This window comes from Pleuronectes platessa, chromosome 16 (genome assembly GCF_947347685.1).
Source record: "Pleuronectes platessa chromosome 16, fPlePla1.1, whole genome shotgun sequence".
Taxonomy (NCBI): domain Eukaryota; kingdom Metazoa; phylum Chordata; class Actinopteri; order Pleuronectiformes; family Pleuronectidae; genus Pleuronectes; species Pleuronectes platessa.
Genome location: NC_070641.1, coordinates 14447947 through 14592125, shown reverse-complemented (window position 1 = coordinate 14592125; position 144179 = coordinate 14447947). Strand labels below are relative to the sequence as shown.

The 144179-nt window shown below is 46.1% G+C and overlaps 1 protein-coding gene and 1 pseudogene across 1 annotated transcript; both read left to right on the top strand.

The window, feature by feature from the left end:
- The first annotated feature begins 30291 nt into the window (after positions 1 to 30291).
- On the top strand, positions 30292 to 116833 carry sdk2a (sidekick cell adhesion molecule 2a). The gene is made up of 45 exons (XM_053444401.1): positions 30292 to 30445; positions 75698 to 75860; positions 78337 to 78443; positions 78729 to 78876; positions 81736 to 81869; positions 85411 to 85522; positions 85955 to 86145; positions 86415 to 86498; positions 86612 to 86806; positions 87303 to 87419; positions 87664 to 87831; positions 89263 to 89365; positions 90170 to 90347; positions 91445 to 91580; positions 92301 to 92448; positions 93648 to 93788; positions 94131 to 94312; positions 96980 to 97095; positions 97309 to 97504; positions 97613 to 97711; positions 97817 to 98008; positions 98206 to 98327; positions 98454 to 98563; positions 98911 to 99061; positions 100322 to 100559; positions 100664 to 100779; positions 100900 to 101089; positions 101285 to 101383; positions 101826 to 102020; positions 102174 to 102375; positions 103368 to 103471; positions 103716 to 103786; positions 103923 to 104058; positions 104830 to 104886; positions 105369 to 105470; positions 105574 to 105689; positions 105795 to 105981; positions 107317 to 107454; positions 108133 to 108315; positions 108412 to 108537; positions 108624 to 108788; positions 108885 to 109025; positions 110334 to 110478; positions 113462 to 113591; positions 115426 to 116833. Exons 1-45 carry the CDS (start codon positions 30292 to 30294, stop codon positions 115843 to 115845), a joined length of 6708 nt encoding a protein of 2235 aa, XP_053300376.1. The 3' UTR covers positions 115846 to 116833.
- A 13135-nt stretch (positions 116834 to 129968) lies between these two features.
- LOC128459011 (cdc42 effector protein 4-like) lies at positions 129969 to 134688 on the top strand (annotated as a pseudogene).
- The last annotated feature ends 9491 nt before the right edge of the window (positions 134689 to 144179 follow it).

Below are 144179 nucleotides of genomic sequence, written 5' to 3'. Positions count from 1 at the left end.
TTTGCGTGATGCTGCATATCTACTGAATCCATCTTAATTCATTAGACGCAGTCCCCTACTCATTAGTTAACTACACAGGAGTCTGTGTGCTGCCTTGTAAAGTGTTGCTTCACGTAAAACTGGTGTCAGTTTTGCATCTTACTTCCTGAGAGTATGTGTGTGTGGGGTTCACTGAAACATGCGCAGTGCAACTTTCTGAGGCGTGTGAAACAGAGCTTTTCTGTAATAGAAAAAATAAAGCGTGAATCCCGACCGAACGGGAGGAGGTTCTGCGACATTTCTGGCAGAGGCAGCGTCCTTGTTGATGCTGATGACGAGTCCTCCACCAAGAAGGACCTGAGCCAACTTCATGCAAGGCTGGAGAGGGCTATCACAGATCTTAATATCCCCTTACTGTCAAATGACACTAACACTGATATATGTTTTAGGAACTGGCAAAAATCAGGATCCACTGAGCTGGCAAGTTTTCCAATATCTGCTCCCAAGTAACCAGGGGAAGCGCTCCTGCATGTGCAGACACTGACACTAAACAAGGGTACAAACGAGAGTGTTTTCTGTGGCACGTGGGTAATGCTTTCCTAACAGCTGACAACCATTACACATAATGGTTCCTGCAAAGGACAAGGCCTCAGATTCATATATTAAGTGCCCTGTCTGGGTGATGGATAAGGACGATGTAAAGACTGGGTTTAGATACATGTGACAGACAATGGGGACCCGCTGTAGACAACGCAGAGGGAAAGTGAAGGTGGTGTGTGAGGACAGAGACAGATAAGTGTAATGAATGGGGGGAGCTGGTGGTGGTGGTGGTGGTGGTGGATCAGTGCCGCAGGCTCGAGGCCATGGGACTCGTACTATTCCATAGTAGATATGTGCTCTCTGAAACTGCTGATATACTTTAATGAGTTTAATCACTGAATTTTAAATAGTTTTGTCAGTGTTTAAAATGCAATAGATTGCGCAATTTGAATAGCTAAACATGCAAATCAATGGAGTGTAAAGACTGTGGGTAACTAGACAGATTGGGCTCCTGGTGGAATAATGTCCAATTGTTGTTTGGGATGTGGGGGGGAACGTATGCAGCCACAGTTGGGGAAATGAAAGGAGTTCCACACAGTAACCAAATGGCATTTTGGTCAAATGGGTTTCATTCTAAGTCCCCTCTGCACATTTCAAAGTGTAGTCGAGATCTATTTAACTCGTGGCTCTTTTCAGCAAATCCATCAGCCTGAAAAACGTGGAAACTTAATGTTTCCACCCTTTGAGCTCAAGGTCATGGAACACTGACAGCAGTGTGCAACAAAGGGTTGTACTTTTTTTTTATTTGGCAGTGAAGGAGCTGCAGAGTGGGAGAGATTGATTTAGTGCGCCTCAGCTACATGGGCTGCTTTTGTGGCTGGAGTTGCAATTTAGATTTAGAAGACAGAGGGGCTGCAATCAGGAAGAGGTGGTAATCAATTTTTCTTGTGTGTGTGTGTGTGTGTGTGTGTCTGTGTGTGTGTGTGTGTGTGTGTGTGTGTGTGTGTGTGTGTGTGTGTGCTGTGCTTGGACCCACAGCTGCAGAGAACAGATCCACGGCCAGTGGCAAACGAGAGAAGCTTGTGTTGATAACCATTCTGCTCTCATCACTGATACACAGATGCTGTCCGCATTCTTCATTACGCCGCCTCACCTTAATTACACAGTTTTTCTTTGTGTGACATTTAATACTTTATTTTTGTTTTTCCTACGCAGGCAAACCAATTCAGAGGAACATTAAGCGTTCAATGTCAGAGAGACAACTCCAATTTTCTGGAAAATCTAACGAAAAGCCACTTTCTGTGTTGTCAACAACAGCAAAGACTGCCAGGTAATGTGATGCCTAATGGATTCCCTCTGTCACCGGGGGAATTTGTGTATTTCGCTCACCTGAACATTTGCCCTTGCACCGCACACGGAAAGCTTATCAGAAAGTTTCACAGAGTGCTTTATTACAGCTGGATGACAGTTGAGCCAGCTGGGGTCTATATTAGTTTTAAATATATCTGTTTGTGCGGAACATGTTTTCACTTTGCTGTGATCGGCGCATGCGAGAGGGTAGAAAGATGAGTATACACTCAAGATTTAGTTTTCACCTTGCACACACCATCACTCTTCTTGACAAATTTTCCCCGGCTCAGCCTGTACATGCGGTCAAAGCAGTGCGGTCTGATCGAGAGGCACAAATGGTGTGTCTGGCATACAGCGCTGAAAGGTCAATCACTGAATTATCCTTCAGTCCCGCGGAGCATCAGACAAAGTGTCACGCTGAGTTGAGTGTTCCTGGAAGGAGTTATCAGTATGTGTCTTTGTAGAAAACAAAATTAAAAAAAAGGGAGGTATTCCCTTCAAGAGAAGAAAGGAGTTAAATATGATGATCTGATTCCTTCCCTGAGAGCTGAGGTGAAAATTCCTCATGTGCTGACTGAAAAGCAGCGAATTGGCCTGATGGAGATGGCGTCCTCTGGGGGAAACGGTTGAAACATGGAGTGCTGACAGCCCCAGTACAGGTTTCCATTGTGTGAGGGGTGAGGTCGCACCTTGGATTTCCCGTACTCCTATTAATTCATGCAACTGTCTGGAGGATGAGCCGTGCCGTGAGCCAGGGCACAGGTCGTCAATCTTTGCAGTTGAGTTTATTACAGGAGGACTGGAAGCACAGCCGGTTACTGAGCGTCTCTCGTGAAAGTAGGGGTACGAACAATATGCATTATCCGTCTGCAGAGCAGTGTGACATCAGGAACATGTATTTCTGTCGGTGCCCAACACAGTGCACATTACTGCTCGTTTACGTCTCAATCACCCTGCGGATATCCAGTCTAATGCCTTGGGCAGAGCTGGTATAGGTATAAACCACTGCAGCCTATATAATGTAAGGATAGAAATGTGGGTTTCCATGTGAGTCCCTGAAGCCAAGGCTCCCTCTCCTGCCTCTCATTATAGCAGATGTGTGGTGTACACGGCAGCAGGACAGGAGTGACACACATAGCACATAAACTGGACCATGAAATAGGCAGGTTGCCCGCAGATTGGCTGGGAACAGTAGAGGTGGTTTATTGTGTGAGCGGATGAGATGGGAGGAACAGATTTTCCTTTAATAACCAGCTGTGTGATGTGAACTCATACTGGCCCATCTAAAAACATTGGCTTCCACTCACTCAGGGGTAGGGAAATAAAAAAATAAATAAAAAGGTCCAGGACCAGTGCGCCACCACGTGAAGATTTAGCGACTGAAGATGGTGGGAGCTGCGTTTGAAATGAAGGAGTGAGCTCAAGCCGCAGAAAGATGTTCAACCTCACCATTATTCAGGATCTATATACTCACCTGATGTTATCAAGAGTTATAAACAGAGTATTGTAATGTCATTTGTATACCAGTATATTAACTGTTGCCTACAAATCAGGGAGGAATTATAATTATTATGAATTCTGTTTCTCTTTAAGCTCGTTTTTGGTCTCTACCAACTCCTGAGGGAAATCTGCCACTAGATTTCAAGAGTGAGGGTTAGGGTAAAGTTAGGATCATTTTGATGATCATAGAACATGACAGATTTGGGATTAGGGCTAGAATTTAAGCAAAAATGCAGGAAATAGGGGGGGTTGAGGGAGTAACAGCAGCCTCTAAAGGCAAGGGACTGTAACTGCAAGGCGAAACAATTTAAAGCAAACCAATTGTGACATATGATAAATTTCATTTTGTAACATTCAGTGTCCGTTCAGACGCACACATGTAGAGCGTGACATAGATAAAGCTCTGATGGAGATTTATTTAATATCACGTCATGATGTAGACTTTCTCTCAGCGCCCCCACCTGTGACGGACCTCCGGCGTCCTTTGGTTTAAGTAACATCAAGTACATAAATTATATAAATAAACAAAAAAAATGCTTAATTTATTGGTTGACTTACATCACTATTTATAATCAATCTACTCTCTATAAATCAACAGACGATTCTGGTGATATAGTTCTCATTAGATTTATTGTCAATTTACATATTAGATATTGATATTGCACATGGTGAAATGAAAGCTGACCACAGCTACGCAAGAAGAATCTGTACGACACATGTAGTGGTTATCTGTTCAACTGGTTAATGTATTATTTTGTGTTTTTACCAGGGATGGGCGTTCGATTAAATTGTCTTCGTCGATCGTCGGGAAAGTTAATGACGAATTTTCGATTAACCATTCATATTTTCAAGTTAAAAAATTCACTATTTATAAGCTACATTAAAATGCAATGAAAAAAAAAAGCGTGTTTCCTCATTGAGATCTTTATTACAAGATGAACAAAATATGCGCTGCCGTAATCTTAAGCAGCGGAGCCGACAGCTAGAAGCCGGTGCTACTAAACACAACTGACCCTCGTTTTTTTTCCCTCCAAAATAAAATAATAATAATATAAAAAAACATTATTTCATCGACGAAATTCTTAATGATCAATTAATCGATCGTCGATTAATTATGCCCATCCCTAGTTTTTACTAAGCAAAGATTATTTTGAAGGTTATAATTTTTACCTCAGTGTGTGTGACCTCACAGATCTGAGTACCTTTGAACAGGGTAAAAATGTCTTACTGAAATCAGTGGACTTATTATTCATTAAAAAGGCAATTTACCTTCATTATTTTCATTTTAATGACATTAATTATATGTTTGACCTTCTAGAGATGTTTTATTATTTTTGCTACACCCACTGAGCCCATGCAATTGGAACATTTATCTCACAATTATAATACTTTCAACAACGGTCTGCATGCGATTCGAGGTCTAGATCGGGCCCAGGGTTATAGTGTCTCTGTTCCATGCAAAGGTAAAATCCTGCCAATCCAAGGTCCAAATGCAAAGGTATGAATGAACTTGAATACAAAGATTTCCTCAAGTGTCGTCGCTTGTAACAACCTTCAATATTTGAATGTAGATGTAGAGTCGGAGGAGAACATGCTTCCCATTGAATGTGCAGCTGAAATGAAGAATAATAACAATACGAGCACAACAGCAGTAAAGCAGTGAAGGATACGGTCCAGTGAATAGAGAGGATACCTAGACATCTACATGCATAGACGTGTTGCTATAATAACCATCCCCACCTACAGAAATCAGCTTAGAAAAGTTGTTTTCCACTGTTATAGAAAAAAAGTAGTATAATAATAATGGCAAAAATACATATATATAATACAATGCAGCATTCAAAGCTCATGCTGTATCCTGTAGATCAAGGCAGAGCAGAGGCAGATTTAAACCCTAACACCGAAGCTTTGCTATGCCTCTGTGCCTTTCGATGCCTCCTCTCACAAAGAGTTAAGTCGCAGCACTAAACTTGCAGCAAACTCTCCAAAAGCAGATGAGACTGTGACCTTGATTGGGAATTCCCATCAATCTAACAGACGGTGCAGAGTCGTCCCTTAGCAATATTCAGTGCATGCAATATTACGTTACCTTGAGCTAATGGATTTGAGTGTTGAGACAAAGTGATCCGGCTGCATCTGCCGCTTTTGTTTAAAATAAACACTTTGCCAGTGCGTGCAAAAACACACACGCGCGCACACACACCAACTGATGCTTCACTGCGAAGCTTTCCAATCGATGGCAGACCTTTACTCTCGCTCCGCTTCCTAAATGTGTCATACCAGGAAGAGGACTGAATCCTCCTCTCCGTCTTTCTTCCCGTCGTCGTCTCACATTACGCCTCCCTCTCCGTCTCGGACATGTCAGCAGAGTCTGCGTGACATATCCCATAGGTGTGTGTGCTGCAGATGGCTTCAAGTTTAGGATGAAAGGCAATCCCATTTGGCAGCCCCCTAATGGAGGAGCCTGCTCTCTTCCACCCGTGTCTGCTCTGTTCAGCAGGTTAGATTGTGGGCACGGGGCGCTGACTGTCACTGCAAAAATGACAGTCTCCTGACCGGCCGGGTTCCCTTTGAAGCCGCTGCCTCCGGGTCTGCCCCGGGGCAGTCGAGGCACGCTGGGGTCTGCCATAGGTGGAGGAGTCCTGCGGTACCTCGGCTCATTTTGATTAATGGACCTCTCTCTGCCCCTGAGTGAGCAATTATCAGAGGGTAGGCAAAGTCGTTCATCACTGTAACCGAGCACCAGGTCTCTTCCACTGTCGAAAGTCATACCTGCGGGGCGAGGGGTCTACGTCCACGTCCACATTACCTCCCCCTCCCCCTCCGCCTCCGCCTCCTCCTCTTCCCCATAAACCATGGCTGCTGCACCATGTTCGACCAGGAAGGCGTGTTTACAATGGGTCGGGGCGGTGTAGGCTTTGGGTGGGATACGGAGTGCAGACGCCGCTGCTTTACGAGCAGATCGGATTTCCCCCGCTGTAATTGTTTAGCTGCTGCCTGGGCTTTCTTACCTTGATCAAATTCAAGCCTGCATGTTATTGTGAGATCAAGTTCCTAATCAGTGCTGTGGCACCAAGCCTGGAATTCACTTAGTCTCTGAAACATGACTGGTAGGTGCTGCGGATGCGTGCGGAATACTAACTGTCTTACTCGGCTCCTTTATTTCAACTCACATCAGCACAAGTTGCTATTTGATCACCAATAACAATAAATACAGCACTATATATTTTCTTTTGATCACATGAAAGCCATAAAAGGTACATTTTTTATTTTCAGATGTACAATGGATGTTTTATTTTCTGCTCTTGAAGATTTGGGTTGGACACGCAATGACATTGTGAATATCACTAAACCATGGGGCTGCACTCACAGGTTAACGGACACTTGGTCACTGACATTTGATCCGGCTAGAGATAGAGAAACACACACACACACACACACACACACACACACACACACACACACACGCTTGTGTCTCCATGACTACAGAGGACATTGCATTGACTAAGATAAACTTCCTGGAGACTTGTAACTTTAACTATAGTAACTCCTTTTTATACAAACTGCGCACCCTAAAATTGATCTAAACCAAACTTTAATGTAAGACTAGCCCTTAACTTAAATGTGAACCTTAAGACATGTCTTCACCACAGAGAGTTACGGATTACATTATAGGGACCTCCACATGTCCTCATTATGTGACTGTGAGGGTTAGGTCCTCACAAAGTCAGTAGTACCTGGACCACACACACACACACCACCTACAAAAAGTAGCAACCTCACAACTGTTAGTGTCCATTTGTGTGACTGACAGTGTGCTCCTGAGGCGTTGTTAGTATTCAGTGGACATCTTCGTCTACCTGAACAAACTCTGACCTTTCATTCATGCAGAACTTATAACCAGTTCCCCGTCTCACAAATCATTCATGTAACCACATCTTTGTATTCTTTTTTCTTTCTTACCAGCCCCTTGACATCTTCATACAACCTCCCAGTATTCCACACAATAATTCTCCATATAGGCGTTGTTCGCCTTTGAACTGGGAGGACTCGTGTTTATAGAGCTGGACGTAACAGGCCCGTCTAATTGCCGAGCTCATTGCTACCCCGTCATTGCAATTATACACCTGTAATCCCAGGGACCAACAATTTACCTGCAATTTACAGAATCTATTGGTCAATTACCAATTTGACTTCAGGCTGACCCCGGCGGCTAATGGCTTTAGAGGAAGGCCCGAGTCTTGTTTCCCTTTTAGCGCTGTCTAATGGGCTGTCAACCTATACATTATGAATGCAAACCCACTGAACACCAACCTGCCCACAGTGCTATTAGGGCCATTTTCTATTCATTGATTTCTCTCTTTACTTTTAACTAACGATTTTCTCCTCCTTTTTAATGCATCCCAGTGAATCTGTTAAAAATGCTCCGTGGGCTCAACAAAGGGAGGGTTTGGTGCTAGCCGCTTAGTTTGACCACCCTGTTATCAAATCCCTACGTGTAATGCATCCAAAATTACATTTTATGTCCGAGTGTCTCTGTCCGTTCACCTCAGAGGAGGTTTGGTAGTTTCACCAAAAATATATTAAATCAATTATTTTTCCAAACTTTATTACTATATAATTGATTTTATCATTTCCTTGTAAACACCCTGAAACTATTGATTTCATATTCATTTTTTCCCAGTCGTGTATATTTTGCTCTAGGGGGAGCTTAAAGTAAACAATTTAGCATAGTGTAGCTACATGGTTTATTTTTGCCACACGGGTAAAAGCTATCACGAGGAATCTGGTCGAGACATTTGCCGCTGTGCTCTGGAAATGCAGAAGCCTGTGTGCTGCCACCTTGTCCACCCTCCATCTCGCTCGCTCCTCGTTTATCTGGCTGTGTGAATCTCTGGCCGGTCGCTCGCCCTCCTTTTTACCATCTCTGACTGCCGTCTCCATCTCCAGCTCACATCTTTATATCACTCCAATTTTCTCACAGTGAGATGGAAATTGAGTGGGAGGACTGGGTTGCAGGATAAGATGGAGGTCTCAGAATGGACGAAAATAAAATCCAATTTTGCCCCCCCCCCCCACCCCCTAAAAAAAATCCCTCATTGCGCACCACCTCCCCACACTGCAGCCCCGCTCCTTACTCTCCCTGCTGATGTTCAGCAGGTCTCACCTGCACATCGCTAGAATTTTAAAAACTGAAACACAGCAGGAGGGCAAAAAAAGAAGGGCTGTGCACTAACCACCTCCATTCTCTCACAGCTGAGATTGGACACAGTCCATCGCGCTTGTTTCTACTTTTTAAGCCAACACTTATTTCATATAGTAATAGATGGAGAGGCTGCAGAAAGGTCTTAACCATTTTAGTGGTGAAAAAAGGACAGCAGTGCTTTTAGACAGAGCTTTGCAAGGGCCGGGAAGGTCGGCAATGAGCTCTTCATCAGTTGACATGAAATCACATTTAAATTCATTAGATCTGGATTTTTATTTGGATCTGCACTCAAATTGCACAAAGTCTCACCATGACAGATTTTTTCCCCATCAGGATTCATGAATTATTCCGTCATTAGACTAAAATGTTCAAAAATGCCCTATGACACACAGTTAAATAAAATCCTACCCCTGCTGCAGATCCACACCAAAATTGAACGGCCTCTTTCCTTGACCTAAACCAAATCTTCCACCAAGTTTCGTGGTGATCCGTCCACTAGTTTTTTAACAATCCTGCAAACGAAGAGAGAGAAGAACAAAAGAGAAACATAACCTCCTTGGCGAAGGTAAAAACGTTGTTTTTCATGGTGCTAATGATGAAGCAAAGCTCTCTGCTCTGCATAACGACCTCTAACTCAGCCAGCAGCTCAGTGGGACTGCTGACACGAGGAAAGAGAAACAGGTGTGGAAAAATATCCTGTGAAAATACCAGCAAAACACATGAAGAGGAAAAGACTGAAGGTTTAAATATCTTCTCTCTTTATCTGTTGTTGTTTTTTTCTAGATCAGGGGATCTTTGCATCTACAGGGTTACAAAATGTACAAGGATTTCACTGAAAGCAGGTTTGTTACATCGGAGTCAGATTTAGTCTTCCAGTCCCGTCTCTCATGTTGAATTTTTCTTTTTGTTGCACCGCAGCCTCTCAAAACTAGGAGAAAACAGACATCCTCAGATACAGTATATATCTGGCCGGGCGAAGTGAGGATCCATCTACTTATTTTTGGAGGGTGAGCAATAAGCATCCTCTGGAGCTATAATCTAGTTGACTGACAGCAGTGCACAATGCCTCTCTCCACACCTTAGCAGAAGACATTCAGTAAAAAGCCATGCAATTCATGAGAAAAGAGAACACAGGCAGGGAGCGAGGTGAGAGAAACGCACTCATCCACAAAGAGATAAGAAGGAGGGAAGAGGATGAAAGACAGTAAAGGTGGAGGGGGGGAAAGAAAACTCTCACAAGATCTTAAATTTTCTTCTTTCTACAACATATTTTTTGAGACAGATCCACAGTCATCTGGGGTTTCACCCAGACTTTCTATGACTGTTTCCCTTTCTGCTGGTTTGAAATGAACACATCTTTCAGGACCCCAGAGATGATGTATAAATATATGGTGTCGATGATTTGTTCAAGTCCAGACTTTACAGGAATGGGAATGAACCCAGTGTTGAGAAAACAGGACACATACAATGTAAGCAAATGTGCAGCACACTTTTCTTTGAGGCAGCTTTTCTACAGCGATCAAGAACCTAACATTTTTCATCAATGTCTCATTAGCTCCTGCTGGACTGTAATAAAATCAAGATTTTGTCCCATCGCCAAACCTATAATTCTCTCGATATTTCAAGCAAATAAGCAGAAAAAAAAATACAGTGAATCTGCAATCTTTCTGTCAAGGTGAGTGAAGAATACACAAATAGTTTTGGACTCGAAGGATTTACCGCAGATACGATCATTATAGACACAAACTTTCGGGAGGATAAGGTCAGTTGAAGGAGTGAACTAGGCTGTGCAGCTACTGAGTTTGAGAGGGATATGAATTTGAGTCGGGCTGGATGCACCGCGGCGTCCAGAGGGACCGGGAGGAGGAGAAAAGCGGAGCAGAGACGAGTACAGTTGGGGACACGGTGCCGCCCATCATACTCTGTGTGGTTAGATTTTTTCCCTGTAAGACCTTATTATTCTAAGCTCCTTTTGATGCTGCAACATGGCTCACTCAATCATCAAAAATTTCCATAAACTAGCAATTTTGTGCAGGATAATAAAAAAGGTATAATTCAGTGGAGGATAGCACCTTGTGTCCTCGGGCGCCCTTATCTCCCCCCCCAAAAAAGAGAGAGGTATCAGATTGTACACTGTGTGCAACCAAATTATGTTTTTGTTTGCCTCAAAGTGCAAAGCAATCTTGCAGGGACCTAACAAGTGGTGTGAAGAGCCGCTTGTGTGCCAGGGCAAGGACATTTCTGCACTTCGGTTTAATCTTCCAGATGTGAAAAATGCAACTGCTGGTGTCAGGGAATCCTGGTTGCCTCTTTATGAGTCCTGCTCTGGAGGATGTGTACGAAAATTAGTTGTCTTAATGTAATCCAAGTATCCAGGAGATCTGCACGTAATAGATGAGGTGCAGCGTGAGGCTGGTGAGGCGGTGACTTGAGTCATAAGCAGGGTATAGTCTCTACCATCGCAAGGGTGTGACTCAGGAGAAAGAAAGCCTGTTTGTTCAGGGGGCTTTTTCTTCAACCATGATAAGCCGGGAGCTTACTGTCGGAGCCACTGTTCTGAAAATAGAAAACATACAAATGCTTTATGAAATACCTCCAGGAGCCATATGAGTTTTTTATTTTTTTAATTAAATGATTAAATTCTAAATTTGTATGATATAAAAACTGAGGGGATACACGATCACGTGTAATTTTTTCCTTCCGCGAGCGTTAAACTTACAAATCCACTTGTACTCGCACTCTGCCGCTCTGAAGAAAAGTCTGTTTTACACGTGCTGTCAGAGTTCTTGTGCTCCCTCCTCCTCATCAGACTGCAGCCCACAGCTCGGCTCCACAGACACGGGCGGAACAGCCAGTCAGACTCCCCTACTTGTCAATCAAGCTGATGTAAAGGAGAGATATCGAGATTTCCCCCACCGTGTTTCCATGTGCAGGTTGCGGCGTGGGTCAAACTGACTCTCCGGAATTTCATGGCTGCTGGTTTCTTTCTTGATTGTGGGTTGAGATTCACTGTGGAGGCCAGTCGTCATTGTGTCGGTACAGCATGGGTCTACAGAAAAAAATATGGACCAGTGCAAAATGCTGAATGCATGAACCTCCTGTATGACTGAGTAGCTTCACCACAGACATAACATTTTAAGTAATTTAAATCAGTTAAAATGACTTGGTAAGATTCATCGCCTGAGTGTATCTACTGATTACAAATGTGTTACATTGATATTCTGAATGTGGAACACTGGATTTTGATTCCTGTCCACTGGTAGTAACCTTTTTCAATCTACATCTTACTACACTAACCTTTCAATACTTAATTAACCGTGTGTGTGTGTGTGAGTGAGTGAGTGAGTGTGTGAGTGAGTGAGTGTGTGTGTGTGTGAAACAAATCCACAATGCATCAATAGATTTTCACCAAACTTGTTCCAGATCATAAACTACCTGATCAGTCAGTGGTGTGTGTGGGGGGGGGGGGGGGGGGGGGGGCGACATCCCTGCAGTACCTACTGACTTCATCTTGAATCGGGCCCGCCTGCCAAAGACTGTAAAATCTTTACGGATAGCCACCGACCACCAGTCCTTGATTTCTCCCAGTACTCTGACTTTAACTGTCTGTGTGTTTGTGAGGGGGCCTCTTTCTGTTTTAACTTTTAACAACAACTTGCAGATTCCATGATTTAGTCGGCAGCACCACAGTGTTAACCTGCACACACAAATATTTTAATCTGCACACCCAGCACTCTCCCTCTCACCAGAGGTAGGGGGGTGGCTGACAGAGGATGGCAAAATTGGCATGGTGTCAGGGGCTTGGATTTTTTATCATTAAATTTGAAGGGGATGGCTTCGCCCACTGTCCGGATCAGATCTAGACTCTCTCCGTCTCTACACTCGGTAAATCAAAGCCATTCATCCTAACCCACCCACTGCCCGAGCCGACAGCTAAGCACGCGCTCGTGTCTCATATCCTGGCACCGTAGACTTCCTCTTGAAGTGCTTCTGTCTCCATCACTTTTTCCGACCTGCCCTGTAACTCTGAAGTCATGTCCGATGGATGGGGATCTCGTATCGAGAACATACATCTGGGGAAACCGAACATTTTTCTTTTTTCTCTTAACAGCACTACTCCAAATGCTTGAGACTTTGCTGCAATAGAAGTTTCTTCAGTTTTCCCATCTAGAAAAACACTGCAGTCTGTCAGGGCCCTCCGGCACACTGATTATTCCATATAGAACAAGATGTTCATTCTCTTTTAATTTATGATGCAGTTGAAAAAAATAAAAATACCTCTCAGCTTGGCAGTGTGGTAGGATTGATCTTTGTGTGTATTGGTGCTTTGATTTACCCTCACACTAACAGGTCAGCTCAATATGATGTAAGGCGACTCACGCACACAGGCCTGGTTTCGATATTTGTAAGTTCGAGGGTGATTATGGTTCAAGTCGAAGGCATCAGGAGACTTGTGTTATTGTCAGCATGTCTCGGGATCAAACAGCTCTTTACCCACGCTATCACTGAAATGCACTTGGACGTGAACAATGCAAATGGCTGGATGTATTCCACAGTACGCTTGGCAGGAACTTTTAGAGGTCAATGTGGATTAAATAGCTCAAATGAAAAAATCTTCTCATTTAGTTACAGTGCAGCTGGAGTTGGCATTAATCTCTTCGATTAAACACAGAACCCAGTTGCATTAAAATCCCACCACATATGTGACTACTCTGTGGGGGGGGAGCACAACAGACACCGTGTGGCTAAATTGAACTTACTGTACCTGCGGTTCTCTCAATGGGGCCTCTCCCTTCATGAGACATTCTTATTTAGTTCCACCAGAGACTCTAAAACAGATTACAGCAGTCAGGATAAAAGCAGTGAGTCCAGTGAATGGTTGCATTTTGAAGAACAGACTTACTCGGTCCACCCTGTGTTTCAGTTTGTCCACTGGCAAAAAGTGAGATGCAGTTCTGTGCCAGGCTGAGGCAGAGAGTACAGAAGGTGTAGCTGCAGTCTCCTGAACACAAGCCAGAGCACACGTCCACACACATCTGGCAGCAGATGTCACAGCAGCGGTCAGGGCAATATCTCCAGTCGTCACACACACACGAGCAGCGGCCAGCCGGTCTGCATCCGTCTTTACTTTGTAGGCAGAAGTTGCGAGGCTTGCAGGACTGTAACCCCATGGGCTCGCCTGTTAAAAAAATACACAGACCCCGGGAGATGAGATATTGGAAGAAATCACTGTCTCGAAAAATGGTCCCCTTTTCAAGTCCAGATTTGGAATTGAGGATGTATATACAAAAGGAATTCGGAGAAGAAAAAGATGCAGATAATTGGCTGTCAGCCTGTCCCGAGCCTTGTACAAGTTCCCCCCGCTATCTCCAGCTCAGTCCAAAGTTCTTGCCGTCTGCAGTTTTATGCTGATGTTCCCTGCAAAACACTTTGACCAACTTTTATACGTACGTAATGCCCGGTGTCATACTCGGCCCCCCGGGGCCTCACACCATTCGACTCCATCATCTCCCACGTTCATGAGACAAGGACTGATGTCAGCCCGAGCGGCGATTCAGGGAAGAGATCTACCCTTGAAGAGAGCGTGACATCCTGAAATGTCACCATCAACAGAGTTTTTCTCTGTTTGCACAAACCTCAAATGCTCATAACACCAAGGAAGCAGTTTTTTCTCTGTTCTGGCTGTGAAATTATACAGAGAGGCTCTTTCTCAGATCGACTCGTCACGGGGCCTCCGAGATTGAGACGCTGGGAAGCAGGGATAATGAGCAATGCAGCGCAAATGATGGGGCACTGATATAATTACAGGAAAAGCACTAACCATCCACGTCAATGAAAAATTAAAGATACTGATAGTGTGCCAGATGCTTTTTTTTTTTGTCTTTATCTTGTATTAAGGAGAGAAAAAAATTGTCTCTTGAGTTATTGTACAATACCTGGAATTATGCTTATTTTCTAACAAAGGCTAATAAACTAGGCTAAATCCCACCTTGAATACAAAGGAAACATAGGACTCTTTACTCACTGAACATTTGTGCAGGAGATGTAAAACAGACAATTTGCAGTAACACCACCCAGATTCAGAAGAATCAATCTGAAACCTATCACAAGACACAGCTAACCAATATAATCCATGCCAACCCTCGTGTGTATGTATATATCCAGACCATTCCTACTCACACAAATAACTTCTAGCAGCAATTAGAAATGTGTAAGTGCATTCATGAGGGAAAAAAAGTGGTTTGCCCCGTACATTTTACACCAAATGTAATTTGTATTACTGGAGTAAGAATATCGAGGATAATTGAGTTCATTAATTACAATCAGTCCGATTCAGCAGCGTTGTTAAAAGGTTGCGAGTCAACTTAATCGTCATTTTGGAGGCTGTAGTGTTTGTTGCACTGTTGAATTGTACTGCATTATACTCACTCCATTTATACCAGTTTGCAATCTCCGATCATAGATGAAAAGTAGTGTGCAGCTGGAATATCATTATACTAAACTATAGGATGGTTTATGAAACCCCCACTTAAAAAACAATTGTAAATAAAGCATGACTCCTGATAGTTTTGAATCATTATCAGAAACATATTTACGTCACCAAACGGCAAAGTTGATGGATCAAAGTTGGAAATTGACTCCCTGTGTGCGACAGATGCTGCATTTAACGTTATTAAGTGTTCAGCTGTCTTTGGGAAAAAAAGGAATATCGGCTCTTTTCAAAACCCCAATGATCCTGTGATTAAAAGTTCTCCTCAGGAAACAGATGCCATTATATTTTTTACTAACAAAGTGTATTCGCATAGGAGCTATACTCATCATTGTTAATCAAGACCGGAGAGCAGGCTACATCTGTTCACATGGCAGCTCTCCTGACGTTTTATCATTTCCCTTCCTTCTCCTCTCTGTCATTCTGTCTTTTTCTGTCTTTAACCCTCATCCTCCTTTTAGACACACACACACACACACACACACACACACACACACACACACACACACACACACACACACACACACACACACACACACACACTCCTCCTTGCTCCCTATAACACAAATGTCAGCAGGCTGATTGTGACAGGTGAACGACAGTGAAGCAGATTTGACCTTGATGGCTCTGAGAGTGAAGTGACAGTAATAAAAGGCTGTGGTGAGCTATTGTTGGCCCTGGGGCATCCATTAATGAACGTTATGAAACAGCGGTGAGATTCGGGGACAGGCAGGGGAGGTGGAATGATGGAGGACAGCTGGCAGCAGCCCATACGGCCCCCTATACCCAGACGGCTGCATCAAGACGCAAATGTGCACACATGCATGTGAGCAGTGTACAGGTGTCGAAACCACACAACCACCTACAAACTCCGTGGGAAGACATTTCTGTCAAATGGCTGTTTTCACTCAAGAATAAATCACCAGCGATTTCATTACATTATTCATGTGCTAAGTAGATCCCCTTGCACCCGAGGGCGACTTACATGTTTTTTTCACCTCCCACTCCCTCTGACTCCCATACCCGGATCGTGCACATGATACAAGCCCCAGTGACAATTCGGCTTAATCCCCGTCTTCCTTCTGCTGCAGTGCATCCTGTCAGTCAATTGTTGTGAGTGTGGAAATGAGGCCATTTTGGGGATTTGTGCCTCTTATGTATTCAAAGCAGTGAAAGTGCGGCACAGTCTCGAGGTTCTTTCAATCGAATAGAATTTGTTGCTCTTTTCAACTGATATCAGGATGATTATAGATAATGAATTGATAGGGGCTTTCAATGTCAGGCCACTAATGGAATGTAGTACTTAACCTCCCTAATCCCTCTGTGCCCTTCACTTAGTGTCAGGATAATCAGATTACTGCTGCTGACACCTTCTTCACTCGCAGACCCCAACTTGTACATACACACCCTAGCCTACACCCACACGCACACACACACACACGCACACATATCATACACACTGTGCCTACTCATGTGGATGCATGAACATAATGTATGTACAGATACGTGAGAAGGAGGCTAGTGGAATAAAAAAATAAAAATAAAGTGGGACACTTTTACAAGTGGGTCCTTGTTTAATTCTCAGCCAGTGGTGGATTTATGATTTTTTTAAACCTGGGGCCACAAATTTCACAGTGGGACCAACTTCACTGCACAATTCCTGATTCAGTAAGATGCACTTTGAAGTCATCCCTTGTTTAATATTAGTTCTATGACTTTGAGTAAAGCTCATTTAGGGTTTGTAGAGTTCATGCACATAAAGGCGAAGCAATTCACCTCTCGCTGGGCTGTTTTGCAGTGCAGACAAACACAGGTTTAAATAATGTAAAGTTTAAGCTGGTGTTTTTGAGGAATGAAGTGCATTCAACCTTTCTCGATGGAGTCTATAGACATTAGCAGGGATGATCTTGATATAACGACAGACCTTCAGCTCAAGAGCAAAGTAAATGTGAGCTGAATGAGGGTTCCCGTGGACCTCATTTGATGGAACTCCACAGGTTAAAAGTTTTCATTAGACAGTGAAAGGATGATTGGTAAGTGAGGGACCGATCTTAATCAGCGAGGTGAAACTAGTAAAAAATCCGAGAGATTGAAATGAATAGCAGCATCACCCAAAATCAGCTTTCCCGCTTTGAATGGGAAATTGGTGTCAGACTTCTCTGCCCCCCCCCCCCCCCTTATGAAATATGCATACATTAGAAAAGAGTCTGAGCATGTCATTGTGATTGAACTTTCAACAACTCACGCTACACCCCTTCAGGAATAAGAGGCATCCTGGGAAATCACTTGTGTTGAAGTTGTAATTAAAGGTCCATCCTTTCAGTACTATGGTTAACGGTGCATGGCATGATGTCCACACGGTTTCTTTCCCACAAAGTGCATTTGCAGGATGAGCATTGAGTAACAGTTCAAACAGTAAAAATCACTGAGAGATTTACTGAACCTTTCGGGGAAGCTTTGGCAGTGCCGGTTGATATACGGCGGAGGGGCGGGCACATTACGAAACAGGCGACTCCAGCATTTCATCGGGATTGGCAAGACACTTATATTTTACCTTAGCCATCCCCCATGTTGCTCTGCTCTAGCACTTCACATCGCTATATCATGCACATCAACTAGGTGGAGAGCAAGATCTAATTGGCAGGAAGCTTGTCACATTCAGGGGTGACAAAGTGAGGGGAAGAGGGGGAGGGTGGAACAAGATGTTCGCAGGTAGGCATGAGTGAGATAACTTGTGCAATTCATCATAAGAAAATGTGTACAGATATATACGTGGCGCTCAGATGATAAATCCAAACGACTCGCAGCGAGCCCATGACTTTTCATCTACTGATTTTGTGCAGGTCAGTTTTTTTCCACTCATAATGAATGTTTCTACTTGATGGATTGGAGTTTAATTTTGAACAGACATTCGTGGTTCACAGGCAGGATATTGGTGATCCTCCGACTTCTCCTCAAGGGGTTTTCCTTATGCTTTTTTTTTTTTTGTGTAAATCACTAACAGTTATTGGATGGATTATCATAAAATTTGGTGCAGACATTCATGGCGCCCTCAGGATGAATCCCACTATTCCAGATATCACAGTCTGTCTGTTTGTATGTGACTCGCATATCTTCAGAGCCGTTCATTTTATCAACCGTTCATTTTATCAGCTGCATGTGAATTTCAAAGGGCCCAAGGACGAGCAGTGATTAAATTGGTGCAATTTGGAAAAGAGATTTGTTCATTATTAATAAACACAGATTAAACAGGTGACCAGTGTTCTGTAGCAGCAGTGGCTTGGATTAATCTTGGCTACAGACATGACAACGACAACTGATTCTCCAGTTCGGGGTCTCATGTACTGAGTCAGGCTTCACCGAACTTTGAATAAACAGGTGAACAGCTCATTGTGCAGATCTGTTCTTGCCAGGTCTCAAGTACTTCAGGACACTTTTACACTTTTTCAGAAAGAGCTGAAAAGAGCTTTAGAACAGGCCAAACAATCTCTCCATTCCAATAAACTGGTGATTCATAATTCAAATTCAAAAGTTCTTCAACCTAAGCAAAGAAAAAATATATTGTTTGTGCCATTCAGCAAGAGGAGCCTCACAGCAGGGCGACAAACTGGTTTGGGTTAAGGAAAGAGTATGGTTTCAGATCAAATAAACATTCAACGTTGTAAAAAAACATCTTGGTTTGGATGAATATTATTACTTCATTAGGGTTTCGGAACATTCATCACTATTACAAATAATATCAAGTTAGATAGGGTTGGGTTAAGGCATAGGGCTCTGTGTAGGATACATGCCTATCCACGTAGGCCCACGGGATAGCTTCGACGCAAAAGCATCAATAATAATAATTATTAAGTCCTCTGACCGGTAGACATGTCCAACACTTTTAGAACCACTGTGCAGCAGAATCAGACCAAATGAAAGTTTAACACCTTGCTTAAGGGCAACCTTCAGAGGTAGCCGCTGACAAATGTAAGAAGTGTTCTCGATTACCTCCTGCCTGTCCGGGGATTTGAACGAGCAGTAGCTTCTTTAACTTTTATGCAACAGTCACTCAAGGACAGACTAGCCATCTGTAATGCGGGAGACTTTTGACTCCAGCAACACTGATGTGAAAAACGAAAGATATAAACGAGCCATTCTGTTTGGCCGTCCTGATTTAGACTGGTCCACTGGGTCCGCGTGGATGAGTGTGCGCAGAGGGCATCAATTTACATGATCTCAGGAGTCTCATCTTTCTTACTTTTGGGCCACTGCACACAAGCAGGAAACACAAGCTAATGTGGATCAGAAACAGGCCTGGGTTGGACCTGGTTTTCTAGGACCAGAGAAACAATGATGTGGTTAGCTCACCTGCAAGATTGTTAGCAGGGCAGCAACAGATGGGTCAAGCCGCATTGTTGTAGCTGTAGTCAAGTGTGGTAGGATTTTGTCGTCACTTGTGGCCTCTCAATCAGCTGTGTCCAAATGTGAGTGTGATGCGTCATTTCAAGGATCTACAGTAATAAGGGTAAAGGTTAATTTGGATAATCAACTATGATGACTTATAAATACAGCTTCACCAATCGCTTCTGTACAAAAAGTAGTTCAAGGTTTTCAAGGAAAGTGATGAAAAAAGAGATTTCACCAAAGTAAATGAACTTCCTGGTATTCCAAAGGAAACATGTGATTTCAAGGCTTGAATATTTTTATCCTTTTCAGAACTCATCCTGTGGTTGCTGATAAGACAATTTAGAGACAGTTGACCAGGGAGAGTTCCGAGTTACAACATTTAAAACAGTGATGCATGTGGTGTCTTAAAGTGTCGTTTATCAGCTCAGCACAGGCAACAACTTCACCCACCGTCTGCAAGCTGGAAACTATCTCCAGCATTTCCCCCATCACCGGTGAGGTATCAGGTGGAGTGGTTGCTGTGAGCTACGAGCGAGCGGTGCCATGACAGGCTTTTCATAATGACTGATGCCATTTGCCGCACTTTCATTTAGTGTTCAAAGTGATGGACAAATGCCGAGAGTCTGCCAAGGCACTGTGTCATCAAGATGTCTTTTTGAATGAGTGTTTCTGGCACTTGACAAGCTGGTGGGGTGTTACCGTCTCCTTCTTGGCCACGGTGAGGCGAGGCGATTGATTATGATTGGTTTCTCAGAAAGTAGTCAAGCTGCAACATTGACTTTGTAATGTGTGTTGACATGGAGATCAACTGGGCCTACTCAAGCAGCTGGTAATTAATGAAGTGCAAAATAACGACTGCTAGTCGCCGCACAATTCCCTATTCCCTCTGCTTGAGCACGACACCCACTCTCGGCTGCACTTGTGTGGCGACAAACCGGTCCTCTGCACCAAGCTAGCCCTGACCCGTGTTGTTATGGTAATCAAAAGATCCACTGTCATGCTAAGTCAAGACTCAGCCTTGGCTCAACATTTGACAGAGGAATTGGTTCTTTCAGGCTTGACCTTCCATTCCTCTTTTAGGGAATTATTCGTATCTACTGGGTTTTATTTGAATCTTTAAAGTAAACATACTTTGTTTCAGATTTCCCCTTTCCTATAGTGCATTATATCAAGTACGTAATGATCTGCAAAGTTAAACAGCTAGCTCCTACCGAAAGAAAACACTGCTCCTGAAGCTCCTGAAATGCCCCGTCAGTGTTTTGGCCGATCTTCCGAGTCGCTGTGTCTTCGCGTGACAATACAATGCCATACATTTGCATAATGTACGTCAACCGCCCCCTTAGCAAAAGCTAAATAAAGCGAGAATGGAGGCAGACATTTCTTACACGTACTGGAAGCAGTTGACGAATCACAATAGAGTGGGCCAGCTGGCCAATCAGGGAAGAATGGGCTTTATCGTGAGTGGTGCTTTAACGAAACAAGACCAAAAACCAACCCTTTCAGACTTAACAAATTAATTAATGCAGACTTAACAAATTAAATAAAGCAACTACTACTACCAGAGGTATACTACATACAAATTGCAAAAACATCAACATATCAAAGATTTAACTCACAATAGGAAAACAAGATTCTCTCCAGCATTCAAGTCTCAATAGCAAGTATTGTTTTCTACATTAGAGGCGTTAAGGAGAACCAGAGAAAGACAGATGTGCTGCTGCTAACGTTAACATTGCTGAATCGCCACTGTTTGTGTTCCTGTGGATTATGCGCTCTACTGGAGCTCGCTTGGCATCCACTGCTTTGTCTAGCCCATTCATCAAAAGGACCAGTGGTCCTGTGCGTTAGAAGATTCATACACCGAGGAAGAGAGGTGGAGAATTAGCCCAGATTTATGAGCACGGACTGCGATGGCAAGACACTGGCAGCTGCTACTTGACATTTGAACAGAGAATGTGCAAGAAAATTGGAGGCAGGGGGAAACAGGAAATTGGAACAGCAGTGAGGTGGAGAGGGACTGAGGAATGAATGAGACATGAGCTGGTCCGCGATGAAAACAAAAAAAAGTGGCATGTGATTGGCAAAGCTAATTTGTGGATTTAAAAACAAAGGCTATCCGCAACAAAAACTCCTGCTCATTAAATTGATTCCCATTTTTGCTTTTCAGCTGCTCATTTGCACACACTAAAAGTAAATGGGGAAAAAAAGGCAATACAGTTGACATTTTCATAAAATGACTTGTAATGATCTGTTAGAGGGTTAGTGATTCAGATCCCACTAAGAATTGACTGAAAGCAGTGCAGCGCCTTTTAAAAGATTGCTCCTCATTGACCGATTGGCCCAGAAATGATGTAGTTTTTCCTCTTTGCCTCATTTTGGGGTGGAGATTATAAGGCGATGAGTAGAACCATCCCTGACCTGAATTGCCCCGATGATCTTAACTAATAAAACAACAGTGGGATAAAATGCAGCTAAACAGTTTCATCATCCGTCCCATTCCCTCTCTCTGCCGTCACCTCACGGATGACACTGTGGTCCGATTCCTTTACTTTGATGCCCATGCAGGGACTATTGATACACTGCACATCAGTGTTCAGGTCTCACCCTTGCAGCGGCCAAGGTATGATAGTTGTAGAAAATATCAGGCAAGAGAATCAATGTTCAAAACAAAACAGAGCAAACGCTTGTCAGGGGATACTTGAGGGGGGAAAAAGAAAGTCCACAAATTTTTTTTAAAGCAATTTCGAGTCAGGAGCAATGTATTTCGTTTTGTACACAATTTTTGTTTTCTTTTTTTCTTGTGTTTGGTGTATTAATGTTAATGATATAGGCACAATCTTCTGCACCAGATTGGGAGAGGTGACTCTGCACCAACAGGGCTGCTCGATGGCTCGATGGTATTTTGTCATTTTGCCTTGTAGGAGGAAACAACGAAGAGAACACGACTGCCCTGCATGATCTGCAACACAGAGGGAGACTGCCCCTCTCACCTGGGTTTTGGAGGCACACCGACATGGCTGGGAGATCAGACAGATGTGATGAAAAGCATAGAAAAAAGAATTCTCGGCCGCAGTGTGCATGCAGTCACATCAACTCGGAGTGAATCATCGTGAGGTGACACAGAGAACCACAGAGGACAGCGGGAGCTTGGCCTGGAGGCAGACGTCCACATCTAAACTGAGTCGAAATCTAACTCACAACGTTGGTGTTCAGCTTCCATTTGTCTGCCGGTGGCCTGCGTTTTACCTGCTGACTTCATCCCGAATCCCCTGTATCCTTTTAGTTCTCTGTGAGCGCCGACACATGGGAGGTTAGTGTCAGTCGGGGTCAGTCACTGCCACTATAGTAATGACTGTCTGGCAGGGTTGAAGAGAGCTCCAGGAGCTACTAGCTGGTGTTGGTCAGCTGTTCTTCACCATCTGCCAGTTGCGGCAGCCAGGATGAGCTGCTGGGGCTGGGATTGAAGCTGAAGCCGTCCAGGAGCCAGTGGAGAGTCTTCATCATCGCAGATGCTCTCTTTTAAGTTCGAAGATCAGAAAGAGGAGAACAAACAGCAGAGTTTTTGGCTGCGGTACAACATGTGTGCAAATGTGCCCAAGGTAGATTTTTGAAAAAAAAGGGAAAGTGTTTGGTAAAAATATTTTCTTCTAAGCTCGTGAATTTGCGCCAAATCTCGAATACTGAGGTTTTACTGAACTGAACCTTTCCAACCTGTGTATTTCAACGTGTTTTGAATCAGGAGTTAAATCAATAAAGAGCCGTCAGGCCAGGACAGCAGGTCAGGATCAGAATACATCCTCCAAACAGGATCTGTAGGATTCATACATTTCACAGATCACCTAAGTTTTCTTATCCTCTCTTCACCTTCATCTGTTGATATTCCTGCATAAATTAATCACACTTGATCCGCGTTAATCATTACTTTATCCGAGCATAATTAGTTGGGGGTGACATCAGCTTAGGCACACCAATCTTTCTCAAAGATAATTCCTCCGAAGTTTTTTTTTTTTAGTATAGGTTGCTTTGACTTTCGGTGTGTATAGTACTGGAGAGAGATACATCAGTAATGATGAAGATAAAGCTGTTCCCGATGTGTTTGACTATGATCTCTTGACAGTGGTAAACCCCAAGCTGAAACATAAAGGCGCCCGGGAATAGATAAGGGCTCCATTGTTGACGCCTGAGACTCCCGGAGCCTGCAGGCATCCTTCCTGGAGGTTTGGAGGCTGACTGTATAGACTGATGGAGGCTGTTGCATCAACAGGAGATATTATCTGACTCCCGTCTCTTGCTGCCTGAGGGGGGGGAACTATATGTGAAATCGGATTGCCTCTCACTCTATTCAATCCCAGAGTGACGTCAAAAAGTCAACCACAGTCCTGCTCGGTGGTTAATGTTTAATGGACTTAAAGGACATGATTGCCTGTTGGCGCTGGATCAAAATTATAGAGTGGCCATATTCAGCGCCAGCATAAAAGGTTTGACACCGCACTCCTAATGACAAAAATGACCTCTGTCATAAGAGTGTGTCTGCTAAAGTTATTGCAGCCCTCCAATTTGAAACGTGAGGTCCCGGCGTCACAAGGGCACTAATTATGATTTTGACATAATCAGCTCACAAGAGCTCTCCGTGATTAGCTCAAATGGCTTCTAATGAAAATGTTGTTTCGCTTTGTTAACCTTGTGTGGCTTTAACACTCAGGTGTGAACAGTGTCGGATGTGGGCGGCATACATCGAGAGTATAAAACCCTTTGGTCTGAGCAGCTGTATCAAATCTCATTAGCTCCGATGCTGTTGTAACTGGGTTATGGTCGGACGGACTTTACAGCCTGGTTTACGGCCCGCTTTATGAAAATCAATGTCACTTTATGGTATATCTTACATATACTGTCAATAAACTGTTAACAGGTCATCTCATCTTTTGAAGCTAATTACATTAGAAAAGCGGTCATTTTTCAAGCCTCGTTTACAGGACGCCGTCGTGTTGCTAATGTTTTAATCTCTCTGTTGGGTATCATTTCCTTGGGACAGTCATCTGTTAGCATCGTCAGTGTCATTACTCAATATAATCAGTCGTACGTGTGTCAAAGCCACATGCTGCATTATATTTGTGTTGCCGTTTGAATAGTGATTTGTGTCACTTACTCTTGAGTGCACATTTCTATAACTCACCCCGTACAGTTGATGAAACACAACACAAAGCTGTGTGCGCTCTAACCGACCCTGCTGCCTTTGCAAGGATGACTCACTCATTACTTTATCATCATCTCGTTCACGCTGGGATGTTGTTGAACAACAAGAACGAGAGGGTGCGGGGCAGTTTGAGCTGAATCTAACTCTTTTTTTTGCAAACACCTCCGTCTTGTGCTTTTCCAGACAGCCCCGTACAACACCCGTCCCACATGGGAGCGCCCCAGCTCTCTACACCACATTCATTTGCATTACGCTGCAGCCCAAACTCCCGAAAACTGCATTAATCATCCTGTCTCTGCTAAGCTACTTGGGCAATTCAATTGGCTTACGTTTAGCCACATAATAAAGCATAATGGCATCCGTGCAGTGCAATAATTCAAAACCATTGATCTGATTACAAGCATCCTGCCCCATAATTCACAGTGTTGAAAATACAGTTATGGTTATGGAGATCAGGCAGACAATACTTTCGTCGCCCTCCGATCGACACAGCCCGGTCAAATGGGCATACGGTTTTAAAATTCCGCCCGCGCTAGCCGTGCATACAGTTGGCTTTTGAAAATCTCCACACTTTGTTGAACTCAAGAGGCTGTTATTACTCTGTCTCCTGTAATTCTTACAGACAAACCAAGGCCGTAATGAATGCCCAGAAACATGCGGCGTGTCTGCAGAGACCTTTAACATAATGTCATTAACAGCAAGAAATGGATTTTTCTCTGCCTACATGCCGGGCTGCACAGGTATAGACTGAAATAGCGACACACACACACACACACACACACACACACACACACACAAATCTTACATGGCAGAGTGACGGCGACAAGGAGGAAGAATTTCACAAGCTAAAACCGGTGTGAAATTGTATGAGACCTCTGGCTTCCATATCTCTGTTCATCCCACCTAATCTTTAGGGTGCCCAGGGTATTTTATAATGCCATGATATACAGCGCGATGGCAGGGTTTATGGGCTCAAGGATTTAACAGTGTGATCAGCCAAAAGTCAGACTCAAGAGCTACTGGGGAACATTGTTTTGCACCCCATGTAAATAGCTGCGTTAATTATTTTCCAGCAGCTGCATATGAAGATGGCAAAGATGACCTTTATCAGCCGGTGATCTACAATTATCAGGGATATTCCCTCTAATGCTTTTCCCTTTCTTATTTTTTTAGCTTTTCTTTTTTTCGGTGATCTTAACAGTCTTGTGATTAATGCGATGCCTTTCATATGCAGGGAATAATTATTGATTAGCGGGGATTCAATTTAGATGGAGAGAAATCTCATACCTCTGCAGCACAATGTAGTAAACATTGATCGTTTCGCTATCTATGTAGTGCTGTAAACTAATTTTTCCCTCTTTCGCCGGCTCAGAATTACACGTAGTGAAAGCGCTGCTCTTTAAACGCTGCAGGGCTGCAGCTCTCACGGTGTCGGCTAATCAGATGGTGCCAACTAACTGAGAAGAAGGACGGAGAAAGAAAAACACTTTCCACAATCAGCGCTGTCCCTTGCAGGCTTTTTGCTCTAAACAAGGACCTGTGGAGGATTGAGAATATATGTAATAAATAAATTGTCAAATCAGTGCGGTGGAGGTCAGCGGGAGCGACACGGGAATAGCAAGGTACTTAAAACAGGACACAGCAATCACTAACGAAAATGCCAAATTGTCAGGTAACTCGGTGGATTCGCGAGGAGCAATTGTTCCAAGAGTCCGATCAACACTTCAGAGTGGCAGTTTTGCGGCGTGAACTGATGTCGAGTGTCTGACTCTCCACAGGCCATCAAGTGCAAAGCGTATGCATGTATTTGTGGTACGGCTCTGCGTGCTCATTTCTGCCGGCGTATGGTGGACAGAAATTGCCACCGGCCGGGCACAGAATCAATCCCAATAACGCTGCATCTTTCAGGTATAGTGCGAACCTCTCTGACAACCTGAATGAAATGCATGCTCCACATCTCCAGGTTGAGACATTCAATTTCCTGCTGCTTCTCGGGGCAGAATGCTGCAGCGCGAGATCAATGCAAAATGACTGGAAAATTGCTAATGTTATTTAAATCAAAGTGAGACTGGAGGAGACCAATTATGCCATTGATTCAAGGCAATATTCCTAAGTGAGATGTCCCCAGGGCAATAACGTTATAATATTTGTGATATTATTAATTTTCTAAGACCTGCCCCATATTGTGTTTTTAAAAAACACATACACTTAGAGACCCAAACCACTTTTATCTACTAAGCCGCAGACGCTATAGTTAATGTGCTATCGTCAATTTATTCATTTGGAAGAAGAATTCCCAAGGCGCCGTAGAGGAGCTTCACAAAAGAGTATATACAAATTGGTTGTTGTTGTGGGGAGAGAGGAGATCTAAGGCAGTGACACACAATGTGATGCTATCCTGTGATGCCTTTGCCCCGATGCAGTTATGCATCTCGCAGCAGCGGTTTGGATGTATTTTTCATGTTTCAATTCCCAGTTGGAGTCTACCAGTGTGTCTCAAGGAAAGAGCTGTGAGATGATCGGTTACTGGGGAGAAATCAGGGGGGGGGGGGGGGCGCTGAGCACGTCCACATTGGAAAATCGACAGCGGCAACACATGTGTCAAGCGGCAGCAGCATCAGAGGAACACAGAGAATGAATCACAATGCCGGAGAGAACGGTTGGACTGTTTCTCTGTTTGCAAATAGACCCGGATAACTTTTCTGTCTCTACCCACAGAGGAGGGAAGAGGTCGGTGTTTCGTGGCCACTTTGTTTCCCTTTGTTCTACCGGGCCCGCGTGCATAAGTGAGGCCGCCAGCGCCGGGCCAATCTCAAATAAGGCTCATTTCAATCAAGCCATTTCAAATCAGGCGAGCTAAAGGAGAGAGAGCAGCTTTGCGAAAGGGCAAGGTTCGTTCCCCAACCTCCCAGACGAGCATCGGTATTTATTTAGCTGTGGCGCCTTAGACTGGAGTGTGTTATCCTTTCAGTCCCTCTGACGGTGAAACACAATAACCTTCCGAGAGACTGTCATTGGCCGTGAGAGCACGCAGGCAATGTTCAAAGTCCCTGATGTTGGAAAAGAAAATTAAAAATGTAAAAAGAATCCAAGGATGCAAATAGGTACGTGTGAACTATGCCTCTGAGAAGAACTGAGCTGAACAGGTTATTCTAATGCGATGCTACACTGCAGAGAGCGTCTGTCTCGGCGCTTCAGCTTTTAAGACTGTTAGAGACATTGCACTTGATTGATCACTTGTTTTGTGCTTGTCACGACAAAAGGAAAAGACAATACGACTTCTGTGAGACTTCGGAAGTCTGCGTCACATTGTCCAAGGTTTCAACATTAAATAAAACAATTATATGCTGTATATTTTTAAGTTTGTCAGTCTGTGTCACTAAAATCATTTGGTCCGTCAGTGTTAAATCATTTAAATCCTTGTGGACTCATGACAGTTTACTTGTCTAACAGCTGAGGGACTTTGACAATGCCTTTACCTCAACTGAAGTCAGTAAATGAATCTGTTATTCCTGTTCTGTGTAACACGGCGTCTGACTCGGTGACTGAATCTCTTCTCTGTCAGGGTATGTACTGTATAAATGTCAGCGACACGATGCCTTATTGTTTGACACCAGCCTGTGGTGTGGTGCCCCCCCCAACCCCCCAAACGTGGCTTGTAGCATCCCCCCCCCCCCCCCGCTTCCTCTGCTGCAGAAACAGTTACAGAGACGGAGCACCTGCCCCTTGTGCCTGAGCGCCGTTCCCAGCAGCTTGCTAATGTCAACCTGCCTGCCACGCACAGCGGGGTGGGTGCTCCAAGACAGCAGCAATTTTCCACTGCATGCGAATGAGACTGGAGAGCAATCTGCTCGGCCTAAGAGCCTCATAATCAGCACATCATTATCAGGAGGAGGGGGGGGGGGGGTTGGTGCATGGGGGTGGCAGCAGGGGCTGAGGAGGGAGGAAATAAAGGGAGGGAGCAATGGATGTCACCGAGTGAGCCCCTGGCAGCAGTGAGACGTTGTAAGACACAAGGAGAAGGGAAGCTGGTATTTGTAGAGCAAAAAGGGGCAAGGGGAAGAGATTCATGTCGGGACTAAGCACCGGCATAAAAGGGAGAGAGGCAGAGAGTACCACCTCCATTTGTACTGATGGAAGCTCGGACTGTTTCATGTTGTGCCTTCAAGACTTTCCGAATCGAATGGCACACATAACACCATTAAGGGAGAAATATTGTGACAGCCCTTTGCAGCTTCCGCACGCAACTTCAGGTGGATATCAAAAGGCGTAAAGACAACCAGAGCTTATATCACAGCCCACAGGTACCCTCCTCTTTTATGCAGGAGCTTCTGAGCGTTCAAACTTGCCCTTTATGCCCGTGTGATAGAGGAAGAGCTCTGACGCCGGTGAGCATTCGCGGCAGCGGCCCTGACATTCAGACTAATTCTCGCCTCACATTAAGTTGCTCAGGTGTAAGGCATTCCCTATGCCGTCCGTCCGGGTAATGGTGTGGGCTGCTCCTGCTTTTAACCGCACCACAGCAGAGCCGGGGCCTTTTACTGGGGCCAGTGCAGAATAAATAGATGCACAGAACACGGCTCCCATGCTGCCACTTTACTTTTAGTCTGTGACCCAGTTAACACTGTTATCCTTGGCAGCAAAAACACACACAAATAAAAAAAATATATAACTATTCGGGAGAGATTTTCTTGTCATCAGGTACTTTTTTAAATCCAGGCTTTATTTGTTTTGAGGAGGGGGGGGGGGGGGGGGGGGGGGGGGGGGGGTTAATGTGTCAGCAATCAATCAGAGCTGTCTAAAAGGATATATCTCCTACCAGTTCCTGCCGCATGGTGGCACTAGCGTACAGAGCACTCGGGGTGGCAGGGTTCAAGTTGCGCGCACTGCTACAGTCTATATGGTGATCAATTCATTAAAAGAGAAAAGCTGAAGGCATACAGAGACCACCCCTGCAGGAGCACAGCACAGGCTGAGGGAATATTTTGTTTTACATGTAAAGGAAAGAAGGCTGGGTGTGTTTAAACTTGCACACACACACACACACACACACACACCCCAGTGCTGGCCACGGGCTGAATGGAATGGAGAGGTGCCATGCAGAACGCAGCTGCTGAGGAACGGTTTCTGTGTAGGAAACACGCAAACAATTATTTTTCTTTCGTCAAAAGACTTGTGGAAATTGTCGTTTTACTTCAAGTTCTCCTCCGCAGACATCCTGTGAACTTGGAGACATCAAACAGTCACCATGGGCTCTTTCCTCCCCGTTCCATTTTACGCACCACTCTGTGATGCATGCGGGGTTTATTCGGGGCAGTAAGAAGATGATGTCAATATTCCGTCTCGCGCACTTGACAGCCGAGCAAATTCAATTGGACTGACTCCGCCTTGCTCATGCGAGACTTGTCCACGGGATCCTCATAGTGCCGCGTGCCCGTCTGCGTGCCCGGTGCTCTCCGACGGACCGTGAGCTCCATCCAGTCTCTGCGCGCGCTCTCCCCTCCCCCGGTCACTCGCCAAACCGCCAGTGAGGAGCGGTGTGACGCACAGGACCGGCAGCAGACGGGACTCTGCCCGGGAGTGTGTGTTTGTGTGTGTACGAGAGATAGTGAGAGTGTGAGTGCGGGGACACCACTGAGCAACATGTTCCCAGCGTGGAGACGGGAAAGGCGCACCGGGGGCTCGATGGTGGCGCCGCCGCGGACCATGGTGTTTACAGCCGGACAGGTCGGACAGGTGTGGGTCTCCTGTTGGATTCTGCTGTCGGCGACTTGTATGCTCGGAGCCAACGCTCAAGGTAAGATGCGCAATTTCTTTAAAAGTCACATAGCTGCTGTTGTTGGGGGGCGACAAGAGAGACGCACCAAAAAGTATGTGATCTGCAGGAATGAGGAAAAGCTGAAAATACCCAAAACTGTTTTTTTATAAAACCAAACTTAGACCAGATGGCCGATTCACCTGGCACACACTACATGATAAGATCCGTTATTGTCACATTTCCTATGACAACAACGTGTGAACTGTTCTCCTCAGCTCCATCACATTCCACACTGCAAACACAACAAGCTGCTATCTGCAGCCTCCGAATGCTCAACAAAGAGCCCAGCCTGCACAAGTAGCCTGCACACCTGGACACCAACATATTTGTTATCAGCCATGTCACATAATATCCACCCAAAGACTTGTGATTATTGTGACTCTAAAATCTTTATCTTATATACACTTGAATAATTGATGGTGATTTCATGGTACTGAGAACCACATTTGTTCATAGGACCTGTAAAAAAACAATTCTGCTCTCCAGTGAAATCTGTAGAGGAGAGTGTCCCAGCTGAGAAGCCTCAGAATATATGTTTTACAGCCTGCACTGAGCCGCCCTCCTCGCCTTAAAGGCCACCTTAATAGCCACAGGCAGTCATTAACTTGTATGAATATGACTATGGCAAAGTGAAGCAGGGCCATTATTAAAGGCTGTATTACATTTGCCTAATGTCCACCACCCTCCTGCTCTCTTAATCACCTGCTGGGAGGAAGTAATGTGCTACAGAATTAATAAATGAAAAACATTTAGGCCTTGTTCGTGTCCGGCACAGTCAGATGTGTGTGGATAACGGCAGAGACAGGATCCATACCAATCATACAATTACTGTGAAACTCGGTGTGGCTCGTCACTTGTCGCCCTGTCAGTGGATGACCTCGACCTCTTGACCAGTGAGGTGGTAATGGGACATACAGAAGATGCTTGATAGAGACTGAAAGCCAGCCAGGGCATATCCTCCCTGCCAGTTGTCTCATAAGCTGAAGGTAAGTTGACAAAGAACAGAGTGTATTGCACGGGCTTTAGTGAATTTATTTAGCAGAATTGCTATGTGTTCACATAAAATGGCTTTTAACCTTATGCTTCAGAATTCAACCACAAGGTCGGGGTTTTTATTACAGAAGGCCACGCAGAACCACAAAGGAACGATGCACGTCTGTCATACGAATCCCTGAGGCATTTGCTTCAATAGGGCCCAAGGGAATTAAAAAGCATTCTATTAGAAGTGGATTCATATGAGAAGTGGCTCCTTTATGCACTCCCCATCTTAAAATCACAACGCTCTGTGCACCAAAGTGCTAAAAGTAGCATAATCCCTTTGCTTGTTTGTCTTTGAACAGGTTGCGTTCCTCTAAAGTGCTCCTAACCTTATCTGAAAAGAGTCTCAGGCGTCTCTTATTATGCAGGGCACAGTTCCCTTTGCTGTTATTGCCATCCTTTTCTCGAGCTGACATGCCTCAAGTCTAAGGATCTGCTGAGCGCTTCGAGGCTACTTCACAGGGCTTTACCTTTCCTCCCCAAACAGACCTCGGTCTCATCCTTGCAGTTGGTATTCATGCCCCTTGAATGTTCCCCGGCTGCGCATTAGCATTTCTGAGAGATTCCCCCCCTCTGTCTGCCTGCTCGTTTCAATTGAGAAGGACTTCCTCTATGGCGCGCAATCGCTGCTCTAGGTTCTTTAGTGGAGACGCAGTTGCAGTCTTTGCAAGGGAGCCACTCGTCATCCAGAGAGGTCTTGTTCTTGTAAAGAAGGAAGCAGATCTCATCCTCATGGGGCATCAGTGTTTCCAAATGACTGGCAGTGAGGCTGTGCCTGTGCATAAAGTTAGAGATGCTGCAGTCGTTCCCCGCGAGCGCAGGACCTCTGAGGATGTCATAAATTAGGCGATACACAGGCACATCAGGCCCCCCGAGGAACCAGAGATAGCATGTACTTGTTTTTCATCAGGTTCCTACTGAGGCTCCGGCTGTGCTTAATACTCCAGGCTGCTCCATTGCACAAGAGGATACCTGATAGAGTCCACGGGGGGAACCTTTCTCCTGCTGCAGACTGCTCTCAGCGGGTCATTTTAGGACTCATTTAGACCCCATCATCGAAATACGAAATAAATAGATGTGAGGTTTTCTCTTTCTTCACCTCACGGCGGTCTCTATCTGCTCACTCCCCCTGAAAGCCTCTGCTGCTGAAATCCATCCGTGTGTGTCCTGTGAGTGACTGTGTTTGTACATCTTGTTGTGTGCGTCGGGGAGAGTGCCTGCGTGTGCTTGCTGACGCTTATGCTCCTGTCTGCTGGGCTTTAATCTAGAGAGCAGCATTGACATCCCGCCAACCAGCAGCTGCTATAATTTTCTGGACGCACATTATTATGCAGCTTGACAGCTGTCAGCCATTTCCAAATCTTTAAATCTTATGATAATCCGCCATGCTTACAAAAAAGCATTTGTTTAAAACACTCCGAATCCGTGTGTGATTAAAACTCTCTGCTCTAATGCAGGCAGCGGATCATAATTCATCTCCAGTACATCAGTGGCGCACCAACATGCTCATGCAAACACATCCACAGAAATATAGAAAAATCAATGGGTACAAGATTACACAACTCCATCAAGAGAAATATAATACAGTTTTAATAGAATCTAAGGCATCTCCTAGTTCCATAAAAGACTGATGACAAACCGGGGCAGTACACGCCCACACGTACAAGACTCCAGCACAAATAATAGAAGGCTTAAGCTGTTCTGCATGTAACTCCACAAAAGTAGACCCACATACTCACATTGATGCCACATGGGCCTCAGGCATCTGATTTTAGACACGATGCTAAATCCATGTGATGAAATGATTGCATTCCCCTAAACTTAAAGCACTTTCATGTGTTCCAAGTCCCATATGGGACAGTGGAAGTGCCGCAACCTCTCCGCTGCCATACCATAATTACACAATACACACCGCGCATATTCATGACATATGCATCCCCCTGTTTGGTGGGATGTAGTTAATTAAACGTGCTGCCTACTCCAGAGAGCTAGCAGATGTCCGCTGAAATTTGGACTGAATGCTTGTTTTCTTGGCGACGTGGATCGAGCCCAGAAAGGCCGCCTGGTGGCTTGCATGGCCTCAGGTGAAAAGCGGTGGCAGCCCGACTCCCGAATCCGACTCCGTGTGTGTCTCCGGCGCCTGCCTCCCCGCGTCTGGCTGGTTGGCTGCTTTCTCTTTGCCTGCCAAATGCTGTCTACACATGTTTATTCGTGTTGCCACAGGATGCTCTACTCACCAAGATGGAACATATCACAACTGATTTAGGAAGAAAACAAAATAAAGATCTGTGCTCACTGGCAGCAACATTTGAAATAAATTAGTGAAAACGCCTGATGCGTTTTCAGATATATAAATAAATAAATAATGGTTTAATTACGGGAAAATAAAATGCAAGTGCCTCAAACATGTTTAAGGGTGACAAATGATTATGATCTGCTTTATGGTTGAAGATCAAACCGCTGCTGTGCTGTCAACGTTTTTTTTTTTAGCTTCAGGACTCCTTTAATTGGCTCAGTCGAGCAGCAAAACAGCGTTTATAGTTTATAATGGAAATGTAATCAAATTAACTTGTACCACAGGGTTTTGGCATTCACCCCTTGCCCAGTAATTGCCATTTGCCCGGGGGGCTATGGTAATGGCTATTTGCATGGGGCCCAAAGTCCAATCTCCTGCCACGTGTCTGTCGTGCATATTAGGGTCACTGACTGAAATTGTCACTTCTGCTCTTCTTCGTTGTGCCAGTGTTGAGTCCTTAAGAATGCAAGGTATCCTCACCCAACAAAATATGCATTTTATTATGCACTTTCTCTCACTGGGATGTAGAAAGGTACGGGCTACTCAGATTAGATTTTTCAATAACAGCCGCATTGACTGAAGAGGCAAGTTTCTTTGGGGGCCACTTTTAATCACACAGCTGAGAGTGGTTTTGTTTCCATGTCTCCTTGTTTACTGATGAGACTGAGTGGAGAATCGCTGCAGGGGGAAGCAGACAAATTCTTCACATATTAATTCTCCTGGCTAAAAGTCTAATCAATCTGAAACAGGACCGGGAGGCACCTCTTCAGCTATCACGAGCACAAAGAAGTATCTCGGCGCCGGCCTTGAGCTGGGACAGAAATGGAAAGAGGAAAAGGACCTTGGATAACCGGTGGGAGGAGGGAGGGGGGGGTAAAGATTGGCTTTGTTTGTTTAATTTGTCTAATATCATTTAGACGAGGGACCAAAGATGTGGTTGCACGCTGCTTAATTCGGAGTATCATTCTGAGGAGCCATTCGGAAAAAAGCCGTCAAAATGTTGTCATCGCTGTCCTCCTGGGAGAAGAGGGATTGCACCGAAGCTGTATTCTTGGACCATACATCTGTCTTCGAAGCCCCCCCCGAGCTGTTCCATGTAAACATTTAAACAACACAAAGGCAACTCACTGAAAGCGGTGGGGAGAAACAATGCTTTTTTACAGCATAACGTGTGCACTGAATCTCTGCTCTCATTCAGCGCCCCCCCCCCCCCCCCTGGGGACCGGTGAGTGTATTCTCGTGCTGTGAATAAACGGCAAAATAGGCAAAAACAACTCTCCTAAAAACAACCAGGGGTACGGATCCATGTTTCCGTTAAACGTTCAGTTGAATTAATTGACACCTCGACCTTCTGCTCCATTCTTATCTGAATTGACACAACCCTCGGTCACTTGGTCATGCTCCCCTTCCGCCACCAACGAGATGGAAGCGATGGTATTGATAGTCACGCCAAAACGTGCTGTTCCCTTTAATTCAGATAAATGAGACAGGAAACATTCTACGTTGCCCCGTAACATATGGAGCTTGTTTTTCCTACCACGTCTCCTTTGTCCGTCCTATCAAAGCTGTATCTCAGTTGAGTTTGCCAACTCTTGCCTTGCTGTGTGAGGAGAATGTTATTTTCTTCTTGTATCAACACCATGCATGGAATTGGAGTCAGGGGTCAGCGGGTCGGCAGGGCTGGCTCAGCAGAGAAACTGACTCAGTCTGTGGCATACTTCCTCTCCACTGGCAGGGTCATCTCTGGAAAGATGTTCTCCATCTGCAGGGCTGAGTTTCCTGCTCTGCTCAGGCTAAGCTTGGCAGAAGGCCTACCAGTCCCACCGGGGGTCCTGGCAAAATGCCTCCAGCTCCATCTCCATGCCTCGGGGTCACTATTGATTAGGGCCAGAACTCTCATTCCCCACCGTCCTGCTCTTGGCCACATGTGAGCCTATATCATGTTTGATATAATCTTTCGCATTTTGCACCTGCCTTCTTATACCCTTCCCCTTGATAAGCAGAGCCTAATATCAGGCCCTCCACAGTCCTGTCACATTTTGACAGGGCTCCTCCTTCACTGTGAACAAATGGCTCGCAACCAAGCTACCGAGGGACGTCAGTGTGGATTTTACAGCCTGGGACATGCAACGGAGATGAATCGAAAATAAATTCCCACCTAAAATCTTGTTCTGCGATGCCTTCGTGTTTGTTGATGAGGCCTTCCAGTCTGGCACGCGTGGCAGGGTAGAGGCTGCTGTCGTTGTAGCGTGGCAGCGCTTCAATGTACACATATCTTTGATCACTGTCCTTGCCGCTAACATCGGCAGCGTGTCAGATCAAAAGTGTGACGGTGACGGGAGCTGACAGCAGAACTGCCGGCTGCAGCTCTACGGCTCGTGTCACATCTGGATTCCCTTTCCCCGGCCCCTCAGCACAAGCCATGAAAGCGCTTCAGGTGCGAGACTGAGAGCATATGGCGGGATTCGACCTCGGGGGAAATCCCAGACAAAGCCTTTGTCCGACACCGAATGAAAGGTTGCTTAATTGCCCTAAGGCAAATTGGATAAGGAGAGTTATGTTGAGGGTTTAAAAACAACTTGAACAGGTTAATTTTTTTTGTTATTCTGTCGTAGTTTCCTGATTATTTATTAACTGAGATTCTTTGATCTAAACACTTCAAGTGTACGGGCGGGCGATGTGATCAATATATAACCGTTAGTATGCTTGTAGGAGTCCATGGTCTTTTTATTTGTGCTACAGACTGTGACATTTTATGACATTTACATCGTAACGGTTCCGGGTTAGTTTCACAAACCGACAGAATAGTACATTGATGTGTTGACAACTGAATTGTGTGATATGTTTTTGAAAAAAATGTCAGCGTGAGCTAGTTGCGTGGTAGATGAAGGTCTGGAGCCAGAGAAGGACTCGTGTCAGCGGTGTGGACTCTGCACAGTCAGATATGTTTCAAAGCAAAATTATTATCTGTACACGTTTTTCGGCCAAAAGTCGGTCCCTCTGTTTCACTCAGGTCAGTGCAAGCCCACTCATCTGTGTCACACAGGGTTTTCAGGAACACAAACAGTTATCATTGATCAACACATTAGAGCAGTTGGAAAAATGCCATATAAGCAGCATACAATGGAACGAGGTGACCGAGGTGGTTGCATTGTATTTAGCTAATGATGCCATTCAAACGTGTGGTCAATGTGGGATTCAAGAAACTGTTGCAGGCGTTACGTGGTCTGTATCGGTCTTGGCCTTAAGTACAGTATTGTGTTTCTAACAGTGCACATCAATACCTCCATCCATCAATCAATCAATCAATCAATCAATCGGACTGTATTTGTATAGCACTTTTCATACAAACAGAGAGATGGTGAAAGCTCGACCCATCCAAGCAACCTCATAAATTTGCAATGAGGGAAAACTAAAAGCAGGGAAATGAATTAATGAAGTAATAAAATGCTGAAAAAGATTTGAACACATTTCAAAATGGCAAATGTGTGTTAAAAAGATTGTGATATGAGGTTTTGGGAAGGTTGCCCATTGCTAATAAACTACATATTTGGCCATAAAGTCCGAGGTCATAACATTTTCAATTCAATGCAAAGAAAATTATTGACGAGTCCAGTTTTACTGTCCCTAATCTGAACACGTGCAATGAACAAAGGCTCCAGAAGAAAATAGGGGTGGCCTTCGAGCCTGGCTGCCTGAATGATACAAATTATGTTAGCGTACAGTACATACAAAAATCAATAGAGCCGAGCAGCTCTTATTGAAATCAACAAATTGAAAAACTTGTGGTATTCACTCTGCTTCCACGTTCTTACAGGATTAATAGGTGCATGGCCATGGAGAGCCAGTGTTTGACGATGAAGCATGAATCCGCCAATACGTAAATCACGTCCGCCGTATGTTTCTGCCCGGAATGATTTAGAATCAGTTTAGGAAAGCTCCTCAGAGGTTAAGCGGGAAGTCTGTGGTGCATTGCACCTCTGAAAGCAACCAATACTGACAAGGATAAAAGAGATCCTGTGCAGATGCATATGACTATTTATTTTAATTTTAAAGACAGCCCGAATGAGGAATCCAATAAAAGTTCCTTTGTTGCTTTAATGCGTGTTAGCCGATCCCCAACCATGCAAGCGACTAAAGAGTTCACTTATATGCATATATAATACACTTTCTTCCATTAACACATGCATCCACACACACACAGATTGTTTCATTATCGCTAATGGAGCTTTCTCAAAAGACCAAACCAGTCTTTGAATGCCGTTTTCAGCACAACTCGTGAAAGTGGGGCACGGCCACTGTGTCTCGTGTGAATAGACGAAATCTGAACCAGTATTTTCAGTGTTCTCGGCCGGTCCTCTGTGCAGAACACTTCCCAATTTAACCTGTCTCCCTGCCATGTTGCGTTCGCTGCCAGCTGCAGCGAGGTGGCGGAGAGAGGGGGATAGAGGGAGAAATGGAATATCGCTGTGGACTTTGTGAGGAGGCAAATGGGAGCGGGGTGTGGCGGCGGTGGCTCGGTGGGGTATTGATGAAGCAAAGAAAGGAGAGCGCTGCATCAGTGGGGTTGAGATTGCTGCGGTGTACAGTAGCACAAATCCTAAATTCTGAGCAGATCCGACGGCAGCTAGGAAACAGCTGACAGTAAAATGGGGGGATCAGAGGGATTAGTGGGCCCAGTTTGAGCCCCGAACAGTAACCCTTCCCCTTCTCCCACCGCCAGCCTTTTTATACATTCACCCCTGTGTTTCAGTGGCATACTCAGCCTGTTAGACACAACCCATCTCCTGTTATCCTCCCCCGAGTCTAATTGTTTAAATTGGAATCACCCTTTTTTTTTTTACATACACTTTAGCTCTTACATACTCCCACGGACAGGAACATTTTTAGAAAAAGGTCACAGTTTCGACATCAGGAGGGAAGCGGGCTCACGCACACGCACGCGCACGGTGCTACCCTAAGTGCAAATGCCCACACACAAATAATCCAGACAAAACAAAGACATTGGCTCTGATGGAAGAGGCTGCACATGTCAGACGCAATCAGCCCTGCCGTTCGTGATCTGAGTGAGATTTCCTGTCACCGGGGCTCGAGACGCAGCCTGTTTAATTCTGCAGGGGACTGCCGTCTCCCGAATGCCTTGGTCAGTGTCTGTTCTGGTTTCAGAGCAAGAGAGACGTACCTCAACTCGTAAGCCCAGGCGGCTCCCGTCGGGGCCACGTACTGTACTGCACCGGGAGGACTTTCTGACAATGTTGGCCCCGTGTCTCAAACACTGGAGACGGAGCGGAAATGTGAGCACACTCCAGACCGACGCACGGCTTTACCCGAGAGAGCGAAGCCAAATCGGATCTGCATCACATGTGACAAACATATGACGTTTCAAAACTGATTTGTGATGCCTGACTTAAGCGAGAGCACTATGGCAGCCACAAAGGCAGGGGGCTGGCTCTTGTTGTTCCCCCCCTCGGCTGCCAGGGGCTCCGAGTTGCGGTGCTTTTGCCCGGGGGCTTCATTTCGGTATCATTGTCCTCGGAGCTTTCTCAAATTGCTGGTCAAGCTATTTTAATTCGCAACTGAGAAGCTTTCAAAGAGTTATTTCCTTGTTCTGTAAAAAGGAAACGTTTGAGCGTATATCTTAATGTAGCAATGCTGGACATGTTCTTCGCCTGTGGGAACGGCAGAAAAGCGAGAGTCGGTGGGATTGTATCAGTCCAGTGGAGTTGCTCTGGCCGATGTTTCATTTCATAGAATTCAATTAAAAACCTTTATTACCATTTGTGTAATCACTCGAGGGGTCGCCGTCATTAAATTACGCAGAAGGAACTGTGAGAAATCACCAATCAATTTTGTGCTTGTTATGCTCATCCGCTTGTGTCTTTCAAACGCTTCCCAGCGAATTTAATTGTGAGGGAAAAAGCTGCGACGGAAAAGTTAACGGTGGGGTGGTGAAGGAAAAGAGGACAAGGACATGGCTGCATAATGCAGGCATAGGAAGAAGTACTACTCTGTGGACAATATGTAATCACCTCAGCACAGCAGCTACCTCTCGTCTTTTGTTTTCCTCCGTGGGGCCTGCTCAGATTCTATGTTAAAGTGGATGAAACACTTTTTCTTTTTTTTTTTTTGCCGTCGCTGCATTAGCGAGGAATAGTGAAGACGAGACAAGGTGAACGACAGAGAGAACACGTCCCCCCCCTCGCCAGCTTCCCTCCGAACACGGACCGGAGAGCTGACATATGCAAACTCAAAGAGTGGCGTTGTGTTTTTAAAAGCTTTAATCACACCACTGCTCAGAGCCCGCTGCACTCTGCATCATTGGAAGCTTGTTTTATTAATGTTGTCCAGAGTGAAGTATGGTGGGATAGAGGGGTTGGCTTGGGGTGGAGAGGGGGGGGGGGGGGGGGGGGGGGGCGGCTGCATTGTGCTCTTGATTTAAAATGGGGTGGGGTGGAGCAGAAACAATGGCCATGAAAAAAACATGGCAAGTCGGTGAGAAGCGGCCCATTTCCATTACTCGGCTCGGCACAAAGCCTAAAATGTGGAGGTGGACGCACGGCTCAGAGAGAAACATTCTCACGTGATGGGTCGTCATGTTTCAAAATGAAACGTAACGCGATGTCAGTTTGTAAGAAAAGGAATTTTTTTGGTCGTGGAGAAGAACTTGAAGCTCTTGTGCTCCGGTCGACTCTGCAGAAACACTTCATCGGGTGCCTCACATGACACATACGAGCCAATCACGCCAAAGCGCGCTTCCTCTCGAGCGAGGTCGAATCTCTTGTGAGCCGGACGCCTAATTGCTCTCATTAGCAGCCGACGTTCACACCAGTTATTCTGCACAATTAACCGGCTGCCACCAAGATGTTATGAGGCAGAATATTGCGGTGGGTCAGGGAAAAAGAGGTTGTAATTAATTCTCACTTAAATTAATGATTTCAGATTTCAAAGGCTGGTACAATGGCATTTTTGTTGAGATTCCCCAAGGAGGGACCACTGATGAGTGTAATTTGTGGGTGTGCCTTGTGTGTATGTGTGTGAGTGTATGTGTTGTGGAAATGAGACAGTGCCCACCGTTGATGGAAATCAGGAGCCATTGTTGGTTGACAGGAGGCACCTTTGCCTTGATTGCCTGTGTTATTAATTTGTGAGATGAGGGGAGGCAGGCTCCTCCAGCCTCTGATGGTTACGCACCGCATTAAAGAACTGCTGCTATGAATGACACTCAGGACTAATGAATATGAATACATTTACAAAAATAGGCACCGGCTCCCCTCTCAGAGCAGATTGGGAGTGACAGTCACATCGGCTGGGCACGGTTGATGAGAGAGGGAGCCGCTGCCCCTGGAGATGGGGAATGTTGCAGGGATCAGACAAACAGCCCGCACACACACACACACACACACACACACACACACACACACACACACACACACACACACACACACACACACACACACACACACACACACACACACACACACACACACACACACGAACACAGCCATTTACGAATCCTCCTGCTTGATGACATTCAAGGCTCCTGCATTTAAGACTGACACTCTTGGATCTCATGACAGTATTCACACGCTGGACACAAACAGTCTGCCTCTGTTGCGTCCCCGAAAATCATCATCATCCCAGTATCATGCAGCTAATTGCTCTATTTGTGCATGATGTCACAGTGGATAGATCACCCATTGTATGTGTGACATACCCAGCAGGTGGGTGGCTCGAAAGAGGATTTCTCTTACTATTGGAAACGCACAGGTGACATATTGTTTTGCTCGTAATTTATGGGACACAAACAATACATTTACATTTCCTGTCAACCGATTTATAGTCTGTTTCCTGTGGGAATGAAGCACGGTAATTTATTGTCATTAACACTCGATTCATTAAGGTCAGATCGACTTTGGGGATGTGACGAGTTGCCTCTCCGTGTTTGCAATTTGGCATTTAAGCACAGTCATTACCTCGCATGCATTAATAATGAACCGGTGTTAAATGAAATGCATTTGTTCACATTATCCAATATACATGGAGGACTGCCTTCAGCTCTGTGGTTCATTCATTTAGCGATGTGTAGTGGCAGTGTGCTTATTTTACTCGAAAAAATACTTTCAGAGTCATCCATCACATGTGCAGTCCATCTCACGGAGTGTTGTCTCTCTAAAGATGTATTACTTTTTTCTATTTATCAACATCGAAAGCCGCGACCTCAAAAAAACCCACAGTCATCAGAGAAATTCATCACCGGGCGCGTTCTTTCTGTAAAGCAGATGAGAGATAAGTCCAAACAGGAATAATATGCAAATGCAGTCATCTGTTTCCCTCGGTAGGCGACAATTTTTAATTGATTAATTGAAGATGTTTATTTGATTGGTTGCGACTTAATAATCCACTAGGTTCTTTCTTTTTTTCAGTTTAGGTGCAACAGTGTGTCTGCCACCCGCCTCCTTTACTTATTCCCCCAGGAAGTTAATGTGCTTATTTTTCCCGAGTTTGAAGCACAGGCAGAACCAAATCCCTCAAAGATTTGTGAAGGACTTTGATTGAGATGAGTGGGATCCTCATTGCCTCATGACGGACGTAACCTTGGTGTGTGTTCTCTGGCAGCCACTTGAGGAGCGCGGGAGCCAGAGAGCGCCCGGACGCCGGGCGTGACTGATGCCACGGTGCTAACCTTGAGCCAGGTTCCTATAGAGCAGCGCCTCAGTATTTAAGGGGCCTGGAGAAAACTCACCGAGCAGCTGACTTAACTGGGTTAGACTGCACCCATGGACGAGCGCCATCACACCGAACTAATTAACAGCTGAAGCAACCTTGAAAGCCGCGGACAACAGTTTGTTAGCAGCGTTTCGCCCCCCCCCCTCGAACCACTCTCAAGCCCCCCCCCCCCCCCGTGTTCTAACGCTGCGGCACTCCACTCGTTTATTTTGCACTTGAACAACGGTTACTTTATAATATTTCCTCACCAGCCGAAATTAGGTTTGAAGTAGCTTCACATCAAACCGTTCTGTTGCAAATTGGAGAGGCATAAAAAGACAGATAAAAGCAATACCTTGTGCCCCTGAAAAAGCATGCTGGTTTGTGGGGTTGGAGACAGGGAAGAGAGGGAGGGAGTGTGGGGGGGGGAGCAGATGCAAGACCAGTTTCAAATAAAGGCTCATGACTTTCTGGGATGCCCAAACTCTGCTCAATGGCATGACTCATTTATTTACTTATTTGAATTTTTGGCAGGTCTGTGTTGCATGTTGCCTCGGAGAGGGAACGTCTGGGCCTCTGACTCGAATCAAAAAACGGCAAGAAACGGAGGAGACTCATCAAATTCTGTCAGATTTGAACTCTCATAACACAGGGCCCCGGGGATCCTGTTTGATTTCTTCCTGAATCAGCAAGGCTTCCATTCCCCATGCAAGGGAAGTCTGGTGTGAGCTGATGCTGGGGGTCAGGGGCCAATTCAACATTATTGAATAATGAATAAATAGAAATGTGTTGCGGCCGTCGCTGATCCCTGTTGTTTCTTCTCCTCTCACTTACCGCGGCAGACAGACAGCAGCTGCGGCCTTGTATTCCCTGTAATGGCCTGTATATATGCAGGGTTTCATATTTCAATCACCGCCACGGCAGCAGAAATAGGTGGTTTAAGATGAAGTTGAAATTGGAAAGTGGCTATCGTGTCTGCATGAGGAAACACATTTGAATCCCGGTGGAGAAGGAGCTCGGCTGCTGCATCTGAACAGCAGTCTGACAAGTCCTCCGGAGCCGAGTTGAAGTTTGAGCCACAAGTGCGCCGGCGTCTTTCAAGCCTGAGCCAGATGATTCTTCCGGCGGAGGTCGCATCAGGGACATGAGATTTGGGGAAGTATTTCATAAAAGCCTCATAATCAATGATTCATCACTGGAAATATTAATGAGCCATGAATGATGCATTGGACTCTGATGAGGTAGATCTACAATCACATCGTTAAATGTCACCGGGCTGCTCAGTCATGGTAATAAGGTATTTGTAATAATTAATGCCTCGTTTTATTTGGCCATGAAGCCGGTAAGGGAAACGATATGCCAGTGTACATTCATTTGATTGTTGGGAGTTGTTCTGTGAGGGCGTCGGAGAGTTTGGCTTCTCGCTGTCACTTAGTTTCCGTTCCACTCGCAGCCTCGTTCTCCGCTGCTACATTAACTGAATATTCATTATGTGGCTAATAGCGGTGCCTTTGAAGAGGAATGATCATATTAATTTTTTTCTCGCCTGCGAAGGAGCAAGCCAGGAAAGGGGAGCCGTGTAGGAGAGGAGTGCACGCCGAGGATAAAGGGGAGGGAGCAGGAGAATTAGATCAAGCGATGAATTGAGCGGCGGCAGGGGCACGGAGTTTATGGACAGGCGGGGATGGGTGTGGGCGGGGGGGGGGGGGGGGGATGTGGGCGGCTGGGTGAGATGAGTGTCCAGATTACAATATGATTATATCAAGTCTATCCGCCTGATAGCATTGATTGACCTGCACCTGTGTCTGCGGAACTCCACCGCCTCTCGTCGGCACAGCCCAGTGTGTGTGAGGGGGCTTTGTTCTCTCTCTCTCCCTGGCGTTGTGCCTCCTCTGTTTGCAAGAGGAGATTCTTTCTCTTCTACTCACCCCCCCCCTCCCCCCACCCCCCCACACCCACCCTTTACTCTTGGCGAGAGAGGATCAGATTATGAGAAAAAGAGAGAAAGAGAAAGAAAAAGGCTCAACCAGTGGCCGCAGCGGTATTTCTTCGCCCCGGCAGCTGCAGTGCCTGCCTGTGTTTATCGCTTTATCGATTACCATCACAAGGCAGTAATTTGCTGGGACTTGCAGGGACATGATTAAAGATCCGCCAGCGATGCATGGTGCCTGAAAGTTGGTGCCGGGGTGTCATGTTGACGAACATGCGCTGACACAACACGCACACGTAATACACAGACACCGACACGGCGGTATAAGCCCGGGGAGGGGGGGGGCAGGCGGCGAGGGGGGGTGCATTCCTGTCAGAGTCATCAATGGCTTTAAATCTCCTGAGCTAACCTTTTAATGCTCTCAGATCCTCATGGCTGGCTGGATAATTGATTGTGTTTGGTCTAATGGGATTAAGAGGCAGCAGTGGCCTTGGGCCGGACACAGTGGCAGTGTGAATTGAATTGAGACATAGGTGTGTGTCTGTGCATGTGTGTGTGAAAGAGTGAGACGTCGTGGCAGAGATGGAGAGGCAGGCCGGAGACCGAAAAAGCGGCAGGGTTGGAAAAAAGGGAAAAGAAAGAAGAGAGGATGAAAACAGGGTGAATAGCTGCAGGTCTGCTTCTCAGTCCGTCCCTAATTAGCTGAGCGAGAGAACCAGGGAGCTGATGGTATCCCCAAGTGAAAAGCTTGTTAGCGTAAGAGATGCTATCTGCCGGCTATTGGTTTTGGCTGTGTTTTGCTCGTTGGGTGAGTCACCGGGTCTGCGGTGAGATGAAAGCGGCGGGAAAATGAGAGCCAAGGTGGTGGGGCCCACCCCCCCCCTCCCTTCCCTCTTATCACCCAGGATAAAGCCTGTCCTATCCTAACTTATCAACACCCTCGGCGCTCGAGCCTCATCCCCGACACCAGAGCTTGTTTGAATGTGTCAGTCTGCGAGCCCCCCTCTTTCTACTCTGAATTATTTTTAACTTGGCTCCACACTTGGGATGAGATAAAAGCAGAAGTTTGTGTGGGAGAGTGGTGAGGGATGTGGCTGCGGTTAGTGGATTTTTTGTTGCTGGAGTTTTTCACCGACTGCTTGTCGCTCTCGTGCTGCAGCCGCGTGTCTGGAATCCCCAGTTTCTTTATACGGCGCACGGCTCTACCATGAGTGCACACGCAGCAGAGAGCTGTCAACGTCGGTGCCAGTTTTTTAACGTCTACTCCCCCTGTAGTACTACACACCGGCAGCCCCTCCCTCTCCATTTATGCATACAGCCAGGCAGCGACTCGTAGTATGAGGGTTAACAGGGTTCGCCATTGGTGGATTGTTGGCTCTATTCACACGCCCAGCCGGCCAGATCATACCACAGATCCAGGTTTTGTCTCCTGTGAATAGAGGGGGCTGTCGCAGCCCACCGCCCTTTATACTGGGCTGCGTTTTTCACTTTGGTGTGAGAATATGCCAGGTCAGGATAACCGTTGCCCTTTTGGTGGGCGGGCAAAGGCATTCTCCCGGCTGTCTGTGGCGAGGGTGGCGAAGCTGAAATGTGTTTTGTATCGCGAGTGGTGTGTGTTGTCTAGTGTAGAGTTGGTGAATGAGAAAAACGGAGAGAGAGAGAAAGAGAGAGAGAGAGAGAGAGAGAGAGAGAGAGAGAGAGAGAGAGAGAGATCAGCAGAGGGGAGAGAAGAAAGGCAAATGAGAAACGTTGATGTGTGTAGAGGTGAAGAGTGTCTGCTCATGTTCTGGTGGGAATACGAGCGAGTACTGGGAACTGCATGGAAAAACCATCGCAGTGCGTTTGGGAGTCGGTGGAAAATGTGTCACCGTGACCCGGCTGTCTGCCTCCTCTTGTCGAGGAGGCAGACAGGTGAGGGGTTGCTATGGTTACCTGGAGTAGGGGTAGGGCTGGAGTGAGTGTGGCGGCTCCCCACTCGTTCACATGTTCCAGTTTTGTTTTAGGTGATGGGTGATATTGTAGCGCCATATGGGTGCAGCAGGTGTTACTAGTAGCCGAGCGCCGTCCCCTGCACATCCCGGGTGTTAGAAAGAGCTATCAGTCAGCCCCTTCCCCCGCTCCACAGAGAATTCCCAGGGAGCCGTGCTGTCCCTACAAGCGCCAGATGCTGCCTGGGTTTGCTCTGCTGCCCTCTTTCCTCTCTTCCCTCATTCCCAGGCCCACATCAAACACGCGCAGCCCATTTTCCCCCCACAGCTCTAAATCTTTTTAATTCCATCATCTGTTGCCCATTGAGGGTAGCAATTTAGTCTTTACGCAGCATTTTACTGTGCCATTAAAAAAAAAAAATCTGTGAGGTTGGTGGCCAGGCCCTGTAGCGGAGAGGTGGCCGGTCTTCAATCTGCGTCTCTGTGTCCGACCCCTGACGTTGCCATCCTCTTCTGAGACACGTCCAACCGTTAAAGAAAGTGTTTGAACAGCTCGGTCTGAGCACATAGAGAAGATGTTGCATATCGTGCACACCCGACCACTCCATCAAGACGACTGTCCATGTCATTACTTTATGGGAATGCCCACAGAGGCCACACTCCAGCCTTGTAAGGGGCTGCCTGAGTAATTATCAAGAAGGTATTTTATTTTTCTTCCCCCTCTGCGCAGTTCACAGCCTTTAACATGTAGAACCAAGTCACTTCAATATCTGGCAATCGTATAATTTGACCTTAATCAACATCTGGAGCGGAAGGTTATAAGTGCTGCTGCCTGGATTTTATAGACACTAAGTTTTATGCAATTTCCAGCAATTTTCACCATTACTTTTACAGTGATTGGAAACTGGCTGTGCTCGGTTAATGACTTCCCTGTCTCCCAGATGGAGAGCGTCGCCCACCCTCAAAACAATGACGTGACAATGACTTGCAAAATAATCCTGTCTCACATAATGATACCAGTATGAAATGTTTACATCATTACAGCAGCAGCACTCCAGACTAACCTGAAGCTGCCTGCGCTTAATAAGCAAACTGTTTTTTTGCCCCGTACAGAGTCAGGGGGTCTCCTGAGGTTGAGTTTCACATGTTCGCTCCAACTAATAGAGTGGGGGGGGGGGGGGGGGGGGTTGAACCAGTGTAGCACTGTGGCCATTCTCCTCCTCCAAGGTTAGAGAGAGCATGCCCTTAGCAGACCTGACCCTGACTCTAAGAGTGATTGGCCTTTCTTAATCAGTGGAGTGCCTGGCAGCAGCAGGGAGTCCCTGTTTAGACTAGAGATGTCCCTCCACCCTGCTGCCCGGGCTCACCCTAAGGTGGCCTAGTAAGTTTTCTAATTTTACCAACACCCTCTCAATAAACTTTTAACGACTCTCTCCACCTAAACAGACAAATATAATACAAATAATACTATAGAGGTACTTATTTCTTTAGGAAAAGTTTCACTCCCCACTCTGATTCGCTCATATCAGTTTAAACACGGCAGAAAGCCCTGTGGAGCGTTCACAAAGCCACAGTATGATACAAGGTCTTGTACGCTTCTTGGCAGGGTCACAATGACCAAAGGAGGGATCAGTATCAAGTGTCCCTGGAAGAGGCAGCGAGAGAACGAGTCATAACACAAGGACAAGCACCGCCATCAAATCCATCATCCGTCATTGGTCTGTGTTCGAGATACGTTTCAAGCATGTCTATCACACGGCATTTAGACAGATGCAGAATAGTAGAAAGTAGATGTTTGTTGTTGAGGGACGAGAACCTCCATTCGTCTGTTTGATGAGATTATTATCAGTAAATAATTCCCGTCCACCTGTTTACTCTGGTATCTCATTGGCGGCGGCGGGTGTGTGTTTTTCCCCCCAGTATCGCACAGACAAAGATAAACACCGGTGTTGTTTGCTGGTGAGCTGATGTCAACACCAGTGATGTCACTGATACGCATGGTAACAAACAAAACCCACGGAACAATGATACGGGATTAGCCGGCCGCCGCTCGGGGACGGCCTTAGGGCAGCCGAGCGACACGGGCCTGGTTAGCGCTCCGGTTTAGCACATCTGGCTGACAGCTGTCTCTCCGCATGTCAGCCAGAGCAACAAGCCTAATCCGAGGCTGCCATGGCACCTCGTGCATTCAGCAGCGGTGACAGTAAGGAGACCAACAACATGTGCCCCCCCCCCCTCCCTCTCAGTCTGAAAATGCTAGGTGCGGGATTACTCCTGGTGTGGCAGATCATCCGCGGCCCTCTCACCCACCGCGTCAGCCTCAGAGGTGGATTAGAGGCCATGTAATCTGACTGTGTGCGGTGACACATGTCAACCATGGGATGTCTCGAGAGATGAGTTGGGGTGAATTAGAAATGGCCGGGTAATCCAGGATGTACAGCACCAGAGTCTTTCAACCGCACAGCCGCACAGAAACACACACACACACACACACACACACACACACACATGTACAATCCATGTTTGTATATTGCACATACACCTGTGGGCTTCCTTGACATTACCTCGCTGACACTACCTCCTCAGCATAAGCCCAGCCCGGGATTCCTGTCACATCTGTCCACGGGCTAGAATCACTTCTCATCACGGTGAAACCAGTGGCGCTCCACAACCTTTTTTTTTTTCTCCTCCACTCTTCCTCTCCTCCGCTCCTCCTCATCACAATGTCAATCATCACAAAGCTGTCACTTTGGATCTGTCTCTGAACTAAGCTGTCTCACAGCTAAAGATCCAGACACACTTGAGAGACCGAGGCAGACTACTCACCGAGACACTTCTCTCTTCAAGATCTACAACTGTTCCGCTCCTCTCTGCCTCTCGACTCTTCCCGACGTGTTTCTTTTTCTTTTTCGTTTCCAACATTTCTTTTTTTTTTCTTCGTTTTTCTTCTTTCACTGATCTAATTTGCAATATTTCCACATATTAGATGAAGCCTGTACATGCGGAACCGAGTACACATGGCCAGGGAATTGAGAAGTGCAAATAATTCCCTCATGTGGAAAGGCTGCAATTAACTGGGGATGTCAGCCTTTGTAAAATATAATTGAGTTCAGGACGAAATGAACGTCTTTAATCCGGCCGACGGAGCACTGTCAATCAGCGCTCCTTGCATCCCCCCCCCCGAAAAACCAACTGCCATGCTTGTTTGTGTCTGTCTCACCACCAAATATTTGGACACTAATTCTCTGGCAGCTGCCTCTCTTTAATGCGTGGGTGACTGGGTGACTTTGCACATGCCGGCTGGGAGCGGGATGCCGCGGCGCGGGGGGAGAGCGGACATCTGTTTTCTCCTGCTCGGGCGGGAGATAGCGTTGTGCGACCAGGCGTGGTGTCAAACACCTGTGTGATTGAGGAAACATTTTCTCCATTACTGAGCGTAAATCGCCTCTCGTGACGTGTGGGATGATATCAACAGGGAGTGCAGCTATTAGCGTGGCACGGCTTCACCGCAATTTCCAAGGGTCGAGTAACGGTCCTCCGCTCGGCCGTGTGCGCGGTCGATGGGCCTCTCCCTCGCCCGTTGCTGCCGCGTGTGAATTACCTTTCCCCGTCATTGCGGGGCCGTTCGAGGCATCTTCCAGACACCCTCCTGGAAATGTCAACCATTTACAACACTCAAATATTGCCCGTCATGGCAGAAAAGATGAGCGTTGACCTTAAAGGGTCTGGATAAATGAGTCCACTTAGAGGGAAATCATTATTTTGTCCTCTTTAATTCCGTCCCACCTGTCTCTCGTATTCAGCGGCGGCTGCTCTGGGCTCTGATCTACGGCCTTTCTCTAATCAACCCTCTTACCGAGAGGTGCAGGGCCGCGCATGCATCCGTTCACAACAGGCCTCTGTGTCTTTGTCCTGTGTGAGTCACACAGTCCAGTTTTTTGTGTGTCTAATGATTGCCTTTCAAGGGCCTCCTTAGTGATCCCCGCTGACTCCCAACAGGCTCCCATGGAAGTGGATTAATTACAGGGCGCCTGACAAACGACTGCCCACAGCCGCTCTGTACACACGTTTGATTAATCAGCTGAGGACAGGGCCTGGTCACTCAGCACGACCTGATCACCGGCCCGACGCTGTGGCCGTGGCTGAAGGGGCTCCAGTCAGAGATTAATTGAGTTGGACCCTCGTTGATGCTCGGCCGCTAACTGACGCTGTCATCTCGGTCTTGTCAACAAAAAAAAGCGAGGGCTCTTAACCGCGGACACCTGTGGACCCGGCGCGATGGAGAAAAGATCTCTCTCTCCCAGCTCCTCATCTCTGAGGGATGTGATCCGTCGGCGGAACAGATTAAAGATGGATCACGTGCACTGCAGCGCGATTAGTCGACGTCATCGATGAAGTTGTTGTGTGTAACCCGTTCAATGTACTGGTTTGGAGGTATATGATGATGGTCTTCATAGCCCCCCCACCCCTCACCTTTCTCTCTTTCTCTCTCTGTCTATCTGCTTGTGTGCTTGTAGCGGATGGGCAGAGGGGGTCATTTAATTATGTGATTGGGAACATTGGGGAAATTAAAACTCCAGGATAACAGAAGGGGAATATAAAGTATGGGATGCCTATTTGATCATTTATATCATATAAAATATGTATTATTATCATTTAAAATCATTTCAGCGTGTTTCCTGGTGCAATAAGCTTTCGGTGAGCGAAACAAATAGGCCGTTGTATCGTTCAGTGTTATTCACAACAGTTGATTGACATGTAGGTTTAGCTAATAGGAAGCCCCTATGTTGGTATGTTGTGGACCAATAGGAGGAGGCAATGAATGTTGGGGGCGGGGTCAGACATTAGTACACAGACTGTCTCAAGCACATTATCGGAAATGAAATGGTCAATTATAGTTTTTTGGGGGGAAATTTATCGTTAAGATTAATCAACTAATCAAAGTGAAATAGTCGACAGATTAATCCCTAGTGCGTTGTGAACTGGGTTTGCTGTGGATTCCAGTGAACCCTGTTGCTGTGCTCTGTTTCCTCTGGGATTATAGAGCAGGTGAATGCACATTATTTCTTTGCCGTCTCAAAGCGATCTGGGGGAAATTTACATCGATGCTCTTTTTGCGGCTCATTGGAGCGTCATATCAAATGAATACGCTTCCCTCGTACAGGAGAGACGGAAATGTGTTTTCACACACAACTGCTGTGCAAATATCTGTCTCAAATATCACTTTTGCGGCTTCAAAGCTTCACAGAGAATTACTCTGGGAAATTTCCTAAACCCTCTCTGAATTGATCCGTTGTCTGTAACCTTGTTTTCTCTGCCACTTACCTACCATGTTGGTTTTGAAATTAGTTTCTTATCCACTGCTTCAAGATGAGCTGCTGACGTTTGAATAATCATTTAATATATTAAATCTCTGATTTCTGGACTACAGAGAGATACCTGCAGCATTGTCTAAACTGCATAAATCTGTATCATACTATACTACAGGAATACACAGCCTTGTGTATAGAACACCTTTGCAAGTATAGTTCAGTGAGTTGCCTGTTCAAGGCAGGACTATTGCACCTACATTCCACTGCAGGGCATTGCTGTTCTGCTCTCAACCCTAGCACAGCGCTACACTGGGGGTTAAGGTGGGCTAGAGCCATGTCACAAATCTATGCAGCCCCAGTCAAGCCCCCTCAGGTAGTTTAGGAGGCTATATTTTCTTGTGGCTGCACTGTGGATAGTTTTCATTTACATCTGAGGTTGTGACAGACATTTGTTCTGTAGCCAAGGCACTGCAGTGCGCCTGTATTCAGCCCTGGACATTTATCATGTTTGCAAAAGAAAAATACTCGTGATGATAACCACTGTGGCCGCACTTTTTATATTCCCGATTCGAATTTCGGGTTATGTGATAGTCTTTTCCTGAAACATTATTACAATAGCACTGTTATCTTGTTATGATAATGGCATAAATGCACTTCTTTTTAATGTGCTTGTGGATGTGTTTGTGGAATGAATTGTATACTGCACTGGCACTGTCCGGTGCTTATGGTTTGCTGAATATTCTTTGGCCAAATTCAATTAAAACATTATCTTTATCGAGTATTCTGTGCGCCACATGTCCTTTAATGGGGAAAACTTCCTTTAAAAGTTACTCTGCTCTGAAAACTATTTGTGTGTGTGTGTAAAGTGGAGACATATTGCATTTTGCACAACGTTCTCATAATATAGGGTCCTCTTAAAGACAATATAGCTGGGTTGCTGCCTTAAAGGGGCTTAGGGTAAGTGTGTTTGCAGGGGAAGAGAGAAGGTGGAGGAGAGAGGGTTGGTGGAGTGAGTGCTGGGCATGCGTGATCCCCTTCACCAGGTTCCAGATCCACAGGCGGGGGAGAGCACTGAGCCCTCAGTCAGCACATCACATGAAAGCACCGGGCTTTGCGGGATTGCAAACTGAGAGTTCATTTTTTCCCCCTCGTCGGTGAGGACAGTTTTTCTGCCATTGTGAGGCGCACACAATGGAGTCTACCATTATCACAGCTGTAATCTGCCATTATAGTTTGTCTCCCACCAAATTGTCTGATGGCTGCGGGACAAAAAAAGCCTCGGAAACAGACAGTGTGTCCTGGTGCTAAACAACAGGGCGGCTCATCGCTCCAGCTTAAACCAACAGCTTGTAAATTGAATCCTGTGGCATACAGTCAAGTTTACAGTGTTCAGTGGAGCTTCGCCACTATCAACCAGCCAGCAGAGCCCCGAACCGACCCCGAGGATCAACAACACCTGGCTCTCCCCTTGTTAATCGCGGGCACGCATCCAATCCAAATAAAAGTATCCGTGGAGCCACGGCATTCCACGCGAGGCCTGATCCGTGCCCGCTCACCACGTTGTTTCAAACCATCATACACAATGCTTTAGCCTCATGTTTGCAGGGTTATTGTCTGTGTCAGATGTTCTGCATTTTACCTTTTTTCCAGGGTTTGGGTCTAATTCACAGTTCGCTGTTCTCATTGTGTCCGCATCCATTTGTCGTATTTTTTTCTCCCTTTGTCAAAGGGTATTATTGACGCTAATGGGCTTAGATGCCGTACAGGATTGGAACTGTCAGCCTCTGGACTAAAAACATAAAGGCCAGTTGATTTTTCTCAAGTATATATATGTGTGTGTGTGTGTATATGTGTGTGTGTGTGTGTGCTTGTATTTGGGTGACAAACTGCTACTTTTGCACATTTGTGCATGCGACTTTACCTCCGCTTCAGGTGGCTCGTTCTCGGGGCACGCTCGCGACAAATATCCAGAGAAATTATGGGCGACAGCAATCACTTTACATTCCCGGATCTAAGCAGATGGGGCGTGCTTTTTCAGTGAGATAAACACACCGCTGAGTGAAGCACTGGTAAACTCCAGGCAGCTCTGGGGGGAAGGGGCATAGGAATTGAAAAAAAACATGGAGAAAACAACATTTGGCGGAGCTTAGTTCGGGGGGGGGGGGGGGGGTTGTCCACTGTGTTGATGGACTTAAGGTGGACAATTCATCTGATGATCAAACTAAGACTCGTCCCTAACACCTTGTCATCCGTTTATATCAAACGCGTCCCTCAATCTGCTCTCCACTCTTCAAATGTCTTTTACATTAAGTGTGTTGTGGCGAAATAGGATTATGGAGAACTGGACCACATATGGCCTGTGCTGGTCCCCGTCCCTGTCAGGGGATGTAATCCCACACCCCCCACCATGTTCTGCCCTGCCTCATTATCAGATGGCCAGCTTGTGTATTAGTATTATGCCACATAGCAACAACCCTCTCTCATGTCGAACTATCCTGGAGATGTGTTTTCTTTTAGTAAGTTAACCGTCATCTTTTCTTCCTTTATCTCCCCCTGTTTTATGGATGACCAGGAGGTTTGATATAGTATATTTGGGGGAGATTGGTGGACCAGAATGGACTTGCAAGGAGATTACAGTGGGCGAAGTAGAACGACAACAATGCACGGATTACAGGCAGGATTTGTGTGAGGAACACATGATATCCTCTCTCATCCCTTTATCAGATTGTCCGCGCTGGCGAGGCAGTGGTGTCGGGGACCAGGGAGGAGCAGGTTTGAATTCATCAGGACAGGGCCAGATCAGGACAGGAAGGGATGATAGCGGCTCCTGATCCAATTGAAAAAATGATCTGACAGTCAGATGAGGCAGCGATCTGGAAAGTCTGTGTTAAGAAGTATTGTCAGATAATTTGTTTTCAAACAGTCCAGTGGATTTCTGTAATTACGACACAACAGCAAACTGTTGTTGAGAAGTGCAGTGATTTCATGTGCAACGCGCTGGTTTCTGAGCAAACAGCTTTCTGTAAATCTATCTGAAAAACTAAGATTTAAAAATACAAAATCTCTTGACTTTGGTCCTTAGAAATACTGCAGGATAATTTCAGAAAAATATCCCAGCCCCAAACAAATAAACAAGAAAATTCAAGTGTTGAACCTCTGAAGAGGCCGATGAGTCAACAGTAATCTGGTACTTTGCTTCGGGAGACAGATGTTTGTTTCCTGTTTCCTAGTGACAGGTAAATTATTATTTTTTTAAATAATGACTGCTGTATTTCTTTGAAGTTCACTAAAAACCTACTATGGTAACCATGTAAATGATGTTCCACTAATCTCAACAAGGAGTGTTATTCTAGCCCCAGACTAAATATTTGATTTGTATTTAAACCCAATCTACGCACTTTCCTTTAACCCAATCCAGGTGTTTTGTGCCTAAACGTATCCAAACCAAAATTATATTTTAGTGTTCTGTAAACAACTGATGAATTTGGATAAAATTCGGATAAATTAAAACCCTTCTTTCAGATCAGAAAATGGTTAAGCTAGAAGGCAGCTTCAACTAAATAATTTTCATTTTTAAAACTCAGGTTTCGCATCACTGTGATTTCTTATAATCCAGGCAGGAGTTGGAATAAATTCAACCAGTACTCTTTATTTTTTCAAATCATTTTAATTCTGAAATACGAGAATATTTTTGCTCCAAATTCGACCATCTGCTTAGTAAATTCCATTACTGACTGACCATCCCCATTTGCATTTAACAGTGAATCGGCAGCCCGACACGGACCCCGCTGTGCCTGGTAGAATTCAAGAGAAAAGCGTGAGAGATGAGACGTTTAGATAATTCTTTTTTTTACCCTAAAACCACAAATGTTCCAGTGGATATGAAACAATCCACATGAAACAGAAGAAACCTAAAAACATATATTGAACCTTTAACATTTCTTTGGGCTGTTTATTCAAAGAAACTCTCATCTTCAAACAATTTGTTTAAATCGCTGTATTGTAAATCAAAGCCTTTCTCGTAGTTAAAGATTAAAATGCACGAAAACAACCTGTATGGTCCTTTAAGAGAACCCGAGATGCATTTTTGCTGCAGTGAAGTCGGCCACATACTTAATGGGAGTCTCTGGAATCTCGGTGGTGAGGGAGTTATAATTTAACCTATACGGACAGAAAATCTATTCTTTTCCTCCCATGAAGCTGTAGGCAAACACAGAGCAATCAACAACATGCCCTTTACCTATAGTTATCTGTACTGGCCGAGGGGAAAATGAATACACAGTTCGCCGCTGCAATATTTATCGTGTGTGTCCAGGACAAGCAAACTCAAACAGCGTCAACAGCCGACGAGGCTGGCTCCATCGCTATTCAGGCGGATGCACCTTATTACAACGCTGTCCTCCCACACCAGTCTCTCCTCTTCCCCCCACATGTCTCCTCTAAATAGCCCCGGTGTATACGGGCTCGCTGTGCATGCAGTAACTGTAAAGACAAAACTCTAAAGGGACGAAAGCGAGAGGACCAACTGAGGAGGGCGAAGGAGCGGAAGGGATAATAGAGTGACGGGAATGGGGAAGGAAAACGGATCGAACAAGAGGATGCCATGACAATTACAGGCAACAGAGCCCCTCGCGTCAAAGTGGAACTCTATTCCTGGGAGCCGTCCATTCTTCCAAATGTGAGACAGTAAATACCTTGTGTCTATCTTCCCCAGACGTCATTGTGACCGCCTGCGCCACAATGGAAAGCCTGATGAGGAGCGCACGCAATTGCTCTCTCTTAATAAAATCTCACAGTTCCCATTACACCGGAGCACAATGGGCTTCTCGCCTGGCCACTGATTGAGTTCCTACTCTCCGGGAGCTATAATAGCAGCCAGGCCCCTCCCTCCCTCCCTCCCGCCACCCTCACCCATTTTACCCTGTGTCCCTTCCTCCACCCACTCCAGCCCTATGTCCGTCTCCTTCCCCTGCTCGGGCTTTCGATTTATTTTTTCTTCTTCCTTTTAAAAGTAAGATCTTTTCACTCAATGGCCACATCCCTCCGGTCCTCTCCTCTCCACCTTATTTCCTCCCTTTTCTTCCCATCCTCGCGACATTTCCTCTCACACAGAGGAAAGAGTGACAGCGACCCGGTTTCTTTTGCTCCTATCGATCTGATCGATAAGTGGCTACTTTTAGAGTGTTACCCCATCTGATTGATGCGAGGCGCACCTTTATCAGGACAGACTTAGTGGCTCGGGGGGAAAAAAAGAGTCTGTCAGGGAGCGGCGCTGATTATGAGGAATTTTGGGGAGGTTTGCTGAAAGGATCACGAGGCACGTTGGATTCCTTTCCTGGAGGAAAAGGGCAAGAGGTTCTCAGGAGAGGGTTAGGTTGTGGGATTTGTTGTAGTTTAATTCTGTTAAGGAGCTGTGGCCAAATGAGGGACACAACTGACACATGTAACTGACCTGGCTAAGGCATTGGATCGAGACAGGTTGGATATACTGTATGTTAAAGACTCATAGATATCAGCTCCCTAAATCTGAAGATTATTCTCTCATCAAAATGCATGAATTGTCACCTTGTAAATGTGCAAACATTTAAAAATTCTGGATCTGCCCCTTGATCTTTATTAACACTAACATTTAACAGGTTTCTCTCTGACACATATCAAATCCTTCTACCTATAGATTCATGGAGATCTGCTCACAAACCAACCAACCAACAAACAGAGGGAGGTGAAAACATAACCTAAATGTCAATTTAATGTCAAGAAGTCGATCATTGTTCATGAATAAAAACAATTCCCTTAAGTAAACGATATCATGAAACCGTCTCCTAAATGGTAGAAAAAAAATATGTATGGGCCTGAGGAATTTAGCCGGAACATGACCCCACGTGACCTTACCGGCTTTTTAAAGCTGTGGTTTTGGTGCTGAAATGCAGCAGTGGTCGGAATGGTCCGTGTGGTTACCAGAAAGTAAAGGACGAGAACGAAAACTGGGATTTGATTTATTAATTTCTAGTGACTCACGCCCACTTTGAGGTCCTTCACAGCACAGCCTCCGTCCACTCTGTAGTGGATCAAAGAGCTAATTTCCCTTTCCATGTTGACTTATAATGATGCAATCAAAACCTTTCATGAGCACATGCACGGCAAAGTTGCAGGCAGACACACACGTGCATCCACAATCTGACCTGCTGCACAAATACACACACGAGTAGATAGACAAACAGACACACACACACATACCCCCCTCACAGGTGGTAACCCATTAGAGACCTTTTGATTAGCTGTTTTCAAGATGTGAGTCAGGTAAACCGTGGCACTCCCTGCTGCTGGGCGATGCTGGGAAAGGTCAGCAGCTGGTGGCTCCGCTCCTGTCGACACCACACTCTCTCCCCCCCGAGCCCGGCTTGGACTCCCCGGGAGGGAGGACAAAAAAAAACAACACATGAAAAGCTTGCATTCACTTGCTGGCTTCATGTGGAGGCCACACATGTGTGCTCAGGAGAAAGCATATTGACTTCTGAGTGGACATAAAAAAAGAAAATAGGAAAAAAAAAGGAAGAGAAGAATGGGATGTGCTATTTTATGCCTTCCACTTTTTTTCCCAGTTAAAAAGTATGGCTTCCGGTATCACTTTTTTTCTGGCAGGGACAATTTCACATTTTTGAACTTGTGTGAAAGTGATGAGCGGAGATAGAGAGGAAGAAAAAAAAAACAGTGTCCAGTCCACTTTTTAACTTCATTGAATCTGTTTCATGTAGGTCAGAGCTGTTGACGCAGGCTTCCTCTCACTCGGATACTCCACAGGCCTGACATCAGCTGCTTATGTCATATTCATTTCATATGGACTATTAGATGGGCAGCCTCAGATGTACTTTGTATTGATTTTTTTTCCGTCTGTGTTGTGTTACTTATATTTGCTCCAGTTGGCTGACTCGTCTGTGTGTGAGGGGACTGATACCATAAAGATAAGGGTGTCAGATCAGTCGGGTGCCATGCTTTATTTCCCCCTCGACAAATCCGCCGAAGTTTTCACATCTCATCGGCGCACCGCGGTGACAGGCCGACAGGAGGGGTCCGGCCCGACACACTGCAACGACAGACGGCTCACGCTGACAATAACGCCACTGGTGCTCACGCTGACAAGAGCCCATCCTTTCTCATTTCACTGAGAGGGGATATGGAGAGAGGGAAAGAGGTGGGGAAGAAAGAGAGCGAGGCTGACTGGCATCCGGGTGAGGAAAACAGACCAATTTATGTGCTCCAGTCTGTCTGTCACCACGATGGAGAGTCCTCAGCAACACCCTTCCTCTGCTGGGCCGGTGGACTGTCAGGCAAACATAGATTATACAAACAACGCCTGTGAGCAACTTAACAAACTTTCAGAATGGATATAATGTCATCGATACAAGTTAACGACTCTATTTAAATTAAATCCAATTAACTGACAGTTCACCAGTGTCTCTGACAACTCGTGTGGAGCACATATCTTCGCCAAGGCCTGAAAGTCCATTTAAGTTCGAGCTGTACCAAATTACACAGACTCATGGATATCAGTCCCCTGAATGTGCTCGATTTGTTTCATCAAGATCCATGAAATCGAAAATGTCAAAGAAAGAATCTAACTCTCAGAAATATATTTACCTTGTTTTGAACGTTCATTCTGACGCGTGTGTTTAAAATGTGCCCGCAAATCAAATGTTCACTTCCATATGCATGGGGATGTTTACACGCAGTCGGCAATCGACACGCAGCTTTCTGCAGGAGTATTTTGGCACAGCTGGTCTTTCGCACCCACATCACAAATCCGAAAGACAAATGATTTCCTCCCGTGCGCAGAAAGTATGTCAAACTCCCTCCAGTGAAAAGCTGCCAAAGCAATGAGTGATTTCATAGCTCAGTAAAAAAGCAAATAGTCTGTTATTGTGTTAGAATGTGGGTGTGTGGCTCTTGGAGACCGACGTGACTTCATGCTGCACGTATAAGTTTGACTTGAATTTTCATATTCGGGGTTTGAGCTGTTAATCCAATCTCAAATATGAGATCACATCTGTGACCTCCCCAGGAAAACCATTATTACTTTTAGCCTCAACACAAGCCATGTTTTTCACGTTTTCTTTTGCTATGACGAAAAAATACCTCTACAATGATTTTTTTCTCTTTACTTTTTCTTGAATTAGACGTCAGTACTGGAAATACATAAACACAAAAACAGCAGACTCTATTCTTCCATCGACCCACTGTCCAGGCTGCCGTGTGTAGCTGGGATGAGATTTGTCGAGACAACAAACACAAATATATGCCGTAGATAAAAGAGTAGCGAGCGAGCGAGTTCCTGTTGTTGTGAGGAATCCCAAAAGTGTTAAATACACGCAGGACAGCACATGAAAAAAAAAAAAAAAAATGACATTCTCTGTCTGACATGCATTGGATTAGATCCGAGTGGATTAGAGGGGATGTGGAGGCAGGTTGGTGAGAACAGATCACCTAGATTGAAGAGGGATTTCTCGCACTTCCAAATGAGATATGGGCACGCATTCGGAGATAAGAAGCCACATATGAAAATGGGTCAATTGTTCTGAAGGTTTAGCTTGTGATTAAGAAGATTACGTTCCACCAGTGAACAACAATGGCGGAGTCAGACGGCAGCCCAGTTGTACTTACCCCACTCCGTCAGCCGGGCTGATCCCCATTCTGTCCTTTCACCGTGCGGCATTCAGACTTTCATGTTTTGAGCGATGGGACTTAAGTGCTGAGGCTGTGCTTGTCAGGCAGCAGATTTTCTGCAGGAACAGAACATAACAAAGCAGAGAATAATTTGACTCATTCCCGGACCAAATCCTGTTTTGATGGAAGTTTATGTGGGTGTGTTTCTGGTCCTAGCACCTCATCCTCCATTTTTCAGAGGAGAGTGATTAGAGCACGGGCACTTAGGCCGGAGCTAGTGGACCCGGTATTGATTGATCAAACCTGGCCATTCAGTCCTGGAGAAGAGGGAGGGTTCCCACACAGTCCTCTATTCCTCTCTAATGAAAGGGAGGCAAAGCTTGCCGCCCGCTTTGATCCAGAAGGGATTAAAAAGAGTGTGTTCCTTATGGAAGTAGAAAGCTCAGGGCTCTCTGTTTCTCTGTCTGCCCCGATGTACCGCTGAGCAAGATACACAGGAGTCTGAGGCTGGGTCAGTTCACGGTGGGGCCGGGAGATCTGGTTCCTTATATGGTCAAACTAACCCCCTCGCTATCACCACGCTTTGATCATCAGCATCATCACTTGCACATCGAAAACCTACTTTCAACCTCTGTTTCTCTCCATTCTGCCGATTTACCAAGATATGGGCTGTGCCACTATCTCCTCTGTCTCTCTTTGATTCTCATTTCCTCCCCGAAATCGCATCTGCGTTTGCCGCTATTACGAGTTTCCTGTGTGTGTGCGACCAGTCGGCTTTTCAATGCGTTACAAAAACCTCCCACTGACGGCAGGAGATCTGAGGTTTTTGACAGGCCTCTCCTCGCAACACGGCAGGCAGATTAGAATCAATACGATCATTTTGATATGCTCAGCGGCGCCTTGGACAGCAATTTGAAGGAAGTCCCGAAAAAACACTAATAAACTTGAAGCCACGCTTTCAATAATTGAAGCTGATTTTCTCGGAGAGAAAACATTTTTTGAGCGGGCTGGTGAGGCGGAAGGCTTTGATACAGCCTAGAAGCCTTCATGAAAGTTTTAGATGTAGTGAGAGTAATTGACATTTTTCGCAAGTTGGCAGTCAGAACCACATTTCGCTTTGCCAAGTGGGCCCTCAAGTTTTGTGCGGTTGGTTTCTTTCTTTCCCTCTGTCGCTCCATTTCTCCCTCACTCGCTCACTGATGCACACACACACACACAAAAACAGACACACACACACACACATACAAACAGGTCGGTGCACACACACACACACACACACACACACACACACACACACACACACACACACACACACACACACATACGCACACGTTCTGTCCAGTGCTTTTTCAGTTTGATCTGTTTTATGGATTTCTCTCACAGCTCAGTTAAGAAAAAAAAAGATTCAATTAATTGAGCCATGCTGTGAAATATCTATCAGATGAGGATACAGTCATTTTTCAGAGTGTGGACGCTGCATGATGCATAGAGTGCAAAACACGAAACCAGGGTGGAACAGTTGATTTATGCACACATCTTCCTGATTTATCTGCCCTGTTTCACACACACACAAACACACACACACACATGCACGCACAGTGAGGCAGGCGCTTCAGGTGATGAAGCAGTCGTCAGGAGGTGAGGTCGAGCGGGGGCACTGTGATATGCACAGTGACATCATGACATGTTGCTCTAGCTGCTTACCATATGCACTTGTTGCATGCCCTTGTGAAGCCACTGTTTGTGGAGCCTTCCAGCCACTTAGAGTGGTCTGTTTGTGCTAAAGCCAGCCACCAGGGGGTTGTTGATTGCCGGGTTAACACACAAGCACACACACACACACACACACACAAACACACACACAGTTTCCCCCCCACATGCATGTTAGCACAGAGGGCAGTTGTTAAACAGACACTGATAGCCGCTGGCAGAAGCTGTAGCTCAGTCTGATCGCTCTCTCCAGGAGCATTGTGCATGTGAGAGTGAAAACACAGCAAGTGCCATTAAAAGAGAGAGAGAGAGAGAGAGAGAGAGATCAAGCCTCTCTCTCGGCCCCAACTTTCTCCAACCACCCCCTCATTAGGCTGGAGACCGGCGGTGCTGCATGAGGCCTGGTAACTGCCTGCCTGCCTGCCACTGGAATGTCTGACATTATCGGCTATTTATCAGAAGTTGCTGAAGTCATCAATTAACTACCAGGCATCAATACATCAATAAATCAGCGTTCACTCTGGGCGGCCTTGACTTCTATAGCTTCCTGCCGCCCCGACACACTTTTATATACTCCATTTTATTCACTTTTTATGTGCGGGGTTGATGTATTTTATCGAGCTAGTTACTACAGAGCATAAACTAGGGATTACAACCTTGTGCATAAAGAAAAATCTGCCCCCCAGAGAGAAATGGAAGCAATCTGTTTTTAATATACCCTACTTCTCATTCTCTCCACCGCTACTGCACCTCACTTTTCGGCGCTCAGCCTGCTTTCCAATGTATGCAGAAACTGAGCAACATTGTTTTTTTGTTTTTTATTATCTAGAGAATTTGCCTGGCCCTCTGACTCCTCCAAGTTTTTTTTTTTGTTTTGTTACCTCTCTACCTGTTAAGACTCCAGAAGCAGATGCTGTTATCTCCAAGGCTTTCAACAGCCTGTCACATCCTCTAGCTGCTCCCGTCTTCAAAAGCTGTCTCCCACTACCTTGCTGGATGCACTCCCTGCAGTTCCTGATACCTGCTGGGAGGCACAGCCGGTGATGTCAAACTTGGATGACTCTGGAAAAAAAAAAGAAAGGAGGAACCAACACAAGGGTCAGAATGATGGAAGGGTAGAGAAAGCATATGAGTGAAAGAGTGAGGGGGGGTGCCGCTACAATGAGGTTGTAATTTTGTTTTTGTCTGTTTCCAAAGCTGACTTTATTGATTTTTCTAACCTGAAACACAGCCACAGTAGAACCTTCCATCGTCCTATAGATTGGTATTGATTGCCTTGAGGCTCTCTTGTCCTGTAAATATTTGCAAGACTTTATTGATCCCATTAGTGGCTGGCTGCTATTTGTGACAATGGTATGGATGGCTGCTGTTGGTAAGATTAAAGTAATGCTGAGAGGCCGGGGCCTTTCCACTGCACATTAAGGTTGTGTTCCAAACGTGCACTGTTGTATACGACCTGTCCCTGCAGCCATTATGAGGTAAATGGTCACCTATACTTGATATGTGTGGCGGGTTTCGAAAGCTTTTTATGATGTTGATATACAGGACAAGCTCACAGCCATTTCCATTAGTCGGTTTATGCATCTTTAGATCATAGCCTATATGATTCTTTGCGGTAAACCACACACGGAGGATGGCAGTGCTGTGTTTTATTGGAAGGTGTCAAGGGCCCGGCCTTGGATGTGACCCTTGGTAGCAGAAGTTGATTTCCGCATGGTGGGAAGGAAGGGAGGAGGCCACTGCATGAAAACAGCTGAAGTTTCACACTCATAATGCTCATATAGGGGCCACTGACGTATGGTGGATATAGACTGTGGGTGTTTCATCTAATCTGAGGAAGCAAGGGGCCGGGAGAGTGCTGCTTAAGAGCACAGGGGAGAGCGAGGTGGCCCACGCACTGCTGCTTTGTTAATCCACATCTCCTCAACCCCCCCGTCCTGCATATTCCACTGTTGTCTCAGGAACACAAAGACTATTTTCAGGCAGCCAATCCATGGCAGAGTGGGGGGGAAACTGCAGCCCTGCATGCCCCTAAAAGCCTTCATGACTTTTTAATCGGTGGCTCAGGGCTCTGCGTCCGGCGGTTGGAGAGTGGACCCCTCTGCCAGAGCTCCACTCCACGGAGGGATCAAATCCCCCCCGCTTGGATCTCGGGCCTGTCAAAGCAGTCAGGCATGGAGGCAGCGGATGAGTGGCATCTGAAGATGACAGAGAGAGAGAGAGAGAGAGAGAGAAAGTTGGCAGTGGAAAAGAGCTGTTTGTGGGTAGAGAGGGGTGGATGGTGGGAGGGAGCCAGGAGGGGATGTTTGTAAAGGGAGACAGAATTTATGTGAAACTGCTGAGAGAAGGAATAGCCCTGGACCAAAATAGCAATTTCTGAGGTGAGAAGGAGTTTGTACAGTTGAGTTAAGAGAAAAGTGATGTGTGTGTGTTTTGTGTGTTTGTGTGTGCGCCTTTTGTGAGTGCATGGCACGCTCAACACAACATTTGGAAGTGATGGATTGTTACAGCATACCAAACAGAGTAAGAAAGGTGGGTGGTGGATTCTACTGGAGAGCTGGAAAGGTTTTGTGATGAATAATAGTCATGAGTGAATTGGTCATTGTCAGAGCCCTCCAGAGCCTATTGAATGAGCAGGGCTAGGGTTTTACAATGAGCTTCAGCCATGAAGATCAGCCTGTTGGGTCGTAATAGATGGAAAGTGAGTTGATGGAGGCAGGAGGCACAATAGATGAGGCGAGCTCTCACCACTGGAGCAGCATTTGTCTGTGGGGAAATGGGCCACAGGAGAGACCTGTGTTCTTCCCACACACTGTGCGGAGATCAAAGAGCAGTATAGATGCATTTGATGATCACACACAAACACACACACACACACACACGCTTGGTGCTCCACAGGTACACGCACACATACAATAAGACGCGCTGCTTGTTTACTGTGCGTGCTGGCTAATGATGCCGTGTTGACCTATCGCTAATGATCCCCCTCTACTCAACTAGGAACATGATGAGCTTTGATCTGCCTGTCATTACGGGACTATGGAGTACATGCGCGCCCCTTTAATCTGATGAAGAATTCAAATATACACGGATCAACTCACCAGAGAGACACATTGACACACATTTAGAAGCGGGTACTCGCATATGAGTAATTATAAATGTGGTCTCACATGTGAAGACACAACTCAACAGCTACTGTACACAAAAAAAACATGAGTGTACAAGACTCGACCGTGCAGTCACAGTGATTTTGCACACAGACACACACACGCACACACACACACATTTGCATACATGCAGGAAAGCGCAAAACCCTCAAATCCATGACAGAGATTATACATGTCATTTACTCTCCGTGGTAAAAGAGCAGTAATAAATAAAACAGACGATTTATTAATATCCAGAGTTGTAATCCATTGCATTATATGTGTATTAAAGCACATTACTTACCATGACATGGTGAGCGTTAAAGTGCTTCTAATAAAATTCTGAAGTGCCTACAGGCATTTCAAAGCCGCGGCAGATCTCGGCGCAGCATCTCCTCAGTGTCTCACTAATGGGACTGATGTAAATATGTTCATTTGTGAATCTTCCCTCCAATTTAGCGCTGCTCATATTGTAGATGAAGATTATCCAGGGATTATGAGGCTGGATAGAAGAAAAAAAACCTGCTATTTGATGTGTATTTATGCAAGGCTTATAGATGTAATAAGGAATTAGGTCCCATCATGGGTGGAAAATTCAAACGTGAAAAAAAAGTGTCTCCCTTTGGCTCCCAGTCAGGTTGTCATTTAGTGATATTCATTTTCAAAAGTGGAAATTTAACAGACGTTTATGATGCAAATCACAGGCTATAACTCTATGTGGCGTGGAGGGATGCATTAAGCCTTCAAATCACTCATGCCGTTGCTTGGGCGCCAGTTAGATTATGATCGTTTGCACATATTTCAATGCGTGATTGCAGCCAACAGCAGTCAATACTTCCACTTTGTAGGTCCTTCCAAGCGGAGAAAGTTCAGAGAATCACCAACGTGTTTTTTTTTTTTCACATCGATGTGTTAAGAGCAGTGGTGGGAACATTTCAATAACACAGCAGAGGAAAAAAATTCGCTCTCGGAATACATTAACGTGATTGGCCGATGCTGTTCTTATTTAAATTTATGTAATTTCTAACGATAACCTCCAGGATATACCTGACATTGTGTGAAGACTAAAATTGCTGTGGTTGTAATTCCATTTTTCTTTTTTTCTTTTTTTTACATAAAGAGCTGTTGCATATGTATAAGACTGTGTCAGAAAATAGAGCTAACCTTGGTTTTTACTTTCACAAAACTTCTTTACTCTTTTCCCTATACTTTACATTCTTTTGCATATGGAACAGGCCTGTCGGGGCGGGGGTGTGGAGAGTTAAAGGTTTGAATCCAGGAGTGGGTGGGGTGGATTTCTTCCCTTTTAGCAAGATTTTTAAATCCAATTCAAATGGAACAAAGCAGGACCGCTGCCAACATCGCTGCAGCAACACCGGGAGCAATGTTAGCTTGAGTGCAAGCTTAAGAAAATAATTAGGAGAACATGATTAACCTCATATATTAGATAGCATTTTTGGCCCAGGACTCCAGGCTGCAGTTGTGCCAGTGTTATGATAGGTATTGATTAGCAAGGCGTATGGTTTTCTTGTAAGGCTGCTTGCAAGTTTTTCAGATCACAATCTTTAAAAGCAAAAATGTGGACGTGTTACATTAATCAGGAACAAAAGAGATGAAAGAAGGGAGAAGGGTGATTAAGTGGCCGATATAAAAATAAGTGGATTGTGTGACAGATTTTCCAATTTGTTATTTTTTAGTTTACTAAGAATAACATTCAAAATGTGTTGGTGTGGTCCGTCAGAATAAGGGTGTAATCATTATATTTTTCAATTCTCAAGCGTGGATTATTTTATAGCATTAGCGTAGGATCCGATTTTAACAAGTTGTGGTTCTCGCACCACAAGCATCTGTACAGGATCATGTGGTGCGAGCGCAACCATTACAATCGATATGACCATTGTGGTGTGAAGTCGTGTAAGGACCACCCAAACGCTACCATCAGCATAATGTCAGATCTGTGTCTCTGCCTGCTAGCGTAGTGCCATGTCGTCACATGGTGTACTTCAGAGGAACAGACAAAAGCAGTCGTGTCTGTGTGGGTGCCGTGGAGGTCAGAGACGTGGCCTGGTGGGATGCTGGAGAGGAGGTCGGCCGCTTTGAGGTTCTATAAAGGAAGTGGATTTTTAGGGTGATGGGGGCGGCTTTCACGCCATCAGCGAGCAGGACTTGGTGCTCCAACATGGATGATGGGAGAAAAGAGGTGGTCAGAGGGCCTCTCTGTAATGTAGTGGAGAGAGGCAGTTATGTGACAGGCTCCATTCTGTCAGCTCTCACACTCCGGAGGTCCACATTAGGAACAGGGACTCTGCTCCCGCTGGCTGCCCTGCTTACAAAGGTGATGATCCTGCAATTCTGATCCTCGCCAAATATACAGTATATTTCAAAAACGATGCGTTGACAAAAGAAGAAGGTGTCTCACTTATGCAGAATAGGTAAATAAAGCTCTGCCAACACTGATTGCTGTTCACGTCTGGGCCACAGAGGAAAGGAGGCAGACAGGCAGGCTGGCCGCGTAAATGTAATGAAGGGATATAATAATTCTTTCCTCCGTCAGCTGCTCTCTGCCATTAGTATTTACTGCCAGCCCCTGCCACTCACTGCTTGGCGCCTATGCTCTCTGCCACACCGATAAGAATCACAATCACCAGCCTCTCCGTACGCATATATTACAACGGCAGGCGGCCCCGGTACCTCGCACCTAGCAAAACATTATTAGCATGCCGCTGGTATCTCTCCAATTCAGAGATTCAAAGGGATCGGCCGCGGAGGCGGTGGGCACGGACGGGACATGGCAGTTGGAGACCATGCAATTTGCCCGATAGTATTCTGGTGTCGGTATCTAAAAAGACAACCAGTCGCAAACACACAGAGATGAGGGCATCCACGCATGCACACCCTACAGTATGAAGGAGAAAGGAGAAAAGGGAGCAGACAGGTGTTGAGGAATTTTTGATCATCCTCACCCATTACTGTATTTGCCATTATATATAATGTATATATTGTATATTACACATTATATCTGTACAGGAGAATAGAGCCTGTCTGAATTCCACAGTTACTCCCTGCTCTCTTTTGGCAGTACCCAGGGTCAGGTTATAGATAAAGGGCAAACAAACAGTACAATGTAGTGTCTACGATCTGGGACTTTCATATCTAACCCAGATGCGCCAGACAGAGAGGCACCGACTTCAACTCTCACCGACTTTAACTGTTTTGCGTATTTTATCAGTGGCAAGACGTAAGGACACAATGTGATTTAGGAATGCATATTTACACTTTACTATCCAATAGGAGGCGAACACCTACATGTAACACAGAGAGTGACAGCAATTCTAGCCATTCATGGATGTGCTGTAGGAATGGATGACGCAGGTAGAAGGAAGATGCTGTGGAGGACATTGTGAGACGTGGGGGTGACGGTTGCTGCTGTTACTCTGTTGACGTTTGTACATTGTTCCACCCTCCGGTCTCCTTGATGCATCAGGTCTCCATTATAACCGTCTGCATAAGACATCAGCTGCCGCCTGAGTTCTCCTTTCACCAGCTTCCAGAAAACGTACATAACAACAGTTTTTTTTTTTTAAACGTCAAGAGTAAAGATGATTCTCACAAGAGTATAAAAGTACAGCTCTATCTCTATGTGAATGGTGGGAAAAGGAAAGATCCAGATTCCGATTGGTGCATCAAGCAATTAAAATCCAGACCCTGTGTGATAGATACATCTTCATGGAGGATCCCTCCGAGGTCCCAGGTTGGAGAGGCATGAAGGTTTGCAGGTGCATCTGATCGTCTCCATCTCAATGCGTGTGAAGTAATGTTTCCCCACCATACCATCTACTAATTAGGCTCTAATTATCCAGCCTAGTGTAAACAATCAAGGCAGATGGCATAGCGCGCAGTATTAACTCTAATGACCCGGGGCCCCGTGGAATTCACATTTCAGCGCATTTGTTTATTTCCCTCCATTAATCTTTGCCCTACTTTCTTAAATTCACTTAGGTCTATTCCCAACCTTCTCTTGCCTTGAGAAAAAAGCTGCCCGCCTCCCATTCCCGATGCTGCTCTCATTGTTTTTGTTTTTTTCATTTGCTTTTTCTTCCCGCTTACTGTCGTTTATCTGTTTTGTGTTACTTTCTTCTTCTTTTTTTTTCACAATGTCAATTACCTCTCACAAAGATAAAGTGAAATTTTGTACCTGTTTTCTCCCTCGGCCCGCTGCCGTCTCCCTTCTCCCCTGTGAAATCCAAAAAAGGAAAGTGGGAGAGAGACGTGTATGTGATCTGGCGCGTGAAAACCTTTACTTCTTCCTCCAAATCCAAGCTGTCTGTCACATCTGGGAAATGATATTGTGACATCAATCATACACACACACACACACACACGCACACACACCTCAACGTGTGTAAAGCCTATAGATCCTTTCCCATCGTGTTCTACCCTAAGAGCTCACCAAACCTCACTTCTTGGAGAAAAGAACCCTTTCATATATCACGTCCTTAGAAAGTGAGAAATTGCCACAGCGTTTCTGAATCGAAGCAGCGATCTATTGGTTCCACAGCTTGCTGCCGCAAGACATAAATCTTATTTGAGTGCCACAAAAGTCAGACAAGAACCCCTGCTTTATCTTTGGCGCAGCTATATGACTCTCACTGGGTGATTAAAAACACAACTTTCCTACATCTAGTTTCAGTTGTTCAGATGTGGTTTCCCCACTGTTCACAGGGCAAGGCTGAGCTGACTAGAGACTCGATGCTGCAGTGGGCGTGTAATGGTGGCTGTGGGTGTGCGAGGTCTCATTAATTGACGCCGGGCCTCGCGCCTGTGCTCCTCTGCGTGCCGTGTTCTCTGCCAGGAGCTGGACTTGCTAATTAGGCTCCTGGATATCACAGACACGTCCCCCGGTGCACCATACAATATACTGCGAGTGACTCAGAAACAGAGGGCTAAAGAGAAGGAGCGAGCGGGGCGAAGGGATTGATGGAGACTAGGAGGAGCGATGCAGAGACCGGAAAAGATGGAGATACCGCTCGGCAGAAAGCTCAGAAGGATGGGATGTGGAGGGGGAAAGTGTGAGAGAGACACATGACAACTGATGAAAGGGCAAAGGGGAGAGAGAGTATGACAACTATTGAGTGGAGAGAGTGCCGCAACAGAGAGGAAACTGTTGTTGTGGTCGGGGAAAGAGAAAAGAGAAAACTTAGGACGGGAGGAGAACAAATGTGAGTGAACCAAATAGAGAAAGATAGTTTGAGACAGGCAGAGCAGAGAGGTAGAGGGAGGCACTCACAGGAGGAGAGGGAGGGATTCCAAACAGAGATGGTGTGTGTGTGTGTGTGTCGGGGTATGTGTGCGACTGTGAATTTGTCTGCGCTGCCCGCTGGAGTTTGTGTCCAGATAATTCAATCTACTGCCCATTGACTGGCCTCCCGCTCTGTCTTCGCTCCTAATTAAATCTCCATTTGTTGGTTGGATGCTACTGCTTCTAATTGCGTTGCCCTAGCATCAGATAGACACACGGCGGGCACACCTAAACACACACAAACACACGTGCGCGCACACAAAGGCCCCCTGCAGCAATTGGGATCACAAGAACGTCACCGCGGTACATTACACCTCAATTAATCACATCAATTACACATCAATTACACATCAATTAACCCGTGACAATCCACTAAACACAGCTGGGATGCCGGCGGTACCTCATCTGGAGCAACCTGAGGATTTTTCCCCGCGACATCAAAGCAGATGCATCATCATTTTTGACAGCTTTACATGGGAGTCCATATTACTATTTCCTCTCTCCCTCTGAGCAGTGAGCATGACTGTATGACTCCGTGCGCTTTTAGAAGCATGTCACATGGGCCATGAAGTCTATATTGTCACACTGTAGATATGGAGGGATCTGATAAAGGGCAAAGTCCCACTGGATGCTGGACGAGCATGATTTAGAGGCTGTAAATACGAGAGGGAGGTGTGTGGGGGGGGGGGGGGGGGGGGGCATCGTGGAGTGATGGACTGGCGCTCACCTGCAGCATGCAGATGCTGCACGGGCAATTTCTTGAAATGAATGTGGATTAGATGGAGGCTCTCCATCTCCCCGGCCTGTCTTCCAGTCCTGGGCTACTTGTTTGGCTTCTGCCGTAATGGGTCGCTTCACCTTGCTGCCTGGTGTTGGAGGACAGCCCCCCTCTCTCTTTCCTTTTTTCTTTCTCCACCTCTCAGTCCCTCACCTCACCCTGCCTCCACATCACTTCTCCATCTCTCTTTGTTCTCAGGATCAGCCCCTGCATTTCTCCCGCCATCTGCTTCACTGTAACTGCTCCTCTGTCTCCTCTCATTCAGTCTCTTTCTTAATCCCTCCTTTCGGGTCCACCTGCTTTCTGACTCGCCTAAATGGTAGAGCGTAAGTCGGCGAGGTGCCTGTTGTCAGGGTGACAGCATCTTGTGACAGAGTGATAGATCGTAGTGACCTTCAGCACGGACCGTTTTCACGAGGGAGGGCTGTGAATATTTGTTGGTGTTTGTGTGCTTGTTTTATGTATTTGTTCAAAGATCCTTGTGTCATGGCTCAAACATCCTCATCTCAGCTTGCAACGCAACAAACGGGTTGTAAAGGGTAACCTAGCATGTGTGTGGCTGAGTGTGTTTGCTTGTTATGCATGTGTGCGTCCCTATGGGAGGTGTTTCATCAGCTTTAAAGAGGCTTTTACCCCCCCTTCACCAGCCTCCCCCCCAACACACACCCTTTTATAACACATTACTAGGCCAAGGTCACTGCCATGACTGTTGCATAACCCCCATAAAAGAGGCTAACCATAACCCATCTCACATGTTAAAGTCCAATTGAAGAGGCTAAATGACAGCTCTAAATTTCCCTGGATGACAGGATGCACCGGGAGGTGAAGTGGAGGTGGTCGATGAAGCAGGGAAGTTATGTGCATATGTGCGCGCACGTGTGTCTAGGGAGAGAAAGAGTGCTGGAGCAAATGGATAGATAGCAAGGTTAGAGTGAGTGATAATGGGGATAGAGTGGGAGCGGATAACAAGAGAGAGGACCTCCAAATGTATCAGAAGCCAGGGTCTCCCCTTTATCACTGGATATCAGTTGAATCGAGTGCCAGCGAGGATGTGCTGCATTGTCTCTAACGCAGGAGTCTGAGGATTAAAAGGGGGGGTGGGGGGGGGGGGCTGCAAGAGCTCCCTGCTGCTGGAGTCAAGCAGAGGTAAGGAGGTGCAGCACAGAATAAGTAAGAAAGAGGAATATGTGACAAAAGTCGAGTGCGAACGCTGTCTGTGTGGTTGCCTGCCAGCATGGATGCAATGGGGAGCACAATGGGCCTTGGTTTACAAAGCTGCCCCAGTGCCTGTGGTCTTTGTCTCGAAACCATTAGAATTCTGTGTATGCAGCAGGGGACCCGGTTGGAGCCATGCCACCATTCAACCTCAGCTGTCAGGTTAGAATAAGGTGTTTTTATATCTGCGGTGAATGAGCTGTGGTGGTGCAGGCCGGCTGCTGGGGACAGCTGCTCCGCACAGCAGTCACATTAAAGCCCACCTGGTCTTCCCATGCCAGCTTTCGGTCTTCCCTAGATCAGGTGACCTGCTTCGGTTCACTTTTATTTCCGCCCGTGGTGCTGCAGAAAGCCCTGGTCCAGAAGGACTGGCCTCTAGCTCTCCATCTGGATTTGAAGCCTGCGGCAGGCAATGCCACGCGACTGCCAAACGCACCGTTGCTCCTTCTTTCATTACTGGCATGGAAGAAGAGACTGTTCCTCTTGGCCAATGCTGTTTGTTTTCTCCCCCTCCCTCCCATGCTGGTATCTTCAATAAAAAACAACACATTCTACCTTGACACTGTGCAGCCACGCAGTTCCAGGTAGAGACAAATGTTTCCTGTTGAGTCCATAGCCCCATTTTTGTACGGGACTTCTTTGATTTTGCTTCGTCGGGCATGTCTAAACATGCGTGTGTGTAATATGTTCCACAAAGACACAGTGATAGGAGGCAATGAAACATGAGACAAACCATGAATCAGATCAGCACCGGTAATACTGAGCCTTAGCAACAGCAGCACACTCGTTCACGGTGTGTCATCACAACTACTCATTCTGTACAAATTAAGTGAGCATTAATACCGTATGAACATAGATGTAATATTTCCCTGCAAAAAAATAGACAAGGATGTTCCCACCTTGACCTTTATGCATGTGCAGACACATTAATCGTATTCATTTGCAGTGGCTGACGCACACACACAAAGAAATTGTTCGAAAGATTCAAATGATTGAGCCACCCCCACCACACATTGTGTATATGCAGTGCTTGGCGTTAAAAGGAAGTAGATTGAGAGTCACACAGGCGGTTTCTCTACAAAATGTGTTCTAGAGTCGAGTATGCAAAGAAATTGGTGCCATCTTCCTGCAGCAGCATCAGACTTCTTTGCGGTCAGTGGTCATTGAACTTCTCCCCTGGTCTTGAGGAATTGCAAGTCAGTCCTGCCTCTGTTAATGAAAACACACACTCCTGCCTGAATGTGAAATTGGCTACAAGTGGCGCACGCAGCCAGAGCTCAGGGATTCATAATCAGGCCTCGACTGAGCTGGCACCGTGAAGCAAATGCGAAAACCCACGAGCAGCAGGTATCCAGAGGGGTGATTAAAGCGCGCCTCAATTCCCTGTACCACGATAACGCAGTGGTAACTCGGTGTTATACATATTCCTTCTCTCAAACGCTAAGTCAGGATTTGGCATGCGGTGGTCCCTCATGGCCGCTTGTTGATGTGGCCACATTTCTGAGTGCACGGATCCACCGAGCCCCCGCACACGCTGGAAGTGGTTAGGTGTTGCCTATGTGAATTTGTGCAGGCATAAGTGAATGCCTTGGGACCGAGTGTGTGTGTGTATGTGTGTGTGTACGTGTGCGTTTTTGAGGTATGACCGCATTTTCTCGTGGATGGAATTACAGCGAAGCCACTACTCCGCTACCGCTATAGCGCCTTGGGAAAATATGGATGGCTCCTCCATTTGGGCTCAGGCAGGGATCAGTTTCCGAGGGCCTGTTAGGTTTGACAGACCGTGTTTGTTTTGGAGAAGTTCACGCGAGGATGGTAGAAAGAACAGATTAGCCAGCGAGTGGGGTATTATTGTTACCAAAGGGGAAACATCCAAGAGGCTGGTTTTGGAAACAGAAAGCGATGAGATGGCTGGTTTGTTTGCCTCCTTTTTATGAGTTGTGTGTTTGTGGGTGACAGGAAGCTGCAGCTTTTCGGGAGGGGTTTTGTGCGTGCTCGCGTGGTGCATGTGTCTTGTTATCTGTGGCTGTGCGTGTCTATACGGAGTGCGCGGATGATATGTGAGATTTATAGTCATTCCTTTATTTGCAGTTTCAATCGGTTTCTGTTTTCTTCATCCCCCCCACCTTCCCCGCTCGGCCAGGCCGCCCTTCTATTCGCCCACTTCCACCACACCATCTTCTGGATTTACAACCATAAATCTTTGGGTGGGAACTTGCGTAGGGTTGTGGAGATTGCATGCCCGCGCGACAGAGAGAGGGAGGCTCCAGTAATCAGCCATGAGAGTGAGTCAGTGGTGCGGTGGAGCTACAACCAGGCCTGCTCCGGGCCTTGGCGGCTTACTGCAACTATTAATACAGACTTTAATTAGCCCGCCACTAACACGGGGCACAATCGGCTCAGCGTCGCCCATGGCTGGCGAGGCAGACAGATCAATAGGTCTGATCATGCCTTTTTCATCAGCTCAAATGAAAGCACTTTGTCTCTGAGCTCGGGCCTGGACCTTGTGTATCACCTTAAAGGCTTTCCTTGGCTGCGCTGGCTCTGTGCAGCGTTGCGGATGGGGCCTGTATAATCTGGCTGCATTAGGGAACTATAAAGATAAATGAAGGGAGGCACAGAGCATAACTCATCCTGTCAGAAAAGGAGGTTTAAGGCTGGAAGACTTTGTGTTTTCTGAAGCAGCCCCTGCCACCCCCACCCCCCATGGCTTCCTAGTTTCTCACTCTCTCATCTTCCTATTTGCTTGCACTCTTTTCTGTTTGTGTGTGTGTGCGTGTGTTTACAATCTTGTATTTTTCTCCCCATGCTTTCTGTCTATCACCCCCTCTCCCCCTCCATCCGCCTCCCTTTCTCTCCCCCATCCTCTCTCACTGATCTAGAGGTAGGGAAGTGTTCGTTCACACTTCTTCTGCTGCACAAATTGCTCCTCTACCTCTTTGCCAGCACATTTCAATTTGAAATAAAGGAGTAAGCTGCTTTTGCAGTAACAACTTATGCCTTGTGCTTTTTGGCAGGCTTTTCTGTTGACCTTCAAGTTCCCAATCAGTGCAGAAGAAAAATGAAAATAGCTTGTTCGGAGTCCTCATTTCCTGTGAATTGCGGGAATTGTGTTGTGTGTCGGCTCACAGTGGTTACTGAATCACTTCCTTTTTACCAGTTAACCCCTCTCACTCATTTCCCTGTCTTTCTTTCTTGCTTCCCCTTCTCAGTAGATGACGTCCCACCTTATTTCAAGATGGAGCCTCCTCAGAAACAGGTTCACCTAGAGGGGAACCGCCTGGTCCTGACCTGCATGGCGGAGGGCAGCTGGCCCCTGGAATTCAAATGGATCTATAATGGGTCTGAACTCACTCGTTTCTCCTTGGAATACAGGTAAACAACGAAACCCTGCCCACCAGAGATGATTCTATTAGTTTTTTTTGTTGTATAATTCTTCAACTATAATTAGCTTACTACATAAGGACATTTTAGCGGAATTTAATTGTACCTAATAGCTCAATTGTTTATTTGTATTCATATTACAGGCTCATTTTTATGGATTTATTCAGGACTGATTTGGCTGCACGTCTCCCTGAAGACGTAACATCTTGTGTTCAGGGGATTGTCAGATTTATTCCTATTTGAAACTCACACGGCATTTAACATTCATAGATGGTGTAGGCAGATACTCGGGGCTACTTTCCCTCTGTTAGCATTAAGATGCTGTTTCACAATTTGTATTGCCTCAGCTTGTAAACACAGTGCTTCAGAATTCTGATAAAAGCGCTGAATGTGATCATCAGAAATCTCGAGCCTGTGCTAACAAGGTCTTTGTCTGTGTGCGTGTGAATGTGTGTTTGTGTGTGTATGTGCATATATGCATCAGTTTTCTCTGCCCATTCGTATATATGTACTCTAAGCCTGAAAGTCTGATGTGTCCTCCGAGGGCTGTTCATCTGTTCATACCTGACATGCATCTTGGTCGATCCAATCACAAGTGGACTGCTCCAAGGCCTTAATGCGTCTCTGTATGTGTTTAGAATCGACACTTATGATTAGATCTTACCTTCCCGCTCTGTATGCAAATAAACATGCATGTCCCACACTCTCTGTGGCTCTTCTGCTAGAAATTAAAAGAGCAGGGAATGCAAAACACTTCAGACCAGTTCTAGTCCTTGTCAGGTTCAAGGCAACCCAAAGCACCATTGGTATTCTATAGGCTTTTCAAATTGTTCAGACGTCATGTATAAAGCCGGCTCACCAGATTTGTTCAGCTTGTGTTTGTTAATAAGTGCAGCTGCTTACACAGAGGGAGGAGGTGGTCTTTCGTTGGGGCCCAGAACACATCCACATACACCCTATGACAGTTTAGGTCTAGGTGGGTGGAACTAAAGAGCTTGGAAAATAACAACTCAAAACTCACAGACACAATTTAGCTGGAGATTCCAGAATGCTTGTAGTTTATTGATAACACAGTCTCCAACCTCACCAAGCCTGGTTGCACGGTGACTTTTCTATCATACATGAACCAAACAGAGGCCACATGTCACCTAGACAGTCAGTCATAAGTCGGGGGCGAGAGGAAGAGTCTAGTATTGCATTAGTCATTGCCGGCTACCCAACTAACTCACGGTCCGGACCCATAGAGATGGTCTCAGTCTGGATCAAATGAATCATAGTTTGGTTTGTGTGCAGTTGAAAATATTTTTAGGGGATAGTTTGGACCTTCGGACCAATTGCAGGAAGTCAGCAGACAGCAGTGCACAACAGAAGAAGAAGAAGTACAAGCAGCCGGAAGGATTGCTTGTAGTTTTTGCTTCAGACTTCACGTTAAGTATTTTCATTTTTTCAGTGAAATTAGTACTAACGAGATCAAATTTAATAATTTTAAGGGGAAAATGGACCTTAGTCCGGACCAGACTTTCAGTTGTGAAAACTCCCTCAATGTCAGGAATGAACAGGGACAGTCCATCTCAGGTGGCATTGCCTGATTGCAACCATTGGTGATACCTCCCCTCACACCTTCATTCCCCCTGTCTTCTTCTTCTTCTTCTTCTTCTTCTTCTTCTTCTTCTTCTTCTTCTTCTTCTTCTTCTTCTTCTTCTTCTTCTATCTTCAGCATTTGGCTGTGCTCTCACGTGGCTTAGTCTCTGGGTCTGCCTCGCAGGCCAGCCCACTGCTTGTTATTCTTCACCAGCCCTGATCAAAGAGGAGAACTGGAATCCATTTAATCAGACCCCCCCCCCTTCCCCCAGAACCCCACCACCACCACCATCACTCCTCCCCACTCAGCCCCCAACACTACACACTCACACACACTCTCACATACCCCGAAATTGCAGCGCAGAGGGAACACGGCAGGGGCAGACTCCACACTCCTAAGTGGCTGTAGCAAACCAATTAAAGGGGGCTCAGCTCTGGGGTTATCTCGCTTGCATTTCACACGCACCATTTAACATGAATGCACGTCAGGGGAGAGATGTAGCTATGACTGCCGAGGACCAACGTGTGAGAGGTGCTCATATGATTTGATTCAACTCGGTGAAGACACACAACAACAATGGGGTTTTGTAAGTCCTGCCAATCAGGGACTCCATTTTCTGTCTCCAAATTACCTTTTTTTTTAGTTCACTGCGTACTTTCCAGTGTGACAGCAGCAGCAAATTATACAGTTTTACTCCTAATTTAGAGCATTTATGTCTCCTAGCTAAGTGCAATGCCATTTAAGATGTTGTTCAGGTGCCCGGTGAAACATTTCGATTCTTTCACCATCTGGAGCGTGGAGGGACGACAGCGACAAGATGACGAATGTCACCGTCCTTCGTGCTCATGATGACTAATGGATCTTTGTGTTGTTTGTGCCCATCAGGTACCTGATGCCCTCGCTGGACCGATCGCACGCCGGCCACTACCGCTGCATTGTGAGAAACCGAGTGGGCGCAATAATGCAGTGCACCACGGAAGTGCAGGTTGCCTGTAAGTGGTGGTTTCTTTCCTTACATCCGGAAGGCGAGGGGAGAACACTGTCTTTGTGAAATGCTTGTCATGCCCAGTATGTGGATGAGTCACTCTGAATAAAAGAGGTCAGGTTGTTTTTTTCTAAATGGTACATTGCTTGGTAATAATGGCGATAGTTCTTTTGTCGTCTTCTGTGTTCGTCTTGTTTTCTCCTCGACCATACATTTTTAATTTTAACTCACTTTCTTTGTCTCTCTCTCTCTCTCTCTCTCTCTCTCTCTCTCTCTCTCTCTCTCTCTCTAGATATGGGTGGTTTTGTTGAGGCTGAGAGGTCTCAGACGGTTTCCCAGGGTGAGGGGGCTCTCATCCACGTGCCGCAGATTCACAGCTTCCCCAAGCCACAGATCACCTGGTTCAGAGACGGGCGTAAGATTCCCTCCAGCAGCCGCATGTAAGTCCCCCTTCACCTCGGCTCGGTCTGTTTGGCTCGAGCGGCGAGTGACTCCGGTGTTTCTGCGCGGCAGCCGAGCATGTGCTCTCTTATATGAGCCGCTGAAGCAGAAAATCTTGCACTTCACAGAGTTCTAAGAAGTTCAATACTGCTCACAGATTTTCTCCAATACCCCCCCTCCCACACACACACACTCACACACACACCATGAGGGAAGTTGAGCAGAATAGCTGATGATCCGATGTTGGGCGCCAGCCCTATGTTCCTCATTGAATCACCTCTCAGTGATAAAGCGGGTTATTATATCGGCCCTATTGACTTTGCAGGCAGAATGATTGAAGGGTAGAGCTAAGGCAGGCAGCAGGGGAACCAATTAGACAAAATTGGACAAAAGGCCTCAATTGATGATATGTTTGACTGACAGCATTCACCCCTGCGTGGATTTGTGTGTGAGAGGGTGTGTGTGCGCTCTTGGAAGGAAGCTGCGTGAGGCCGTTGATACATGATGGGAGCTCTGTGGGGTGTAACTGTATTTCAGTAAAGGCCGTGCTCCGAATCTCAGTGTGCGTGCGATTGCTTTTTCTTTTTTTTCCTTCATTGGATTCATGCTTGCTCAGATATGCAAGTTTCCTGAAGAGATGCTGTGAAGGAAATCACCTGAGATTAATTGCACCAGGCCGACAAATAAAGGGAGGCAGTCCACACCTCCTCAGAAACCACCTCCCCATTTATTATTCAGCAGCGAGCTCTACGTTGTAGCTGACATGAAGACTTCTAGCCTGACTTGCCGTGCTCTTGCTTGAAGAACAGATTGGTGCATGTCTTCTTTTGCCTGCAGGGCTCCCGAAGCCCGGTACAAGCACTGAAGGAAGCTGCAAGGGGAAAAAATCTCAACCCCTGTCAATGAGTGTTGGACCGATTCTAGACGCTGGTTACTATGCAGCATGTTTCCTATCCGAAATGAGGCGCTGAGGGTTCGCTCTCGGAGAATGGAGAGGCATTGACAGGACACTCAAAGCGCTTGTTTGCTCACTTTGTGTCACGCTGCACTGATATCTGCTGCCGTGTGCGTATTATTGCTGTTTGCGTGTTTGTATTAAGTGTCTTTTGATTTGACTCCTAATTGTGCAGGAGAGTGTCTGTATATCCTGCGCCCCATCAGACAGATGCTGGCAGATACAAAAAGCCTAATCTGGCAGCATGTTTAGCGTCGGCTCTCTTTTAATGGGCCCCTCTCAAACGTTCAAGACCATCAGCCGACCAGCGTTCAGCAGAGGCTCAAGGCTGCTGAGCCAGTGCAAATAAGAGAAAGCATTTCATAGTGATAGCTGCAAATTTGTAACTAATTGCTCGCTTCTGAAAACATGTGTTTTTCCACATTTTGTCTTATCTTAATAGTTACCATAAAGGCCATTAAGGTGCAGGAATCTATTGCAAGCGGACGAGACGTCACAGTTCTAAAATATAGACTTTATATAAAGATCGATGACGCTTCTCCCACTGTTCAGAAATTAAGCTGAAATATCCTCATTAGCATCGAGGGGTGGAGCTGTGGATATACAAGCTCGACCAATCAGTTGTCAGTCTCAGCTTTAAGCCATGATGTTTCATCCCAATTTAATAACTAATTAAACTAAATTCACCCTAAACATTAGCACTCATACATACCACTGTGATGAGAACTACCCCAAACTACGGAAACCGTCTTTGATCAAATTTTACTTGATTTGTACTTTTTTGGTTTGGTCCATGTCCCATCTATTAACATGGCTGAGGCTGGATTTAAGACCTTTAATGCAGCCAGCCACCAGGTGGAGCTGTAATGTAATCCATCTTTACATACAGTCAATATCTACCACAACACTCGGCTGATTCAACAATAATGAGTTTGAGGGGTTAATTAAGTGAAACTATATATGTTTTTCTTACCCTTTTAGCATCCGACAAATATATTTAAAATATGTAGATATGTGTTGCACCATGTTGTCGTAGGACCAGTTTACTTATCTTCATATACTGGGACTTCAGAGGGTGTACGCAGGCAGCTGGATTGCTTGTGCTTCTTGTTTGTGTTTTTGTCAATAAGAAAGAAGAAGATACCGTGACCTGGATGACTGAGAATCCTCACAGATATGAACCGAAACTCTTTTCCCAAAAAAAAGTCAAATGAGCTCCCGTGCTCAGGCACTCAGGCTGGCCTGTGGTATCTCACCAGAGCAGCCTAACCTATCGTAGCCCCCGGAGTTTACACTGTAATTAAAATGGCTGTGAACTCGTCGTTCTCCTCCTGTACTGCGGGAACAGTCGGTGCACAACAGCGAGATAAATCCTCAACTATTCCTTCAAGACAATGTGGTACCTTGTAGATGGAAGTGCTCATAAAAAATGTTTTTGTGTGCTTCGTTCCAGACATAATTTATGAGTGCGTGCGTGTGTGTCTGTGTGTCCATGGTTTACCCTCCGGATTTATTGACTGTGAGAAACAACTACGCACCGTTTAATGACACGAGAGTGTCTGCGTGCTTGTTAGTGAATGTATGTGTGTGCACGATGGAGTGTGTGTGTAGTAGGTGTATGGGGACAAATGTTTTGAAAGCACAGCAGTTGACGGGGGATGTCCGTTTAATTGGGAGGCCAATGTGTGCCCCCCCCACACCTAGTTTGATTTAACTACATTCAACACAACTTTAAGCTGTTTTTGTCCTGATTAGGGGAAAGTTGAGTTTAAGTCAGCTTCATGAGAATAACGTCAATGAACATCAATGCTGGGTCCCAAAAATGTATGCTTAACTAATGCGTGCATGTGTGGGTGTGTGTTTATGTGTGGGTGTGTGTCTGTGGCTGTGAATATGTGTTCAGTGCCATCACGTTGGACAACACACTGGTCATCCTGTCCACGGTCGCCCCTGATGCTGGACGCTACTACGCCCAGGCGGTTAATGACAAGAATGGCGAGAACAAAACCAGTCTGCCCATCACACTCACAGTGGAGAGTAAGTAAACACACACACACACACACACACCTACACACACATTCACACACACACACAGGACGCGGCACATTGTTTGTGTCAGATTGCGTTAAAAGGTTTTTCCACATGAAAATGTTGTTAGAAGGAAAAAGAAAAGAATTCCTCATAATTATTTTTAGCTCAAGGCCTCAGCGCTCAGTCGACTCAACAGGTTGGTCAAGCATCAGACAGCAGACACAGGGATAGCGCCCTCCACTGGCCGGTCTCCTCTTTCTTTCCACCTGTCTCTGCAGACTTAATCATACACATTACCTGCAGCACAACAGCCGTCCTCTTGTTCTGCAGTGCCCCTCTAACCTCTGGCTCAAGCAGTGAATTACCGTTATGAGGTGCGTTGCAGGTGGAGCTCCGGCTGCTCCTCTCTGTCTGACTCCTTGCAAAAAAAAAGCAGATTTATGAAAATGGGGGAGTGATTAAACGCATACGCACACCCCCAAACCTGCACTGCACAAACACGTCAGATTCGAAGGTCGGCCTCACTCACCAGCAGAGATGCTCACGACTTCAAATGGTGTCTGCCGTTGCTCGAGCAAGCACCGCTACGTGTCAAAACATTAGTGTTCCGCCAAACCTGACGCTTCGGCTTCCCGTCGCCTGCTGTCACCTCTCATCCACACGCAGTCACACAAATCGTCCCCCCCGCTGCTGCTCACTTTCATCCAAACAAATCAGCCGTTGTCTGCACACAAACACCAGCCAATTAAAGGAGTCTCAAAATTACGGTTTATTTCTAAGTTGCTCTGTGGATAATTATTTACGATAACATTTAAAAAAAACGTCCCCTCACAGAAGATATCAGCGGATCCCTCGTGATTTTGTATTATTTATGTGCTGGTGGCTTCTGACAGTCTCACAAGGATTTGAACCTGTTCGCCGCGGAGCTGCTCACTTTTTAATATCAGCGTCCCGCTCGTTCCGGCGTCTGCTCATCGTATCGTTAATGCTGTGTTTGTAATTCAGTGTTCAGGACGCGTGACGCAGCAGTCTGCAGGGACCAGATATCACTGAATATCACCCAATCTGACCTTGCGGATCGCGCAACTGCATTTTGCATCTGAAAGTCAATAAGGTTTTTTTTTACAGCTGCATTTGTTCATTTTAGCAATTCCGCGGAGACAAGGCAGGAAAACTATGCAGTGGCAGGAGCCTCTCGTTCCAAAGGGAGCATACAAATGAGACGGAGTTAAACCCTGATAGTAAAAGGCAAACCGACGGCGGGTAACACTCCGAGTGGGCACATGTATTTGTGTTTTTTTTTTTTTTTTTGTCGCTCTCTGTTTTATTCCTCAGAGTGTGAAATGCACTACAGTCGACTGGGGGTTTACAAATGTCTCAGGACACAGACAGATGTCAACAATGCGGCGATATTAGTCCCGCGAATTTGCTATGCAGGTCACCACGTTGTTTACTTTTCCCATTTAATTAGAAGATTACACACTTGAGGTATTCTCAACAATGAGGGTTTATGAACTGCAGTGCATTAATTAGTGTCTGCCAAGGAACCAATCATGTCGACTGGAAAATAAAACGAGTTCTCCGACGAGTCAAATGGATTTTTGTTTCCTTGTGTGTGTCACCGGCGAACGTAGACAAAATTGTACATTCACACAAATCTGTAAGACACATGGTCACTGAACTGATATAAATATGTAATATAAGCATGAGGGAGAACAGCAGCCACCACGTATTCCTCTTCACAATTTCAACATGATTGCATCAACGATTTCAATCAATAAATCCCCCATGAATTATTCATGAATGAGTCATGAATTAATTATATGTTATGTCCTGTTTATGCCATTACCAGTTATTGGCCCATAACTGCTTTGCTTATCCTTCATCTCCTCCTCTTCTCACACTCGATCATTTCTTCTCCCTCTTCTTCTGCTTCTTCTCTCTTTGTTTACCTCTTGACCCTCTAAATGTATCAGACTCTCAGAGACCAAAACACCTGCTCCCCATTGAACTTTCCACTTTATCTCACCCAATTAATTGGGAGAAGATTCCATAGAACTGTAATTTTACATTTTAGCCAATAACTTCTAACCCAAGTGAGCTAGATATATTTTTTTCTTTCCTCCTAAATCCCCCGGACTTAAACCGATCATTGCAGCCTGTTTGATTTCCTCTTTTTCTTTTTTTGGGACTCTTCTGATGACTTGAAAGCGAGAAGCTGTTCTACATGGATTGATTGGTCTTTGCGATGCTAATTAATACTGATGTCAATAACACCCTCAACATGATGCTCGTGCCACCGCGATGAAAGAGATTAACGGGGATGTGTTGTGTGTGTGTCTGAGATGAAACACGGCTCAGCTCTTTTAATCAGAAAATTAGCCGTTTGTTAACGAATTGTGGTTTAAATCTGTATTTGGGTGTTTACCCATTTCTCCCTGTTTCTCCCTCTTAACCGCATAGAGCTGTACAATCACAGGTAAAAGCATCTGTATTAGCCCAGTATACTTTCAATATAACTGCATTTGAATAAAATTAGCTTCTGGTTGTCTTTGACTTTTAAAAACAGGCCCTACTGTGGACATTTGTCCTCAAAGTTAAGCTTTACTCCGATTTTTATTAGCTTATATATCAACCTGTTTTATTGAAGCCCATAAAAAAAAAATCACATTTCACAAGGTAAATTGTTACAGCAAATTATCCAATGTATTGAAACGTATATACAATCGTGATGAGTTCGACATTGTGATTGAATGAAGCAATCAAATGGGCAGCGGAGCCACACAGCGGTAACCCATCGGGGGGGCCGGCTCCTGCATTCATGCAGTGTTTGTGGAGGACGCTTTGTCATTACACCGCTGAGATCCCACAGAAAACGTGTGTGTGGGGATTTGCGAGGGCGTGATTAACAATGAGGTGGCACAAAATAACAATAGTGATGATGGAAACTAGATTAGGGACACTATTAAGCAGGGGAGGGGAAAAAAAAAAAAAACGTTCACAAACAAACCTTATTTGCACATCCGCACGGCACACACACACACACTCACACAAACACTCACACGGAACACACCGTAAACACGCAATCACTCAAACACATACAAGTGCACAGGCCCCATAGCTGTAGACCGGGGAGGTGGGGGAAAAATGAGATCAGATTCAGAGAGAGATCACTGATTGAGGGCAGTGAATCGATGGTTGGCTGGAGGCTCCGTGAAACCAGTGAGTGATGGTGCTGCATTTAATCGCCTTTTGTGTTTGTCTCAATTATGCTATATAATGGCTTCTAACACCTGGGCTAATACCGGGCTGAGGGAAACGCTGTGTGCACGAGGAGCCGGTTTTTAAAAGTAAAGACAGGGGTGTTGATAGTCGGCTGACAGCACGCCGGCCACAGTGACAGATTGTCAGTCTCCCCTGTGCGATGGAATAGCCACGGCTCAGTCGGCTATACCGGGCAGAGGCACCGCTTTAATCTGAGCTCTGCATACAGTTTTGTCATTTCTAAACCATTTCCTGCTTCTGTGTGTATTTCTGCGTGTGATAGACGTCGGGGGACCAGTGGACCCCATAGCTCCCACCATCATCATCCCCCCGAGGAACACCAGTGTAACAGTGGGGAGAAACGAAGCCGTCATGGAGTGTGTTGCCAATGCCAGGTAAATTCATACATTTGGACACCGAGGGAGAAATCAATGCAAATAGAGACGTGCACACACAATCAGCACGCCTCCACCTTCCCTCACCTCCAAATGTGATATTTTGCGATTTAAATGAGTCCCCAGATCTTTTGTCTGAACACGAGAGCGCCGTGTTTTGTACATCTCTCATTTTGTACCGCTCCTCCATTCTTCCCTTTGATTCAAGGCTTCCCTCTCCTCTCCCTATCTTCACGCAATCCCAGTCCTGGGTTCTCACTATTATCTCCAATTCAAAGACTTAATCAGGATGACAGATGTATCCCGTTGCTCCCTCAATGCTTTCTAACCTTGAAACAGAATATGAATCTGTATTAAAAACCACGCTCCCTGTCTATTGCTCTCTTTTTTCCTTCTTTTGCCGTCTTCTCAACTTTTCTCTCTCTCCTCCAGACCTCTCGTCAAAATGAGCATCACTTGGAGGAAGAACGGGGCGGTGGTCAGCACGGGGATCCGGGACTTTGGCCGCCGGTTGGTCATCAGCTTGCCGGCGGTCGCTGACAGCGGCTACTACGAGTGCGAGGCGTCGCTCCGCAGCAGCAGCGTCCCCTCCGTCACCGCCGGGGCCTTCCTGCACGTTCTTGGTAAATAACCCGCAGCTCACGTTTTACCCTCAAACAGAGCAGCTGAGCCCCAATTACCCAAATATTGCATCAGCGTGACAACCCCTGTGTCGAGAGAACACTTTGCAATCATGTTTTATTTCAGCCGTTGAGTCGACGCTGCTATCTAGAGTGGTTGCAAATGCTCATTTATCAGAGGAGGGGTCAAGATAAAAGAAAGCGCCCGATTGATTTGTGAGTTGTTTTTTTTTTAAAGCGTTAACAGAACGATATCTCTGTCTTCGCCACAGAGTTCCCTCTGTTTGTCAAAGAGCCACCGGGTCACATCAGCGCGGAGATGGAGAAGGTGGTGGATATCCCCTGTCAGGCGAGAGGTTAGTGATGTCTGTTTGTTGTTTCGCGTGCCGATGCAAGACAGCGTAGAAAAGAATGAAGGGGTCACGATAACACAGGGGAAGACAATAAATCCTCTCCTCCCCTCCCGCAGGCACACCTCAGCCCGACATCGTGTGGTATAAGGACGCGGTGCCCATCAGCCCGGTGAAGATCCCCAGGTACAGGGTGCTGGTGGGAGGCAGCCTCCAGATCAACGGCCTCCTGCCAGATGACACCGGGATGTTCCAGTGTTTTGCTCGCAATCTGGCGGGAGAGATCCAGACGAACACCTACCTCGCCGTTACTAGTACGTCCCTCTTGAAGAAAAATGTCTAAGCTATCTGCACGTCGGCTGCTTAATTCTGCTCATCTTCCCCGCTCCCCTTTTCTTTTTCTTTTTTTTTTCGAATTCTTAAATCCGCTCCTCTGTTCGTCTCTAATCCTCTTTCCTCCCTCCCTCTGTCTTGCCTCCCACACCCGTCTATCTGTGTATCTCTTCGCCGTGACAGATTTGTCACCTTGGATGCTTGGGCCATTATTGGCTATTTATGAATCAGAGAATGTGCAGGAGAAAGCGGGGAGACGGAGGCGCCTTGTCAGATTCCCAGAGCTGTCCCTGAGAAGGAGACCTGACAGCCGCCCCCCCCTTTTTGTCAAGTCTATTAAGCTCTCAGCTGCCGTCTGCTTTATTAGGTAGAAGGCTGTTTAATGTCGCTCATTATCACCTCTGTCTTACCTGATCTTGTTTCTCCCTGTGTGTTTCTCTTTGTGTGTGTGTGTGGCTGACCCCCCTCCCCTCTTAGGCATCGCTCCCAATATCACCGCCGGTCCCTCCGACAGCGCCGTGATTGACAGCATGTCAGTCATCCTTCACTGTGAGACCTCAGGAGCCCCACGGCCAGCCATCACCTGGCAGAAAGGTGCGTGGGCTCTAGCAGCAGGAGGTTCTGTGGGGGAGTGGTTCATTATCCTGCCTTCAGGAAAAGGATTCAGAATATGTTTTTTGTTTTTTTTATCCAAGCCAGCTTTTCTTCTTCAGCTTTGCTGCTTCCCCTCCTGTTTTATCCCCTGACATTTCTCCAATAGCCTAATCTCTCTTTCTCTCTGCCTTCCCTCCTGTCCTCCGTCCCCACACCATCAATCACCTCCGCCCCGTCCTCTCAGGTGAGCGTGTCTTGGCCAGTGGCTCGGTCCAGCTGCCCAGGTTCACTCTGCTGGAGTCGGGCAGCCTGTTGATCAGTCCCTCCCACCTGTCGGACGCCGGCACCTACACGTGCATGGCCAGCAACTCCAGAGGCATCGACGAGGCTTCAGCCGACCTCGTGGTCTGGGGTGAGAAACCGGACACTCTCCGGACATTATTCAAGTATTATTATTAGTTTTGCGTCTTTTATTTTTACCTTTTACCTTTTACCTTGCACATGTGATAAACACTGCAAACCGAGACACAATAATATCAGGTTTGAATGGAAAATTGATATAATGGATGTTGAGGGAAGGCGGATCTGACATGCGGGGGTGTTCTGTGTCGGGGCATCTTTCCACAGGAGCTTATTACTCCTCAGCCTAGAGGGAGGCACACAAGAGGTAAACTGGAGAAGAAGGGATGAGGGAAGGAGGGAAAAGAGGATGAAAGGATGTAAGGGAAGGAGGGAGGAGAGGAGGATTAACGGATGAGGGAAGGAGGATGAGAGGATGAGGGTAGGGATGAGTGAAGGAGAATGAAGGGGTGAGGTGAGTAGGATGAATGGGCGAGGGAAGGAGGATGAGAGGATGAGGGTAGGTATGAGTGAAGGGGAATGAAGGGATGAGGTTTGGGATGAGTGAAGGAGAATGAAGGGATGAGATGAGTAGGATGAATGGGTGAGGGAAGGAGGATGAGAGGATGAGGGTAGGGATGAGTGAAGGAGAATGAAGGGATGAGGGTAGGGATGAGAGAAGGAATATGAATGGATGAGGGTTTGGATGAGTGAAGGAGAATGAAAGGATGAGGGTTGGGATGAGTGAAGGAGAATGAAGGGATGAGGTGAGTAGGATGAATGGGTGAGGGAAAGAGGATGAGGGGATGAGGGTAGGGATGAGTGAAGGAGAATGAAGGGATGAGGTTTGGGATGAGTGAAGGAGAATGAACGGATGAGGTGAGTAGGATGAATGGGTGAGGGAAGGAGGATGAGAGGATGATGGGTAGTTATGAGAGAAGGGATATAAATTGATGAGGGTAGGGATGAGTGAAGGGGAATGAAGGGATGAGTGAAGTAGGATGAATGGGTGAGGGAAGGAGGATGAGAGTAGAGGGGTAGTTTTGAGAGAAGGGATATGAATGGATAAGGGTAGGGATGAGTGAAGGGGAATGAAGGGATGAGGTGAGTAGGATGAATGGGTGAGGGAAGGAGGATGAGAGGATGAGGGGTAGTTATGAGAGAAGGGATATGAATGGATAAGGGTAGGGATGAGTGAAGGGGAATGAAGGGATGAGTGAAGTAGGATGAAGGGGTGAGGGAAAGGACTGGTAATAACTAGAGGCGTGGCCCTGCTCCTTAACCAACTGTTTTTGCTCCAGTAGCATGATTCATATTTAATTCACAATACCAGTCCTTGAACGCCTCGCGAAATACTCCAACGATTGCAGATACCGCATGATTCACCCTTTTTTTTTCAGAGAGACACTCAGTGAAAGACGAGACCCAGTCAGGCAGTCTGTCGTCAGAGCGCTCAAGTGCAGAGAAGCTGAATAAAAACAAAAACCTGTGTTTGTGTTCGCAGCCCGAACTCGTATCACCAAACCGCCACAAGACCAGAGCGTCATCAAAGGGACCAAGGCCGTGATGACCTGCGGCGTGACCCATGACTCCAGTGTCACCATCAGGTAACGCTGATCCATCCACTCACCCAGCCCATTTATCTTTTTTATTTCTTTTTTTTTACAATTACAAGGAGAGATCACGTGTTTCTTTTTGTCTGAGACTTCCTGGCTGTGCGCGGTTCGCCTCGCTGTGTTTTTCCAGCCTTTCACCAACTCCTGTGGGAAGATATTGAAACTCTCACAGTCAGATTGAGGAATTAGCCCATCACTTCTCCCCCCCCCCCCCCCCCACCCCCCCTTCAGGCAGCCTTGAGCATGATAGAGTGTGCGTACATGCATCTGTCTCGGAGGGGGGGGGGGGGGGGGGACTGGAACGGCGTCTGTGGAGCCCAGTGATTAGAGTGCCTGTCACCTGTGGGCCCGCGGCATTGATCAGATCGCGGGGTAAACAGATGAATATGTAAACAGAGTAATAACTTCAGACGGCGCCTTTAATTAAACGCAACACAGAGGAGATTAGCTGGAGAGCCCGGAAAAAAAGTTGCAATTAATCACGGCTGCTCCGAGTGTGTGCATGCATATGTGCATGTGAACAGGGTGGGGGGGGGGGGGGGGGGGGGGGGTTTGTTTGTGACAGGGAAATGAGAAATGAGTGGAGGAAAGGGTTTTGGAACCGTGTGTGTGTGTGTGTGACAGGGAGAGACGCTTCTCAGATTCTGATCACTTTGCCATCAGCCCGCGAAGACTTTATCATCCGTGTCAACATCCTCCCGGGTTTTTCTTTCTGTGTGATCTGACGCCAACACTCGGAGATACACGGGGTTCACGTGTGAGTGACTGACACATGCACATGTAAAACACCTCTAGGTACGTGTGGGAGAAGAGCGGCTCGGTGATTGACGTGAACACGTCGCCCCGCCTGCGGCTGGAGCCCGACGGGACCCTGCACATCTCCCAGACGTGGTCGGGCGACATCGGGACATACGTCTGCAGGGTGACCTCGGTGGGGGGGAACGACTCCCGCAGCGCCCACCTCCGAGTCAGGTCTGCATACCTCCCACATCTCTTCTCTCGCTGTTTGTCTCCCTCTTGTTTACATCTGACCGGGATGTTATTGATGGATTGTTGTCGTCACCGTCGTGGTTTATTGCTGTTCTCCTCGCCCACGACTAGGGCTGCAAAATTCCGGGAATATTCAAAGTGGGAAACTTTCCATGGGAATATACGGGAATATACGGGAATATACGGGAATTAACGAAAAATAACTGGAAATTGTGTAGGTAATTTATACTAACTGTATTTATCTTGTCATATACAGACATAAATATAAACATTTTGTTTTGTCATAGGCTGATTTGAGCCCTGAGGACTATATGCTTCTGGATCTTTGTGTCATTATTAACACAGGTCTTTGCACAATATTTGCAAATGCACACAGCCTTTCCTTCTACATTGGCTGCGTGAAATGTCTCCACACATGAGATAGTGCACGTGGCATTGTTCTGTAGAATAAGATGAGAAAAAAAGCTTGTAAAAAAACACTAAAGCAATGCCAGAGATATAAATAGTTGGCCAAACAATTGGAATCGTCTTTAAAAATATTTACAATTGATGGATAAATGAATAGAACGAGGCTAAATGAACAGAAGAACAATACTCAATCAGTTTGTTAATATATTTCCCCCAGTTATATCATCGAAACTTATCTGACTATTCCTGCACACTCCAGCAGGCCTCAATAGCTCTGCTGTAGTGTGCAGGATGCTGGGAATTATCTGTGCATGTGATAGAGAAATGCACTGTGGAGGGTTGAAATTCAACGTGCAGCGTGTGCTGCATTCCATATATCTTTAGAATAGAGTTTTGAATGATGTTTTTATTGCGCAGCGTTTAATTTGCGAATTTTTTTTTTTTTTTCAAAATTCCCACAATATCTCCATGGAAAGTTTCCGGAAAGTGTCCGGAAATTTACCGGAAATTTTTCGCCCTTTACAACCCTACCCACGACCCATCAAGCCAATATTTACAATGCAGGGCTCTTAGTTTGGCTGTTTAATTCTGTTATTTGCTGCCTCTCTTGTCTGATTCTCTTTGCCTTTTTCATCGTGTCCCTCTCTTACACTCGTATATTCTCATACAGGCAACTGCCCCCACGCTCCAGAAAACCCGATAGCGGTTTTGAGTGTCACGGAGAAGAGGGCTATCAACCTCACGTGGGCCGCGGCCTTCGATGGAAACAGCCCCCTCATCCGCTACATCCTGGAAGTCTCCGAGAACAGTGAGTGGTTTGGAGATCATTGCCTAAGCAGTGGCCCGGTCACCGCACAGAACTGATGCATTTGATTGTTTCTTGTTAGTCATTTTAAAGACAATATTGTTGCTCTAATATTGTTACCCAGAAGCTCTCATTTCCTACCCCTGTTATTATATTACACTTCCATTGTTTTCTGAAATTGGCCCTTGCGTCCTCTCTTACCTTCCGCCATCAGTGAAACTCGATTGCCTCACCTTCCCCGCGAACGATCAGGGGAAACCAAATTGTGTTGATGTCCAATGCTCTTATCTTCCTTTCGCTTGATAAAGATCAAAGGAATGTGAAAGCTCTCACCCGCGGAGAGTGAATCGTTCAGCCATTTCTCACCGAAGCTCGCGCTAACTGAGAGGATGACAGCTCATTAAGAGGAAAATGAATCCGAAGATGCAGATGGGATCTGTTTTTGTGGATAATTGAATCTCAATCTGATATTTAGAGAGGGAGTACACACAATGAATTACCTGCTTTTTATCAGTGTGGCTGCGATATTATTATTACGGAAAAAGAAACAATGGTGTGCCATGATAGTCAGGGATGACGTTCGAATGTGAGTTGTCGGAGAGATTATTCTCAAGAAAAATGTTCTCGCACAAGGTCATAAACTGACTGCTTGTTTTTTTTTGCTCACAGCTCTTTTTTGTACGTGTGTGTGTGTGTTTGTTTGTTTGTTTCTCTCCGTCTCAGATGCGCCTTGGACGGTGCTGCTGGCCAACATCGAGCCAGAGTCCACTGGGGTGACCGTTGGTGGCCTCATCCCAGCGCGCTCGTACCAGTTCCGCCAGTGCGCCGTCAACGACGTGGGCAGGGGCCAGTTCAGCAAGGAGACTGACCGGTGGGCATTGTTGCTGTGCACCCACATAAATTTGAAAAACCGCTGCTGGTAGTCCACTGGCTGCACTTTGTGGGCCTCTTCATAGTGGCAGAACGAGCCGCTCATCCGCCCCTCGTCTTGGCAGCTTAATAGAAAAAAAACCCTGATTATTTCCTGTTAAGTCCACTTTTTGGCTTTCCCTCCTGTGGGTGTAAGGGAGAGACGAGCCAGTTTTTTCCGGGACAGGCCGTTTTCAAGATAAAACTGTGAATGAGCTGAAATTGCACTTTGTGAAGACTTGATTCGTGTGCTGACCCAGCTTCATCTCTCTCCCCGCTATTAACTGTCTCGGCTGTACTCCGCCAGCAGAATACAGAGAGGCTTGAAAGAGGCAGAGATCCACGTGGACTCGAGTCTCAAGTGAAATTTTTTTGGCTGGTTAGACGGAGCGGTCCTAATCACACACCAGAAACCCAATCAGACACAAACACACAAACACACACAGACACACATACACAGACACACACACAGTTCACCTGTACACGCGTCTATCCGACCCCGTCTCCTCCGGCGCCACCAATTTCCTGCTTATATTCCTGCAGCAGCGAGCCCTGCACCCCTGCCCCACCGTGCACCCACCTTGTCGCACCACACACTCATTTGCAGAGCCGAGTTCTGTGCCCGGACAAGGCTGCACCGCAGGAGGGTGACTGAGTGTCAGCGAGAGTGCAGGGCTTTGCCGAGGCATCTCCCCGGCGCGCCTCTTTGATCCTAAACACTCTGCTTTATCTCCTCCAGAGCAGTGCTCCGGTGCGCCGGGAAGAAATCAAGATGTCATCTTAAATTGACTTAAGGGAAAAGTCTGCCTCGATCTCTCTTTCTTGTTCTTTTATGTATCGTTCTATCACCCGCGCTGTCTCTCCGTTGTGCCGCTGCTCCGCTCTTACCAGGGCCTCTTTGATCCTTGTCACGCCACAGCCAGATGTCCCTCTGTGGACAGTATGAGAGAGAATGTGTTTCTGGACAAAGACGCAGCCACATTTTTTTTCCACTTTGCTCTATGGCCCTTTTGAAGAAAAGACAAAAAAATAGCTTTACTATGATTTGATGTCTATGATGAAACGAGATTGAAATATCCGAAACCGGTTATAATGAATGTGTATATCTTCTCTACTCTTTGTCTCTTCCATCACTCCTCTCTCCCCTCGTCACTTTCCCAGGCTAACTCTCCCCGAGGAGCCTCCCAGTGCCCCCCCTCAGACCGTCATCGCGAGTGGCCGCACCAACCAGTCCATCATCATCCAGTGGCAGCCACCGCCGGAGAGTCATCAGAATGGTCCACTCCAGGGCTACGTCATCAGGTAAGAACCCGTCTGGTTTCTTTCCTGGGGATAGGTGCCCGTCCTGCCGTGCCATTCAGGTGTTATAATAACTGTTATGTCAGCTCTTTGTCTTCGTCTCCATTTCGCTTCATTCTCACTCACCGCTGCAATAGAATAATTGGTGCCAATTAAATACCTTCCTCTCTACTCCCCATTCATCTGTTGTCACCTCTCTTATTGTAACCTTTTAATATCTGTTCAGCCTGGCCTCTCTCCCACAGCTTCTTTTTCCCAGAGAATGCCTGTTCTAATATATTTATGTTTTTTTTGTCCGTCTGTCTGTCTGTCTCTGTCCATCAATTACCCGCCTCCGCCTGCCAGGTACTGTCTGTCCGGGCTGCCAGTGGATTGCCAGATGAAAAACATCACCAGTCCGGACCAGACCAGTCTGCTCCTGGAGGACCTCATCATCTGGACCAACTATGAGATCGAGGTGGCAGCGTATAACGGAGCAGGCCGGGGCACGTACAGCCACAAAGTCACCGAGTGGACTCTGCAAGGAGGTGAGCAGTTTCCTGTCGGCTTCATGAATCCCATTTAGTGCCGGCAGCCTCGTCCCTGTGGCTGAGCCCGCAGCACCAGACGTGGGAACGACGGTTCAATCCAATCATCTCTTATCAGCCTTCAAATTAAGAGCCACATTTTTTTTATCCGTAGCCCATCGCCGCTCCGAATGCTTTGCAAACCTTGAAACAGGTGATTCACTATTCACCTCTGTTTCTCTGGGCAAGTTCTGTGTGGTTAACTTTGCAGTAAACGCAATGCTCCAAAACAAAGTGGAAACATGAGGAAAGAGCCAATAGCTTCATCGCAGCCTTTTTCTAAGAGAAGAAAAAATACTCAAGGTCTTATTTTCGCCTGGTGGATTTTTTTACTGTTTTAATTCCCTGATTTGAATCTTTTTTTTTTCCTCTGATGGCAACACTTCACAAAAAAATAAATCCCGGAGACGTTGGCAGCATCTCTGAGCACAGACTGAATTGACTCCGCACATAAACTACACAGGTGATGGTGTGCGTCAGACTTGTGACGTGGCTGAAGACGGAAATTGCCTCCATTGATTTCACGTCTCGTTTTACATGCCGGGAAATATAATTAGAATGCACGTCGGGAACACCTCCGCTACACATTTCCATCAATCCCAGTGATTTCAACACCTTATGTTCTTTCCCTCTCTGTCTATTACAAAATCTTCAGAGGGAACCTGAAAGCACCATCTGGATGGCAACACAATGTTGCCGTGCTCGATAAAGGAATCAGTCGATCTATCTATCCGCCGTAGTCACATATGTTACTGTAAATTTACACCAAGCTGAATCTAATGGGATTATTTTTGATAAACCAGATATTAACATGCAGACTTTTTTTTTATATCAAGATATATAACCAATGTAGACGTTAGTTAATGCATCAGCCCCCTTGAAAGGTTTCTTTTTTATTAGAAGTAGCTTGAACGATTTTCTCCTTTTCTCGCTTTCCTAAAAAAAAAAAAAAAAGTCAATTCATAGATTAGTCTTTAAAATGCTGCTGCCAGACTTAAACAAGCAGAAAAAAAAGAGGATTCCGCTCCTGGTTCAGAGATGCTGCGCTCGCTTCCAGTGTGATTTGAAATTCCTTTAACTTGTATATAAAGCTTTGTAAGGCTTAACACACTCACATATCTCTGAATCCCTGTCATGTTAAATCCACTCCACGAACAGAGATCCTCGACACCAGGCTCGCTGAAAAACTCTCAAGAGCACTCATAAGAAAACTGGGAGTGTTTCCTGCTGCTCTGTTCTTCTCCGCTGCTCAGATGCAGGATATTTTGGCTGCTCTAGATTGCTACATATGGCCTTACAGCGAGAAGGTTCCTGGTTCAAATCCCAGTTTAGCCAGGGGTCTTTCTGTGTGGAGGTGGCATGTCGGTGATTGGTTGTTTAAGCAATATTTGTTTAGTTCGTTTTTCGTTGTTGGCAGGTCTACAATTATTTATAGAGGAAATGTTTGGCATATGATTCCCTATATTTATCTGACCCAGGCGTTTTGTTTACCCAGTGGCTCTGTATCCCACGCCACTCACACAAACACCTACACATTCACACACACCCCCCATCCACCCTCTGTCAAATCACTTATTCGTGCTGCAAATGCAAATGTCGGTAACGCTGTGAAGAGGCTATCTACATTCATGTTTATCTCTCCTCACTGTCATTTCATTTCTCACTTGTTCATCGTTACCTTTCGATTCAGATTATCTGTTGTTTCTTCTGGCTCCTTTATGTTATGGGTTGTGGAGTGTGAGCGTGTGGGGCGTACAAATATTCTCTTTCTGTCACTTTCATTCGGCTGGATGATTATAAAGTACTTCAGATGCTCCAGAAGTAATTGATCATATCTAGTATGTATTATTACTGACATCTTGGAAACTTCAGCGCAGTACTTTTGATGCCTTTTCAATCAATCATGTAACGAGTGGCTCCAAACTAGACTCTGCAATTAAACAAATGTGCCGCATTTGAAGAAAACATGAAAAAACTTGAGATTCCTGTGTTTAATTATCAAAACTGTGAAACCTGGAAGGTATGTGGCAAAACTCGCCGTTTTATTTCCATCTCACTTCTCCTTGTGAAAAGAATTCATAAAGATTTCATCATCCCAGTCACTGTCAGTGAATAGCGGCAGCGAACAAGGCATTCATGTTGTTTAGCTCAGCTCTCATTAATTAGACGTCTCCATCACTCACTCCATTGAAGGCACAAGAGCAGATCATGATGTGAATTTAAATACATTCAAAGGGAATCAAGGATAGCGGCGGGTGAAAGGGGCCAACGCGTTGACGTGCGACTCGCCGACTCTTTTCCGGTGTTGCATCAGAATGGCGTGCTCACTTCAGACAGAGTGCTGCAGGCTTCACCTGGAAGCCGCCTGAGGCAACCGCTCTCACACCCTGTTTGATTGGCATGTTCCTCCCTCCTCAAATGAGCCAGAATACAAGAACCAGAGAAATCAGACTGATTCTCACACCCAAACAGAGGCTGCTCTGAAAATGTTCTTTTCCCTCATCTGCAGTCCCTCCTCATCACCCCCCTTCCCTGGCTTTTCTGCAGCCCCTCTCTCTCTCTCCATCGCTCTCTCCCCCCACCCCACTCTAACGCTCTCATTCTTTTTTCCTCCTCTCCCTGGATCAGTGCCCACTGTGCCACCAGGAAATGTGCAAGCCGAGGCTGTCAACTCCAGCACGGTGCGTTTTACCTGGAGTGCCCCGAGCCCTCAGTTTATCAATGGAATCAACCAGGGATATAAGGTGAGCAGCCCCCCCTCTCTGTCAACTAGTGCTCTCTAGTGGCCAGAGGTAGAAGAGCACTCTGTCATCGGAGACGTGACAAGCTGTGACATTGTGGAACTAACCCAATTTTTGTGTGTAAATTAACTCAACAATTTTTTTATGTCAACACTTAAAACTTGAAAGCCTGTAACGTGGAAATTCAAACCCTGTGCCCAATCGCATCCTTTCCAGCTGTTGGCATGGGAACCCAGTCATGCAAATGAGGTCACCATGGTTACGGCTCGTCCCAACTTCCAGGACAGTGTCCACGTCGGCTACATCTCCGGCCTCAAGAAGTTCACAGAGTACTTCACGTCGGTGCTGTGCTTCACGACCCCGGGGGACGGGCCCCGCAGCCCACCTCAGCGGCTGCGCACCCATGAGGACAGTAAGTGCAGCCGCTCAGACTGTTATGTGGTAGTCGCAGATTAACTGAGATAATTACGTGTCAGGCTGTTGTTCTGTTCATTTAACTGCCTGCTAATATTTTTTAAAGCCCCTGGTGCTGTGGGACATCTCAGTTTCACTGACATCTTGGACACCTCACTAAAAGTCAGCTGGAAGGAGCCACTGGAGAGAAATGGAGTTCTCACAGGTAACCATTAAAGATGGCGGTAACCCGTCTGCTTTTTGCACAATTTATGTGTCGCCCGAGCTTTGTTAACCGTGGAAACTATTTGGGATGTGCCGACTCGTCCAGGCTACCGTATCTCCTGGGAGGAGTTCAACAGGACCAATACTCGGGTGACCCATTATTTGCCCAGCCTGACTCAGGAGTACAAGGTGACGGGGCTCACCGCCCTCACCACTTACACCATCCAGGTCGCAGCCATGACCGCCAAGGGCCAGGGCCTGCTCTCCGCCTCCACCATCTCCTCTGGTGTGCCGCCAGGTCAGTGGTCAAATGAGCAAAAGAACAATTTGAATGGAAGTAAAAAAATGAAGTAAAGTTGAAGTATTTCAAATATCCACCAAGCACTCTGTTAATAGGTTTTAAAATGCAGCTCTTGCGACTGAAGAGATTTCTATTAAGGTATGTTTAACAAACCATTTTTTTTTAATTAGTCTTTCCTCTGTGCTCTTTCACAGAGTTGCCCGGTCCTCCCACCAATTTAGCGATTTCCAACATCGGCCCCCGCTCTGTCACTCTGCAGTTCAAACCCGGATACGACGGCAAGACCTCCATCTCCCGCTGGCAGGTGGAAGCTCAGGTGAGACACTCTGACACAATAAGAACAACCTGTCTTTTGTGTGTCGGATGTCTTAACGTTGGCGCACAGGTGTAAGTAGCTCATTAGTTTCATTTATTTAGCCGCTTATATCACTCTGCGTTTCAGATTGGCATAATAGGAGAGAATGAGGAATGGCTGATGGTTCATCAGCTGGCTAATGAGCCTGATGCTCGATCGCTGGAGGTCCTGGAGCTAAACCCTTATACTTTCTACAGGTGAGCGCACAAAGCAAATTACGCTTGTAAACTGTATTTGCTATGTAATAAAAACCCATATTTTGCTCAATCCTCTTGTATAAACTGATTCTCCTTTATCTTTATGATCCGTTTTACTGTCATCCTGGATATGTGGCTATGTTTGCGTTGTGTTCTGTAGTTCTCTCCTCATAAACGGATCCTATTCTCCATTACTGCAATGACCTAGTTTCCCTTTGGCCATCGTTAAAGTTTCATCCAATCTAATCTAATCTAGTCTAAAGTAATCTAACCCTAATCCTTTCTCATATCGCTTCCCTATCACGAGGAGAGGGATTCCAGAGTCATCTTTTTTTTCTCTGCCCCAGGTTCCGAATGCGCCAGGTAAACATCGTGGGCACCAGTCCTCCCAGTCAGCCCTCCAGGAAGATCCAGACCCTGCAGGCCCCTCCGGACATCTCCCCAGCCAACGTCACCCTGCGCACAGCCAGCGAGACCAGCCTGTGGCTCCGCTGGGTGGTGAGTTTGCGCGGCTCATTGCACTTTGGGGCGTGACTCAGCGCGTCTGGAGTTGGTTAGGTTTTTATTAGATTATTATTAAAGTCAAATATGCATGTCCGGGTTTCGACCTTGCGCCACCGAAGCAGTGCACTGTACATTACGACTAGATGACTATTTCAATTTGCCATCTTTTTTTCACATTTTTGTCCTTCTCGTCGGCGGCGGTGGTGGAAAGTCATGTTGGGATGAGAATAAACTGATATAATATTTGACTGCTACACTCATAAACTAGGCTTTGTGCAAATCTAATTTAGGTACAGTCATTCTGCCTTTAAAAATCACAACGCTCCAATCTTTTAAGTTTCTTTCTTTCAGTTCTCTATCTCTCTCATCGAGTTATTTGGAAAAAACTAAATACTTTAAAATCACTCCTATCGCTAAACCTCAATTTAGAATTACGCACACGTATTTTGTCTTTATTATGCAGCAGATTTTTACTATGCATGAAAATTTGAATGTGCCATTGTGTTCTTGTTCTCTCGATGCTGAACACAGGTTGGGCATTTGTTGTATTTTGGAAAGGTGCATGCACTCTGTCCTTGATTGTGGCTGTTGTCTGCATCAGTATTCGGGCCAGTGTGTTTCCCTGCTACATCTGCCCATTATCGTCCCGGTGCCAGTGGCTAAGCTCGGTGCCAGGTTGTGACAGGCAGCGGCAGAGCCCCCCCGCGGCTCCTGCAGGATTAAAAAGAAAAAGTGCATGTTACCTGGATTTAACAGCAGAGGGGTGTCGGCGGTGTGTGATACAGCACCAGCAAATTGATGGAATAGCGCCAGGATTTTGGGCTCTTTAAAAAAAAAAGCCGGGCTAAACTGTAGTAACATTTTGTGGTCCACTTTATTGGCATGGCAGTGGAAGTCTTGGCAGCCTGAACCAAGGCCACGTTGATTTGAAGAACACGAGCGCTGTCATAAAAGCCCCGTGCATGTTTGCGTTAGGATGCTCACTTATCACGTTCAATTATATGCATAGGTCAGTGTGCGATAGTAAACATGTACGTCTGTTTTTCTAATTTATTCTCTCTGGCTGAGCGACTTTTTGAGTCATTGCCAACACCTGCTTTTGCCGAGCAGTTAATTTATATATTGATGAACTAATCACTCAAACCTGCACAGCAATCAGGCTTTTAATTACTTTTCAATACCTATATTTCCTCGTGAAGTATGAAATATTGAGATACAATTATTAATGAACTGGGGGGGGGGGATCTCTCACAGCCTCTTCCAGAGTGGGAGTACAATGGGAATCCGGATCTCGTCGGCTACAAGGTCCAGTACTCCAAGGCCGCCTCCAAAGGGGGGGTTCTCTCCCACGTCATCATGGACCGGCTGGAGAGGGAGTTCACCATCGAGGACCTGGAGGAGTGGACGGAGTACGAGGTCCGAGTTCAGGCCGTCAACGGGATCGGCTCGGGAACCTGGAGCCCGCCGGTCCACGGCAGGACCCGGGAGTCTGGTGAGGAGGGGGGGAAATGTGTCCAGGGAACCCCACTTTAAAAAGTCAGATAGATATGTTTATTTGAAGTGCTCTGAACATGGCCCTTTGCCTCCCTGCCGCAGTGCCCTCCAGCGGTCCCACCAATGTGTCGGCCTTCGCCACCACCTCCAGCAGCATCCTGGTGCGCTGGGGAGAAGTCCCGGCCACTGACCGCAACGGACTCATTCTGGGATACAAGGTCAAATAACTGATCCACATCAGAATCTCTACATGACTGTCGAGTAAATTATACATGTGCATGAAACCGTCCCCTTCAAAAAAATTCCCCTCACCGTGTGACGTCCCCTGCGTCTCTCAGGTTGTGTACAAGGAGAAGGACTCGGACAGAGCGCCCGACTTCTGGATGGTGGACGGCAACACCAGCCACAGCGTGCAGCTGACCGGCCTGGGCAAGTACGTCCTGTACGAGATCCAGGTGCTGGCGTTCACTCGTATCGGGGACGGACGCAGCAGCTCGCCCTCCATCCTGGAGCGGACGCTGGACGACGGTAAGCGGATTTAATCACGTTGTTATCGATGAAACATTGTTTTTTTTTCCCCTCAATGTTTTTAATGGCACCGACCGCTGAGAGGATTTCAGTTGATGAGGTTCACTTTTCATTTCCTTGATGCAGTTTTTATGAAAGGATTTATGTCACAAATAAAATTAATTTAGCTTTCTTGTTGGTTTTTGTTTGTGACAGTGCCAGGACCTCCAGTTGGCATCCTCTTCCCAGAAGTCAGGACCACCTCGGTGAGGCTCATCTGGCAGCCGCCCGCTCAGCCCAACGGCATTATCCTGGGTGAGTGTTCAATATACAGACTTCACATGTTATTATTGTGAGGCGAAGGCAAGAGGCAAATCTATTTATCCGGTGCCTTTCTACAACAAGGCGGTTCCAAGTGCTCTATAGCTGCACCGTTAAAAGGCATCAAGACGAGTCAATTACAGAGGACACAGATAAAGAGGATATATAAAGACAACAATAAAAAATGGAAGATAAAAGGAATAATTAGACAGAATAAAAGCCGGAGAGTCAAACTTACAGCGCAGCTACAGATGTGAAAAGTTCCAAATTCATTTTACAGAACACAGTGGCAAAGAGAAAGTTCTTATTTCAACAAAACACGTCTTTCTCTCTGCTCTCCGCCGTTTGTTTGATTTTGAAGTACGGCTGGATCTTTTTTGTCTTTGCTTCTGCTTTGCTATGCGTGACTGGGTATAATATGAGTTTGTCCCCTCAGCCTATCAGATCACATACAGACGGAACTCTTCAAATAGCAACGCTGCCACCGTGGACGTGCTGAGCCCCAGCGCGCGGCAGTACACGGCGACGGGTCTGAAGCCAGAGCTGGTTTATGTATTCCGCCTCACCGCTCAGACACGGAAAGGCTGGGGGGAGGCGGCGGAGGCTCTGGTGGTCACCACGGAGAAGAGAGGTAAATATACTGGGGCTCAAATTTAATTATTTAATTTATCCACCTCTTAAATATGTAATCAAGTTCCGGAGTGACCGTGCGTGTGTCTGTGTGTGTGATTGTGTGTGTGTGTGTGTGTCTGTGTGTGTGTGTGTGTGTGTGTGCGACCTTCAGCCCGACCCCAGCCCACCAGCCGCCCTGTTGTGCCTCAAGAGGAGGTCCAGGCGCGCAGAGTGCTCTTGTCATGGGAACCAGGCAGCGACGGCCTGTCCCCAGTCCGTTACTACACAGTCCAGTTCAGAGAGCTGCCCGACAGCAACTGGACCGTCCACTCTGCGTCGGTCAGACACGAGACTCACTCCTACATAGTGGACAGGTAGGCTTCAAATGTCTTCTGTGAATAAACTGAAACATGGCTGCACAAGCTTTAGTTCAGTCAGGTAACATAAATACAAAATATAGGTACAAATATACGTGGGGTGTGGTAGAAAGTAGTAACCACTCCCAAATATAACAAAAAGGTTATATATTGGTATAAAAGAGAACGTTTTGACATATTTGCACCATTGCACAAATTGCACTATTGTTGTTTTATTTTCTCTTCAGCTGTTTTTATATATATAGAGATATATATACTTTATTTTCTATTTTAAATTTTGATATTCTATTTTTTTTTTTTTTAATTTCTTTATTGAGCAACAGAGATACAAAGTAAGAACATGAAATAGATATTTTACAATGCTCACATTTTTCAAATTTTTTACATTTTACGTTAGCCCTCCTCCCGCATATCCACCCACACCTCCTTTTCCTGTAGGAGGTCCCACCCCTATCTGCCTCTAGGTAAAGGGAAAAGAAAAGAAAAAAGAGAAAAGAGAAAAAGAAACAAAAATAAAGATTAGGGACAAAACAAAAGACAAAGAGAGTAAATTAAAGAAAAGCTAACGATATTCTATTTTATTCTATTTTATACTATTTCTATTTTATTTTTTAGGTTGTAATTACTTGAGCATTGCTAGAAGAGAGCCTGTGACTCAAGCACTTCACTGCCAGCGACTGCTTAATGTTACTGTTGTGCATTTGATAATACAAATCTTGAATCTTGAATCTTGAATCTTGAATCAGAAGGGGGGGGAAATGCTAAATAAAAAGAGTATGAATATCATCATCTAAACAAGCTTTATGTCTTTCTGTAGCCAGACAATAACACAGAGGAAACCAATAAATGCACATTTTCATTCCACAAGATAACTCCATTAGGTTTAACAGAGGAACCGGCCTGGGGATGTTTCACACACAGGCACATGAGGAATTCTTCGCCCTTAACACGACGTCCACGTTTTGCACTCTCTCTCCTTCTCCTTTCAGGTTGAAGCCCTTCACCTCCTACCAGTTCCGCATTAAAGCCACTAACGACATCGGAGACAGCGAGTACAGTCAGGAGAGCGAGGCCATCACCACGCTGCAAGACGGTGAGACCTCGGCGACCCCGGTGCATCAGCGTCATTACCGGTTGTGTGAACACGCCGTTACGGCCGTGTGTTGACTGTGGATTTTCCCAGTGAACACTTGACAACATCAGTGCTTGTTCTCTCCCTCTCATGCTGTTCCTATCCAGAATGTTTGAATTATAAATCGCTCTCCGCAGCTGGTTTGCTTTGTTAACACCAAAATTCCCTTTTTTTTTTTTTTTTGTGGTGTGTGCTTATCTTCCAGCCCCAGACAAAGCCCCGACAATTATGTCTGTTACACCTCACACAACCACATCTGTGCTGGTCCGCTGGCAGGTAGGCTGTTGAATTACCTGGCGCTATGACTGGAAGACTCAATGGTGACGGTGGAATTTTGTTGGCCCGGAGCTGCCGGTTGTGACGCAGCGTGTTTGTTGAAGTTTTGAGCATTAAGACCTCCTCTGTTCCGCAGCCTCCCTCTGAGGATCACATCAACGGGGTCCTGTTGGGGTTCAGGGTCCGGTTCAGAGAGCTACACTACGACCGGCTGCGCAGCTTCACCGTCCGCACGGTGAACAGCCCCTCCGCCAACTGGGCCGATCTCACCGGTGAGTTCACCTCTTCTCTGTTTCAGCTACTTTGGGTTACAATGCACGAACGGATTGATTCAATGTTTTTATTTAATTATTTTATGTAGGAGTTCTAACAATTATACTTTTTCATATTTGATGCTTGTACCTAAAGCCGTCAATATTTATGTATTTTTTGGTGCAAGTTTAGAGAATATGTTAATATATGTGTAACCACAATGAAAATAATAATGAAAGAAACTAAAGAAACTGAGAAAAAGGAATAAATTACAAAAGGTTGAATAAAAACAGTTAGCTAGATGGTCCATGAACATATAAACATACATGTGCACACTTACTCACTTATGTATATCATATATCATACATGTTGCAAATTGACATGGGCTGTATTCTGTATTGCTATTCAGTTTTCTGATTTCTAATTCTTTAGTTTATCTTTTAATTTATAGTATGGTGTTCACATTGGACCTCCAGTTGTTGAATGAGAAGTTCCTCGTTGTGTGTTTCATAGCTGTAAATCTTAAATATCCTTTATTTGTATCTGTCTATTTCTAAAGTGATGTCAGATGGTGATTTGCCTAAAATAATACATTTGATTGGGACTATTATCATGATAGAGATTATATTTAATTGCCAGTATGTTTTGAGTAAAAGACAGAAAAGTAAAATATGTGAATGAGTCTCCTAATGTCTCCACTCCTTCCTGATCCTTTGACCCCTCACCCTTTGTTCTCCCGCTCTTCCCCCCCCACCCCCTCCTACCCCCCCCCCCCCCGGTCAAACCTCCAGCTCCTTACAGTGTCAGGAACCTGAGTGAATCCTCACTCACCCAGTATGAACTGGATAGTAAGTGTTATATAATTTCCCTTTTTACGTCTTCTGCTGCATCGCTCTGTGTCTGTCGGCACGTCACCCGCTGAACTTCAAATCCACATAACATACCATTTGTATAATAATTCACAGCAAGCACCCGTTTGCACCATCCTCCCACTCAGCCGTATCCGCTGAGGAGCCGCAGCTGATTCTAATGATGTGTGTACGGCTTTAATCTCTCCAAGATGCCTTACCATTATGTCAGTGTGTTTTCTTTCTGTGTAATCACTGACAAAAATCACCCCCCCCCCCCCTCCCCCCCATGTCCCGACAACAACCCCAATTGTTGGCCTTATAATTCCACAACCTCGTTTTGTTATCTTTCACTCTTTCATTTGTGATGCTGTGGTTGCCGTGGGCCTCACTATGCCCGTGTGTGTCTCCTCAGAATAACTTTTTTTTTTTTTATCTTAACTGTTCTTTTAAAATGAATGTGCTGGGTTCTGTCCCTGCAGATTTGAGTAAACACAAACGCTACGAGATCCGTCTCAGTGTGTACAACGCCGTGGGGGAGGGGCCGAGCAGCTCGCCACAGGAAGTGTTTGTCGGAGAGGCGGGTATGTTTTTTTTTTGTGTGTCCTCGTCTTTATTTCTTAACAGGCCTACAAGCAGTGATAACATTTCTACTATAGTCATGATCTGATCTTTGCCCCATTCTAGTTCCAACAGCCCCTCCCCAGAATGTGGTGGTCCAGTCCTCAACAGCCACACAGCTGGACGTCACATGGGACCCCCCTCCTCTGGATGCTCAGAATGGGGACATACAGGGTTACAAGGTTCTATCTTTTTCCTAATATCTTTCTTATTTCTATATTTTCATTTAAAAATACTTTAATTCTCAAAACAATTCCGCATATCCCTAACTCTTCCTCTGTTTCCAGATCTATTTCTGGGAGTTCCAGCTCCAGAATGAGACGGAGCGGCTGCGCACGCTGTTCCTGCCGGAGCTCGGGGTGAAGCTGAAGAACCTGACGGGCTACACCACCTACATGATGAGCGTGGCGGCCTTCAACGCTGCAGGGGATGGGCCCCGCTCTCTGCCCACCAGAGGGCGCACTCAGCAAGCAGGTGAGTTGCACTGAATCCAGATGTTAGGAAGGTTTATAGTTATGGTTTAAAAAGGCATAGACTCTCTATTTCTTTACACTTAACTGCCCTTCCCTCTGTCCCCCTACTGTTACTACTACAGATTATTCAACCAGAATGTGCTCATGTGGTTGTGTTGACTCTAACTCAAGGTTAAGAAAAATGTACAGTCAATGCTTTTATCTTGAGTCAATGTTACACAAAACTACAAAGTGCTACTAGAGCTTTAAGACAAATAACTCAAGAGTCGATCCTCCCATTTCCCTAAGAACATTCTCACTGAGGAGCTTTGGTCCCGTGAGATGCAGCATGAGAGATCACCTCCTCCAGGACAGGCCTCGGGGGTGGAAGCCCAGTGACAGCAGAGGAGCAATGAATACAGAGCACATGGGGGGGGGGACACATGTAGATTAGCTTTTTGGCTGCTGCTGCACAAAGACGTCTGTGTTTACCAGCGAGTGAGAGTCCCTCCTCTGCGGTTTCAGCACAAAAATGGTTTTACAGTAACGTCTTTTCCCGCCCCCTTGAAGGCTGTGACATTGGTGAGGGGTACAAAGTGCTGAGAACTTAAAAACACAGGCAGGAATTTTGGCTGCCTGCACCGCGGGGTAGTGGGAAGCGAGCCAGCGCAAGCTTTGGTGAATTCTATGCAGAGTTGTGGCTAAATCCTGACACTTAGCTGGATCTGCGATGGGTCAGCAGGCAGAATTCTCACAGCGCTCCATCAAGGTCACAGTAACATTCTTGTGTCTATTTGAGGCAGATTTTTCCTGACGCACTTCCCATTTTTTCCCATAAATGTGAGCCACAGTTGATGCAAAATATGTTTTATTGTTGCTCTGATAATATGATAAAAAGCTCCTTCATTGCTGATCTCATAATATTGTTGTTTCATATCATCTAGCATCAGTTTTTCACGAATGTGTCAAATTGCTTTCCTTGCTTTGAGCGCTGCCTCTGGATTCCCGCCGTGCTGTTTCTTTGTTGACTGTATAATTTCCCCTCGTGTGCGTCTGTAAAAGAGGCAACTTAACAAATTGACAGTGGGGCTAAATTACTATTATGACTTATTCAAACTCAAAAGTCTCCTGAAGAGCAACGTCAAGAATAAGGGACATAAATATTGCGGAATTCAAATTTTATTTAGTGGTTTATTTAGCTGCTATTTTCTGTTTCATCGTGATTTTACAAATTGTATTTAATGGTCACACATCCAGGTCATTGTAGATTTGCAGTTGAGTTTGCAGATTGCAAAGCCTCAGAACTTTGAGGAAATCCAGCTGCCTTCACCTCTTCCCCCTCTTTCTCCTCCCGAAGCCCCCAGTGCTCCCAGCTTCATCCACTTCAGCGAGTTGACCACCACCTCCGTCAACGTGTCCTGGGGAGAGCCCAAGCAGCCCAACGGCATCATTGAGGGATACCGCCTGGTTTACGAGCCCTGCACTCCAGTCGATGGTGAGAAACCGGGCCTGGAGCCTCGTAACTCTGCCATGGCTTGACATTCCTCAGCTGGCTCCCTCAGACACTGATTTACAACATCCAGCCTCATTACTGTGTTCCTTTTAACTCGCGCTGCTTAAGCTCACGTGCTAATCTGCCACAGATGAGCATAGGCCCTGCAGTGGCATATATGGCCCGGCTGATAAAAAATATGTTGGAATGCTCTGGTGAGGATTTGCACGGCTTCCTCTCACACTAAGAGAAACATGGCTAATAGCTGGCTGAGTGTGGTTGCCTGGACCAGATTGTGAAGTAATTGAGAGCAGAGGTGGAATGCTGAGCAGGGGCTGCTGTGGTCCCACGGCTGTCCACTAATGGACCCCGAGCAAAGCTAAGCAGAGCAGCAACGACAGGGAATACCAGTTGGTCTATTCGAAAAAGCGCTCAAGTGTCGCCTCCTGTCTGGAGATCAGAGAAGCCGCTTGCATAATACACCTTTTCCTGATAAATATGCATTTCTGTTATATATGTGTGTGTGTGTGCGTGCGTGCGTGTGTGTGTCTCTGACAGTGTCTCGTCCTCTAACTCGTGGTCACTGTGAAGTTGTCTTCGTGCCTTTGTGTGTCTGAGCAAAGCTTGGCTTTTTTTCGCTTGTAGAAAGCAGCATCTAGAGTCTTAGTGTTTCCTGTACAGACTCCTCTCCTCGCACTCCAGGTGTCAGTAAGATAGTGACAGTAGATGTGAAGGGCAGCACCCCCTTGTGGATGAAGATCAAAGACCTGGCCGACGGCGTCACCTACAACTACCGCATCCGAGCTAAAACGCTCACTTACGGCCCCGAGGTGGAGGCCAACATCACCACCGGGCCGGGAGAAGGTGCTTTTCCTAACGGTCATGTAAATTTTCTTATTTCTTTTAGTGGCTCCTTGACAGAACGACACTAACCTTGCTTTTTTTGTTTATCATCCCAAGGAGCCCCGGGCCCTCCTGGAGAACCCTTTATTTCTCGTTACGGCACCGCCCTCACGCTGCACTGGACGAGTGGCGATCAAGGTCGTGCACCCATCACAAGATACGTCATTGAAGCCAGACCCTCTGGTGAGCCAGCTCTGGAGTTCTTTGTTTCTTTCCTCCGTGAAGATTGCACTGATTGTTGATGTGCTGACATGTTTTATCGTCTTTAGATGAAGGATTGTGGGACATCCTGATCAAAGACATTCCTAAAGAAGTGACATCCTACACACTTAACCTGGACATGCTAAGAGAAGGGCTCACCTATGACTTTCGAGTAATAGCGGTCAATGACTACGGATATGGATCTCCCAGCGCTCCTTCCCCTTCCATATCAGGTTAATTGTACTTTAGTTAGAATTAATCCAGCACTGTGCTAATTATACAAAATAATGTTTTATTTAGGTCTTAACTTGTGTTATTTGTGTTTTCAGCCCAGAAAGTGTCTCCCTTCTATGAGGAGTGGTGGTTCCTGGTCGTGATTGCCCTGGTTGGCCTCATCTTCATCCTGCTCCTTGTGTTCATCCTCATCATCCGGGGCCAGAGTAAAAAATACACCAAAAAGGCAGATTCAGGTAGGAGACCCGGCTGTCTGCTAAACTCAGCGCCAGCGTTTCTCTTTCTCTGTGTTTCTGCAGCTTAAGCTATCGACTGGATTTCGTCTTCCTCTCAGACAGCGCTGCTGAGAATTGCACTTTAATGATTGCACCACCGAGGTCTATTTTCCAAGATGGAAGTGTGAAGGTTCACACAATTAGACAAATTACCTGTTTTCCAGTACATACTTTGAAATGACGGGCAAGAGATGAGAGTAAAAGGTTACCAGCTGAAATAGGCAGATGAATAAACATTATTGTTCATGTTTAACTGCGGCGAGGATCAATACTGGGATTAATGGCTTGGCAGCGGTTTAACGCTCAGGTCATTAGTCAGGCTGAGAGTAATTATATAAATACAGCACCAGTGGCTTTCACACCACTGAATCAAGAAGCCGATTTTCATGGCTTCGAATTATCCCAGGTGACATTTCTGGAGATAGAAACTCTTTATCAGCGTTCTGCATTCAATCCCCCCGAAAAAATGAGGACAGGGGAAGTTAATCAACATTAGTGGATGTATAGTTCATGGTCAGATGACAGCTAATTCGAGTGTAGGGCACTTTTTGGGAATTGGTCTGGAACTGCTCAGAATAGACGGACGTGGTGGTATGAGAGGAAGGAGGGAGACTTGGGTGAAAGAGTGAAGGGTCGGGTCAAGTCTTCTTAAATCTCCTACTAGCCGTTCTTTGGCTCAGTCAGTCTTTAGCGTGGTGCCAGGGTTACCAGGGTCACTGAATGGGGCTTGGCAAGACCAGTTCAGACAAGGACTGTGTTTGTGTGGGGATACAAAGAGGGTCTCTTAGCCCCTCTCAGCCCCTCCCCACTTTTCCCAGCCGTGAAGATGAACTGACCCGCTGGCGGCTGGTTGTTTTTCCGAGAGGTGAGGGACCGGACAGTGATGATGATGATGTTGATCTACCGATGAAGTCAGAGATGGCAGCTTTCGATGTTGTTGTGACATGTAAATTGAGGATGAAGTGATTAATGAACACGGTTGTGACAGTTCCCTTCCGCAAGGCAGGGTGTGTGTGTGTGTGTGTGTGTGTGTTCATGGGTGGGTTAAATGCTAAGGTCAAATGTTCAGTCTTCCTCTTCTTCTCCCTCTTCTGCTTCCTCTTCTTCTAAAATCCATGTGTACAACTATTCCTCTGGTTTGACAAAAAGTACCCATGTGCATGTTCAGGCCTGAAGCTTTATTGTGTAACTATGCTCAAGACCCGAAGATCACAAATCACTTATTTTATTCCACGACCATTACAGTGTCGTCCTCCTACCCCTGTCCAGGCAACCACTCCAACTGCACAGCGCTGCCCCTGACCCACGGAGAGATGGTGCGCCTGGACGAGGGACGCTTCCCGTCCCTGGAGCTCAACAACAGACGCCTCTCCATGAAGAACTCCTTTTGCCGCAAGAACGGCATCTACACACGGTCAGTGCCATCAGTCGTCCGCGACGGTCAGCTGATCATCGCGTTCATTTCCTGCAAGGGGAAAAGATTCCACTTCATAAATAATATTGTTCACTCCATTCTGTGTGAGTTCCCTCTTCCAGCTGAGTGTGTAACGCGTGATACTGACAGGAATTAATAATGTAGTGTTTTGTGTCCCCTCCTTCCCTCACAATAGTCTGTCATTCTTGAGAGAACAAACCGGGCCTGGAGGAATCCAGCTGCTGATTTCAGCCTCCTTCCGCTGCCTTGTTGATATTCAGTGTTTGTGTGAAGCAACAATTTATATAAGGGGGCAGCACAATACCAGCTGATTAGCATTCATGAGCTTCTGCATGGGCCCTTTGTCCGTCCGTCACCGCTTCGGAAAAAAGGGGGCGCTTATGGGTCAGAGCCGGCCATTTTCACATTGGCCCCGAGCCCAGAGTTTCTCTCTCAAGCGCCGGCAGTGTGAGAACGCGTCCGACAGCCCACCGGCCGGACTTTGGCGAACTGGCTCTTTGGTCATGTTTGCTTACACGTTAGATAAGAGGAATTTCGCAAACGCTGCAGCATGAGAAGCAAAAGGAATGTTCCACGCAGAGCCGGGGGTCACACATTGGGTGACTGCACGGGCGGATGGTCATGTGGTTGCTTTGTGGGGTGGGGGGAGTGGGAAGGGTTCAAAGTCTGCTTCGTGTCATTGCAAAATACAACATGATTTTCGCTTTAGTGTGCATGTTATTGTTGAATCGGGGGTGGAGGAGGGCATCGAGGGCGGGGGAGTCCCTGCAGATTTTTCCTTGACCGTGGAGGCCAAAGAAGGGGATCAAAAAAAGGCCTTGAGATCCTCCCTCTCTTTGAAGGGCTCCTCTCTGGTCCTGTGCTCTTTACTAATGATCTGTGGACGGAGGAGGGAGAGAGGGAGGGCCCCCCTTGGGGATTATTTGAAAGGGTGAGGAAAAGAAGGATGAATCAGTCAGATAAGGCAGAGGGGAAAACATACAGTGCTACTAAATAATTCAAAGCTCCCGGGCAGCGTTTTGGGTGTAGGTGTGATAGGAGGTAGGAGCATCCATCACTCCTCTGTGCACATGAGGCCCCGTGTTCTTCTAATGTCTGACACAAGCTTGACTGAATTCGGAGTCGATATATATTTATATTAATTTTTTTCTCACAGTCCTCCTCCGCACGTCGTCCCCTTCAACCCAGAGGACGTGTCCCTTTGTTGTGTCTCAATCCCTTCATAGCCTTTGCCATGTTGTGTCTTCTGAGCTCCCTGATCTTGGCATTTCCAGGGACTTAGCTCCTGCACACATCTCAGTATATATATATTATTTATTTTTTCCCTTGAGAGGTCGTCAGGGTTGTCTGCTTTATGCTCCGGTATTTAACTTGACATCCCAGAGTTTTATGCTTGTCTCTTTTGCCCCCACGTACAATGTTTTCCATTTGGAATCATTTAAACATTTACTTTCATGCCATTCCTTGTTTATGTAATTCTTTTTGGACATTTTTTTCTCTAAAGCCAGCGGAGCAAAGTCTTCCCTTAATGCTGCGTTTAGCCTGAGCTACACACTGAGCCCACTGATGTAGCTTGGTGATGTGAAGATAGTGGTCTGGTCTGACAGTCCCATGCAATCCAAGCAGACCTTGAACACAGCAGCAGTCATCGCTGCACAAGAAGGAAAATAATTGCCTGCACAGATGTTTCTTGCTGCCTCACTTTTACAGACTGGATGACTGGAGCCAAAAGCAGCTACGGGTCTATTTACTTGACCTGCACTCCTAAAAGAACTTCATAATACTCTGAGAGCTCAGGGCCATGCTTTGTTACACAGCCTTTCTGCCGGATGTCTAAATCTACAGCCGACGCAGTATGTACAGCCTTACAGCTCTAATCGCCACAAAGAATCCTTTCATGGAGATACTCAAGTTTAAAATGAATTCTGTTTGAGCATCTCACGGTTAAAGTGAGTTCATGCAGAACTCGTCCGTCCCCCCCCCCCCCCCCCCCCCCGTTGATGCTCCCAGCAGACATTTGTTAAAGATCTGGATCAGGGAAATGGCAAAAGAGTAAAACCACATGTAATATCTTCCCTTAGTGTTCTGTTAGTGGCTGCCAGGGATGAATATGTGCATGTTGAAGTAAATTATCAGCACTCTTCAATTTTGCCTGAAACCAAGGAGGGTATGTTTGCGCCCTTTTGCGTTAGTTTTTTGGTTGTTATGTTTGTTTTTAAGCAAGATTACGAAAAACAACTGCTGGACAGATTACCACAGCAATTTGGTGGAAGGAAGAGGAATCATTTTGGTGCACACCCGATGAGGGGGCGGATCCAGTTATCTTCTTTATCCCTTTTTTTAATATTGCGATATTTTTTGTTGTTGTCATTTTCACAGATATTGCAGATATATTTCTGCAGTTTGATTTAATTTAAGGGGACTGTTGGGCCTTGATGGAGATATGTGCTCTACTCGTCAGTCATGTGAAAGGTGTCAGTCACAGGAATGACAGGGCTATTATATATAGCAGCATTTGTCGAAGAGGAGAGGGTTTCCCAAAGCAAAAGATGCAGATGATGATGAAATGAACCATTATGTTTGTCTTATTTTGTGTATTGGATTTATTTCTATACGCACTCTTCGTTTTTTAACGAGTCGCCTGAAAGCTCGGTGCTTTTAAACAAACCCCCCAAAAATTGCGGTAAAGAAAAAATGATAATAAATGACAAGCGGAGGGAGAAGTAAGTTTGCGCCGAAAGTGCGCCTAGCGTCGAGGGTGGTGGGCAAGCGAGCCTGGCGGTGTATTGTGGGAGAGACAGGAGCAGCCACGGACCGGAGAGGCACACAATATGTGCTGGCTCTCGCCGAAAAGGAGGCAGTATTCTTCCGGCCAAATCATGTAATCCCTTATTTTCTGTCTTTTGGGTTAAATCTTTCATCAACACTCTTTCTCTATCTCCCTTTTACTTCATCTGTACAGTTCTCCACCAAGACCCAGCCCTGGAAGTCTGCACTACTCAGACGAGGATGTCAGCACTAAGTACAACGACCTGATTCCTGCCGAGAGCAGCAGTCTGACTGAGAAACCCTCCGAGATATCGGACTCCCAGGTGAGCAGTGGCCCTGCCTCGCAGCCGGTGCCGTCTCCGTGTCTGGAATCGGCAAAAAGATATGAATTAGAAAAAGTGAAATTCAGAAAACTTATCACAGTGTTTTCCCTCGTGGCACAGTCGTGTCTATCATCTCGATAACCTCCACTGTTTTTTGTCACAATCACTGCTTTGCTAGATGCATAAACTAGATAGCTGTCTAATTAAGAAGCAGAATAAATTAATGACAGTCAACAATCGGTCTCGAGTGGATCACCTCAAATTAAATATCCTGTGTGAGCACAGGCCAGTCATGGCTGACATTTCCGGCCTCGGAATTCTAATACCGACTGCTCTCGTGGGAGAAAAACTATTGAGCCACTTCTCACGTCTCATTTGGAAGATCTTCACAACTAATTAATTTCCCACAAACAGGAAATGCCCTGTTAATCTGGCCTTCTGAGTCTCAGCTCCTTATGTGATCATCTCAAGAGCTCGGTGTGTGCGTGTGTGTGTGGGTGTTACTGCGGGAAAACAGGGAGGTCCAATGAAGGGAAAGGGAGTGTAGAAGTGATGATGAAGAGGATGATGATGGATGCCGAAGACAGAGAATCTGACTGCAGCAGATTCTGAACATCTGTATTCCCACACTCTCTCTCCGGGGCCCCCTGGTCAATTTATCTGGTACCTGCACAGTCGAAACATTGTTCGCTCCCCTTTGAACAAACACGGCTCTCCAGGGAGACACAGACGGGTGTTATTCTTTTCCTCTGTATTGCCTCCCCCTGTTTACCTGCCACTTGTGCAAATAAATGGAGCTTCAGCATCTGTTAGGCTGGAGCGTCTCAATAGAGGCGTGGATGGGCAGGCACTTGTCAGGCACACAGATGCACCAAGTGTGTGATGTTTTCTCCGTGAGCAGTTTGCTCTGTCTCGCTTGTTGTTTAACTGTTTGTGTTTCTCAGCCTTTACAATGCACAAGAGCCACCCACACAAACATTACTACATTATAAGACTGAGTGTTTAGTATGACGACAACAAAAAACTTGTTAACCCTGCAAACGTTATCTCTGTCGAATTCTAGGATGCTCTCGTCTACACTTATCATATCTGTGCTCCACAGAGCAACGGGTGAGGTCCTCTGTGTGAAATAGACGAGATGATCTGCCCCTTAGGATCCCACATGGATTCATAGATTTCCTGTTGTCTCTCTGTAGATGTTCCCTGCTGTGACTCAGTAGCTTCATCCAAATGTGTATGTTTTAGCTTTGAAACATCTAAAATCACTTTTGCTACGTTAACACCTGGCATTTGGAAACAATGATGCAGGCAACGACTCCACTGCCAGGTCTAAATGAACAGTGTTGACTTTTACACCAAAATTTGTTATTAATACTATAAAAAAATTCAATTTGACTCCCTTTCTTTCCCTCTGTTATGTTATGTTCAACGTCACAAAGTTGTCCGAACCAGAGCAGCTCTCTAACCTTGCTGTCTTGCCGGTGTTGCACCTCGGACAATGCAAGAAAAGAAAGAAATCAATAAAGCCGATAGAAACCTGTTTCTACTGCAGAGTTGTTTGACCTCGGAGTGAATGCAGAATCGTGCGATACATATATATTTAGGTGTGTTGAGTAAGGACAGAGATTATTTCTTATTTAAAGTTAAAATGCTTCACGAACACATACTCAGTGTGGATGTAGCCAGTGTTGCAGTAGAATTAGCCTTGATTTGTGAACGTGTGAATGTAGCTGCCATTATTCTCTGTAGTCAGAATCCTAAATGTCTGCATTTGTTTTCCACTGTGTTCGGTAACTGCGGTGATTTCTAACTCTGTTTCCACGCCGGCTCCCAGGGCAGCGACAGCGAGTACGAGATGGATCAGGGCCGACAGAAGACGCACTCCTTCGTCAACCACTACATCAGCGACCCCACCTACTACAACTCGTGGCGGCGGCAGCAGAAGGGCGTCTCTCGGCCACCGGCGTACGGCTACTCCCAGCCCGAGCCCCTGGTGGAGCAGGAGCCGCGGCAGCAGCCCCCGCCCGTGCCCCCTCTGCCCCCTCTGCCCCCTCTCCTGCCCCAGAGCGCCCCGTCCCCGCAGCCACAGTGCCAGGGCCAGGGCACCCTGTTCAGGCCTAAGGGAAGCCGGACTCCCACCCCCTCCCTGCTGTCCTCCGAGCCCCCCAGCCAGCACAGCACCCTCTACAGGCCCCCCAGCAGTCTGGGCTGTGCCGCTCAGGCACCTACCGCGGGCTTCTCCTCTTTTGTTTGACACACGGCTCTCCTTCCAATGACAACAGGACCCTGAGGACGAGTCTCTGATTTTGTTGTTGTTGGTTTATTTGTATTTCAATCTTTCTTTTTGATCCTTATTTTTTTTTTTTCTCAGCTCTCTCTTATTGACGGAGTTGTTGCTCAATATTAAGCATTGCAGGCATCTTGAATAGCGCTTTCTTCTCTGTAAAGAGTGTGTGTGTATGACTGTGTGTAGCGCGTATGGTTGGTTTGTCCATGTAATATATATTTCATGAAAAGACAATCATTTGAAAGTTTATATATGCGTCGCTTGAGTAAATTTATTTGACGGTTCAACAAGACGAACAAGGGATGAAAAGAACCTGAGGTTCTGAAAAAAACAAATCCTTGTTTTAAAAAATGCTGTATCATTGTTTAATATGAGAGCTTTATGGAAAAAAAACACCCCCTTAGAACGATAGGTTATGGACCACTTGGCTTGCTGAGACTGAACAATGGAAAATCCACCTCTGATGGAAAACTGTGATGTTTGAGGAGAGGACAAACGTAAAGTGAGAAATGGACTCGGACTTGACGGGGGGGGCAGTCGGCTGCCTCGGAGCTTCTCACTCTGCCTGATCATCGTTACCTCCACCAAGGGGGTTTTCACACGTGTCTGTTTATCTGTCAGCAAGATTATGCAAGAAACTGATTAGCACCAAACTTGGTGGAGTGATGTGACGTGGTCTGAAAAAAAGAACATTACATTTTGGGGCGGATTGGGATCATTGACTATGACTTTGAGTTTGTTGCCCTGAAGTCTGGTGTATGTTGTTTGACGTCGGCCTCTGCCGAGGTACGAGCTCTCTACTGAGTGCCATCCTAGTTGGAACTGCATTGTGTGTTTACTGTATGTACTTGTATTATATCGTTTACAAGATATTTATATCAATCAGCTTCAGACATTTCCAGAACATCACTAGTGACAATGTTATGAATCACATTAAAAGCATTGTGGCACCTTTTATAGTAGTCTGGGGAATATGTCAATTGTGTGCTGGTGTCCGTAGATATACAAACTTAGACAACTTTATTAACATGCTTTGGTTTGCCTTTGTGATCACACACAGAATATAACACAGGACCAAAAGCACAAACCTTCCTCTTCTGATCACAATCACACCAAACATAGTGCTATTAATAGAAGTGCAAGAACAACTCACTTTGATCAGGTTCCTAAGACACAAGGAACAGCAGCAGAAAATGTGATGAATTGAATGAGTAGATCTCTACAGCGCTCAAGACAAGACAATCTAAATTATTATTTAAATTTTCACAAAAGTGACCAAACCCAAAAATTATTTCCTAAGTTTCCGTTACAACATTATTTGAAATTTGGAAAAAATCTCATTGGTATTTTTCTCAATTTGTTTATCAGGCTAAAGAAAAGGCCAGCTCATAGACTGTGTATAAAGATCCTGGTGGCCGGCTGCAGTATAGGCCATGACTCATGCCTCCTCTATGTAAGTGGATGGGACGTGGACCAAACTAAAACCTCACAGTACACGTGAAATAAAGTTTACTCACAGATAGCTTCTATTATTTTAGGTCTTTCAAATCACACCAATGTTTTTCCCAATGCAAATTTTTCACAAGTTTTGTTTTAATGAGTTGTTCAATCATATAAAACCGGGGTCTGACATCATGACTGACAGCGGAAACTGACTCACGATTGGCCGAGAGCGTGTATCGACAGGACCTCCAGTGCGGTGGCTCCATCCCCCAATCCACAATGGAAGATGGCGGCGTTCGTTTTGGACGTTTTGGCTATGAGACATTTTCATCTGTTTCTATATACAGTCTATGCGCAAGCGGGACTCTATATCTATGTTTACTAAAAAACAGCTTTATTAAAGGACGGATATAAACAAGACAAAGGTATTGTCTGTGCAAACGGACCACAGAGGGTTGTGTTGTGATATTCATTTAAAGTGTGACATGGCATTGAACCGATGACTAGAAATGTGTTTTATGCTCGCAGTGCACGCATATACAGATGTTATGATGTTTTCCGCACCTTTGAATATGCTGGTTCTTTACTCCACTGGTTCCTCTCTTATACTGCTGTGCTGGAATTGGACCCCTTAGTGTATAAGACACAAGGTCCACAAGGTCCAGAAATATCATCTGTCTAATTACCCATGTGAACATACCTGTATACATTATTAAGGAAACGTTATGGACCTATTCATGGTGGCTCTCTAAAATAAAATACTCTATTTTTTAAAGGCTTTCTTCATAGGAATATTGTAGATTACTATAATCCAAATTTGGCAAAAAGAAAGGTGTGATTTTTTTAATTCATATTCGGCATAAGAGAGGATTAGCAAAGCTTTGAGTTTCTGACCCCGGAGACAAGTGTTTAGCACAGACAGACAGTTCTAAGTAGCCCTATTTGCATAGTCTGGTAGGCAAAGTGATTATAGGTGACATTTGATCCTACAGGGCAGAAATAACCCGATTCTCTAAGCCACAACAGAGACCTGATTTGGGATGCACGAGAGCACGGTTTGCAGGGGAGAATTTGAGGAAGAACCTGATCTGGTGCACGCATGCTGAAAAGCTGGGGGAGGGCAGAAGAGTGTGCCTGGGTAATCTCCTTACTTCAGCCTGGAAGACATCGATCTTAAGCAAGGCAGAGAGAGGAGAACCAGAGGGATCAGACCGGAGGGCTTTAAAGAAAAAAGAACATTTTAAGTCGACAGGACTGGTAGTTGGTGTTGAAGCGTATTTAATTGGCTTCATCGGAAACCAAAACAAACAAAAGATGGGCAAAACGCCCCGAAAACATTATCTGTGGTTGATTTAACATTATGCAAATCACATCTCTTAGTCTGTTAATTCAGAAAATCTGATTTAAAGGTTTTGAGAGAAAACTGAAATCTCGGAATCAAAGAGGGTAAATTAGTCACATTATTTTAAATAGCTCTATGTTGTAATGGTAATTCCTTGTGTGCGGAAATCTATCGTCACCATTCACCTACAGCCAACGCACTGCAGGGAGCCAATCTCCTCTTCACACACTCACACATGCTGCAGAGACAGACGGCCTTGCACAAATGCACAGTAGTGTCACTCACTGGTTAGTATATACGCAGCCGGGTCCGGACAGTCAAGAAATGTAATGGTTATATTGGGAGAATCCTCAACCCTCTTCTTTATTATCCTCTCCAAGACAACGCTCTAAAGTTTGTGCGTACTGGCTTCAACAAATCAGGCCTGTCCAGACGTTTGTCAGCCCCATACAAAGTTAATGGCGTCTTGCACACACAAAAAAGACACAAACTAGTTGAGTGACATTGCGAAAAGGTTAAAGGCCACGTGTGTCTTAGGGCACTTACATGATTTACAGGCTCTGCAGTGGCACCTGACATTTTTTTGACACCGTCTCTGATTTGAAAACAAAAATTACAAAAACAAAGACGATTATGTTCCCGTCACATGTGAGGATGTGAACATGGATGACAGAAAGGTGGAAATTGTCACATCACACAACTTCTCAAACAACAATCGTAATAAAAAAAACATACTCAACAATAGACTGGTAACACAATCTGTAATCTGCTGCCAAACCTCCAACATGTGAATTTTACGGAGGTTTTGATTTTCTGTTCGCCCAACAGCTTCTGACCCATCTGAGCAGCAGATGGGGAAATTAGGACAAATGGTCCGACAGCTTTAGAATTTCCCGAATGTCCAGAACGCCTCATCTGGCTTTTAGAAAAGAGTCAAGAGCATTAAATATGGAGAGACAGAGCCACGGGGCAGACACACTGCACAAAGATCCTCCTCTGATATTCTCCTGAAAGGAGCTGTCAAACATACTGAAGATTAAAAATAAAAAAAAACAAAGGTAGGATTTGAGGTTGCTACAGCAGCAGGATGAGGAAATAATGAGCAAACGTGAACTTTACATGACTTTTAAGGGAATTCATCCACACGTTATTCCAGAAATGTGCGATTGTGTTTGTTTGTTTTGAACTGTATCTCTTGACTGGTCAGTGAAGAAGTTCATCTTTACTTGTTTGTGCATTTTCAACTTTCATGAACACAAACGAGGTGCACATGCCGTAAACGCAGATGAGTAACTTAGTAGCTTGGTGCAGTGTTTGCAGTCCATTGCCCAATACCTCCACTACCAGATTTCATTGGTTGGACAGAGATTCAAAGTGTGAGTCAGTTTAGAAGAGAGTGGTAGAACTGATACTTTTGGGATTGACAGAACGCAGTTTGAGCCTGGACAAAAGGCCACTGCAGTCAAATTCTCACCATAAAGAATCCTGCTCTCCCATCAGCTGGTGGGACCGATCCAACTGGGAGCAGGGCCAGAGGGAGAACAAAATTCCTTTTGAGTGTGTGTGATGGACACTCGGTTCACATGGCACCCAAATATTATGAATAACCAGAGTTTTTCAAGAATAGCTTTCTGCAGACGAACTGTTTGTCTGTGAAGGACAAACATGAATGGTCCTTCTCTGCAGGTACTGAATGAGGATGACCTTTGCCCTTTGATAACTATCAGCCGTTCACACATTCCTTTTCCTTGAGCGTGCACGGCCTCGGGCTGTGACTCAGCTGCTTCCCTCTCATTTCCATTGCTAAAGGTTCTAATGACCGGTCGCTGGCCGAGGTCAGCTGATCGACGTCGAATACACATGGTCAAACAAATGGTCCCAAGTATTGAGTGTTTGCAGACAGAGTGAAATCCATGACAGCTTTCAGACATTTTGCTTTTCAGAGGGTTTATTTATTTATATAAAACAAGCTCTACATCCCCATTACAGTTATACATTTTCTAGCCCTACTTAAATTATTAAAGCCTACATGCCAATTTAAACCCTTTAAATCCTCTATAACCAGATCTTGATCTGTTTTAAATTGCACGCACGCGTTGAAACTAACCCCATTAATATAGTTTGATTTAAGATCAAGATTTACACACAATTATCTGATAAATCAGTGTCTTGTAAAGTTAAAGACTCAGCAATTATAACTCTATCTGCCTGATAAACCGCTTCCTTCTACCAAGTTTCGTGGTCTGTCCAGTAGTTTTTGCTAAATAAAAATGCTCATGAAAACTCTAATAAGGTAACATGCAATTCATTTTCGGAGTTTCCCAAATACAGAAATGTTCAAGGTTAGAAATTTACTATTTTTTACTACTTTTTTGCAAAGAAAGATACAGTTAAAGGTGTTGTTAAGTCGTACAAAATATTCCACATACTATATTAGTGGAATATTTCTTCCTTTGGTTTGTGATTCTTTTCACAAAATCACATCATACTCCTTCTTCATCAGCCAAAGACATTTCTAATATCCTAATGAGGAAGTGAGAAAGGGGAGTCGTATAAACACAATGATGGGATTCAGGCCAATATCATTAATGAAATTAAATGTTGATTGTTTTAGTGTTTTATACACATATACACATGTGTATTTGAGGTAATGGTGGTATAAATCATACACAAAAACATGATTTAAACGACACAGTTTCGAGGCGAATTTGAATGTTGGAGCTTCCTGGCCCTGGGATGACCCCACAGGAGCAGAATGGAGTCATGTTGTGGGTTTTTATTCTGTTGTTTTTTTACAGTTGAAGATGAAGTCACCAGTTACCAGATTTGGCTTCATCACTGTTTACCCCTGAAACTCCAAAAGTGTTTCATGGACTAAAACACTTCACCCACCCCTCCATCGGCATAGTGGTGAGTAGACAATGGGTGAATTTTCATTTTTGGGGTGAACTCTCCCTTTTAAATGTTAAATATGTGTTTTGGTGGATTCCTTTTTATTTGATTAAATATTTAACAGTGAGACACTTTACCCCACTGGTACTGGTGGTTTGTAGAGTGACTCGCTTCCCTGGCTTTCTCCTCCTCAGTGTACATGACACCGAACCCTCCTCCTCCGGTGAGGGACACCACACGGAGCCAGTGCGAGGGCCCCCACGCTGGCAGCCTGTGTCTTTAAGGAGGCGCGTCGAGGAGGCGTGTTCACGCGCACCACCCGGGCAGGAGGCATCATCCCCATTGTGGTGTGTTGAGTTATTGCGCTCCGGAGCAGCAGCACCGCTCGTGAGGATGCGGTGGCAGCTATCATAATATTTCTACAGAAAGAAAAAACAGGGGGCAACGTTTGTAGGGCAGCTTCGTTTGGACGCGCACGTTTTCATCCGAGCGTGTGTTTTTTTTTTATGTCTACATCTCCCCTTTTCCGTGCACGCGCCCCCATCGTCAACCTGCTGGGGGCCTAGAAGCGCAGCAGCAGCAGCACCCGGCTTTTATGAATGGGATGCTCGGTAAGTGTGTGTGCACGTTTCTCCCGTGTGTGCTCCCACTGGATCGTCTCCAGTGGGATCAGATGTTTTGTTATATGTGCGTTGCATGCGGCTCCTTTACGGATGGAACCAGCCCCTGCTCCATTCAGCGGAGCGCACGGCCAGCTGACGCTTTTGTGGCCTGGCTACTTATTGTTCTCCTGCCAGTGACCCACCCCGGATCACAGCTTTATTGTAATGAGACCGAAGCTCCAGAGGGTTGTAAACACAGCAGTGATTTAAGAGCCGTTAAATGGACATGCGTGTTCCTGTTTTCAAGGGTTTTCTTTGTTGAGGAAATAGCGTTCGAGAGAACCGTGTTGTTTGGTTCACACACCCTTTGAAACCATGTGGGATTATTCATGTTCTTGTGATTATTTGAGTGATGCTGTGGATCAAATTCATCCAAAGTGTTTGTGTTATCTTACATCACTTTGCTTTTCTTATTTGAGGCCAGAAGATGAGCAAAATGTTCCAAATTAGGCCACACACGTGTTTGATGACATATGGGCTGAATGTGTCGTAAATGGGGAAATGCTTGGCTTGCAAATGTTTGCAAATCACGTTTAAACGTGTGTGCAAACTTACCTCGGAGTGAGTCAACACAGGAAGTGAAAGGAATATGCAAAAAAAAGAAAAGAACTGGGCCAGATGCTGCCTCTGAATTCAGATCAGATGACTAAACAAAAAAAAAACTCACAGTACACACTTTCTGCCCCAGCATGCACTGCACACCTGCCTTGTTTGTCCACCTCATTACCCACATGACCGCCCTGGCCGCCCGCTCCAGTTTGCATGTCAGCGGTCGTGTCACTGTGCCATCGGAGGAGCTCACTGACTGGAACAATAAGGTGATGGGCCCCAGGTCCGTCGGCCATCGCTCTATCACCCCCGTCCTGATCAGAGCTCCTCTGCAGTTGTTTGAGGAGATAATGCTATCACAGGTCTGTGCTTGTGAGGTGGATTTCTCTGTTCCCCTATAGGTTTAAATGTGACATTGGACCCCTCTTAACCAAAGTAAACAGTTTTTTTTGTGATGTGATGTCAACTCCCTCTGCCGGGCCCCTGTGATGGATGTAAGTCGACGACACAGCAAACAACCGAGCCTCGTTGCCAAGATTTCCTGTGTTATAGGCTTATAGGCTGTTTACTTTTTCCCAGAAGTACCTGTCAAATGCCTCCTTTGAACAGGCGACACATTCTTTTCAAACCAGCCCACACAGGTTCTGTTCCCTCTACTTTTCCTCTTGTTTCTTAAATTACCGAGCATCTAATTGCCTGCAGGAGACATGTGTTTAGTGCCCGAAGGTGAAAGTTAGTCTTGGTTTGTGCGGCGTCGGACACTGTGCCAAGCACTCTGTTATTGGGCACAGCACATTGTAGACAGCCTCAGCTGGCTGGCAGCCCAGGAAACCCAACCTGCTCTGATTGTTCTTTTCAAAACCAAAGTGAACAAGTTTTCTGTGCCTGACTTTTGCATGTTGGAGATAATCAGAATCTCGGAAATCTCTCGGCGGTGGTGCTGAAGTGCAATTCCATAAACTGTGTTATTTGTGGCCAGCGAGTGTACGGTCCTGCACCCGAGTTTGAACATGTCTTGAGTTTGTGCGTTCATTTGAGGCAGTGTGTGTGTGTCCTGTCCAGCCCCTTCACATTCCAGGAAATACCAATATAAACGGTTTTGGCACGGTGATAGTGAACTGCTGGATTATTATAGACTACAACACCGGTCTTTTGACTGATGTGTAGTTTAAGTGACCTGTAGGGTTGTTGTCAAATCTCCTGAGATCATACCACAGGCCTACAAATGATAAATCAAGCTGGGTGGATTATTTACTTCCTGCTTAGATGTAGTTTAACATTGTGGCCTAAAGTTTAAACTCTGTACGCTGCCACCTACCTTTTTTTATGACCTTGTTGTGCCAACATCAAATTCTAAGGGCGTCTCATGTGTCAGTGTGTGAATGCCGTGTTTGTTCCTGGGTCTTTTGTTTGGAGGCATTGTTTTCTGTTGTTACCCAGCATGCATTGTGACCCAGTGTGCTGGGGTTGGTACTCTGGGTCCCAGGGAATGTTTATTCAGTTTTTTCCTCCATCCTGTTTCCTTGTCACCAGTTGTAAATATTGTATGAGGCTGATGTCACTGTGGCAATAGACAGGCGCAGCGGGGGGGTTGTTATTTTAAACTACACAACAATACAGAGATTTTTAGAGTTTAAGAAGTCATTCTTTAATTTCCATCTTCCCTGCAGTTTTATTTCCATTAATCCAATAATTGGATACTAAATTCTGAAGGAGAATTGACACTCAGTTAAATGATTATCCACTTAAGTGACACTGCAGATTTCCTCTCTGTGGCCTAAATCGCCCACAAAGACGTCGAGTGCTCTTCTGGCTTTCCAAGATAAATCTAATCTTTGACAAAAAGCCCTTCGCTGTCTGATAGCTGCTTGTTCGGCTTCCCTCCAACCTGTGAATGTTGTTGCTTTTTTATGCTCCCTTGACCCTATAATTATGGCACTCTCGCACTTTAAAGCAAGATTCTCCGGGTCCCATAATTTCCCCTGCATTCCATCCAGCGAGAGCACAAGTTTTCACTTGAGTTCTAAAAAAAAAAAACTGAGCTCGCTCCTTTTTTCTGCACCTCTGAAGAGTCGCCTAGGTGACAACACAGACACCTGGGCCTGAGGCCAGAGCCGTCATCGGGGGTGACTCATCAGAAACCTGCTCTGGAGGAGATTCAGCCTCTAAAATAATTAATTCAGCCTGAGGTGCATTGCATTAAGAGCTGCTGTTGAGCAGTCCCGGCTCTGTCCCGGACCCTGTGAGGTTATTACAACTGAGTGTTGATGGCGATATGATGTGTGTTTGTTAGCTTAGCCCATCAGTCACATAGCCTGAGGGGGGAGGAGGCCTTGTTTACATGATGTGTGGCCAGGAAGGGCAGGCTGAGAGATTTCCGGAGAGATGGGAGGGTTTGCTGCCTCGTTCTCTCCCCAGCCCTTCCTGCGGAGACCCCCCGGACACGCCCACACATTTCCCTGTCACACACTGGCGCATAAAATATGAACTTCTGGAAAAGAGTTGGCAAACTGTTGAGTTGAGGTTATTGGTGTCGGTCACATACCTCAATAATAATCAGTCATATTCTTGCCGCCCTGAGCACATGCACCACTTAAGAATCCTCTGACATCTTTGTGGGGACAGGGACTATTATTAATGACCCGAAGCTTGTTGCTGACCTTTCGTGTCCGGCTGGATAATGGGAGCGATATCAGGTTTCAGCCATGTCCTATTACAGAAATCATTCATTTCTGGCATGCATAGGGCAGTGCAGTGGTTAGCGCTGTCGCCTTTCTGTCACAGAAAGAGGGTTGGTTGGAATCCCGGTTTGGCGAGGGACTTTTCTGTGTGAAGTATGCATGTTCTCTCCCTATTGGTTTACTCCCTGTACTCTGACCTCCTGTCACAGTCAAAAGACATGCTGACTGGGGTTTTGTTGACGGGAGCCTCCAATTATGTGTGAATGTTGGTTTGCCTCTCTATGCTGGTGTTGTGATGGGCTGGCGACCTGTCCAGGTAGTTCCCCTCCTCTCAACCAATGCGAGCTGGGATTGCCTCCAGCCCCTGAGCGACCCTCTTAAGTAAACTTGATGCCACACTGGTGCCAATTTCTGCCTACCCCTACCAACTTCCATGTTTATTTAGATGCCATGCCCAATACACACAGATGACGTTGATGCTGAGTGACACTGGCTGTAATTCCAGAGGCATGTTCATTACATTTATTCCCCTCAGAGGCGATGGCAAGAGCCAGGGCGGAAAGCGTTGTTTGTGTATAAGAAGGCATTGTCGAAACAGTGTCTTGTTTAGCGCACAGACAACTTGGTGTGTAGGGTCCTTGTTTGTCACTCGCTGTTTGTGTCTGTAATCAAAGCTGGCGCCTTTTGTGAGAGCAGAAAACTTAGAGAAAGAGATGGTGGGTCATGTCTGGAGGCTGTGTCGGCTGCAAGTGTAAAAGAGACAAGTCATCTCCTCTCGGGTATCAGAGGTCAGCTGCTACAGGTCGACACGACCGGCTGCGGGCCTGTTCTCTGCCGGGAACCTCTGTCATTGGCCGACGGCTCCGCTCTGTGTCGCTCACCTTTTTCTGTCTGAGTTTCATATTCAGCACGTCAATGATTATACGATGAGTTCCAGTTTGCACCGGTCAATCCACGCTGATCATACAACACCAGCAGACTTATGGACTGGTATAGTTATTTACCAGTTCAGTGGTTGCTATTTTTAAACACTTTAAGTTTGTTCCTCCTGTCCAAGCAGCTTACCGAAAATATTCCCCTCACGGATCTCGGTGATAAGTCAGTGATGTGAATGCCAGCTGGAAAGAAAAACCTACAGGGACTCTTATTCGCAGGAAAGCTCTAAAACTCTGCTGTGCTTTGATCTGTGCTAAGCAGAATGTCCTGCTGGGTAAAGTGTGATATTAGCATAACAGACCGCCTCACACCAGCGTGCCAGGGATGAGTGGGGACGGCCAACACACTGATATGCGAGTTTGTCTGTGTTTGAGAAATACACACAGGTTTTTAGTATCTTTTTACTCTCCCTAAGCACATTATTCTTGGTTGTGTCCATATAGGGCTGAAATGACTCCTATTTTTTATCAGACCAACTTTCCAAAACACCCAAAACTTATATTTACCATTTAAAACGTGTTTCTGCTACATTTATCAGTCCTTAGTCAATAATCTGATGTGTTTATAAATTCTAATAACATTTTAATCCCATAAACAAATTCTTGTAGCATTCATTTGCTATTAATTTCCCACAAAGATCCAGTTGTCCCAATTAACTTTTTACAATTGATTTTTATTTACTCTTATAGAAAAGTTCTCGCTTTTCAAACCATTAAAGCAGGTGTCTTAGTAATTTGCTCTCCTATGCTGCATCTCTAGGATTGTGTGAAGCCTGCAGTTCATAAAGTTCATAAATATATTTGGAATAATATTGTTTGCTGTCATAAACTTGCACATAACGATGATGTCAATAAAGAAAAATCATCTCCAGTATTGGCACATATCTAAATTCAGGTATTAGAATCAGGACGAGCTGAATCTGTTGGTCTTTAATATAAATATTGACAATTAATAATTCTGCCATTCGACAGATCAATGCAGCTCTAGGTCTTCAAGGTATTATGAATTAAAGTTGGTCTCTAACGTGCTCGGGTCAGGGTCCATGGGAACAGGAGCCGGTCAGCAAACACCGGTTTAGTCTTTTGCCGCGGGCGACGTTTCCTCATCGTTTTCTGAATTTACGAGATTTTGGATTTGTCTCGCTCTTCAGACCGTGGCGGATTTACACTTTAATCCTGGAACTGCACGGTGGAGAATTGCATGGCGCTGTGGCAAGAGAGAAGTCCAAGAAACACTGCAGGTCCACAACTTGATCCTGAATCCATAAAACTACAAGCAAATGGCAGAGCCCATTTAGAGGGCCCCAAATGGGCCATTTAAACAACAGCTAAATCTGGCTTTTTATGTAGAGCCTCTGGGGGCTTTATTTGTAAATTCTCATTAGACCGGTGTGTTTTCTCATTGCTGCAGTTATCTCAGAGGGCAACATCCGCCTGATGCATTTTGTTCCCCCGTCTGTGTGATTGAGAGATAATGTGATTTCCACTGGTCGTCCTAGGGCTGCTCCTTCCCAAACGAGATACTCAGGCCTGCTAACTGAGTTGCGTGGCAGATAGCTATCTATTAGACGCCATTTGTCTGCTTAATTACTGGAGCACGTGTGTGTGTTGGCCTGTTACTGAACAGTATACCTGGTATTGCACTTAGATGTGGTAATAAACCTCAGTTTTTACTTGCAAGTGGAATAAAGTCGTCTAGACTAATTTTTAGGTCGACATGTCAGCGAGATGGAGGAAAACAACAATTTTATTGCTGGTTTTTTAACAGACATTTGGGTGCTTCCATCCTGAGGGACCTCCCACTCCCTAATGTCATTTCCCCCTCAGGGTTATTGGCTTGTCCGTCCAGGTCACTGGCTTCAAATGAGGCAGACAGACAACCCCCCCCCCCCCACCAGGGCAGCAGCAGCAGCAGCAGCAGCCCCCCCTCTCCCAGACGGTGGAATACACACTGGATGAATTAAGCACGAAGACGTCGCATCAATACTCAATTAGGGAAATGGACCATTCGCCGTGTACGTGTGTGTTTGAGTGATCTCTTGTGTATTATTGTTGTCTGGCCTATTGTGAGTATTGACAAGAAGTGAGAAGTTGTATTCATTCTAATCACAAATCATCCCGGAGAGGGTCAATACTTCTCTGTGATGCTGAACAGGAAATCTTTGTCGTGTGTGTGTGTGCGTGTGTGTGTGTGTGTGCTGTAAAACCTTAATGGATGCATGTTAATGATATGAGTTGATCTCGGAGTCGCAGCTTGTGCTCACAGCCGCTGAGCGCTCACTTCCTGTGATGTAGCATCTGTGCTCGGTGTTCAAGAAATGACTGCAGCATTTCCTCTGAGACTCGAACCTCTCCCAGGTGAACAGAGTCACTTTATTGTCTGATGTATAATGGTTGCCTCCTTTTTTCTTTCTTTTTATTTCTTCACCCGTGCAGTTCAGTCGGAGTAAAATAACCCGTTTCCGTTTGCTGCCTCTCTCTGTTATTTGTGTGCTTTTCCCTCTGAAGACCTGGGTGTGTATTTTCTTCCCACAGAGTCGTGGCTATAACCATATGATGTTTAAACAGATTTAGAACCCTCCACGGACCCAGCCTAGGTATTTAAATTGATAATTGAGTTTTTGCCATCTATAAACAGAGCCTGCATTGCATTTTCCCATAGAATAGTACATACACTTAAAGGGAATTGGCTGGAAAAGCATTTTCTCACACATTTTGGAAATGAATGGGATCTTGCTTGCGCCTCATCCAAATTAAAGCTAGTCAGTCATCTTCCAAAAATTCCAATCACTTACAGGGCTGCTGCTCTGCGGGTCAGACACGTCCAGTATGTGTTAGCTTATCAGAAGCTGTTCTGGTTTCGCTGTCAAAATTGAAATGAGGCAGATGCGTCGGGTTCTGTCCCACGTTCTGTGTCTCCAGTGATCTCTGCAGCAGCCTGACCCGGAGTGTTGAGAAAGTCTGTTTATAAAGTCACTCCCCTCCCCGTGGTGACCCCGTAGTTCCCACGCTAACTGCTGCCTTCTAAGGCCCTTTTTCGCCATACACACACACGCGCTCTAATGCAAAGACACACAAACCTATGAATACAACAGGGCTATACTAAATCAGGTTTTGATTCTGCAGAGTTCCCGGGGTCTGGTTTTGATTCGTCTGATGAAGAACCCCCTGCCTGGTATAGTCTGAATCAAATGTCTGCATCCCTGAGATGGTCATGCCATTGAGCTTCTCAGCTTGATCCTGGCCTGGGGGCGCTGAGATGAAGGAGATGGAGACGGGGATTTTACCATCTCTCCCCGTTTCATCTGCGAGTTGTTTTCCCCTGTCTGTTTATACCACCCAGAAGCAACTACTCATCATTTTTCTGCTTCTCTTTTTTTCTTTGGGTTGGGTGTGAATTATTTTTCTCCTCATTATTTCCCCAAAAAACAAATCAGAGCATGCAGCTTCAATAACAAACATGTGTCTGTGAAAAAAGTGACCTTGTTTGTGTGTGTTGGCACAAAAACAATTTGGAGTTAAAGGAAAGTTTTTCACATCTCGTCGTCTCAGCCTCGGTTTAAATAAAGCTGCAGGTTTACACGCAGCCTATAAGCCTCTCTCGATACAGATCGCTCTATGTCCCCATTGGAACACATGTATATTTTCGCTTCCTTCCATTTTGAGCAATAGAAAAAACATACCCACAGTATGGATGGGTGGTTAGTGAAAACATCAGATTAAAAGCGAGTATTAGTCTGAGCTGCAGACCGACACAGGAGGAGGCCATGTGCTGCACGCTGGTATGGAGCCCGGAGCTTTCCGCGGCCCCCGACAGGAAGTGCTGCTGCTCGCTTGCAGGAGGGTGTTTCTATGGAGACCAAAGCAGGTGAGGGCCCGAACAGGAAGAGGAGTGCAGCGGCTCAGCTGGCAAAGAAAGGACGGGGGGGGAAGCAGATGAACCAGGCCGCTGAACTAAAAACATTAAAGAGGAGAAATCCCCCGACGGCACTTCTACCCAAAACAACTCAGACTTAAATCTCGTTTGAAGGCTCGCCTGCGAGGGATCCACGAGTCAAGGTTAAGCCGCCGACTGTTTCTGATGATCTCCCCGTGTTAAGATGAGTACACGGAGGAGGAGGCGGCGCTGTGTGCAAGCCGGAGAGGCGCTTGCTTAAAACGGCCAAGGTAAGCGCTTTCTTTTCGGGCCCGCTTACGTGAAACCATAGAGATTTTTCCAGCCACAAGTCGGGGGTGCATGTGTTTTTTTGATGCCCGTCTGCAGAAACTGCTTGCTGTTCAGTCTGCAGACCACCAGGGCAGGGTTCTTTTCTTCATGCCTGTTTTTATATGTTTGATCGCTAATGAGATGCCCTGCCCCGGTCCTCCAGTGCAGCACCTGAAGGAAGTGAGCTTGGTGGTTTCCTCTGTCTGGGGCCTGGGCGGCTGCGGACGTGTGTTCTATCAGCCGTCGCTCTCAAACCTCTTGGTGCTTACACTCTGATGTCTGAGGGAAAGCGATGGCTGGGGGGGATAGTCTCTGTCGTTTCTCGTGTCTCCAGTTCAAATCCCACATGCGTTTGAGCGACTGGATGATAAGTTTTTCGGTCAGACGCTGCGTGCTGTGCAGTCGGGGGTTGACGTCTCCGGCAGCCCGACTCATGTCGGTCTGTGGTCGGTGTTTTTCTCTCACTTATAATGCCATTTTGAAACAGAATCCTGTGGTCTTCCATCTTTTATTTTGTTGTCTTCCCCCAGAGGTCGTCACACAGATGTTTGAAGAGTGTTGCTTATCATTATGGAGATGCATAATTGATGGCTTCGGCGCTTGTAATTAGTGGAAGGTTTGAAATTCGTAGAAATGTTTTTATTTACTCGGCGGCGTTAAAACAGTTGAATGAAAATGTTCTCTGCAATGTAATGTGAAACTCTATTTGCTTTCTGTCTGGACGGATTTCTGTGTTTTAGCGAAAAGGATTCAACTGTGTTTTTCAGTGTCGATGCAATTTATATCCCCTCTTTAATTTAGTTTAAGGGATTGATCTCTTTTTAAATGTGTATAATGTTGAATCGGTTCTGTATAATTTATTGTATTTCTTTTCATCTTCTCAGGTTCCCAGGCTGACTGAATTTAAGGAGCATCAATATTCCCTCCAAGGTCTCTGACCAGCATCACATTCAAGGTCTGGAAGCTCCTCTCATCGGCTGACTGACTATTTTTCTTACCTCCTCGTGCAAAAGAAAAGGAAGCACCTGATCCGGCGCCATGCCCATCTTGAAGCAGCTCGTGTCTGGCTCGTCCCAGACCAAGCGCCGCTCGCGCATGGACCTGACCCGGGAGATGATCAGTGCTCCGCTGGGCGACTTCCGCCACACCATGCACGTGGGTCGCAGTGGTGATGCCTTCGGAGATACCTCCTTCCTCAGCACCCGCTCAGGAGAACCTCCCCCCGATACCACGTCCTTCCCCCGCTCCCCCCGACCCGGCCTCCTGTCTCGCACCTTCAGGAGCAGCAAACGCTCCCAGTCTGTGACCAGAGTCGACCAGCATGGCGACAGCGGCCTGGTGCTCCCGGGCGGGTCGCCGACCTACGTGAAGAACGCCATGTCTCTGCCCTTTCTCAACGACGAAGGCCGAGGGGACATCATGGGAGCGAAGAGTCTGTCCTCGAGTCCGTTCAAGCAGCAGCATGACGAGGTGGACGGCGGGGGGGGCGGCCGCGGCCACTCACTTCCTGGAACTGGAGGAGAGGGACTTTGGCGAGCTGACTGAGCTTCCGGAGAGCTCCTATCACTGCGGTGGAGGAGGAATGAAGCACGCCGTGTCGGTGATGTCCTTCCACGTCGACCTCGGACCCTCCATGCTCGGCGACATCCTGGGGGTGATGGAGAAGGAGGATGACGACCTTGGCTACGAGGAGGGCAAGAGCAGCGAGGGCCGCGCGTCACCCCCCCTCAGCACGCACGGCGAGGACGAGGACAGCCTGGAGAAGGGGCAGGACGAGGATACAGAGGAGCAGATGGAGATGGAGGTAGAGGCCGAGCTGCAGCGCTCCGTGCACCCCCCCAGGTCCATTGACAGGCAGCCTGAGGACGGAGGGCCCTACACCCCGCAGTACACCCCCGAGACGAGGCCCAAACACTTGCAGCATCTAGACAGCTGCTCCGTGTCCAGCTCGGGCTCGGCTGCCCTGGATGAGAAACCACACAGTCAGACGTACGCAGGAGACACAGACAGCGCCACCTTCAGCGCCCCGCCAGAGGAGGAGAGCAACTTCTCCTCGTTCCTGGAGGACGAAGACGACGAGATCCGCGTATGAGATCTCAAAGCTGACGGAAAAAGTAGGACAGAGCTCTGCGGGGGGGCGGGGGGGGGGGGGGTTGTGTGAAACTAGCAAGTCCTTTTGACGGAGTGGATTTACACTTGGAAGACACTGTAGTCGTCTGCTGTGGGAATGGGACCGGGAATGGGAATTTGTGACATGGGAGGCTTGCTTTGTTCGTCTGTGAAGACTGTGCCTGCTCCTGTAGGATGGGCCTTACCCTCCACTGTGTGTCAATCCATCTCTCCCTGTTGAACACTCAGAGAAGTGAAGAGCAGCCGCTTCTTTTTCTCTCTTCTTTTTATGAACAGGGAACATTCCAGCCATGCGCTGAGAGGAACGGGTTGGAAAAGAACTTTTTTTTTTTGTAAAGAAAAACACTTTCCCTAACTAAAGCTCGGTTCACACGCGCTCTCTCTTTTCACACTTGACGTGTCACATGTGCTTTTCTATTTCTCCCTCTCTCTCTCTCTCGTTCGCTCTGCCTCTCTGTTGTTGTTGTTGTTATGTTTTCTCTCTCTGGCTGTGGGACATCATGAGGCCCGAGCCGAACAGAAGGTCTCTGTCAACACAGGACCACTGGTGGGTGTCCTGTCACGGTAAAACAATGGGCCGTGTTTCTCACTGGAGAGTGAAGTCCTGCCTTGAGCCTCTTTCATCTTAAGACAAACATTTTGCTAAAGTCCCACTGATCCGTTCATTTTCTCCCTTATGTAACATCAGTCCTTGCCACGCTGCCATTTCCTGCTGCAACGCGAGACCACAGAGCCCAAACCCCAAATTCTCTTCTGTTTTAAATTTAGTGATGAGCGCCACACAGACTTCTGGAGATGCATCAGCCTGAATTACCTGTAAAGGATGATGTTTCCACACATTAAACTAGGGGTGTGAGGAGCTGTGTGTGGCACCCTGGAGAGGGGCTGGGCGTTTTGGTTCTAGCCTCTTGTCAAACCCTTTTATTTCACTCTTCTTCTCATAGATTTCCGTGAACTGGCGCGCCTTGACGAGCTTCCTTTCGATCTAATCTGCCAAACTGACACAGAAAAACCACTTCCTTCCTTCCTTGTTTGTTTTTTTTTCCTTTTTTTATACATCTGAGAGACTGCAGCGGTTCAACTGAATTGCGTCAAAGATTATAATCCTCTTTAAACCCGGGGGTGCCTTTATGTGTAAAAACAGTTCCAAAACTATTTTAAGGTTGAGGGGTTTGTACTGATGTAGAAAAAAAATCAAATGACGCACCAGCAGGCACTATTACACCACACACTACTTCGGACGTGTCTGATACCTGGTGAGGTTAAATGTATTTGCTATGTATGAGAAATATTTGCTAAATTTGTCTGTTTTTGAAGAGTTGATGAGAAAAAACACACAGCCAGCAATAGATGCAAGGGGCATTTTAGAAGATTTGCTATTTTTCTTGCAAGTTGCATTGTCATTGCAGCTTGACTGTATCTCTTGCGTCATGAAGAAGAAAAAAAAAAAAGAGAGGCAGTGGCCAGAAGTATTGAGGCTCAGTGGCGCTGATTGATGTCACGGCCTTAACTGAAACTGACATGTGCCAAATGATTAATTTTCTCGCCAAAAATAAATAAATAAAAAGACTCGGTGGTGAGGCTCACTTTCTGGGGGAGCCCGTCACATCTGTCTGCCGCCTCCCTCTATGTTTGGATAATCACTGTGGAGTTCAGCTCGAGTTCAGCTTGCAGGTTTAAAAAAATAAAGGAAAAAAAGATGGAAATAAATAGTGTTTTGAGATTTGCTATCATGTGGAAAAATGGAAAACAAATGAACTTGCATAACTGGATATTTATATTGCCAATCGCTCACACACTACATAATATATTCAGGTAATTTCCAGAGTAAATCTTGTGCGAATGGGAAGTTGTCCATGTGGCTTTGTTCCGTATAATGTGTATTCTGCCTTACTGTCGTTTTCTCCTGCCTTTTTTCTGTATTATCCAAAATAACCTATATTTTTCAATAAAATAAAGTCTGAACAAATTTGTCTACTTCATACATCTTTTTTTTCTTTGTTGCCTCTTTGTCTCGGCACATAAGAGGATAATATAACTTTTGAGTGCGACTCCATCGGCAGCATTAACAAAGGAATTCCTTGAGTGCCTTCTCCGTTTCCTGTTCCTATTTTCTGGCTCTCCCAGAAGAGGAAGGAAGGAAGCAATTGAGGCCTAAATTGGACTCGTCTCTTAAGAATTAGCTATACACGCTGAGAGGGATGTGATGACTCATGAGTAAACGTGTCTGTGTGAGTGTGTTGAAGTTTGTGTGATAGAGACGAGCTCTGTTTCTAGAGCAGCTTTATTCTCATTAGTGCTGATGTGGGGCGAGTGAAAGATGGATGGTGGAGGGAAGGTGAGGAGCTTCGCTGATGACAGGTTCTCGTCCTGATTGGGGCGGAGGTGACGGGGGGGGTGACAGCCACGTCAGAACGGGCTCTTCCTCTTCTCATCATGGACCCTGATCTGTCACAGTTTATTTCCTGCAGACCACTCACGCAGCGGTGATGCCCCGGGGCCTCGGTCAGAGTTCAGTGCTCTCTGTTTAGTCGACGCTCGCAGCAGACAGGCCAAGGTCTCCACCCTGGGTCCCTCCACGTTAGAGCTGGCATGCTAACACAAATGTCCCCCCCTCCCATTTGTTTGGATCTTCGACCTCTCTATGTGCAAAGTGCCCCTGAGATAATGCATGTTGTGATTCGCCGCCGGACGACAAATGAAACGCACTTAAATTGAAGGAAATTAATCTCCCTCCACTCTGTTTTTCACAGTCACATTAAGCCGGCGTTCAATCTACCAGAGGGCCGGAGCAAGTCATTATTCTTAGACTTGTGGTAGAAACAGGCCATTTAAATTGATTGTGTTGGTCAATACCAACCAGCAGTGCTATTGATCCTTCTTTTCACTGTCTGTGTGAAGTCGTAACTCTTCTCGGAGATTGTTGATTCGTTTTTTTTTTTTTTTTGTTTGTTTGAGGGAGGAAAGACCAAATCTCCACGAGTCACCACTTCTGCATTTGTTTCAAAGTCCTGTTTTTCTAAACTGAAGTATAAATCATCCTCCTGTGCAGCATGGGAGGCGAGGCGCTTGTTCCAGGCCTTGTTGTCTACTGCCATCTAGTGGCTGTGCGAAGCTCACATCTGGTGATGGGTGTGTGTGTGTTGAGCGTAATGGCCGTTTTGACTTTGAGATTTCGGATTGATCTTTTTAATACCTCGGCATCATTTTACACTCAAGAGCACCACGTTGATTGATGGGTGTGTTTTGTCACGACCACGTCTCAGTGTGACTCCCACGTGTCACAGTGTCTACAGAGAAGGAATGCCCCCCCACCCAGCCCCTCCCCCTTTAAAACAAATAATAATCTCAAACATCATCACCCAAACTGTCGAATGAGATTATACGTGGTGATTTGTAGCGAGGGGGGGCGGGATGTGAAACCCAGCCGCTCAAGTTGTCCCGCACATTTTCAACTTGACACTGGAGATGGGTGAGATCTGCTCACCTCCCTCCCCCATAGACAGGCCATTGTAATACGAGTCTGTCATGCAGCTGTTTCTCCCCCTCAAACACCCTGGATGTAGTTTCTCATCTGGCTCAGAGGCTGTCAAATGTCATTTCCCTTCGCTTTCCAATTCACTTTGAAAAAAAAACAAAAACCTTCACTGGATCCATACTAGAGCCACCAATGGGAGGCGCTCATTGCCTTCAGGTTTATTATGTCAGGAGCCCCGGCCTGGACCCACAACCTTTTCCGCCAAATTCCATCAGCAGACTTGAGGCTCTTCCAGGAGGCCGAAGGCATGCAGAAATCTGGAAAGTATTAAACAACCTGCTGGCGGAGGGGGGAGTGGGAAAAGAAAGGTGGGATGGGGGGGGCAAATGAAGGAGAGAGGGGTGGGGTGGGGGGGCGGAGTAAAAAGTGGGGGATGGGGGAAGAAAGGAAAAGAATACAAAATTGTTCATATGCCGCCCTTTTGCCTCGCTCTGTTCCCTTCCTCCTCCTCCTCCTCCTCCTCCTCCAAGGCGCTCCCCCTCCCCAAAAAACATCCAGACCACTCCCCGAGCAGATCCAGCACTTTTCTTTAATGTTGGCAGCAGTAGTTTGCAAGTCCCTTTTTTTTTTTCTTTTTTTTTTTATGGGTCATAAACAAGCAGACGTTTCTGCTGCGTAGCTCTACGCTCAGGGAGGGGCTAGGGAAGGGGGGGGGGGAGTGTGTGTGTGTGGACTGGAGTCGTTTTCTGGCACAGAACTCGGAGGCGAGTGCCATGGTCGAAAAAAGCCCCAACTGTGTGTTTGCGGTTGGAAGAGAAAATGAAAACGTTGGATGCCTTCCAGACATCCTTTCCCATGCTTTGATACGCATATCTCTGACCAAATGTATGCTCGGTGTCTGGGAGGGCAAAATGTGCCCCAGTGAGAAAGGCCCGCCCATCAAAGACGTATAATATCTCCACTGTGCCGAGTTTAGTTTTTTAGAATTCCTCTTCCAGGCAATAAGTTCTGTCCTGACTGGTAATCCATCAATGTTCAATGATCGATAGACTCCTCTTCTCCTCTTCCGAGATAAAGTTTGACTGTACATCAACTGAGTTAATGATCATTACTGTGTGTATGTTATCGTTCAGCAGAGACATTTCTCTGAACCCCCTTCTTATCGATCGAATCTTAACACCTATTACAAGAGTAATTTGTCTTGTCCCTTTTAAATGCACGGTGTCTTCGGTCCCGTCTAAGTGTGAGAGCGTCAAACTAACAAATGTTATCGTCTTGTGTCCTGAAAGACAGTTTGAAGTGTTCGTCCACGAGAACAAGACGTGGCGGCCCTGCGGATATTGGCGCTAACAGGAGCTGCGAACATAAACATTCCAGTACCCAGTGTTGACCTCTTGACCTGCAAACCCTGGAACTGCAGGGCCAGCAGCCGGAGACCACACACCGACACACACACACACACACACACACACACACACACATGTGGTGGGGGGGAGGAGCAGGAATCTTCTCCGGTGTCCCCGATTTAAAGACCTTCAGATGCTTGCGCTGAAGACCACTGTGAAAAATTAGCCCATCCTCTGCAGTCGTCCCGCGCGGGGATGGAACAGGTATGTCAGAATGTGGGTACGGCTTTTTCTTAGATGGAAAAGTGATTCAGCTCTTGTTCTCCCCCGGCCGTTGTCCAACGAGCAGTTTCCTTTATGAATCTGGAGATTGTGTCACGACCTCTTTTGGGCAGCACCCAGATCCCGGGCGTTCAAATGTGGTTTTTTCCATGGAGCAGAACCACAATTGCTAAATCCACGTTCAACTCAGCAGACTGAAACTGTTCTGCGGTTTTCTTTTTTCGCTATGAACGAACAAACAACTGGAACAACAACATACGCCAGTTTTCTGTTTATGTTTTCAGAGTAATGATTTTTAAACCTCGCCGCCAATCACAATCAACTTTGTGATCTTTTAGCATTCGCCGTGTTGCGCCCAGATCTGAACATGAAGGTCTAGTTTTTTTTGCCATAAGCACAGAAACGATGATTCATCCCCTCATTTTCCATTCTTTCCTTCTGTCTGTGCAGTGCTGTGCGAACCCTGTCTCCCTGAGAAGAAGATCGGTTGCTGCAGGCATGTGTGTCCTCTGGAGGTCTGGTCTGGCCTGCACTCAGCCATGACCACATAGTTTGGGGCTGGGGGCTCTGCTGCTCTCTACCCCCTCATCTCCGCCAGAGGCTGCTTCCCGTCCAAGACCTGCCCACGGCTGGCTGACACCAACGGAAGGAGAGCGCTCGTATAAATATATATATTTAATGTATATATACTGCATTCTTTCCGTACACCCACACGTGAAGATCTCTGTCGTCAAACTATGCACCTTAAAGCTTTGGGCTATTTTTTATCCTTAAAATCCTTAAATTTGAAATAATTGGATTTCCACCGAACCTTCGAGAGACAGACGACATGTCAGCTCCGCAAAAGTGAAGCCAAAACTTCTCGTTCTCCCCCTGGAGGCTGGCGACAGTGTAGCTCATCAACCTACGTAAACATGTTTATTTAAATAACCTCTCAAACTCCTTATCGTGTGTTGTGTTATCGTTGTATCAGCCAAGTGTTGTGTTAGATCATAGATGTTATCCAGGTTAGTGGATGAGACATAGATCACTTTCTTTTTTTCTCAAAGATTGTTTCTGTCTTTTTAGGAAGTTCATTTATGGACAGGTTTAAATTGTTCAATGTTTTATTTCAATGAGATGATGAATTTGATGGTGAGGTCCACCGTCCTGATTGGCAGCTTAGACTGACTCGAGTGTGTGTCCCGTGTGGACGTCGATACTGCAGCTCCATCCCCCCCCCCCCTCCACTGAGCATACTTAAAATGTGATGGCAGCACTTGGTTCATGGAATTTTTGGCTTCATTTCTGCACAGTGAGAGGAAGTGGAGACGCGTCCCAATCTATGATTTCCACATGTCGAAAAAATCGACGATTCATTCATTCTCCGCGTGCAGCTCATTGGTGGGAGCCGTCAACCTATCAGCGAGCCCAGGACCGATAGAACCGAGGCTTTGGTTGTGGATCTCACATGAAGCTTCATCCTTGCAAACACAGACTTGGCGCCGTCCCATCAGAGGGTGTATGTCCATACAATACCCTCCTTGTTTGGTAGTCACTGCATGCCCACTGTGAAGTGAAACACTCTGAAGCTGACCAGGAAGTGGGGGATCACAAAGGGTCACCTCCCATAGGCCGGCTTTAAACTATGACCTTCTGGTCCTCATTCAAACTAATCCTCCCTCTCCCTTGACATAATGAGTAATACCAGTGCCACTCAACCAGTGCATGGACAGCATCTCTGGGCTCGATGCAGTCACATATCGTGAGCGATTGTCATCTGGAATTAAGTGGAACCATTTGTCCGACACATGCAAAGCTAACTTATTTCAGCTCTTCACATTCTAAGCTGTACTTTTAATTCAAGGCAACATGAGCAGATATAAGTTTCCAAAGGGGTTCTTCGCACTTACGAGCAAGCACCAAAAAGAACATGGGTCTCAGCAGCTGTGACATCACCTCACAATACTTTTGAATATGAGCCTATTCTGCAGGAACCTGTTGCCCAATCGCATCTTACTTCATAGTTGGTTGTGTGACACGAGGGACTGGCTGTGCTCAGGCCTCTGCATTCCTCGCTGTGCTTTACAAAACACAGTGTCCACTGTTCACATGCACATGGGCTAAACCTCAGTGGTTTTATAGTGCACCCGCTAATATCTGCAGTGGCGGAGCCAATCAGACAGACTTTCCATTACAGTCTGTCACCTTCCTGTTTTCATGTGACCTTATACGCAAGCCTCTCTTCGCCTGTGGAAACTCTGCAACTGCTTAAAGGCTCGTTCACGCACTCCCCGAAATCTCAACAGCATCATAAATCAGGGTGTGACTGGAGATAGAAAACAACACCAGGGTGAAGAATCCCAGAGCTCCAGGAGGAGAGAGGACTTTAACACACGCTGCACTGGGTGTTGGTTCCTCCATTTAACAACTCCGTCATCCCGTCTGTGCTCCCCTCCCTCTGGCCACGGCTCCCTCAGGACCGAGCTGGAGAGGAGAGGGGGAAAAGTCCGGCCGATGCTGGCTCTCTTCATCGTCCTCACGGCCAGGCTCTGACTCTCCTCCTCCTCCTCCTCCTCCTCCTCCTCCTCCTCCTGCTCCTCCACAAGGCCAATCAGAACCAGCAGACCATAAGCAGATGTGTTGTGCTCATGCACTGTATGTGTTGGGTTGGGTTGTATTTATTTTATTCTCTCGGTTCAGTGATTGAATGCGGCTGGATTTACATTCCAGTATAATCAATTATTCAAACATTGTAATTTACCGACTTCAGAAACAGCTCAGCACGTTTTGAACGAGAAAAAAACCATCAGGTACAAAGACATTTACAACCTTCACATAATAAAATGTGCCCGTGTACATTCTTTAAGCTCGGCGTTGAGATGACAGAAGACAGAAGAACCGTGATAAACAGTCTCCCAAGCCGCCGCCCTCCCCGTCCTGCAGGCGCGAGTACATGTTCACTCAAATGAGGGATTAAAAATCGGCGTCAAAACACCGCGCGATGGTTTGATCTCATTAAACAACCTCGACACTCTCACTTCTGTCAGGAGACGCGCCGGATTCAGACTCCAAATCGGAATCTATCTGCAGTGTTTACTTCAAACATAAACACTCAGTGTGACGCCTTGCATGTGATGTAGAGGCGCGTCTGGCTCGGAGCTCGGGAAGGAAGACGCAGCTGAGCATGAGGCCATCTCCTGGCTCCCCTCTATTGGCAGTGTTCCTCGCATGGTATAAGGCCCAGCTAAATCCCCCTCCGCCCTCTCCATCTGTAACTGATTGCTCGGGATTGACAGCTCGGCGAGATGCTCGAAGAGGCAGAGAGAGTCGTACGAGTATTCATCACTAGCAACTTGCCGCCTCGTTCACAACACCGTCTCCAGACAAACGTCCCGTTGACGGAGTAAACCTCAAACTTTACGTGTGTATGCCTCGTACGCGAGTCCAGGAATGCGAGGAGGGCTTATGTTGGTGTTTGACCGACTTGGTGAGCACGAAATGTGAAATGGAACAGAATGGAACAACTCGAGAGGGGATGGTTAAGTAATCATCCAAGTCCCTGTTTCTGTATTTTTTTTTTTTTTCAGTATTCTTCTGCTGCAAGCCCCAGCTGTGCTCCAACCCCGGGCCGGTGCAGGAAGTGTCGGAGGAGGAGTGCGCAGGGCGGAGGCAGGGTGAGGTCACGGTGCTGTTGGGCCCCCGGGGATGGGAGGATGGCGTGGAGGAGAGCGTGGAGACACTCGGCCCACTGTTACTGCTCAATACGTTCATTCTTAATCGAATTGTCAACTGAGCCCTTCTTCAGCGACATATGGAATATCTAAAGAGTCCCAGCACACGCAACATGTGGGGCACAACACAGTGCTGCCATTTTGGAGACTTTTAAACACTGACCGCCCTCTTGTACACTTGTGCACACACACAAACACACACACACACACACACACACACACACACACACACACACACAAGACGTTCATATGTGAGAGTGAGTCACCCACAGACCAGTAGGCATATTTAGAGACCACTGTGCGAGTGCCTGGCCCTGCATGCTTGGGATGCCTTGGGTGTGACCGGGGTGGCCCACAGTGTGTGTGTGTGTGTGTGTGTGTGTGTGTGTGTGTGTGTGTGTGTGTGTGTGTGTGTGTGTGTGTGTGTGTGTGTGTGTGTGTGTGTGTGTGTGTGTGTGTGTGTGTGTGTGTGTGTGTGTGTGTGTGTGTGTGTGTGTGTGTGTGTGTGTGTGTGTGAGTGCGTGGTGTGTGCGTGTTATGGTCACTCCAGCTGCATGTCATCCACAGCCTGTCCCATTTTTTCTCGCTGAAGGAAGAAAGCCAGCCAGACAGTGACTCAAGCAGACACAACGTGGACACACACACGCACACACACACACACACACACACACACACACACACACACACACACGCAGAATGGAAGGCTAATCGATGGAAAGAACTACTGAGAGAATTTGGAATTTCCTGGTCACCAGCAGTTTAAAGGGAAATGAAGCACAGGTCAGTTTCAGACCTTTGCTGTGACACTGGGGATCTCAGGAAGCTCACTGGAAACGAAGTCAGTTCTATTGTGAAACTGAAAGAGTTGGCGTTCAGCAGTCAGTGGCGAGAAGTCAACACAGAGTTTCCAGTTTGTCAAGAAGTTTCCAGTCATCCGTTGGAGCAGAAACGCACACTGCAGTGTGTCTGATGATCCTCGGGACCCGGCCGGCGCGGCCTCCTCCCTCCGCCCTCCTCCCACAACCATGTGTGTCGTTTTTTACAGACTGGAGATCTACAAACCCAGCCATGACCTCAGAGAATTAAATACTCTCCTCGGGAAACCCCCACATCCCTAAAGTGGCCCTTAAAGGTGGTCAGCTGCATTGTGATTGTAAGCTGTGTAGTGTGAGCGCACCAAAAAGAGAGAGAGGCAGATATATGCAACTGTTTTCCATGCGCCTCCGACCCGCTCTCCCTTTGTGTGTGTAGTCAACACAAGCTTTTACTTGCAGTGTTTACACCAAACACAAGTTATCAAACAGAATAATCGGACAGTAAATCTCGCAGGAGTCCAGCATTTCTTTTTTTAACGAGACCGAAGCCGAACTGAAGGCTCAGTGTAATGAGAGCCCAGATTTGTTTTTGAAAGGGTAACTTTATAATGGAAAAATATAAAAACAATGGCTGTTTTCAGTTAGGTCTTTCCATACCATCCCCCCACCGAGAGAGAGCTCAATCCCAGCTGCCATGCTACATTTTCTTCTCCACGTTAAACACTTGCCTGAACCATATGGCCCAGTATGGGATTTAATGTAATTTTTCCGCTTGCACGCTGGAAACCTCAGTTTCTGGTTTGGCTAAGGCCTCATTTATAGTCATTCTTCCTTCAAACCGTTTTGCTCTGGAAGAAAAAAACCTAAAAGAAAGTCTTTGTGGATGTTAAAAAAATGCAAATATGCTTTTTTTTTCTTTCTCTGCGCAGCAGTGCTTGTTGTTTTTGACCACACCCCATCTCTCTTTTTTGTCATGAACGGGCGAGCTTCATTACATACAGGAACTCAGCGCAACACATGTTTTGGAAACAGGGGTATGGGTTGGGGGGGGGGGGGGGGGGGGGGCTGGGGTCTCATCTGGAATGCATAAAGCATAACAATACATCCCAAAAGCTCTCATCACGCTGGATCAAGAGGTCAGGCTGGGATGGGAGTGGGTGGGATCTGATATGTTCCAAAATCCTGCTGGAGCAGTATGGCCCCGATGCTGAAGGCCGCGCAGATTAAGCTGTTCTTCATGTGGCTTGCTTCATTTATTGCATTAACTGTTTCATGGGGATTTTAAACACATCTTTCACGATAAGTGGTAACTGCTGTTGTGTTTACGCTCCACATCTCAGAGACGTTATTCCACAATCAAACAACGTGGCCACTGCGCTAATGTTTACTTTCCTCGGATTTGTCTTCCATCAAGTTTCGGTTTCTGTGGTATCTTAAACGTTTTCTACATCATTTCGCCTGCTGGTTTATTTTGTGTTTTGTGTATGCTGGTCACTCGCATGGGGTTCTAAAGATTGGACGTTTGGATGTTTTGTATGGGGGGAACGCGGGTCTTCCACTACCCAGAGGATCAATGGTTCGATTCTCGTCTCCTCATGTGCGCTGATGTTTACTCGGGCAAAACACTGAACGCCAAATTGCCCCTGAAGGCTTTGCAGGCTGCGTGTGTGAGTGATGTGTGATCGAGAAAGGGCCGCACATAGATGAACTGTGTGAGTGTGTGTGTGGATATGTGAATGGCTTTTTCTCCCGAATGTCTGAATCACATTTTATAGTAATACACCCGTCAGCTGCCAAATCATTTCACTCATAACCACAAATGTTGC

Excerpts from the sequence above, each read along its gene's own strand:
- sdk2a (XM_053444401.1), top strand. The coding sequence starts at position 30,292 with ATGTTCCCAGCGTGGAGACGGGAAAGGCGCACCGGGGGCTCGATGGTG. Across the intron at positions 86,146-86,414 it reads GGCCTTCCTGCACGTTCTTG|AGTTCCCTCTGTTTGTCAAA; the intron begins GTAAATAACCCG and ends TCTTCGCCACAG. Across the intron at positions 102,021-102,173 it reads GGTCACCACGGAGAAGAGAG|CCCGACCCCAGCCCACCAGC; the intron begins GTAAATATACTG and ends TGCGACCTTCAG.